The sequence below is a fragment of the Sceloporus occidentalis genome, unplaced genomic scaffold (genome assembly GCF_023333645.1).
Source record: "Sceloporus occidentalis isolate IW3139 unplaced genomic scaffold, rSceOcc1.0.p SCAF_22, whole genome shotgun sequence".
Taxonomy (NCBI): Eukaryota; Metazoa; Chordata; class Lepidosauria; order Squamata; family Phrynosomatidae; genus Sceloporus; species Sceloporus occidentalis.
This window is the reverse complement of record NW_028317002.1, coordinates 3,549,118-3,693,296: the sequence shown is the minus strand read 5'-3', so window position 1 is coordinate 3,693,296 and position 144,179 is coordinate 3,549,118. Positions and strand designations below refer to the sequence as shown.

The 144,179-nt window shown below is 38.4% G+C and overlaps 1 protein-coding gene across 1 annotated transcript; it reads left to right on the top strand.

Annotated features, from left to right (window-relative positions):
* Positions 1 to 50,186: 50,186 nt before the first annotated feature.
* On the top strand, positions 50,187 to 133,723 carry LOC149300898 (sarcoplasmic/endoplasmic reticulum calcium ATPase 3-like). Its single transcript, XM_089484437.1, has 22 exons — positions 50,187 to 50,304; positions 85,735 to 85,752; positions 86,336 to 86,418; positions 91,060 to 91,164; positions 93,410 to 93,548; positions 99,318 to 99,398; positions 101,019 to 101,104; positions 101,535 to 101,999; positions 113,786 to 113,874; positions 115,251 to 115,353; positions 116,503 to 116,634; positions 117,883 to 118,008; positions 121,162 to 121,380; positions 121,462 to 121,797; positions 121,881 to 122,101; positions 123,567 to 123,769; positions 124,123 to 124,208; positions 124,737 to 124,870; positions 128,608 to 128,725; positions 129,433 to 129,550; positions 131,035 to 131,110; positions 133,678 to 133,723. The coding sequence occupies exons 1-22, from the start codon at positions 50,187 to 50,189 to the stop codon at positions 133,721 to 133,723; spliced, it is 3,102 nt and encodes a 1,033-aa protein (XP_089340563.1).
* The last annotated feature ends 10,456 nt before the right edge of the window (positions 133,724 to 144,179 follow it).

The window sequence follows — 144,179 nt, the reverse complement described above, 5'->3', positions numbered from 1 at the left end:
TATAGATTTACTATAACAATCTACACTATTGTGTTTTTTATATTTTTTTACCCCCATTGTGCAAGCACCCTTTAGTTGATCTATATTGTGTTGGACAGTTGGAGAGTGTCTTTTCTTTGGTTGCAGCTGCCTGTTGTTGGGAAGTAATTTTTTGTTATCACTGGGTGTTTACTTATGGTTAGTAACATAGTAACATAGTTCATAAGGTTGGAAAAAGACCAAAGTCCATCAAGTTCAACCTATATACATATTGTGTCCCTACTGTGTTGATCCAGAGGAAGGCAAAAAACCCTTATGAAGCAGATGCCAATTGCCCCATACCAGGGGGAAAATTCCTTCCCGACTCCAAATATGGCAATCAGATAAAATCCTGGTTATCAATTAGGAATACATTGTTTATAAAATGGGCAAGCATAAGCATCTGAGAGACTTTGACAAGGGCCACATGGTGATGGTTAGACGACTGGGTCAGAGCATCTCCAAAACGACAGCTCTTGTGGGGTGTTCCTGGACTGCAGTGATCGGACTTATGAAAAGTGCTCCAAGGATGGAAAAGCAGTGAACGGGGGCAGGGTCATGGGCATCCAAGGCTCATTGAAATCGGGGCAAAGGCTGGCCCATGTGGTCAATTCCAACAGATGAGCTACTGTAGCTCAAACTGCTGAAAAAGTTAATGCCGGTTCTGATATAAAGGTGTCAGAACACAGAGTGCATCACCGTTTGTTGCATATGGGGCTGCGTAGCCGCAGACCAGTCAGGGTGCCCATGCTGACCCCTGCCACAAGCACATACAATGGCATGTGAGTATAAGAATTGGACAACCGACCGGTGGAAAAATATGGCCTGTTCTGATGAATCACATTTTAGAGTTAGCCACACAGAGATGGTGGTACAGCACAACTTCCATCACTATATACTGAGTCAGACATTGACAGTGGTACACCATAACTCCCATCACTATATACTGAGCCATACATTGATGGTGGTACAGCATAACTCCCATTTCCCATCATCATTGCATTTCCTTGATTTTTCATTCTCAGTCACACTCTCACTCATTCTTATTCACAGCCTCATGCTCACTGTTATTCATGCTGTCCCACAATCTCACTCGTTTGCATGCTCTCTCACACACTCTCACATTCATGCTGTCTCACACTCTAACTTATGCTCACTCATGCTCTCACACTCACTCTGTCTCACACTCCTATTCATGCTCTCTAACACTCACTCATGCTCTCTCACACTCACTCACTCATGTGCTCTCACACACTCACTCACTCACTCAGGCTCTCTCACACTCTCATCCTTGCTCTCTCACACATTCATCTAGGCTCTCTCACTTACTCTCTGAAGCTTCCTCACGCTCTTACTATTATTCATGCTCTCATAGTCTCACTCTCACATTCTCTCACACTATCACTCATGCTGTCTCACATTCTCTAACACTCACTCATCACAAACACACTCAATACTTGACAGCTCAGTTGCTTATGGTTTTACTGAAAATTGCCAAAAATGCTAGCCCTCCTTTGGCTTGCACTTCAGTTTTCCAGTATTTACAGTGTCAGAAAAAAAATTGACTTGAGAAGTTCTAGGAAATGTTACCTCAATGTTAGGGTCAATCCATTAATGACACTTTACTTTAAATTAGCCATTTTTATTGTACTTTTTGCTATAGTTTCGCAAATGAAACATTTTCTGTGCTACCTATTCCCTCATTATTAAGGGCTGACCCTAACGCTGGGTGCCTTGTTGTTCTGCTATCACTGACATAAAGCACCGCAGTTAAAACAAACATCATTCAACATTTTCAGAACCATGTTTAGGAAGTCAACAACCTAGTTCCTTTAGTTACTGGCAAGGGATGCAGTTGAAGGATATCAGTATTTTTTCCTGCTCACAGCTAGTGATTGATCTGTGCTTCTCAGCATGCACCATACCTTACCTGTGCATGTGACATCAACAAGCAAGTGGGGGGCGTATTGTGTTTTAGAAAATCACCCCTCATTACTTAACTTTTGTCATGACGTATTTGTATTCTCAAACACATTCAGATTTGGGGATTTTCTATTTAAATTTTTCTGTAATCCTACATATTCCCTTAATATGCCATCTGCTGAGCTTGTTTTACAATAAATACAATTATTACTACATATATAAACTTTTGGATAGCAAAACGTCAATACACTAGGGATATTGAGATTATTTTTTTAATGTTCAAATAAATATGTTAATATCATTTAGTTTAACATTTAAACTCCAATAACAGGAGTGGCAAAAAAAATAACCAAAATGAAAGAAATCACCATTAGTAACATTTTAACTCTTTTAAGTTTCAAATGGAAAATATTTTTTAAATAAAGTGCCGTATATACTGCTGTATATATGTATATACAGTACATATATAATGTAGTTTAGCTCTGAATAAAACTTGGTATTATTTAACTTAGTTACAATCAATTTCCTTTATCTGTACAGCTGAGGCTGCAGTTGTCAGTCATGTGATATTTTGGGTGCCATTTCCAGCTCTAACACCACATTTTGCTGATAATTTAGGGCAGTGCTGAAATAGTGTCCTCCAAAGAATTTCTTTATCTAGACTTATTTTGTTTAGGCAGTATAATAAGGAGTCAGAGTGTTTTTCTAGTAGGCTGAAGATAGCCGAGCTATAGCACATGTACGTTTGTAGATAAACCTGGACTAGCCATTGGGCATATCGGGAAAATGCCCAGTAGACCAGTGCGAGGTGTGATGGCGCCTCTCATGCTCTTTTATTACCGTGTGGCAGACCCTTTCCTTTAGAATGCAACTGCTAGCTGGAGTTATGCAGAAATGTAGCGTGTGATTACTTGTATTACTGGCCTTAAAGTACCAGAAGTGATTTTAATCCCCACAATAACCTTGCATGCAGATGTCTCAAAACATTATAGTATGAAAAAAATAAAATTGTTTTTCAACAGAAAACAGCACACAATTTTTGAAACCGTATTTATAACGTGGTACTAGTTAAAACATTTTTGGCTATAGTAAAATCTTCAAATCCGAAGTGTAGCATTTTTTTAAGCAAGGGGAAGAAGTAACTAAACAACACCAAGCGGTTTCTTCTAAAGTTTAACTTTAATAAAGGTTATTTGTAGATTTCTTTTCGTTGTAAATTTAGCTGTGATTGTGTAAGAGTTTCATTGGGCAAAATACCTCACATTTTATCTTCAAGTTCCCACACAACGCTTTTATTTCCTTGAAGAATGTTTCTTGTTCAGAAATCCTTTAATATAAACCAGACCTTGTCTTAGATAGAATCAGAGAGATAGGAAGGAAAGAGTTACGGTTTCCACCTCCAATTGTAATTTTTTTTCCACAGGATGTTTGAAACTTGCTTATTCAAATAGCTGTCTGCATGTAGTGAACATGTACTTGTGGGAGAGGGTCGGGTGAAAATGCAAGAAAAATCTAACCCCAGACGCTGCTAGGCCAGCTTTAACTACATTATAGGAGGCGTTTAATATATATTTGCTTATAGGAAAATCAGTACTGCTCTAAAGAAAAATAGCGCTTTTATAATTAGAAAACAGTTTTCCCTGGACATTTATAGTTTGTTTTGGGTCATTTCCAGCTCCTAAAGGAAGTGTTCAAAAGAAAAAAAATCTTTCAACAGGCAATTTCATCACAATTCCTTGTTTCCATATCTTTGAACAAGTGAACTTGAAAGAATCTTAAATGTTCCCAAAAAAAGAAACCCAAAATAATAAAAAAAAACGAATTCCTAGTAGTTAATACAGTCATGTGGCACAAATGTTTCATAATCTTGATCAACTTAAATGGAACCTAATGTTTGTTGTGAGGGATTTTCTTTCTGCCCAAGGGCTCCAGTTTACATTAATTAGCAGGGCTGGACCTAGGGTTTCTGCTGCCCTAGGTCAACAATGTCTCCAGCTTCCCCTCCTGTTTCTACCTTCTTGCTAATTTGTAAAGTAGTCTTGTGGTGGTCCCCCGTTCCCGCTTAACACCCAAGGCAGCTTTTAAAGCAGTTTTTAACCCCTTAAAGACAATGGGCGGTCCCTAAACCCATTGAAAACAATGCATTTTGAGCCTGTACATGTAAAGGCTTTGTCATTAAGGGGTTAAAATATTTGTAAAATATTTGCACATTCATTTCCTGCCTTCTGTGGTTTTAGCATAGAGTTTCCAAACATACATGTCTTGATATAGTTGATGAGCTAACAAGACTTCGATTAACATATAGATATAAGTGTATCTAGCATAGTAACTGAGGCTATAAAAATAGCTAATTCCATAATGTTCATATCATATACCCTCCCCCCTGAACTAGTGATCCAAGTATCAAAACACACTGTCCAATTTCAAATGGAGTAAACAAAATCCCCTTCTTCTTGGATCAGCAATATGCAAAGTTTTACATCTATAATTCTTGTTGTTGTACGGCCAGGGATTTTTCGCTCCATGTCCAAGGCTTCATTTTACCATTGATTGATACTGTCCGAAGTTATATTCTCTTCCCAACCAATAACTATTGATATATTTCTGGCACTGACATTGCATACTGTTGCAAAGCCTATTTTTGAGAACAATCCCAGAATAATTCTTACCCAATGATTCCCTATAATGCAACCTCATTTTATATACAAGTTTCATGTTTATTTTTTGCCCAAAAATGCATAACATTACATTCATCTGTTCAATTAAAAAACACCATGTCTTTTCAATGCAACGTGTTAGGCCATTAATAACTACCGGTAGATAAAAACGATGTTGATGAATAAAATATATATAACCTTGATAACCTTGCAATACTCGACGTGCATCTTCATCTAGTTTTAGAATGCTGCAGTCATAAAACTATTCCTTGATCCATTGTACTTAGAAGAACAAGATCTGCATATATAATGAAACTAAGAATACTTATTTGATTCATTCCGATATACAGTATTATCATGGACATTTGTAGCTTTTTGGGGACACTAAGTGAGATAATTTAGAGGGCTCCATGTATAATGTAGGTGTGGAAATATTTATTTATTTATAAATTATGTAAGAAATGCAAAAATATGATGTTTGTTTTGTTTTGTACTAGGTTTGTAGATTGCAAGCTCTTTTGAGCAGATGCATTTTCAGCTTTTATTTCAGACCAAAATGTGTTGTACTACTTGTTATGTGCAGCTTACCCATTTTACAGTGTTGCATGATATGATGGCACTACATAAAACAAACAAATAATTAAAATAATTATTATACACATTTATTTGTTTGAGGAGTATATGTATCTTTCCTCCAATATGCTTAATCTTATTCTATGATAGCCCCACATCTGCACATCTCTTCCCCAACTAAATTCCCATTTCTGGGAGATCACACTAATGCTATTTTGTGTGGCATGTAAAGAGTCAGAGTTCTTCTTTACATCCCTTTCTGCAGGAACAGGGTGTTTATAAAAAAAAGCTGGAGGGAGCAAAAATGTATGACCTGGAATGCAGCAGAATTGCATTTCAGATCCTTCCCAAGTACAAATCCTATACAGCTGGGGATAGATAGTTATCATACACACTTCTATATGTTCATGCCAATAATTATGACTCATAACAACAGCATCCAACTGGTGACCACCAGCCCAGTTTGATACTTCCCCAGCCTTTTGGTAAAAATGATTTGATAGGGTCTAGATCACCCAATAATTCAGAATGCTTGTCCTCCAAATTCAAGAATAGAAAGTAGTCAAGTTGAAAGAAGGGTACACGAAAGGGGGAGGTGTATAGATTCACCCTCCCAGCAGGCTAAGTCTGGACCAAGGCCAGGTATTGGAAGGTCACAGGGTGAGAGATGAAGTGGCCAGGTCCTTATCAGGTTAGGCTCATTCACGGCAGCTCCATGGTGGGAAGACTCTCAACTTGCAACACGGCATTGAGAGATCATATACCGGGGGATATCAAAGCCGCACAGGAGGGTATATATAGAATTTGACTGGGTTGACCAATAGAGGGAAATAACGGTTAAGGGAAAAACATGAAAATTGCTTTGGTCCTGTAGTGTGAAATATCCCTAGCCCATAAGTGGTTAGGTATGATTCTTTGTATGCCAGCTAAACTTGCAATCATAGCTACTGGGGTGTAACTTTAAAAAAGTATACTATGTGTGTTTATTCACCTAATGAACAGTATCCAATTGAAATTGTGTTAATGTTTTCGCACATTGTTTGCCTAATAAAATAGTAATAACCGTCAATTTATTGTATGAGATGGGAGACCTTTATAGAAATTTATTTATATAATAATTATTATTTTAAAAGATGAACTCACTTCATAACAGATACGAAAAATGAGTGTGTTTATCTGAAAACGTTTTCATAATGTATTTGCATGAGATAGACCCTTATTTGCCTTGGCCTTCACCTCCGCTGCACACAAAAGTGGGTGTGGGATGCTGCTCTGAGCATGACCTGGTTAGCACATTTGTTTATGAAAATTGTAAAGTAAAGCTTCAGTAAAAGTCTTATCCCATATAAATATGTAGAAAGCAAATGAGAGCTGCACCTGGCATTACTTAGTGGCTGTAAACACGGCTTGTGATTGTATGTCAGTAGAGCGTGTGCAGCTACTGTTCTTTAGTACAGAACTTGATCATGTTACCTAAACTCTGTGTTGATTTTCATGAGGATCACTAGGGGTTCATGTATTGGTCGCTCATTAACTGACAAAGGTTAATTAATTCAATGAATATTACAGTGATGTGTTAATGAAACTTGGGGTTTGTGGTGAGTTGAGAAGACACAGAATATTTTAGTTTTCTAATTATGCAGTATGAAGAGCCAACCACCATGAGTTTCAACTGCACTAAAGGCCAAGATGATCCTTCACAATAAATTGTAAGATGAAATAAACTTTACAGATAAAGATAAACAATAAAATTGGCTTTGGATGGGTCATAATGAAAGCGAACTTTTTTGTCCTATCTGCCTAATAACAGGAATTTTACAGCCACAAGACCTATCAGAACTATCTTAAGATGGGAGTCAAGGGATACATTATGTTAACTTTCGGGATCAAAGCGTGCTATTTTCTAATTTTCATTTGTAAATTCTGATTTGTATGTTGAACAATATAGTATATGTTTGAGATAGATTTTACTGACAGAGTTGGCCTGCATGCATACTTTTTCTGTACATGTTTCTCATTGATTTGTGGGGTGAATTTGTGTTTTATTTTATTGTGTACTTAATGGCATTTAAGACGTTTAAGGTTAGGACTGCATATTAACACCACATTAGACATTACTACTATGTCTACTCCCAGTTAAAATTAAAAGAGTAGGTCACATGGGCAAACACTTTGGGCTTTGAATAGACCACTTGACTCCCAATATTTAAAGATACTACTTAGCTCAATTACCTACTGTTATTTAATAGAAACCCCTGTGCTGAGCTCCTTGAGTGACTGCCACGTTTCAAAGAGTTAAGTCTACTCAGCACAAAAGCACATGGTTTGTTCTATATATGTTTTGTCCCTGAATATACACATCATTTTCAATGTTTAGTTTTCTGAATGTCAAGCAAGATAAACAAGAGCCTAAATCAGTAATAATTTCTAGGAAATACACAAAACTTTCAGCAATGAGCAAACAGTGGGCATATTAGCTTGTAAATAACCTGTGTCTGATTAGAGAAAGATCCCTTCTCTTTTCATCCTTGTGTTCTCGTGGTTAAGAAGCCTTTAACTAGTTGGAAAGTAGTGATGCAGTGTTGAAAATTACAATTTGGAACCTGATTTTCAATGTGCACAGTAAATATGTTCTGCTGGTACTGTATTTCTGTATATGAATTGCCCTGCGCTGCATAGCAGTACTCATCTTATTCCTGATGTTATGAATGTACTGATGATGCTATTGTTTCTGTGCTGCATCGCAGTATATAGTGTATTTTATTGATATTGGGTTTTTTTTATAATAATGGAAATATAGGTTTAAAATTCAAATAAAGGGTTAATTGACCACTGGGTTTTCCAATGTGAGAGTTGTAGACTTTCTATTTAAAGTCATGGTGGTGAGCTATTCCATAGTAAATTGCTCAGAACCTAGAGGTGACACAATAAGGAGGATATAGATATGAGTCTGAGGAACAGAAGTAGTATTAAGAAAATGGATATGAGGGAAAAGAGAAACAGACTTGTGAAAGGGAGTAAGACATATTGTGAAGTATAGCAATCAGAAAGCATTTAACATAATGTAAGACTTATCAACTGTGACCTTAAGTATTACCGGTAATTTAAATGCATCTGTGATAAGACACATAGGTCTTTGGAGAATCCATTGGGATTATTTCTGATTGCTAAACAAACTTTGCTTTGAAATATATGATATTTAGGTATATTGGTCAGTATACTCAATTTCTAGACTTAACCACTTAAGGATGGGCAGACTAGTTGGGTTGAATAATGTCTATGTTTCTAAGTTAACCTCAGCTGTTTAGTGTTTACTCTTTCTTGTTCTTCTTCTTTTTCAACCTTTTCTTGTTTTTCCCAGTGGAAAAAAAACTCATAAATACCATAGATACACCTCTTGATAAGAATGCACATACATTTAAGTAAAAGGTTTTTTTTTTTTAGGTATTTTTAGGGAGACCCCTGCAAAACATTTTTCTCCCTTTTAAAGGCGCGGGTAATACCCACAACTAGTGGCACAGACAGTGAAGTGATCAACACATCATCTATCATACAATCTGCTTGCACGTTGTGCCTGCCTGATCCAGAGTGCAGGAAGTGACATCACATCAACTTCCTGCATGCTGAATTGGTCTGCCAAAGAGAGACACACCACTCCTGCAGGTAATTGGTGTGGGCAGGGGCACAGGAAGGCTGTTTTGAGGCAAAGATGGCACAGACAAGCGGTTTGGGTACAACAATGGTACAGACCAGCTGTTTGGGGGCACAGACAGGCTGTTTGAGGGCACAGACAGGCTGTTTGAGGGCACAGACCAGCTGTTTGTGGACAAAGATGGCACAGAGAAGCTGTTTGGAGTCGCGGACAATTTGTTTGGATAGAAAGATTGCACAAACAATCCAGGGCACGGACAAGCTGTTTGGGGACAAAGATGACACTGATAAGCTGTAAGCTAAAACTGTGATTTTAGAAAGTTGATTTGTGAAGACCCTGCCTCTGAATAAAACTATTTGTTGGTATGGAAGGAAAGGTCAGTGATACATGTCCCTCTCACACTCCTTAGAGTCACATTCCAAAGTAGCATGTTGTAACCTCAAAAGTGAGTGAACTGCCCAAGCATGACACAAGCTGGGCCATAGCCATTTGCAGGAGTTGCCCACCAATCCTGGAAAGTGAAGGAAGCATTTTAACCAGCTCATCCTCAATATACATTCTTCTATTTTGACAGGCTAGGACGGTGGTCAGAACCACTCTGGTATCGCCAGTGTAGCTGTGATTTATAGACCTCCTGGTCACGTAGATGACCTAGATAATCTACTAATTGAGGAAATAGTAAAATGACAGGGAAGGTGGAAGTTATAATCATGGGTAATCTTCCTGATGTGAACTGGAAAAACAAAGTAGCTGGTTGTGCCCGGAGTGCAGATCTTCTAAACTCCCTACTCGGATTATCTTTAAAACAAGTAGTTGAGGAGCCAACTCATAAGGAGACCATATTGGATTTAGTGTTCATAAATGGAGATTTGTTAACTGATATTTCTGTAGGTGAACGTTTGGGATCTAGTGATCATCAGTTATATATATATACGAACAGTGACTGAGTCACACCACACAAAAACTAAAGTTTTAGATTTTAGAAAAGCTGACTTTTCTAAAATGAGAATATGTGTAGCGGAGTCATTATCAGACTGGTGCCATTTAAATGGAGTCCAGGAGAAATGTGATTAAAAGTTAAATTATTGAAGATAACAGACACTTGTATTAAGCTGGTCAGTAAGAGCAAAAAATTAAAGAAACCACTGTGGTACTTCACAGAAGTGGCCAAAATAGTAAAAAACAAGAAGTTAGCATTTAGTAAATACAAAAAAAACAAAGTGAGGAAGATAGACAGATCTATAAGATAAGACAGGAAGAAGCAAACCAAGTTATAAAAGCTGCTAAATTACACACAGAATAGAGAATGGGCCAGTCAGTAAAAAGGGAGATAAAACATTTTTTAGATATATAATGAGAAAAGGAAAGTCAAACTAGGAGTGGTAATATTAAAAACAAAAGAAGGAAGGTATGTAGAAGAGGATAAAGGTCTAGCTGACTGCCTCAATGAATATTTCTTTTCTGTTCAGTTTTTGCAGATGAAAATAAAGGAAAGGGACCTCAGTTAGGAAAATAATTTGATACATGTGAGTTTATCGAGGCAGAGGTTCTACTTCACCTACTTATCTAAGGTGAAGACAAATAAGTCGATGGGGCCTGATGGGATACACCCCAAGTTATTAAAAGAGCTTGGTGGTACCCTCAGGTGCTGGGTGTCCAAGGTAGAAGAGATTAGGGTCATGGAAGAAATGGTTGACTTGGCATCTGACAGATTTGAGGCGTACATAGGTGTGTGGACCTGCTGGATAGCCTTTCATTCTTCCGCGCAATCGAGGGCACTCTTGGGGTAGGTCGACCAAGCTCGTGCTCTTTACCCCTTCAATCCCTTCCCATTCCCTTGTCTCTGTTTCCCTGCATCTTTCTTTCCCTCCCCTCTATGCACTCTCTTTACCTTTCCTCTCCTTATCGTCATGTCTTCTCCCCCCCAACCCCTTTTTTTTGCCTGTTTGTGACCGGACACTGGGGAAGTAGGTGGCTATACTAATCTCATTTGTGGTTATGCTCTTGACTAGACCATGTACGACATTTTACTCGGCTTTTGTTTCTGTTCTGTCAAACAAGGCTACTGTTGTGCTTTGTATTTCTAATTGGTTGATGTTTTTCGTAAGACTTTACGTCAATAAAATCCCATTTAACTAAAAGAACTTGGTGGTATACTAGCAAAACCTTTAATGGAGTTATTTAACCCCTTTGTGACAATGGCTGATTTTATTTTTTGCCTGTTTTAACACTGCTCGTGTTTAGCTGTAATTTCATTCTTTCCCGTTTACTGAACCCACACAAGTTATATATTGTTTTTTTCAGGACAAGAAGGGCTTTCTTTAGATTTCATTGTTTTGATTGTATCATATTATTTACTATAAAAAAGTATACAATATGGTGAAAAATTTAGAAAAAAGGGACTTTTTATAACTTTTACTTGAAAAATATTTTACGCATCTATAAAAGGTAATGGAAAAACCTGCTAAACAGATTCTACTATTTGTCCTGAGTTTAGAAATACCCAATGTTTTTATGGTTTTTTTTTTTGCTTTTTTCTGCACATTATGGGGCAATAAGTACAGGTAGCATTTTGTTATTTCAAAACCATTTTTTCCAAATCTGCAATTTACCCCATCAAACCATATATTTTTGAAAACTAGACACCTCAGGGTATTTCAAATGCTAGTACTTTAACTCTTCCCATGCACTAATTCTATCACCAGTCTTTTTCAAACTTTGTGGTAGTAATTTTTTGCATTTTTTTCACACACATTTTACTTCAGGTATGAATTAAAAGGTCCTGTTATATGTCACTGTCATAAAACACCCCAATATGTGGTCAGTACAGTGATACCCCACATGAATGGGTTTGCCTGTGGACAAACATTTGGGGCATGCGCATTTTTTTATGTTAAACGTTGACATTTGGTGATCCACTGCCCATGCCCTATTTGGTACATCTCAGGGTGCCCTATAAAATCATATTTTTTTGAAAACTAGATACCCCAGGATATTTCAAATGCTGGTATTTTAACTCTTTAAAACTTTCAAAGTTTGCAGTAGTATTTTTTTGTGTGTATTTTTCCCACACACACCTACTTTAGGTATGAATTTACAGCTCCTTGTATATGTCGCTGTCACAGCAGGTGATGCGAGCAGAATGCTTGGTTGTATAGCGAGAGGTATCAGCAGTAGAAAGAGGGAAGTGGTCATGTCGTTGTACAGATCACTTGTGAGTCCTCACTTGGAGTATTGTGTACAGTATTGGAGACCGTATCTCCAGAAGGATATAGATATGTTAGAAAAAGTTCAGAGAAGAGCTACTAAAATGGTTCATGGATTACAGGAAAAAACTTACCAGGAAAGGTTAAAGGATCTTAACCTATATAGCCTGGAAGAAAGACGTGACAGGGGGGATATGAAACATTTAAATACTTAAATGGAATCAACATGATAAAGGAAGAGAGTTTATTTAAAAGTAGAAATACTACAACTAGAGGACATAGTCTTAAGCTAGAGGGGCAAAGGTTTAAAAGTAACATCAGGAAATATTTATTTACTTAATGGGTAGTGGATGTATGAAATAGCCTTCCAGCAGAAGTGGTAGATTTTAATACAGTGAAGACATTTAAGCAAGATAGGCATAAGGCTGAGCTAGATAAGGCCAGGGACTAAGCAAAGTATTCAGGTGTTGGGCAGACTGGATGGACCCAATGGTTCTTATCTGCCATTATTTTCCATGTTTCTATACAGGCAGAAGGGGGCACTGTATCAATGAGGTCAATACCAGCAGAGATACAGGTCTCAATTACCTTCCTCACACCACTAGACATAATGCCCTCTAAAGTGACAAAGTAGGCTGTTAAAAGAGAAGATAGAGGACTGTTGGAACGAGGGGTAGGTATAAGAAATGGAAAGTAGATCAGAACTATATATATATATATATATATATATATATATATATATATATATATATAAAGTCTTTTTTCCCCAATATGTGTTCTGTGACAATGGATTTGGCTGATGTTTGAGTTGAACTGATATACAAACCATATCATGTCAATATATTGCCCTGGTGAGGGAACTGTAGTGGACCATAAAATAAATATATTCTAGTATTATCTAATTCTCTGACACAGCCTACTGTGTAAACATCTTGCTTCCCGTGAGTATATGGAAGCAAGAAATCTGTGGTCGTCTCATAAGACTAATGCAATCAATAAAGCCCCAACCACACCTCTTTAAAAATACAAATAAAGGTATGTCACGAAAAGGTAAAATGTGCATCTAAATTTGACTTTGATGTATACCACTTTCTGTGCAGTCCTGTAGTATTTCCCATAACTGTCTCTTAACTAAATGTGCCCAGTCACTAATACCCAAATGGAAATTAAGATGGAATTTTTGAAGATCTGCTCCATCAAGCTAGTCAATATGCTTCGGCAACTCAACTCTCACAACACACAACTAGTGCAGAGGATGGAAGGGTGGGGATTGTGAACGGCAACAGTCAAAGTCATTACCTAGGCAAGTTGATGGTGATGGGAATTGTAGTACAAAAAGCCAAGCCACAGTTGCTCATGGTAAACCCAGTGAAATAACTACACAATTTTAGATCTAATGATAAATGCTGTAAAGACCACCAAAAATAATTTAAATGCGTAAATAAAAGCGATGCAATTTAATTTTCAATAGTTTCTACTTTCAATATAAAAAGTTAATAAGGTTCCTAAAGTGAATATGTGAAAAAGTAAAAATTGTTAAAAAATGTGTCTTCAATAATGTCTCAATAAAATGTAATGATATTAACCTAGTATCCAAATGCTGCATGAGAGGCATACCCATATCAGTGCAAAATAAAAATGCAACACTGTACAGAGCACACAGGACTGTACTGCGTATAAAGACTCAAGTAGGTATAGGCAAATTTTATAATTTTGATATGAGTCCTTTCACTCGTCACATACTTCTAGCAATTACGAGATGTGAATGCACGTCAAGAGGTGATACATCACTGCATCTGACAGTTCCAGCCAGAGATGTATTTACCTTACACGCTGTCCTAGGCCCAACACGGATGGTGCCTTTCTTGCATTAAAAGAAGCGCAGCACCATCCAGGGGCCGACTGAGACCATCCAGGGCCCCGGTCAACAAAAATTCATGGACCCGTGTCTTTGCCTCTCCCTTAGCTATTCCCTATCACAACCACACCAATGCCTGGTTAAGGTTGCACCCTCACATGTCTAATTGTTCAGTATTTGGAAATAAAAAAGAAATAAAAAGCTTTTAAGCAGTGTAAAAATATTTAATTTCTCACATCACAAAAATATAGTTCTTATTACTAGACTTGGGCGCCGGTCAACTCTTTGTGTTCATATTCGTGTTCGTCTTCGTGGGGGAAAAAAATCTTCGTATTCAGCGAATATTCGCCCGTTCCTGTGTTCGGTTCGGGCGAATATTTCTGGTGGATGGCAGATGAGCCCCCTGCTGGCGACCAATAGAGTCCCTCGTACAGACTTTTAAAATCTTGGTGCAGCAACTTGGCAGGCAGAGACCACTGGTCTCCCTGCTCCAACAGTTAAAGGTCCGTACAAGCGACTTTACTGGTCGTTCGTACGGACTTTTAACTGTTGGAGCAGGGAGACTATTGGTCACTTAAGACGGAGCTGCGTAGATAAGGTAGGCTAGATGGGGAAGGGACCTGGGAGATTAGTAGACGAAGACAAATGCGAAGATTCTTCGTGTTGTGTGTCTTCGCCTACGTTTTGCCACCGCCATGTTCGTATGTTCGGTATTCAGGCTGAACAACATGTTCGTTTTCATGTTCGCCCGAATACGAATGCACAAGTCTACTTATTACACAGATATTGAATAAAATGGGCAGAAATAGAAAAATACAACACTATTGCACATGTAATCTTAAATACATGGTTATATAGATACTGAAACTAAATCTGAAAAGTATAAAAGTAAATATCTGTACTATCACTGTAATCAAGAACTACAACTAGCCCCTTAGTGACATTGGTTAATTATGTATTTTTTAGGCTTAGAAAGGCTTTCTTTCAATACTATTATTTTGTTCATATCATCTAATTTACTATAAAAAAAATAATACAATATGGTGAAAAATTGTAAAAAACCCCCAAACTAATTCTAATATTTGTCCTGAGTTTAGAAGTACCCCATGTTTTTATCTTTTTGGCTTTTCTGCAAGTAGCCTATTGCTATATTTCAAAACCATTTTTTTTTCAAATCTGGTCATCCTGTGCCCATGTCATTTGGGACATCTTTGAAGTTGCTCTGTTCAATTTACCCTTATTAAACCATTTTTGAAAACTAGACAACCCAGGGTATTTCAAATGCCAAAGTCTGCAGTAGTATTTTTTCACACTTTGTGCTTTAGGTATGAATTTATAGTTCCTGATAATGACAAGCAACATCAGAGTATCAGAGCAACATCTCCTGAATGCAGTGATACCACAAAGGTTTATCCAGTTGGGTCTATTCATTTGAGACACAAACAATTCAGTTTTTCAAATGGTAGTAATTTTTTGTGTTTTTTTTATCATACACATTATACTTTAGATATGAATTAATAGCTTTTGGTATGTGTCACTACCAAAGAACACCCTGATATTTGTTCAGTAACAGTTTTGTGCCTAAAAGGCCACATTTGGGAAGTGCACATTTTGGGGGGGAATTGTGACATCTGGCCAGTCTGCACCCATGATCTATTTGGGACATCTTTAAACCAGGCCGATTTAATTTACCCAATCAATCCATTCATTTTGGAAAACTAGAAACACCATGGGAAGTTTAAATGCTAGTATTTTAACTCTTTTCATGCCAAAATTTTTGGGAAGATGAAGCACTAATTTTAGGACTAGCTCAAAAAAATTAACTTTTTATTTTTTATATTTTTGGACTTTTTTACACTTTGTTTGAACTAAAGGGTCCCATACATTTGTATTTATTTTTAAACTTTTTTTATTGTTTTAATTAGACATTTGTTTTTGTTGTTCAGCCCGAATACTGAACATACGAACATGGCGGCGGCAAAGCGTATACGAAGATGAAGACACACAACACAAAGAATCTTTTTGTTCTTCTTCGTTTACTTATCTCACTGGTCCATTCCCCATCTAGCCTACCTTATCTATGCAGCATTGCAGGGGTTAACAGGAGCGGAAATCCGTAGGTTCGCCGTCAGGAGTTAAAAGGGACATGCGAGTGATCACTTGGGGTCCTAGTTCTAGTGCGTATGTGACTATTATGTACAGTCATGGTCCTTTAGGTAAAGAGCCTGTCAACTGGGTCTAATCGAGCCAGCCCCTCAGCCCACAGTGGAGATGTAGTCTTGTGCAAGTCCTACCTGCGGAGGCGTCCATCCTGGGATGCCGAGTTAGGTTAACATTAATTCTGAGTACAAACATTCCTGTCTGGAACACAGACAGTTGCCTTGATCCACCCTTCAGAAATCATTTTAGTTTAGTTGTAAAATAAAGATTTGCAAAAGTATATAGTACCCTTGAAAGCCAAAAGCCTCTAATCAGGAATCTACCAAAGTATCACCTTCAGAACAGCCTTCATTCTTCTTGGAATACTTTCTACAAGGTGCTGGAAACATTCCTCAGAGAGTTTGGTCCAAAAGGACTTAGAAACATAGAATGTGACGGCAGATAAGAACCATTTGGCTCATCTAGTCTGCCCAACCTCTGAATACTTTCCTTAGTCCCAGGCCTTATCCTATATGTAGCTTAGCCTCATGCCTATCCCATGCTTACTTAAATGTCTTCACTGTATTAACATCTACCACTTCTGCTGGGAGGCTATTTCATGCATCCACTAACCTTTCAGTAAAATAATATTTCCCGATGTTACTTTTAAACCTTTGCCCCTCTAGCTTAAGACTATGTCCTCTAGTTGTAGTATTTCTCCTTTTAAATAAACTCTCTTCCTTTATCGTGTTTATTCCCTTTAACCACTTAATGACAAAGCCCGTCCATGTACGGGCTCAAAATACATTGTTTTCAATGGGTTTAGGGACCGCCCATTGTCCTTAAGGGGTTAAGTATTTAAATGTTTCTATTATATCCCCCCTGTCACGTCTTTTTTCCAGGCTATATAGGTTAAGATCCTTTAACCTGTCCTGGTAAGGTTTATCTTGTAATCCATAAACCATTTTAGTAGCCCTTCTCTGAATTTTCTCCAATATTTCTATATCCTTCTGGAGATACGGTCTCCAGTACTGTACACAATACTCAGGTCTCACCAGTGATCTGTACAACGGCATTAGCACTTCCCTCTTTCTACTGCTAATACCTCTCGCTATGCAACCAAGCATTCTGCTAGCATTACCTGCTGCTCTACTGCATTGTCTGCCTACCTTTAAATCCTCAGAAATAATTACCCCTTAATCCCTTTCCTCACACGTTGAGGTTAGGACAGTATCAAATATTCTATACTCTGCCCTTGGGTTTGTATGCCCTAGATGCATTACTTTGTATCTATCCACATTAAATGCCAGTTGCCACAGCTCTGACCATTTTTCCAGTTTACCTAAAACATTTACCATTTGGCTTATCCCTCCTGGAGCAAAACATACCTTACCATCAAGATCTTCTGCAGTATTGCTAATAAAATTATTTAAGAGAATGGGTCCAAGTACAGATCCCTGAGGTATCCCACTGGTAACAAGACCTTGGTAAATACGCCATTGACTACAACCCTCTGTTGTCTGTTAACTGAGGCCTGTAATGTAACTCTTGGGTTTTTGGGCAATTTATCTGAGCATTGCATGTTTTGATCTTTGGGTGCATTTTCTGGGATGTTTGAAATCATTAAAAAATATTAAAACAAACATTTTGTCAAAATCCTACAAATAAGGTATTCCCAAGAATAAATATTTTTAAACAAAGAAGACCTGAAAAAGTAACATCTCTTATTTGTTAGTCTGTAAGACAACATAATTTCTACTTTTTAAAAGGCGACTCACAAGGGCTGTTTCAGATGTTGGCTCAGCCTCTCTTTTTCTTTTCTCTCTACATAAAAATGAGTCACTGTTCTTAGTCAACTACTAATCATACCAGTGATTTGCAGGAGTTTTGTTTACTGTAAGCAACCTTTTCACATTGATTGTCACATCTGAGGAACCTGGCTACGCATTTCATGAATCATTGTATCTAGGTTTTGTTTAATAGAAATATGTGTAATTATACTGTAGGTGTGAAGTATATAACACTATAGCATACTAAAATAGTTTTATTGTTACTTGTTTCTGTAAAATACAAGCTTACACAATTTTTTGTCCACTTCTACCTATCAGTCACAGTCCCACACTTTACTTCATTAACGAGCGCAACGGCTTGTAATGACGCTAAAATGGTGGCTACACGTGGCGATGAATGGACGAAACATGATGAATTTTTGGCATTTTTGGAGTTTGTTTTCATCAGGTTCAGCAGAGATGGCGCTCGTTATCGTTGATTTATACAAACATATACGAAACCGTCAATTCTCATTAAAAGTAAAATTCGTACGAAAACAAATGCACAAAGCTAACATATAGGTCTTAAGTCACCCAAAGCCCTTCTCTCTAAAAATATTGCGTTTTTCAGCCCTATGACACTTGGAAAACATTATGATTTCTTTCTTTTAACACAATACAAATAAAATGAAAGTGTCAATTTAAAACCACACAAAAATCCTAAGGTTTATTAAGGCCAAAATATGCACAAGAAAAAAAAATCCCTTTTAGTCTTTAGACAATATCCAGTAGAAGTGTATGCTTCCACAGGAAGTAAGGCCCACAGAATTTGTATTCCAACAGATATACTGATCACATACAAACAAATATATATGTAAATATTTAAAACTTTGTCAGAATTGACATGCCTGATTTGAGGGGAGGAATTATACTTTGCACAAACTGTCTCGATCATTTCCTGAACAGGAGATGGACGTAAATCAAGGCGCAGCGGACCAGAAATTGCAGTGAGTGCTGGGTTTGAACCACTGGTAGGTTATTATCGACATTGACACGGTTATAAAAAGAAGAATGTAATTCTTAGCCATTTAAGTCATATCCAGCACACAATTAAATGTATATTGAAGGTCAGTATTTGGTTTCCTTCCCAATAGTTGTGGGGCTCCAGCAAAAATATTTCAGTCATAAAATAATTAGAACTTGAAAATGCTCATGAGCCTGACATACCAAGCTGTGTCATGACTAAAACGGCAAAAGACTGTTAGGAATCCGGTAGGAACTTTGCAAGCGAAAAACTAAAGTTGTAATGGGAACACGGCAGTTCCAAAAATCTTGTAATTCTGACTAAGCATGACCTGACTACTTACAGAAGCCGTCTTTCAACAAAAGAGCCATAATTTTAAAAGCACATACTTTGTAAAAGTTAAAAAAAGCACTAAATTCAAAAGAATCCTTTTATAGATATGTTACCGCTCACTATCTTGCAAAAGTCATCACTCCATGTGAAAAGAAGAAAAATATTTATTTTAGCGGGAAAGGATCTCCATTTTGTTCATAATTCTAAATTGTAGTTGCAGAACTACTGCTTTTAGAATACAAAATCCTTCTGTTAAAAGAGTGGAACAAACAAGGTAATTTAACCTATGTGTTTATTTATTAGAAGAAAATGGATGTTGCAAAAAAAAACAGACTTATTTGAAAGACAGATACTTACAGATACTTATCTTTGAAAAGTATTTGAAATGGAATTTGAATCTTGAAACAGAACTGCATAGTTTTATAAATTCTAAGGATATTTTTATTTTTAAATGCACAGTAAGTACTAATTGTCTAAAAAACACTATAATTTTGTTTGAACACTTTACGTTTTAACACGTAATTTCCAGTCGTTGATTAAAAGCGCTCTAGATATGTTACTAAGATAATTATACTTGACCTTTTTGCAGTAAAGACATGACTGATTGAACTCTGTGTGCACCAAATTGACTTGTATAACGTAAGCGTTTAGCACTTGATCCAAAATGCCGCAGTCACTTGAATATGTGGGAAGACTGCTGGTCCAGGTATTTGTCAAGTTAGGTGGGTTGCTTTACCAAAGCGTCCGCAATAAAACAGGTTTTACTTGTAAAACATTAGATTTTTTACGCTGTCTGCTCTGAACGGTAATGCGATGTTCAGTATAATTTAGTATGTGCCTAGAGCAATAGAACACCATATGTCTAATTTTTTTTTTGGTTGAATCTTGTCAACTTTAATGCTTTTACACATCATACAGTTATAACATTATGAGTAAAAGATATTCATTGCACAATATGTTTTTGTTAATATTATTGTATTCACATTCCCAGCTGCACTTTATCTTATAAACCCTGAACTGTATAATTAAAGTTATGTATCATGCTATAAAACACAAGGAAGGAATAAAAGTTTGCGTTAAAGCAATCACATTATTTTGCCATGACTAATGACTAATTATATCTGCAAATAGTTTATAGAAATATTTGACCATGTGTAAGAGTTAACATCCTTCACCACAGGAGCATAGGAAAAAGGTGAAGGGAAAATGATAAAGCCTGCAACCATAGGGCAGGGTGGCATGAGGTTGTGGGGGCAAATAAAGGTCAGGTTATTAATGTTAGGGATAGGCTGTGGGGTCAGGGAAAGGTCAGAAGTTTGTTTAAAAAAAAATAAAAAATGTGTGAAGGTTATGTAAGTTTTGCCCGTTTGCGCTGCGCAATGGGCGGGAAAACCACCTATAAATAGGGCCGTTTTTGAGGGGATTGTTCACTTACCTGGCGAACCGCTGAGCCGATACTGCACTGACCTTTGAGTCTGGTGAGCAGTGGCGAGGTTGGTAAGCTGAAGACTCCATGGAGGAATTAATGAAGATGCGCCCTCCCACCCACCCTGTATTATATTGTGTATTCTTTGTCGTGGCTTTTATCGGGGTATAGTTACCCTATATCTTTAGGGGGAACTGTAAGTTTAAGTTATGCCGGCTGGCTTTTATGGCGGTTGGCAAGATTATGTGATTTTAGTCGGATGCCCTGGGCTTGTGCCAAGGGCTGGTTATGTTTATGTTACAATGGTTGCAAAGTTATTTCGTTACATTGAAAGTATGTATGTTTGATAAACTAAATAAAAGCCACGGCCTGTTTCATCCAAGCATGGTGTTTGTATTTATTTATCAGTGTGTGGTTATTTGGTATAGGTATTTATGTATATGTATTTATGCTTATGTCCCTTACAACCTCATGTTTTCCACATCTCCCATACCTTCCTCATTTTCTACTATCCAGACTTTTTTCTTATATCTTCCCATCACTAGAATGAATGAAAAGTAATAGGCCAGGACACATATATACCTAGTATAGGAAATACCATAGTGGACCCAGGGCATGACACAAAATACCTATTGATCACTTAATCAACAATGTCATATACTTGTGATGAGCACTTCATCCTCTCATAACAGACTAGTGGCATTTAGAACTAACACCCTGGCCTGGAATGGCCATCCGGCACACCAGGGTGCAACAGTGTGCAGCTGCTAGCTGGATATGCCTGGCTGCACACTATGTGAGCACAAAAACAAAAGATGGGCCATGCATATCCAATCATCGGCTGCACTTATGTCATCAGGTGGCTGCGGCCTTAAAGTGCCAGGGCCAGCCCGTAATAGCTAGTCTAGCCCTGCCTTAACTCAATCCTGGAAAGAGTGGGAGAAGGCAACTATCGCCCTTAAAAAATCTGCATTGTATAGAAGTATGAATCTAGTAAGGGTCTAAACCTCTAAAATAACAAATAAATAATGTTAATGGCTAGAAATTAAAATGTGAATGGCTAGAAATTCTAACTGTCAGGTAAGTCACATCCAATTCAGTCACATCTGAAGTATGTGCCTCTGTGTGCCTCTCTGAAGTTTCAATCAACTGTATGCAACACAGTGAAAAAATATAACATATGAATTTATGAAAATATGAACATATGAATTTTCACAACAAAAGAGAAAAGAAGTTTCCTACATGGGGGCAGGTAATGGTACACAGACAATGAAATTGACCTCCCCCTACCAGAGAGGAGTATGAGCAATGGGAAAGCATCAAACTTTTATCTTCCTAATGAGACCATCCTAGAGTTCTTTAAAGACATAGATTAGGATAGAACTTGTATTTCTGATAAGGTTTATGAGCCCTACTTAAAAAGTCAAGTTTTCCTGCGTCTTTTATAAAACCACTGTGTATTTTAAAGTTTTTAAATCACCAGAGTTGAGTAAACAGATACATTTCCACTACTTTTTGGAGAGAACATGAACTCTTTATTGCAATGGCTTTTATAAAACTTCTAATGACCTTATGAAGACTTCACACAGACTTGGCTATGCGTCCACGCTAAGTGGTTTTGCTGTGAGGCATGGGTTGCCTAGCAGTGATTCACTTGTTGCTGTTTAATTACAGCAATAATGATCATACTGTATATGAGATGTCCGTAGTGCATTAGACCACTTACGCAGCCACTGGCCATCTGCTAATTTTTCAGGCTTAATTTGTATTAGTCATAGCCAGGTGGCAGATGATTGTGACAATGAAAGTACAGCAATCCGTGGAACGGTGCAGTTTTCCACTGCTTTAGCCAGCCATTTTGGGGGGACTGTCATCTCGAAACTATCATACAGTGATGAGAGTTACAGTATACCACCATCAGTGCCTGGCTCAATATATAGAGATAGGAGTCATGCTGTACCACTGTCTGTGTGCGAGCAGCCTCACTTTACAAGCTGGGGCATGTGACCTCAGGTTACATGACCATACTCTGTTCCTGCCTCCTTGTTATGATTTTAGTCAGGTCTTTACAGGATTAGACCTGGAGTTGTTGCACCACTGCCCTTGAGTGCTGTCTTCTCTATGTATTGCGCCTATAGAATATCTGTCCCTGCAAAGAGTTCCATAAGATCATCTTTTAAGAAAGCACATAAAACATTACAAAAGCATCATTTAACCACATAGAGCTACTATAGGAGTTATCTGTAACTCTTTGGTTTGTGTATACTCCAAGCAGCTATAGTAACGTAATCCTTTGCCACGGCAAAGTAATCCTTCTGTCAGCCATTTATTCTTTATATAGGATATTGCATCACATATGCAAAGCACCTTTAGGGAAGAATTTTTATCTATTCAAATATAAGTGGGCACTTTCACCTTGCATTATGCACAGAGCCACTTCCAGGCTACATTTTAATAAAATGTTTGTATTCCTTCTTGCATGCAGCTTGTCTTATGCTCCCTAGAATGACTTTTTTACCGAGGAGAAAAAGATCCAAACGGTTACGTCAATAAAAATACTTTGCTTTCTGAAGGCCTATAGTTTCCAGGCCACTTAGTGGGAGTTTCACAATAACACACAATAGAGAACATTTGGCAGATATGTCCCTTATTGTACAGAAACATTTTATTACAATGACTTTTATAGAACTTCCTATCTAATGACCTTATCAAGACTTCACACAGACTTGGCATCTAACAATGCCAAACTCTTGATTCACAAACAGCCTGGTCTGGAAGTAAGCCTCTTTACCACATTTAGACCAAAGAACATTTCTACAGACGTTAACATTTTATTTTTAAAATTAACAGTTTAATTCCTATATAAAACCTAGTATATCTTCAAAATATGTAATATATACAACAAAGGTGTCATAGTAACAACTTTGTGTTTTAAAGGTGCAACCATTTCAATGAGAAACACTGATACATTTCCAAACTGGCACAAGCCCAGGGAGTGCATGTTCACATTCAGTTATCACAACTCCTAACAGTCCTGTTTTTTGTGGTACTGTCCCACTGTCATGGGTAGCTGCCCCACTGTTCTGCTTTTGTGGGAAGTAGGAATCATGGCCCACCTGGGGAGACAGGAGTCTGTAATTGTTTGTTTATTTTGTGCTCTTGAGAAAGGGTTCACCCATTTTTCCATCTATGGTCACACATTGGTGAATAAACATTATTGCTCGGGGTGTGTTATTTTTCAGATAATGACATATGTAAAGACATATGCAAAGAGCAGTAATTTCCGACAACTCAAACAGGTTGGTGCTTAAGGCACTGGATAATTAACTTAATTCTATTTGATTACTGGGGTAGATATTGTTACCTGTATTATAATATTAAACTCATATAAATAGGAATTCTTCAATCCAGCCAACAAGCATGAGAGAAGAAAATGTAAGTTTTAGGTAATATAAACTGTGACGGAAGCCTCCATCACTGGGACCACTGGAGAGGCCTGACTGCCAGCCTCCTCCCTATTGACTATGGGCCCTGGGTTTGTAAAGACTTCTGTGGCTACCCCCAGAAGTATCATCTCATCACTGTCTGAGGGGATTATCTCCAGCAGACAGCCAGGATCTGCCACCAGGGAGTGACCACCATTTGCCCTTTCAATGTGTGCTATACACAGTAGGTGAATATTGCTTGCCGTAATGCTGATCCCTACAATTCTCACCCGATGTTGTAGAGATATAACATTTATGTACATACCGGTAATTTTCCTGATGTTATTTTTGAATTGTTGATCCTAAAAATTTTATCCCCCTTATGGGGTTGATTGTGTATTTTTTTTACAGTTTTTTATATTTTATGAGAAATCCCCAATTGGAGAAAAGATCCAAATTCCATTGAATAGGAAGTTTTGCTAATGGTAAGCTTTGAAGCATAATGAGGAGATAGCACTGGTTTAGAGTTGAGGTGCACATCGGTACCATCAAACTAGCATCTTTCAAATCGAATGTTCTTATCCAATCAGAAGGGAAAAGATCTTTTAGATTGTTTATTACTTCAGTATAACTTAAAATTACTTACTATAACCTGCAAGATTTAAAGTCACATGTAATTGGGGTTAACTCATAACTCGACTTATCGCTCGACTTGCTTAATTGTGATAATAGATCCCATAAAAAGATTATAAAAAAATCCCTTTCATATCAAAAATGGAATTCAGTTAAACAAACATTACCATAATACAATAAAGTTTTGCTTTGAATTCGGTTATAACAATTTATTAAAAAATAAGACTTTAGGAGCTCATAGGATTTTTTTTTGCTTTATAACAAAGTTAACTATGTTAACTAAGTATTGTTTGTTAATATCAAATCTAATGTAGTAAAACCTGTAGTGATGTACACAACATTTGGTTTAACAGAATTTTAGTGTTCTTTACAGTTTTCCAGGTATTTATAGTGACAATCTGATGTATGTCTTTTTCATTTCTAGGGCCACTTAAAGGTTTTGTTGGAAATGTTTTATTTAATTTCAGTTTCTATTGCATTAGAAACAAATTGGAAACATTGGTTGATCTTGCCACACTTTCAAAGTGCTATTGATTATTTGTGAATCTTACTGGAACATATTATTCTGTATACTAAAATCTCAGAAACAGTCAATTAATAATAAAACTATTTTCTATTTTATTACAATCAGCTGATTTTAAACTACAATGCATCGGGGAAAATATCAACATGTGGTGCTATGGATGTTTTGGGTAACTCTTAAGGCCATTTTCCTGGATTTCTACAAGTTTCCAGAGATATGGGGCAGCCCGAGTGAAATCTTGTAGACGGAAAAAAGAAGAGGTGAGAAAAGAGGAGGAGAGCCCTAGCCCATGGGAAGAATGTAAGGATCAAGTAGGAGAGTATTTTCTTATGAGGGCAGAAATCTATGGAGGAGCAGTGTTATGGAGGGCCTTAAATGTTAGTACCAGGTTTTTAAATGTAATTCTAAAGGTAATAGAGAGCCAGTGGAAGATTTCAGAGGGAGGAAGCAGAAGAGGAGCGGCATGCAACAAGATACGTTCAGCAACAGCCATTTAGGACAGACTGCAGAAGAGAGAGTCGAGACAGTGGAATGCCAACCAGAAGAGTGTTGCAGTAGTCAAGACAGGAAATTATAAGTGAATGACCCAGAGCTTTTGTGGATTCTTGGGTGAGAAATGGGTGGATGTGAGGTTTTTAGGTGCAAGTGGCAGGATCTAGCAAGGGACTGAATGTGACGGATGAAGGGGAGGTTTGAGTCAAGGATGAACCCAAGGCATCGGGCCTGGTTAGTAGGAGAGATAGTCGTGTTGTTAATGGTGATAGAGAATTCAGGTAGTGGAGTGGAGATAGAAGGAGGGAAGATCAGTTTTAGAAAGATTAAGTTTCAGGTAGCGTTGTGACATCCATGAAGAAATAGCAGACAAGCAGTCTGCAATACGGGACATGAGAGATGGAGAGAGATCAGGAGAAGACAGGTAGATTTTGGTATCATCTACATATAGATGATGCTGGAGGCCATATGAGTTGATTAGTTTGCCAAGAGATGAAGTATAAAGAGAGAAAAGCAGAGGGCCAAGGACTGAACCTTGGGGGACGCCAACCGAAAGTGGAAGGGGTGATGATGTCTTGCCAGAGAAGCTGACAGAGAAGGAACGGTTAGACAGATATGAGGAGATCCAGGAGAGAGCTGTATCTTGAATGCTTGTAGAAGTAAGTGAGTCAAGAAGAAGGTGGTGATCAACAATATCAAAAGCAGCAGAGAGATCCAGTAGAATTAGAATGGAGAAGTGACCTTTTGCTTTGGCAGAGAGCAAGTCACTGGAGACTTTTGTAAGAGCTGTTTCAGTAGAGTGAAGGGCTTTGAAACCCCACTGTTGAGAGTCAAGGAGGGAATTAGAGGAGAGGAAGTTAGTAAGGCGATTGTACACAATCCTTTCAAGCAACTTAGAGGTAAAAGGAAGCAGAGAGATAGGGTGCTAGTTAGTCAGACAGATGGGATCTAAGGAAAGATTAAATAGGTGGGTAAATGATGGACCAAGAGATGGACATAGAGACTTTGTAAGGTGTGATGGGATGGTGTCAAGGGGACAGGTTGTTGGGTGAGAGGAAGAAAGAAGAGCGGCTATCTCTTTGTCAGTTGTAGGGGAAAAGGCATTTAGTATGGGAGGAGTGGAGAGAGTGGTGGTGGGTGGTGTAGGAGGGGGTTGCAAAGAAGAGAGGTCTTTTCTAATAGTCTCGATCTTGTATTTGAAGTGGGTAGTACCAAGATCTTGGGCAGTGAGAGAGGTTTGTGGTGTGGGTATAAAAGGGACAGAGAGTTGAAGGTAGAAAAAAGGTGTCGCGGGTTGGAAGAAAGGAAGGATGTGAGAGTAGAGAAGTTGAGCTGTTTGGGAGATATAGGGCAGAGTTGTAGGCGTGAGTAAAGTCTTTGCTGGATTTGGATTTTCTGAAGTAGAGTTCAGCCGTGCAGCAGCACTTCTGAAGAAAGCGTGTGATTTTGGTATGCCATGGTTGGTGTTTCAATTGTTAGGGGTAACACAGTTACAGGAGCTATGCTGTCGAGAGATGAGGCAAGTGAGGTTCTAGTGAGGCTGACAGTTGGGTAAGGGTATTATCTGGTAATGGCCTACAAATATGAGGTGAGCACTGCAACTTTGTTTTGTTAGGGGCTAGCACTGAAGAAAAGGTCAGAAGGTGGTGGTCAGACAGAGGGAAGGGAGAAATGAAGAAATCTGAAAGGGAGCATGATCTGGAGAAAACAAGATGGTTTGTCCAAAAATATGTATGGCACTGTTATTTGGACCCCCTATTAATTCATATGAGAAGTATAATTCCATTGATATTTTACATTCTTTAGTTCACCTGGGTGACTAGGAAAAGGAAATTGTTCAACTATGACTTCCTGTTTCATAAGGGTGTAAATATTAGGTAACACAAAGGCCAAATTTCCTTAGTCATTCATCACAACAAGTAAAACCAAGGAATACAGCTGTGATGTGCGGGAAAAGGTTGTTGAGCTTCTCAAAATGGTAAGTGGTATAAGAAAATATCAAAAGCATTGAAAATACACATTTCCACTATCAGGGCAATAATAAGGGGTTCCAGTCAGCTGAAAACGTTATGAATCAACCTAGAAGAGGACATCTGTCTATATTGTCTTGACACAATGTGGAGAGGATGGTTCGAGTGGCCAAAAAATCTCCAAGGACCACAGCTAAAAAATTGAGTTAGTTGTGTCTTGGGGTCTGAAAGTCTCCAAAAGTACAATATGAGGTCATCTACACCATCACAAGTTTTTTGGAAGGTTTTTAAAAAAAAACAAAAAAAAACCTCTCCTTTCATTCCAAAATAAACTCAACCGTCTTCAGTTTGCCGCTACTGGAACTTCAAATGGGAACAGATTCTATAGTCAGATGAAACCAAAATAGAGCCTTTTGGCAATCAACAGAAGAGATTTGGAGCACACAGAAAGGTAGCCATATGGAGGAAGAGTCCACCAGCATCAACCTCGAAATTTGAATGATTTGAAGAGATTCTGTATAGAGAAATAGTCTCAGATCCTTTATCATGTATTCATCTTGGCAAAGGGAGGTAGCACAAGTATTTTTGTGTACCTTTTAAAGAAAAGATCAAACATTTAAACAATAAAGACAATTTGTCACAGCCTTTTTTGCCAATATTAGTGGAGGGCATTGTACAAACATATATGTACATTGCTCATAAAGCCCATGTAGGTGACAGTACACCGCACATTGCAGGTTACGCATAAGATGGGACTTACACCTCTAATACACCTGCTTCTGAGGGCTACAACTCAAATTACTATCATCATAATCATCATTCTGACTGAGGGTGATGTGAGTTGTAGTGAACAAACTGTTCTTTATTAAAAAACAAACCTTTGTGTTCTATTTATGGATCTATGTAACATTTCAATTCTTTCATTCTAAACAAGACATTTCATCATTTATTGGCAATGAGTATTTAAAACTAATAGTGCAAAAAATAAACACAGTTGATATTTAAAATTTTGAGTTACTCTAGAAACCCAGGATGTGGTACATGTATTTTTAAAATTATAAGGTTATTTCTCTGTTTGTTACAGTCTTATCACTTCCTCATCCTGTTACTTCCTGTTTCACCCTGTTCTTTTATTATTTGAATGCTATATTATTACACTGCAGGCCCTGCATGTCAGGAAGTACGTTTACAGGTGAACAATCTGAGTGCATTTTTGAGTCATGTTTTTACATCATATACAGTTTGTATTTTCATGTTTCATATTTTAAACTAAATATAAGGGACATATATGCCCAACTGAATTTCAAAGAAAGTGAAGGCTGTGGGTCTTTTGTTAAGGTGTGTGTAAATATGTGTGCCAGTGTATATATGAGTTACCTGGGGGGGCAAGGGACTGATGGGGCCACTTGGCCTTACCAACCCCCTGGGCCAGAACCTCCCTGACTTCCCCTTCTAACTTTAGGGGCAGCCCTGGAAGGTTCTCAGTTAAGCCTATACACAGGTAAATTAGCTTCCCCCATTGTCTGTCGTGATCTAATCACAAATTACTGTAATTTAGTGTGGGTACATTACAGAGATGCAGATTATGTAATAATGATTATGTAACCTCATAGATATCATATTCATTGTATCCACAGATGTCTCAAACTTCAGTAATGCATAGAATTGCTGTTTGACCCTGTATGGCATTTGTTCAAAGACACTACAGGGGTTAAACAACCACTCAAGTATTCTGGCACTACCCATGGTTAGATGTGGTTAGCAGCTATTTAAACACCCTCACATTTCTAAACATAACTACAATCTTGTATGACAGTTGCTATGGAAACTTTTTTTTCTGGTTTTTAAGGGAAACACTCTTAAAACCAGGCATTTTATGTCATAAGGGTAACTCATAATGCTCTCCTGCAGCAGTGTTGTAACTTCTAACTGTATTAATATGTTAAGCTTGCAAAATGCTGGAGGGGTTAGTTAACAAAATTGTATTTTAAATGCTTGTTGGCATTCCAGACAAAATAGAAGATGCAATATTTTAGAACACTTTAGATTTTTGCATGGCCTGCTTCACTCTTTGGAGATATATCCATATATGGTACACAGAAGACCACATGAGTAATCAAATTTCATCAAATATGATTTTTGTGAGCTGGTGGAATGTGGTGTGCTGTTACATTTTTAAAAAGTAAAACCTTCATATTTAAGGTTTTTTTTTTACTAAAAATATTGTATTTGGTCTAGAAATTAAGGAAGCATTTGAAGGTGACAGATATGCACACCCCATGTCCTAAATATAATAAAACAACTTATTAATACAGCATTTAGGTTTTAAAGGTTGGTCCTCGGGACACACCGAAACAACAGGTTATCAGGGTTACCTGATATGTACACGTGTCAGTTGTTTATCAGGGCCTGTGGATCTTTCCATGTAGCAAAATTTCACAATGAAATACCTGGGAACAGAGGAGTGCTGGCATCTTAAGGAATGGGGGGGCAAGTCTAGTCAAGTGGCCCATTGCGCCACCGAATGAGCCCACCATCCAAGCCTATTGATGTAATGTGATAGAATTGGGAGTAAATCAGTACACCAAAAAAAAAAACATCCTTAAGCCACGATTTAGTACCAATAATCCTTTTTAATAAAATATGCTGATTGAAATAGAGTAAATAACACAAAACCTTTACCTTTCGTCTCACTGATTTCTGGGCCTAGAAAGTTTTGTCCTCTGAAGTGACTACAAATTCAGAAGGGCGTTTTATCTCTAGATAAGCAAAAAATTAAATAGTTCAAATTATTCCTACAGAAAGTAAAGTGCCAGGAAACAGATGACCAAATACATACCAGGATAGGCTCTGCTACACCGACACCCAAACACACACCAGGAGAGACTCTGCTACACCGACACCCAAACACACACCAGGACAGGCTCTGCCACACTGACAGACACACACACACACACACACAAGGACAGGCTCTGCCATACCAACACCCAAACACACACACACCAGGACAGGCTTTGCCACACAATAGTTGAGTAGGGCTAGGCAAAAAAGAATGGTGAGATGGTCCAAGGTTCGGGACAATATGTCCATATGTAAAAGCAAATGAAGAACGGAGCCTACCGTGCCTATTGGGGCATAGATGTTTAGTGGACTTGAGGTATTTAAAGGTTCTTGTAATCGGTATATACCATGACTGGATGTGAGATGTCAGTGCCTACAGGATAGGTAGAGGGCCTATTTATTCTTTAACTGCTCTTAATTCACATTCTAATAAATTGCACACCCCAAAATCCAGCCCTCGCACCCGAATTGCACACATAGGACTTGCTCAGCACCCGGATTACATCGACAGGACTTGCTCTAGCACCCAGATTACACACAGACGCAGGATTTGCCAAGATTGCATTGCATCCACAGAAATTACCCAGCAACTAGATTGCACTCACATCATTTTCCCCAGTACCCAAATTACACATGCAGCCACACTTTCCACACTCTCTGGAGTCTAAGCACCAGGAGGTCATGCTCAATTTTCTTACTTACGCATACGTGGTGGGAGAGTGAGAGACTGCCTGCACCTGCAGAGAGAGGGCTGGTAAGAAGAGATCTTCCCAGCTAGCATCTCTGGCTGAGCTGCAGCAGAGGTGCCCTAGTCGAGAACCTCCGGTATTGTTGCTAGGGTTGCCATCCTTTCCTCCAAAAAATACTGGCCATAATTTTGGGTTGGCAAGGGTGGAGCCACAACCGAGGTAAAGACACTCAATGTTGAATGACTCTACAAGATTGAGCTTCAGGCTCTTAGATACAGATACTCCTTGACAGTGGTACACCACAACAGTGATCCAGACACTAACAGGGGTGCAGTACAACTCCTACAGATGTTGTGTCAAAACATTGCCTATGTGAAATAAACTCACCTTACCATTTGAGTGCTGAGCCTCTGCTTCTTTATTTTGGATATATCGTGATCCAGACACTGAGGGTGATACAGCATGACTCCTGTCATTATATAGCAAGCCAGACACAGATGTTGGTACAGCATAGCTCCCACCACCGGTTGCTAGCTAGCCCCTTAACTGTTTGTGCTGGCAGCTGAAGGGGAGCTCCACCTTTTTTAAGGAAGCCTGTTCCCTGCTCTCCCACATAGCAAACAAATACAGGCTTTGCATATTTTACTTATGCCAACTTTAAAGGACTGATTATCTACAGGGTGGCAACCCTAGTTGTTGCTGGCTCAACGGGCAATTACTCTGGGCCCCTAGGAATGACTGGCATCTGCCCCCTTTTGCCCCTGCGTTAAAGATGACCCTTGTTTTGTTCAATGTCGAATGAGATTCTCTCAACGTGTCTCCCCCTGAATGCCAGGATAAAAGGTTTCTGTGATAAGAGGTCCTGACTGTATTGGTCGCCCATCAACAAGCTGGATCATCAAAGACTGCTTCTTTTGTTCAAGTGGTATCCCATGCTGGCTTGCCAAGTCTATGATGGCAGTCAATAGACCCCACTATAAATAAACAGGTATGGTAAGGCACAGGGTCACAATGCCAAGAAACACAGACTCACGGAAACTAGTGTACTTACTTTTGGGGACAAGGGAACACTCTCTACAGTCTTTGATCAGATGCCCAGCTTGGCCACAGTACATGTACAGATTGCATGGTCTGTATTCTGGATGTACGATGTAGGAGCAGTCCAATATGCGGTACCAAAGGGCTACATAAAAAGAATGCTCAGGTGGTCCAAAGGAATATATTTTATACATAAGTGATTGAATTTATTATATTTTATTGTATTTTATTGTGAATTTATGAATTATAAAGTGTATTGATTTTTTATATAAATTCCGTTTCTGTTATTAGTACTTTTCTCAGCGCTGACACCACTCATATCACATTCTGTATTTCTTTAGCTTTGGGAACAGATTTAGTGGGTGTCAGTAGCATTTTATTAGATTATCTCTCTGTTCTATCCCCTACCGGTGCAGATCTATACTCGACTCCTCATCTATCACACATAACACTTAAAATAATAAAACACATTTCGAGAAAGTGAACAGAGAGGCCAGAATAATACAGACAGGTTTGTGGAGAAGAAGAGGTTCAAAAACTCTTCTCTTTCTCAGCGAATCCATCTTCATTATTCTGGCCTCCTGATGGACTTACACAAAAGTGCACATCCTCTCCTCTATTCATCCAATTAAGGGAGAGAGTGTGCCCTCCATAATTTTGCAGATTCCCTGGGAAAGAGAAGCATTTTTGCACCTAGGGGACAGCCTCTCCCTCGTTACGCCAATTGCGTCAGGAGGCCCTGCCCTTTTGGGGAAATTCACAGAGAAGCCATGTCCAAAGAATAGCGGAGCTGGGCTACAAGGAGACAGGGACATTCAGAGAGAATCTGAGAGTGAATGAGTGCGTGAGAGAATGAGAGAGTGAGTGAGCTCATTAAAATTGAAACTTGCACAAATCTGAATGTACAAGTCTACTGAACACTCTGTTTTACACAGTTTTTCTTAAACGGGGTAAACTGAATCATGGATTGAATAGCAATAACTTGATGTATTGTTTTTCACACTGTTTTTAATACTATTTCTTTCAGTCTTACTTTTGTATGGTCTTGGTCTTTAAACCATGTTTCATTACTTGAATATTCATTATTATTATATACTGTAAATGTAATAAAGTATTCAAGTTTGTAGTTTTGTTATTGTTTAAATGAGGGGAAATAGGTTTAACTTTACAAAATTGTTCACTTATTCACTTCACTAGCTGATTACTCCAATGAATAATGTATAATTTAATGGATGCGGATAAATCTCATTGGTTTACCTATGAGATATATATGACCAACCAAGCACTCCCTATAGCAGGAGGGGCTTTATAATGTATCATGAAGTCATAAAGTTGAAACCTCACCTCTACTGAAAACTCTCCTACAAACAATATATTTAGTGAATAAGCCCCAAAGCATTAGATTTTGATTTGCACAATATGATATCGTCCTAATAGCAGTATAAATTATATGTTGCAGTTTCTCATTTTGTATATTTGTTTCATGTCTAATTTGTCTAATGCATATCTTTGACTTCCTTTCTCGTAATGTAACAACAGAAGGCTGATACATAATTGATTGCATCTGCCTGTTAATTAGTAGTTGAGCTACTGAATGGGTATTTTGTGCCACATATGTTACAATTATGTTTGGCTGTGAAAACTGATACTAGGTAGACCTGATAGTAAAATGATTTTCATACCCAGTTGCATACACTGCATTGTTACTTTATCAAATCGATAAAAGCAAATTTGCAATAAAGACGGACACACCTATTTTGTGTGCCATTTTTCTTTTTTTTACGATTATGAAAGACTTCCAGTCTCCTGCATAAACTTGCATCTGAAATATAGTTATACTTATATTTCAGGGTATAACAGATTAGGAGACGTATTCACTCAGTGGCATGCTAATGCGGATGCAGCGGGTGCACCACACCCAGGCGCAACTGAGCCACCCAGTCGGGTTGTGCGTATGTGTTATGGTGTCAGCATGTGTGTGTATCATTAGTGTGCCAGTGTATAGTTCTAAAGTGTCAGGAGTATGAGTTGGATTAGTATTGCAAGGGAGAAGTAGGAGGGAAATAGTGTGTGCGTATGTGTGAGTGAGTTCCCAGTTTAGTATGTGTGTATGTTTTAGTTATGTGGCGGGGCTGCATACAAACACCACTAGCCCTAGGCTCACCCCTGTATTGCATTCACTAAACAGTGAGTTGAGTTGGATGAAGCCTTTCGCCACACGTATATTTATTATGTATTAGAAATGAACACGTTCAGGAAGTGCAGTGATATTTCTTCTAGAATTTAAATATGCGTTATACAAGTCTGTCACGGTATCAGGTAGAGTAGGTGGATCCAACTATGCAGATATGCACTGTTAGAGAAGTCCAGTAAACAGTCCGCGGTCGAGGGCAATAGCAGGCAGCGAGGTCAAATGTATCCGAGGTCAGGGCAGGCAGATCAGTAGCAAAAACGATTAAACAGGTCCGGGGTCGTAGGCAGCCAGCGAAGATTCGTGGTCAGTAAACAGGCAAAGGTCGGTACACAAGGCAAAAGATGAAGATATAGAAACAGCACACCCAAAAGCTATATAACGCTTTGAACGGGTAAAGATAGGGAATACTAATGGGGTTTATATAGGAGACGGGTACTCACGTTAAAGGCCACGGCAACGGTAAGAACAGCGGCGGCGCACGTGACAAAGTCTTGTTTCACCTCACACACAAACTCACATTTGTAAATATACACCTGGGCATGGGTCCTTATTGGGTACACATGAGGATCTAATTCAAGTAAAATATTTTTTTACTTCATATATATAAAAGGTGGCTGTAAGTTGAACTGCCATGATTCCCTACTTTCGCTCTTGTATCTTATGTATCATTTTCTAAGATTTCTCATAGATCTATAGAGCATACCTAACAAGGGCAGCTACACATTTGACATTCACTTTAGGTTGCTTTTATAGCATTTATAATTCCAGCGTTGTTTAAATGGTTTATTAGTTAAATGAATAAATCAGTAAAAAAAAGAAAAAAAAATGATGATTGACTTCCTATTCATGCATCCAGTAATGCATGAATATATGGAATAAACGAGAGAGGTGGTGGTGCGCGGTGGTTTGAAATTCAAATATGAAAGACCAGCTGTTTTCTTTCACCGAGACTCAACATTAACGAAGTTGCTTGTTACATAACATGATAATAATAATAATAACAAAAATAAAGAGACATATGGGGATGTCGTTGTTTGTCTTTACTTGATCTTTTTAGTATGTATAAACACATTGTTTATGAAGCTTTTTTGGCTCCTATTACAACAAAGCCTTTCAATCCATCTGTCACTCATCTTTACATTACATGACTACAAGCTAGAATAAGGCTTCCCTTGAAATAATATGAACAGGGTAAATTCAATATGATTAAAACGAAAGTCCCATGGAAAAAATAGTATTATTTATTCCAGGGGTCAACAAATTTGGATTGGATCTATGAGCCAGCCTAAAAATATTTTTTCCCAATCATGTTTTTATTTTAAGATTTCATTATTTTGCATTTGTCCCCTAAATACATTAATTTGGCAAATATATAAATAAATGATGCTCAGTTTAAGCCCTTAAGGGCAAAAGGTACAAACAGTTCATTTTGTACCGTTTGTGACCTAGGCTGTTTTAACATTTTTGCCCGTGTTTAGCTGTAATTTTCTTTTCTCTTATTTAGTGTACAAAACAACAAAAGTTGTTAGCTTAAAGAAAAAAAGTTTTAACATTTGAAAATAATTATGCAGTGATGTCACCATCAGGGGAACCATCCAGTTCCAGCAAAATGGAAAAAAAAGTCCAAAAATAATAAAATAAATAAAATTTATTATGATAAGCAAGTGCAAAAATCCTGACATAGAAAAAGTTAAAATACTAGCATTTCAAATATCTAAGGGGTGTCTACAATGTTTGACAAAGGGTGGTAGTAGAATTAGTGCATGTAAAGGGTTAAAATATAAATAATACAAATACAAATAACAAGGGGTGTCTAGTTTTTCAAAATATATGTTTTGATTGGCCGGCTTCAAATATACCCGAAATATCAGATGGGGCAAAATTATTAGATTTGGAAGAATAAGGTTTTGAAATAGCAAAACGCTGCTTGTGTTTATTGACCCATAACGTACAGAAAGAAAGCATAAAAACGTTGGGTATTTCTAAACTCAGGACAAATAGTAGAATGTATTTAGCAGGTTATTTAATTAGTTTTTTAGATGAGTAAAAGATTTTCCAAATAAAAGTGGGAAAAGGCGTGTTTTTTTCAATTTTTCATCATATTTCATTATAGAAAATTAGATGATAAAATAAAAAACATAGTATCTGAAGAAAGTCCTTCTTGTCTTGAAAAAAAAAATATAAACTGTGTGGGTTCACTAAATGGGAGAGGAGAATTTTACCGCAACAAGTGTTAAAAGAGCCTTGGTCACAAAGGGTATAAAAGATAAAAACAGCCACTCGTGTGGAAATAAAACTACACTAATTTATTCAGATTGTTGAGCACCTTGTGATTCTTAGGGACTGATTTATAGTCACCATGGCACCCTGGAGCCCTGCCAAGCCCTGTTTTATTCCAGCAATCTTCCTTTATTTGCAGACCTAGAAGCTGCCAGTGTTGTCAGTCATGTAATATTTTGGTTGACCTTCCCTGGTTACACACCACACTGAGCTGATTCTTTATGGCAATGCTAATGAAGTCTGATCCTCCATAGACTTTCATTAGTCAAAGGTTTGATGATCAAAATTGAACCATTCTGTTGTTTACCAAAGAGAGTATGATAAGGACTGAGGATGTTTGGTACATTGAACTAGGATGGCAGAGCCATAACACAAACAAATGGCTAATACAGAACTAAAAAAACAGCACAATGTTTTCAAAAACTTATTTTTAATCTGCTACTAGTAAGAGGCATTGTGGTTTTAAATTAAAAAAAAATAAAAAAAAACCTTATAAAAGCATTGTGATGATCACAGAGGAAGAAGCACATTTCCTAACAACTATAAAATGTTTAATTAAAAGTAGGACCATATCCCTAAAATATTATATCATACCATTTAATATACAATTAAAAAAACACTTAATAGTTAATACTTATTTATTACAGTGTAATAAAGTATAAGTTACCTTTCAACTAGTGAGAGTGAACAATCTTATTTATAGGGTTAGCATGATTGCCACCTACTGTTCTGTGAAAGCTGATATATATATACAATTAAAGAAAATACATCTTATTTACAGCATTTGAAACTTAACATGCGTAAGAGAAAGTCTCTGTGAACAGGTACAGTGGTCACAAACCTAACAAGTCTTTGGAGTAGGACGTATACGGAGTAGGACGTATACGGAGTAGGACGTATACGGTCTTTCAAAATATGGTTCACTGATTACATGACTCAATCACCACTTCAATGAATAAACCAACCAGTTAGTATTCTCGTCATCTCCTGGATTTACATGCTATAACTTTTGGCAGACATACAGTTATCCCAAATTTAGTTTCCATTACATCATCTGGTAGGAACATAGCCACTGCTGATTGCAAGGATTTTTCTGTAGCCCCAAAGTCAATACTCAAAGATAACCTAGAGACTAAAAAGACACTTAGTAACCAAAGAAAAATGTTGATTCTTATACGTACATATGAAAAGAACATATTATGGTTTTTATGGAAAAAAATAATACTAATAAATCAGGATGACATGAACAAAGAGAATATAATTTTTGAGTGACAATGTATTGAGATTATCACATTTGTTACATTTCTGTTGAGGAACTTTGGTTCATTTGTCTTGGCAACATTGTTTTAATTCAGCCACATTTGGAGGGTTTTCCAATCCAATTGTCGGTGGGCATCACTGCAGTTCCTAGGCGCCGTTCAGTTCCATAAATTTGCAGCTAGGTCCTGGTAAGGCACATCAAGCGTTTCCTGGCTTGTAGAGCCCCCATAGCCGGCTTGTTTATGGGAGTCCAGTTAGGGCAGATCAGACGATCACCCTGTGCCCCCAATGAGGACAGGATTACTTAGACTGGGGACTGGGGCAGGCAGGTATTTGTACGGGGCAGGCAGGCACATACTCCCATGTGTCCTCAGCTTCAGGGGGCTACCGTGACAGTCAGGCTCTGGATCCACTCCTGGCTTAGCAGGGAAGCTGCATGCACCACCACGAAGCAGTGAGACAGAGGCCTTGCACTTCCACCACAAGACCTCTGCAAGGTAAGTACTTAGGAGAGATAGTAAGGAAGATAGTGTGTTTGGGTGCTGGGCAGGTCCTATGTGTGCAATCTGAAAACTTGGTAAATCCTATGTGTCCAATATGGGTGCAAGGCTGGCCTTTTGGGTGTGCGACCTGTGGTCTATGCCTGCAATGTAGGCACTGTCAAGGCAGGGGGTGGGTTGTGTGTATGATGGATGGTATACAAAGGAAGGGCAGGCAAAGGGGCGTCAAAATGAGGTTTTGCCTAGGGTGATAAAAACCCTTTCGCCTCCAGTTAAGCTTGAGACTGGCGAAAACGTACCTGGCTACTTAAAAAGTTCATACTTCTATATATGTTAGATAATTAGATATATGTTAGATAATTATGACTGCTAAGATGGTTTATGTTTCAGTCTACATGTGTGATGAACAATTTAATGCAGCATAACATTGTTGTGTGTAGAGTGACAGGCAGCATCCCTCTTCCTTCGGTTGACCAAAGAGAACAGAAGGGATAGGTGAAATGTTGGCTTGTTCAAATGGGGACATTATAAAATACTTGTAAAGGGTTACTTTCTGGTGGCTTATAATTTTTACAAAATTGTGACCAGAGCCGGCCTTAGGTGTTCTGGCGCCCTGTGCGGACTACTCCTCTGGCGCCCCCCCATCCCAAAAAAAGAAAGGAATAAAAACTTGTAACAAAACCCCAATCACTATATACTACGCCAAACATTGATGTGGTCTAGGCCTACCACTTAATTGTCTGGCTTAGTAGTAGGGATGCACCGAAACGAATTCTGGACTGAAACCGAAAGTGCAGCATTTACCTGGCCAAAACCGAATATGACCCCCCCAACACCATAAAAAAATCTAACACTTTTATTTAAAGTAAGTAACACACCAAAATAGGAGAAAACAATTAAATAATATTATATATATATATATATATATATATATATATATATATATATATAAGTCCAAAAATAGTTACCGGCACTCCAGGGACTTTCCAAATAACCACACAAACAACTTCGGTTTTCAAGTCTATACATATCATATATATATATGATTATCAGCAATCACATTCCTATCATGCCCAGGCATACCCAGATTCCAGGATTTACTCGCAGACTTGGCATGATAGGAGTATGATTGCCCTATCTACCCCTTCTCACTCTCTTCTGCCGTATCTACCCCTTCTCACTCCCTTCTCCCTATCTACCCCCTTTCCCCTGTCTCCCTCCCTTCTCCCTATATACTCCCTCCTAACTATCTACCCTTTCCCTCTTTGAAGTTCACTTACCTTTCAGGAGTCCTGCGGTGGGGGTGCAAGGCCTCTGCCTCCCAGCTCTTCCACTGTATGGAACAGTATAGAGTGATGGGAGTTATGATGTACTTTTAGAGCATAATTAGATCATGAAAAAGACATTGGAAATGGTACAGCATAACACCCATCACTCTCACACGCATACCAATCCACACGTATACCAATCCACACATATATACCAATCCACACTTACCAATCCACACACATACCAATCCACACATACTAATCCACACATATATACCAATCCACACACATACCAATCCACACGTATACCAATCCAGACGTATACCAATCCACACGTATACCAATCCACACGTATATACCAATCCACACGTATATACCAATCCACACCTATATACCAATCCACACATATATACCAATCCACACATATATACACTAATCCACACACATACCAATCCACACATATACCAATCCACTCTCACTGAATGCTTTCCTACCTTTCCTCTTTTCTCCTTACAGCTCCTTTTCCTCCTCTTCGTTCTTCTTCTTCAGTTCTTCTGTCTTCTTCCGGGTCAGAGGGCACGGACAGCGGTGGGCGTGGCTTCAGTGCTGTGCGCCGGGATCTGACAACAAACACCGGCGCACAGCAGCTGTTGCCGCGCGGATCACAAGGGAGCGGTATCGGAGGTCTTTAACAGACCTCCGGCTCCCTTGAGTGATGTTAAGCCGGCTTCAAGGGAGATCCTTGAACCGGCTTAAAATCACTCAAGGGAGCCGGAGGTCTGTTAAAGACCTCCGATACCGCTCCCTTGCGAGCCTGCTCCTCCAGCGGCGGACATTACTGTCCGTCTCTGGAGGGGTTCCGGGTGCCCCCCTGATGAGCCGCTCGCCCCCCCCCCCCCGCCGCTAGGTACGCTGCTGGCGGCAGCGGTACGCTACGGTGGCGGCGGCGCCCCCTGGAGTGTGGCGCCCTGTGCGGTCGCACACCCCAAAGGCCGGCCCTGATTGTGACTGTCCCATAGAAACAGGTCATTTGGCAGGTATATTAAAAGTGAAAATTAATTCCAAAGACAGGCTCTTCAATATTTGTGCATTGTTATAAGTTTAGTGGTATACTTATATAAACACAATTGGTAAATTTATTAAAAACACACTTACAAAATGGATGACACTGAGACCAGCTCAAGTGCACACAGTGCATAAGAAATGGGGTTACCAGGCATGGCAGGCAGATAATGAAATTTCATAGTACCTCTAGATGGATTTGGAGAAAATAGGGATCCCATTACCTTTATATCTTTCCCTTAGCACAATCTCCTTCATATTGATACAAACATATTTCTGACTGTCAGAGCAGTGCCGGATATAATGCCCTTACTCCCATCTCAGTTTAGTTCACCTTTCATAGTCCCTCACTTGACAATACTTGACACTAGTTTCTTCATCCTTAACATTTTAATGTCTTGTGTAATATAGCATAACTCCCTTTAGATTGCAATCTCTGTGCAATTGCTCCATTCTGTCGCACCATCTTTTCCCAGTAGCCCTACAATATACTCCTAAGCACATGCCAAGTCTACCTTATAGTCAGTCCAGTCTTAACTGAAGACGGTAGTAGCTCTTTTTTGAAACCCAAAACATCTTCCAAAGAGCTAGCAATAGGTTGTACAGGAGTCCCTGTAAATTAATAGTTTAATTAGTTTGGTAGGCCTCATTTTACACATTTGTATTATTTGAGCCTAGGACTAGTTTAGCTCACAGACATTTTTCTTTTCTCTAATGTAGATTGAAACTACCTTTATTTAGACTTACCAAATTCAGTTATGTTGAGACCTGCGTTCAGCAATAAAGTATGTTTTTCCTATTCAAGATGAAGTACAAGAGAGTAGGAGGGTAAAGCAGTTAAGAAAAGTTTAGAGAATTAAAGCCGGCACAGAGTGAAAATTAATTTGAACTTCTACATCCCAGGAGGCACACATACGTAATTACCACTTAACTACAGTATGTTCGTAGGAAACCATTAGGCTGCAGTCTTTTTCATATCTTTATTTAACTGATGATTAGGGAGAAATATTCAATATTTTTTTTCTTTCTACTTTATACCTCTTTTCTCCCTCTCTCCCTCACCTTCTTCTCCCACTCTTTTTTCTTTCTTCTCTACCTGTATGTTTTTATCCTTGCTTCTGTACGCAACAGTATCTAGCAGTACCTCCTCCAACTTTTCCCAATGACCAACACTATCTGGAAGCCCCCTGTCGACAACATGATCTGGCAGCTCTCCTCCACTATGGACACACATGATACCATAGCCCTTCCTTTCCTGGTACACTACTAGGCTGGAATAAATGCGGTGTGCCCAAATAAAGTAAAGCATAGCTTTACTCAATGATGTTTGGTGTGGAAGTGCACCCTACCTATGACAAATGTGATATCAATTCACACTTTCCAAGTGCCCTTCTTTAGGAGAACAGTTCCAAGTCCGTCTCTCCATCTTTCTTTTGTGTGTTTTTAAATTATTTCGTAAATAAAATACATTATTTAAAAAAATCTATTAGTCATAAAAGCAGCCATCAATAGTTCATAAAAGTAAAACCATCATCCCCAAGGCCAGAATATGGTACTTGGAGCCCTATAGCAATTAGACAAACAATTAACACATTCATAACCAGTCCTTCATGCTCACTGAAACTCGCGCTAGAAAGTGACATAATTTCCAGATGCACAGCACAGTAAGGGATCACATCCTGTAAGTACTGTTACCTGTAGCTCCCTCACTGTGCCGCGTACATGGACATGATGTTACGTGGCTCCCTAACCGTGCTGTGCATCTGAAGATGATGTCATTTTGCTGCACTCACAGAGTCGGTGACGGAGCACTATTGCCAGCATTGAGTGGAATGAGAGTTATGGGGCACTCACGGAACGGGGTCCTGGAGCAATTGTTCTGTGTGTGCGCTCAACAGTTAATCCGCCACTGCTGAACTCGAGCGGAAAACTTGCTAGCCAGTCTGTTATGTAAATTATCAAATGTCCTCTACAGCAGTGCTCCTCAAGCCTCTCCTCAAGGCACACCCCAACAGGCCAGGATTTAGGTATTACTCAGGTGTGTCTAAGGTGTTGCATAATTAACAAACAAAAACAACTTAAACACCTTAGACACACCTGAGTAATACCTAAATCCTGGACTGTTAGGTGTGTCTCGAGGAGAGGGTTGAGGAGCACTGCTCTACAGCACCAGACGACTGAATGCAAAGAAAATAACACATTTTATCTTAAGAAACGTAAGCTAAGTAAAAATAAAAGGTTTTCTCCACCATCCCAAATGGAAAAAACAAACTTGTGGAATAATATTTTTATTTACAACATTTAAAGGCATACGGTATTACCAAAAACAGATTAGGTGATATATCATATACTGATTAAAAAAGCATACTTTTTCAAGCAATGCTAAACTGCCACGAAATCCAAAAGTAGGCACAAATAGCATGTTGCCATAGAAATTGAAAAGGCTTAATGATTTTATTTAGTTTTTTATGTCAATATGTTTTTTACAGATAATTCTAAGATCACTAATCTACTACACAAAGTTTTGAGGAGAGAGTGCATTTACCTACATTTTGTTGCAATAAGACATTTAATAAGTGATGGAGGAAAAGTTGAGCACGATTTCCATTTAAAAAATGCCAATAATAGAAGCTCACTGAAGGGAATTGTACTTTACATTCATACAGTAAATGCCTCTAGAGAACATTAACACAATGAGATATTGTTTCAGTGTGCAACCTGTACTTGGTTTTAATGTTTTGTTTTAATAGTGTTTCATTAAGGATATTTAACCCCATAACGTTTGATTTTCCAACTAAAGATCTGCAATAAGATTATCAAAATATATCTGTAGGTCAAAAGTTTAGTAATTCTGTTACTGATAATGAAAATATCAAAAAGGAAATGTCACACTTTATGCGTCGTACTGTTAAACAGAAAACATTTATTATTAGAATTGGTCATTGTCGTCTATCCTTGGCATTTACAGGCAATTATTAGAAGGTGCTCATAACTTTATGTAAGCTGTATTATTTTCCAAATTCAGTAATGTGGGAACAATAGGCTTATTAGTGACCCCACAATTCCAAACAGCCTCCCAAAAGTACTGTATTTACTCGATTATAAGACAAGGCATTTGCTCTGAAAAACACCCCTCGTCTTATAATCAAGGTCGTCTTCTAATCAGACCTCAAATGAGGTCCGACTATGAGACTAAGATCCAGATCCCCTGCAGCGATGCAGGGGACCTGAATCCTCCTGTCTGGTAACCTCAGCTGCTGACGGCACTTACACCGCCGTAGCTTCTATAACGCAGCACTGGCGTCACATGACCTTCCTGCGCTCATAGAAGTTCCGGCGGAACACCCGCTGCCCCCACCAGACACCAGGGAATCAGAAGCACTGGTAAGTCGGGGGGGAGTGTTGTATGAGTGGCATAAGGCTTTTCTGGAGGCAGAGTGCCCTATGATATGCCTTTTAACCCCCTGTATGCCACTCTGCCTCCAGAAATGCCCTTTAACCCCCTATATGCCACTCTGCCTCCAGAAACCCCCTTATATGCCACTCTGTCCCATGATATGCCTTTTAACCCCCTATATGCCAGAGGCAGAGTGGCATATATATTGGGTTAAAAGGCATTTCTGGAGGCAGAGTGGCATAAAGGGGGTATAAGGCATTTCTGGAGGCAGAGTGGCATAAAGGGGGTATAAGGCATTTCTGGAGGCAGAGTGGCATATATGAGGTTAAAGGCATATCAGGGAGGCAGAGTAGCAAATAGGAGGGTATAAGGCATATCAGGGGGTATAAGGCCTATCAGGGAGGCAGAGTAGCAAACCTGGGGGCAGATGTGCATAACTAGGGGGCAGGTTCGCAAATAAATGGAAATAAAAACAAAAAAATATTTTCTCAATCATAGCTTTTATTAAATATGAAAAAATAGTTTACATGAATTAATATTTACTAGTAAAACTAGTAATAATGGTCATCTTATATTCAGGCTTTTTCTTTTTTTCCTAAATTAATATTCAGATTTTGGTGGGTCGTCTTATAACAGAGAGCAAATACTGTATTTATTTCTGTATATAGTGTGTATTTTTGATTAGTGAACCAGTATACATAGTCAAAGTAGACTTGTATGATAGTTATTTGCTTTTAATTCTATCAGTAACACCATATCATTTTTTTTCTGACATATTTATATAAGTTTATATAATAAGTTTAAACAAAATGTAACAAGTGGAATGCAGTCATGTTATGATTATATTGTCAAATAGTCATGGAGTCAGGAGTGGCCTCAGCCAATGTATTCAATATCGAACATTTGTGACCACCCTTTGTCTTCAACACAACATCAATTCTTCTAAGTACCCTGGCAATCAGGGATTTTGTAGGCATATAGTTAGGTGTATAATTAAACAATTGGACCAAACAGGTGCTAATGATTATCAATTTTATGTGCAGGTTGAAAAACAGCTGAAACTGAAAATGCTGTGTGGGAGAAATAAAAACAAGGAACAGTCAAACTCACTAACACGATGAGGTTGCTGAAGACAGTTTAATATTAAAAGGCATACACCATGGCAAGACTGAGTGCAACAACAAGACACAAGGTAGTTATACTTCAACAATAAGGTCTCTCTCAGGCATGTTCCTCTCATATGGGAGAGGGGGTAGATAGTGAGAAGGGGGAAGAGATTTTGAGAAAGGGGGGTAGTAAGAATCTTGAAAGAAAGAGTGAGAATGAGTAAGATAATAAATTAATTAATGTGTGGATAAATTGTGTGAATGAGACAGAATTAATGAATGAATGTGTGGATGAATTGTGTTAATGAATTAGAGAATGAATGAATTAATGTGTGGATGAATGCTGCGAATCAATTGTGAAAATGCATGAATGAATATGTGTAAATTATCTGTGTAAATTAGTGAGAGAATTAATAATTGTGTGAAGGGATTGTGTAAATGACAGAGTGAATGAGTGACCGTGTAGGTGACCGTTGTGTGTATCATAGATGTATATGTGGTTTGGGGAAAGGCAAAGCAGGGTGTTTGATCTTTGGGGACCAAGCTGTCATGGGCAGGGTGTTTATGGGACAAAGATGGCACAGGGCGGGCTGTTTGAGGACAAAGATATCTTATGCTGGGCTGTTTGGGGACAAAAATGGCTCACTCTGGGCTGTTTGGGGACACAAATGGCTCACGCTGGGTTGTAATTTGTGTGTGTAATATGGGAGCTGGTCAAATTCTATGTGGACACCAGGGCTGGCTTTGGGGTGTGCAACCTGTGATTCTTTTATCTATAGCTTTAATGCTGAGTTTATATGTGATTTCCAGTTGATCTATACCTGCAAAGCCAGCTTTGTGTTTTATTCTGTATCCTATATCTGATATGCAATGTTTCCATACATTATTTATGTATACCTAGGTTTTGGTATCTTATTTAGTTGATCTATACCTGTGCGGTTTCCATGTGTTGTTTATTTGATCTATACCTTCAGTGCTGAGTTTACATGTGATCTCCAGTTGATCTATACCTGCAAAACTGGGTTTGTGTGTTATTCTGTTGGACTATACCTGCAATGCTATACACGCAAGTGTTGCTTACATGTGTTGTTTATTTGATCTATACCTGAACTACAGGGAGGAAAAGAAAGGTATGGCGTAGTGAATGAGAGGACAAAGGGACTCTGGGGATGATTACGGGGGAGAGGACCTTTCAAAGTCACGGTAGAGACAGAAGGAGGGAAGACTGCACTGACTCTCACAGTCTTCCCCTAATCTGCAGTCAGTGTGGCAAATATTTTTTATTGCTGTGGGAGCGGAGGGAGTGATTGCATGCTAGGGTGTGTGGAGGGAGTGCAAGAGAAATAATTGCCTAGGGTCCAATTTTTCCCCCTATATTTAGTGTATTTAAGGTATATTATTGTTACCAGTGTTTCCAGTTATATATTATTGTACTTGCTTGCACATAAATAATCTGTAATGAAAACTAGTTGTTTGTTACAAGATTTTTTCCCTTTCTTTTTTGTCCAGGGGGGCGCCAGAAAAGTAGTCCGCACAGGGCGCCTGAACACCTTCAGGCTGGCCCTGATCAGGTACACCTACTAACTATATGCCTTTACACACATAAAGGTCAGAACAACAAAAGCTCGGGCCTTCAGGGATGCCTTTTTTCCAGTTAGTGCTTTTGTGAGAGGTAGGTTTTCTTTTGATTATTTCTCTGTGATTTACAAATGCACCAATGAATGTTGAAATAAATATTCAAAGAAAAAGAATTGAATGCTCTGTCGTTTGTGACCCTAGAAGACTGTGCTAAGATCCCCAATATCACAGTACACATACATACACATACACACACACTCACTCTCAGACACTCTACCACCACTTAAATATCCATACACAAACACACTCACTTTAAAATCATACACTTACACATACATCCCCCTCTCCCACTTGCCATATGTGGAGCACGTCTTCATCTTCAGTTCTGTCCATGCTCTTCATGTGAGCTGCCATGTAGCTACCGGCCTACTACAATGGGGTCACGTAAAGCTTGTTATGTGAACTCGCTGAGTACCTCACTTTCCTAGGCATCTTGCCCAGTTGTTGGAATCTCTCTAGGAAAGAAAAAAGGCCAAGATTTGTTAAATAACTTTGTGATATTTTAAAAGCTTCACATCTAGAGCCAAAGAGGCCAGAAGCACTGTGCAGAGCATGGGAGGCAGGGGGACAGTTCATAGAATGGTGGCCTTTGGTTGTTTAATATTATTATTTATTAATAATATTGGTTGTGTTGGTGTGTGCCTGGGTGGGTTAGTGTTTGTGTCTGGGAGTTTGTGTGAGTGTAAGTGTGTTAGTGTCAGAGTGTGTTATTATGAGTGTCTTTGTGCATATGTATTACTGTGTGTCTGTATGTGTGTTAATGTGAGTAACTCTTCCCTTCCTTCTTCTCCCTCTTCAACCTCGTCTCATTTCTTTCACCTCTCTTTTCTCTTGTGCCCTTTTTTCTCTTTCATCACCTCTTTCCTTTTTATTCTAAAAACACGACCCTGGCTACACCCATGACCACACCCCCAGGAACAATCCTTCAAAGATTGTCCAGAATATGGCTTAACAACAGGTGGCAACCCTAGCTACAAGTGAACCATTTGAATGATTGTCATCAAAACACAAGGCTGCTTTAGAATCATATGACTTTCTTAAATATAAAACAAAAAAAAATGCAAGTTTCCTTTAAATCGGGTCATGTAAAATGGCTCAAAGATCAATTAAGAAGCTTAGTTGGTCTGTAAATGAGTTCATTTAAAATTGTATCTGATGTACCTGATTGCGTTATCCAGTGACAACGATGATACCATGGTCACACTGCTGACAGCTCTTATTAATAGTTCTGTATGAACAGGTGTCCCCTTCCTATTCTGTTAATGTTTACTGGATTGTGAAATATAACAGGAAGAGCAGATGGAGGATACCAGTGTGTGGACTGTCATGTCTGATTATGTCATTTACCTTATTTGAGAGGTCTGAGAGTAGTTGCACCAGATTAGTTGAACTGTCATTGCAGAACCTGCACCGAAACATCCTCCAGTCGTATGTAACACATGATGAAGCATGACAACAGTTTAGAATGACAACAAAAATTAATTTGTTTTAGTTCTTTCCGCCAGCATTTTGTACAATATTCATCATTTTTGTAAAATGCATTAAACATCTGCCTATACAAACACTGGCTGAAGATGGCATTGTTAGAACACAGCATTTGGGTCTCCTGACATGACATTCTAATCAATTACTGCACCATATGTGCATGAAAATTTATGTTTTCGCTATGATCAATCTTAGTTTTTAAGAGAAACATTTGATGCTGGATTTGCTATTTGAGAAATGCCAAAATAAAACCACACAAGATAAAGTGTTATTTATAAATTTGCAATAAATAGAACATAGTCCTTCTGGGTAGAACGCTGTTATTTCACAAAACAATTTCAAGAAATGTAATGTAAAAGTTCAAGGAATAACATTTTCAACCTATACTTTTTACCTTTTAAACAGTCTCTTACAATATAAATAAATATCACCCAGAACCCGAACACTCTGAAAGTATGTATTATCAAATCCCAAGTTCTTCTAACACACGGCATGCAGTTATTCCCTTTTGTCACAAATGTATAGAAACATAGAATGTGACGGCATATAAGAACCATTCAGTCCATCTAGCCTACACTTTTTCCCCTGCTTTATTGACTCAGATTTTAACTAGTCATTGGTCCTATATCTATCCCATGTTTCCCTTAAAATCTTAGTCTCTATCTATTCTTCTGGGATTCTGTTCCACTTATCTACCACCCCTCAGTAAAGTCAAAGCTCCTTACATTATATCCAAAGCTCTGACCCTCTAGTTTTAGATCATGACCATTTTAGTAGCCCTGCTCTGAGATCTCTCCAGAATGTCAATTTTGTTCTAGATTCTGGGTCTCCAGAACCAACTCTCTCTCTGCCTCTTTATGCCTTAATCCATACAACCCAGCACAATGCTTGCATTTTCTGACACTTTGTCGCATTGCTTACTCGCATTATCTATGATAATAGCAAACAAAATACACACTTTAAAAGCCAAGTCGTGATCGTTTGTCGCTCCCAACTACATTTTCCATAACAACCACATTGTCAGTGCTTTATCTTCTCACAACACTGCGGTTTGCATCAGTTAACACCTTCCTTGCTGCACCCCATGGTCTTGCAATGCTTTGCAAGAACCAGCATTTACTTGAAGCTGAATAAAGAGGAAGTGAAGCTCTGTGCTGCGAGGAGGCTGCTGTTCATATCTATACATGCTCTAAAAACATTTTCCACTTACATTACCGGAGGCTAAATCTTAAAAATGCTAATTTAAAGGTAACAGGGGCCAATGGGGAAGGCTGGTGTGGGCAGGCACTGTTTTGGGTGCTGGAGTCAGCCAATGGGGAATGGCCGAGCAGCAGCAGCAGCTCCCAGCCAAGGGCGAAAAAAAAGTACAGCAAGGAGTAGAAACACTCAGCGTGACTTCACCAATAAGCCTCATTGGGGCGATTAGTGGAGTGAGTGGGCAACCCACTCATCATACAGCGGCTTCAGCGTTACAGCGAGCGTTCCCAGGGAAGCTAGTACTTTTAGCATGACCCAGAGGGGAGGGCAGTGGGTGCAGAGGCGGGTCCACGGGAGCTCACCTTTCACTAGAGGAAGATAAGGTGCAGCTCCAAAAACACTCGCTGCTTACCCACGGCTCCGAAACGTGGAGAGAGCGAGTGGATCCTGCTTGAACTCTCCTGAGTTTGAGGAGATCCGTTTGTCTTCGTCGAATCGTACGCTGTGAGCCCCCTCCTTCTGGTTTGATCGCAGGGTGGGGGAGTGTGTGGGGAACCACCCTGTGTCTGAAGCGCAGCACACCGGGGGATCGAGGAGCCCAAGAGCCACCATGGACAGCGCGCACTCCAAGACGGTGTCCGAGGTGCTCCGGCACTTCGAGGTTAATGAGAGCTGCGGACTGAGCACCGAGCAGGTCCGGAGGGGCAGAGACAAGTATGGACCCAACGGTAAGTGCGCTCCGGGCGCTGATACTTTCACCGATCCATTAACGTGTTGCATCTGTGATCGAGCGTTCCGTTTGTGATCGTTCCGGCGATCTGTCAACCCCGGTCATCTCATAAGGTGCCCCCTCAGCCATCATTTTCAGGATCGGTACTTACTTCCATATTCATTTCATTAAAACATCCACACGGTCACTATTTATGGTATTCTCATTCATGGCTATATCAGGGAAACATAAGAGTAATAATAAACAGATCTCGTGTTGACCCTGTTAGTGATATTAGGATATATATTAATGGAAACTGTTTAGTGGTGTCTGTGTGCTTTAAGTTTTTGTTAATGCAATGTTATCAGGATGTCATCTGTTACAAGAATCTAGATGTTTGGAGGCAGTCCCACTTCCTTAATGTTTCAGCCTAATGAAGCGTTTATTTATTTGAGCTCTGTTGTGTGACATCATTTTCAAACTGTCATTCTATGAGTTGTACCTGGGAACTACAACTCTCATCACTAACACATGATACTCAGTACATGTAGCTGCTGATAAATCAGCTGATACATGTCTCTGGATGGATATTTGCTTTTATATTACTCTAGCGTGTATTAATTATACTTAATCTAAAGGGTCATCACACCATAATGCAAGCAAATTGTACATCTGTTATACGATTCCTTCAAGTTACCTAGGTTATGCCTATGTACATGTGTACTCCTACTGAAATAGTTAAAACAGACTGCTACCTCTAATTACCCTTTCTTAGTTGAAGTAAAGTTGGATACTAGCGTCTAGGTACTTGGTACTTGGAGGAACTCATGGCCCATGCGCTTATAAAAAAGACATTATTCAGAGTAGCAAATATTATAATGTAATCTTAAATAATGGTGCTCATTTTAAAAGTGGATAATAGGTCGCCCAAGTACTCAATTCGCACATCAGTTTTGAAATACAGGTAAAGTGTTAGGTTGTTGTGTGTCAAATGTCCCATAGGGATTTTATTCACTAAAGGAAGAGTTGGCAAGAGAGTTTGCGGGGTGCTTGCATGTCAGTATTCATCAAGAAGGGCCACTACTAGCTGGTACTTATTATTAGAAGGGCTTACTTGACCTCTAAGATGCATCATTTAAGGGGTGAAAAGTATTTTAAGAGATCTCACTCATTTACATGTACATTATACCAAGCCTGATGAGCTCTTCCCACAGAAGAAGTTCACTGGGGTTGGCTCTTCATAGCGTACAGTGAGGTGGAGGAGTTGAAACCACAACTGTCCTGTCAGCTCTCTTTAGTGAATAAACCTCATAGACCTCTACAAATGGGCCATCTGGTCAACCTATTGTAGGCAGCAAGGGAGAATCTGATTTTCTACATTAACCAATGCCCATTTTATTATCGTATAAAGTTTGACCTGAGCGGTTACATAGGGACCTGCTACTCACTCATCATTATAGTAACACATTCAATAAATAATAATAAACCCCTTTGAGTCAGTTAGCTGAGTTATCTAACAGATACATATATATATATATATATATATATATATATATATATATATATATCTATCCCAATAACAAAAGTGAGACGTTGAGTGGTTTCTCTTATTTTCCACAGATTTCTAGTCAGACTTCATTCAGGAGGCCCCATTTCCAGAAACATGTTGTTCAGATAAATGAATTCAGATAAAGGTTACTAAAACAGAGTGTGGGTTTCAGGATATACAAAAGGGATCTCAATGTGTATAGTTTGGAATCATTTAAATACATAAGGTAGTTTAATAAAGTACACAAATAAGGTTTATTTAAAAAGGGGAAGAACTGTTAGAACAAGAGGTCATCTAAAACTAGAGGGTCAGAGGTTTAGGAGTAATGTAAGGAAGTTTTACTTTGCTGAAAAGGTGATAGATAAGTGGAACAGCCTCCCATCAGAATTTATGGGGTCTAATTTAAAGATATGTGGCTATCCCAAATCTAAGATTACACCAAGCAACTGATTTAGTCTTGAGTCTTTACAGCTGGAACAACAGGCTGGCTGAATGGGCCATTATCTTATCTCATCTGCCATTACATTCTATGTTTCTGTGTAATCCGAATATTCCGTATGATATCACCCTTAAAGTATGAACATAAAGTTATAAATTGATGTATATGTTTGCAGTGATGTATCCCTAATTTGTTAGCCAGGTTAGGCCCTTTGGAGTTTGTGTGTTTAGGTCACCCTTCAAATAAGCAATATATTGAAAGTACTCATTAATCATGTTGATACCATTCTGATATAATGTTTAGCCATTCTTTTTACCATAAAATCTGATGGAATAGTAGTTGGAGTCTATATTATTATTATTATTATTATTATTATTATTTATTGTTTTATATAGCACCATCGTATTCTGTAGCGCTGTACTATACTATCTAATTTATCCCATGCAAGCCAATCAAGAAACCAGTGTCCAAGGGAGTAACTGGTAAGAGTTCTAAATGTCATGCTTATATAGGGATTGTAAAGCAGGCCATAACAGATACCTAGTAGCAGTTTACATTTATTTCTGTTTACTTTCATAATACGGATCACATACAACTTTCCCCTTTTATTAGTAAGTATTATTACTTGCCTTATGTTCGGTCCAAATGTTTACTTCCTCTGATATTTTGTATCTTGCTACCAAACCACTATTATTCCCAGCCAGCCTCCTTGCCAAAAGAATAATGATATTTATTGTGCAGGCGTTTAGCCTGCTCTCTGACTAATGCACAAATGCTGTCAATCTCACTACGTGTGTTCCAGATATAATGAAATATGAACATTGTGCTAAAAATGTGCTTTTTTGCCAATTAGTGCATTTAGCCCTTTAATGCACTAATAAGGGATGGCTGTTTTATAGAAGAACAACGCTACAGAATAAATAATATACAGAATAAACCTCCAAGTGTATAGGGCGTATAATTATCACAGTATTGTAAATTTTGTTAATTAAGTGCAGCATGTCGGAAATGTAGCACGTCATGTCCCTGAGGCGTTGCTACAGGGAACTTTGGATGCGATGTGGATTTGTTCTGTAAGTAACCATGGGCTAACAGACATGACCATTTATGGCCTTTTCATATTCTGAGGTTCTTATTAAAGTATAGTAGCTCTTTCAATAAAATGCAGAACAATGCCTGGATGGTCCCTTAAGCTCTAAATCGAAACTCTCATCAAGAGTGCGTAATTTCCTGACAGGTACACTCAGGTGGCTCAGTGTTTCAGGCTAAAAGGCCATCCCACCTATTCTTAAAGAAAGAGTTGCCAGACATGCTGCTAGGTGGGCTTGGCACTGAGAGACACCTAGGCAATATTAGGGGGAAATTCAGAATATGGTCCACTTTGACCTACCTTTTATTATCACGGTCTACTATTTTAGAATGACTCTCTGACAGAGACACTTTGTGTCAGAACATGTGTTGAGAATTTAGGTAGAAAGTAGAATTTTACCAATTTGCACTTTCCGAATAATCCCCTATTGAGAGTTATGTACAACATTAAGGTGTCGGAAGGACACAATAGGCACAGTGCTTGCAACACTGCTATATAACTGCCTGCCTGAATACATATAGATGCAACACTGCGGCTTAGGGTGCTATGGAAGCAATACCATTTGTGTGCAAAATTTTATATATATATTCATACATAATATGCGCCGTATTATATTATGGTGGGTTTGTACTATTTTTGCGTGACAGCACTTATATACTTTTTGCAATACTTTTTCAATTGAGACACCTTTATACATAGCCCCCATTGTCAGGTGCAGTGCCTAAAAGCAGATGGCCTGTTTGTTTCTTGCAAAAAGAGCCGTCAATCATATTTTTTTGCATTTATACAGATTGTAAATTCCATGTTAAAGAAAAAAAGGCCCTGGAGTTGATTGGAGAAACTGCACTAGATCAAGCTTAGGGCAAAATGCAGAATGTAACAGAAAGAATTCTGTTCTTTAACCTGAAAGAAACCATAGGTCCAGGGGCTAGGCTCAATAGGAAATGATTACTCTGCGAGTATGGGAATGTCCTCAAGGCCCATACTGGCCATCTGGCATTCCGGCAGATGCCTGGTAGGGCCTCATACTTACCTATACTGGTGCTCCAGTGGCAGATCGGTCCTTCGTATCCAGATGGCAGATGCATTTATGTCATTTGGTGGCTGCTGGCCTTAAAGTGATAAGGTCGCCTAGTCATCCCCAGTCTGCCCCTGTCTTCGTTCCAACATTAGTTAAACAGGAACCAATAAATAATCTAACAACCCTATTTAACCATGTACTCTACTTGATTTTATTCTAAATGCCAAGTTCCATGACACCCAGGACAAGTCAATTGCTCCCCTTTAACTGAAACCCTGTAAAACCTGTAAAATTTATTTTTATCCATTGTCTTATCAAATATGTTTCAATGTTTTTTTTTCTTTTTAAAAGGTTTTGACATCAACTAATTTGTTTTATTATTTAATATTTCCTTACGTGATCTGATTTTCTCAGAATGTTATACACATATTACCAAGACATACCGCATTTTAATATAATTACATCATATTACTTATCATTCACAAATGGGTTAAACAGCAGTAGACCGTGAAATGTTTTGGAACATTAAGAGAAGTTCATGCTGTGCATTTACTTGTCTGATTTTTCATACAGGCATGTGGGATCAGATAACAGATGACTGAATGGCAAAATCAAACTGTAAATATTAGCCAGGCCGGAGTAAGCCTTTGCAAAGATGGTTGAAATTAACGGGTCGTTACCTAGGGACCATCACAGCATGGATCCATACTGGCCATACTCGGTTCAGCTTATATACCACTGGTTACTCCTGGTGTCAGACTTCTGCAATGGCCTGTTAATAATGTAGCCGAAATAAATTAGGCAGATAACAAACCCAGTGTGCCCTGTTGAGTTCTGCCCAACACATTTATAGACAGGGAATGCAATAACTATAAAAGGAATAATGGGGTTGGCGGTATTCAGAGGTCAATGTATTTGATGGCTTTCCATATAGAAAAATGTAAAGTATTTGGACCCCCCCCCCATATCAAGCCAATGTATACAGGAGGTCGTTGGTGCAAAGATTAAGCGCATAGAGAATCCCTATTGTGTACGAGTGATAGGTCTATATTTTCATATGCAGTATAAACATCTTACTCATGAAGATTATATCTTAATTCAAATGAACAGATACAAATTCCAGGGCAGAAGGGTGACGTTCTTTATTTAGAATCGGGGCCTAGGACCAAGGCACTGTGTATTATTAGAGATAAACACTCAGAACATTACCATAGATCAAATTAAAAGAAAGTATTCAATGATAACAGTACAGTAACCTGTACTTCATTTCAGTGCCACTAGTAATCCAAAAAGAATAAACATCTTGAGTTTGATTACAGTAGATTAACTGAAGATCCATTACAAACTGTAGTATATGTATATATACTTCGAATCACATGTTGTGAATCCAAATTTCCACGTCTTTTCCTCTACCAACCCACAACTGGGTGTTTTGCAGTTACTTTAATTTGCTTGTTAAACAATTGCCACATGTCCTTCTTTAGGAAGGCTAGTGCCTTTTTCCTCCCCTGATGTCCCTATTTTCCAGTTGCTCATGTTGTTTGGTTAGTATGAATGTATCAAAATATTGTATAGCTGTACGTGACGCAGTAATGTGTAGGCATACACAATGGTTATTAATAAAATTGTGCAATAGCAATCATTGATAACTTGGTGATCCATTGCAGCCTTACAAGCCATTCAAATGATATGTGGCTGTGTTTCATAACAATAAATCCTATAGAAGCAATATGGGGTTACCAGCAGTTTTAGTGAAACGTTTTTTGTAAGGGCTTTTATAATCATAGCAACAAATTGCAAGGTCCAAATAGCAGTAGCATTCCCTTGGTTGATATGGTAATAAAGCCACATTGAAAAACACATTTGATTAAAAACCGAACTTAAGGACAGAAGTGGCAGTTTATTGCCAAGAAGCTATTCTAAATAATGATGCATATTAAAGTACTTCAATATGCATTATTTGAAAGTTTTAAAACATATATAAATGACTTGCATTAGGAAGAAGCTGCAGCTCCCTCATACGTGGTCTGACTATTCTTGAAGCAGCCAATCAATGACAGGGAAATGTTGCTATTGAAAATACTTTACAAGAAGTACATCATAAAAATACACAGTAAAGTGCATATGATGGCTGGAGTGTCACTTTTATCCACAAATTGCACTTTACAGCCAAAAAAGCCTTATTGCAGGAAATATAAGTTCCATTGAAACATATGGATGATTGATTAACTTGTGAAACACATTGATCACCAATATTTCTCGTATGGCTCCTCATTGAGTGTTCATGTTTGGGGCAAAATGGAGCAGAATTGTTAACTGCTTCGGCAACATAGTGGCAGAAATAGAAGTGATAGGACTGGGTATTTGCTTCCTAATTTAATGGTACTGGTATCTTATTAAACCTTGGCCCTTTTCCAACAGCTCTTGTTGCTATAGTTTAACAGACAAAACTCTAATACAATTCTAATTCCTGCTTGAAGCTCTGAATGGTATATCGTCCTTTATGGGATGAGCTTGTGTCTGATACAAATATCATAGACAAGCATCAGAATGTTGCATCTATGCTCCTCTGGGGTGTCTCTGTGGTGTCCCCTGTCATGGACTGAAGACAAGACTGTAATGGAGTCCAGAAACCATTTTCACAGTTAATTGCAGCTAGAGTTGTTGAAAAAGGTTAGCACACAAATTAACATAATTATTTATTACAAAAAATAAACTACATTAGTCATTTTTTTGAGTTAATTCCAGTTTACTAAAATGGTTTTCATAATTGTTCGACATAATCATGATCTAATACAGTTTACATGATTCACGTAAACTCTGTTTGATTCTAGACGCTTTATTAATTTCATTTGGGGAGCTTTCCAAGTATATAAAAAAATCTGGATAAAACAGTGGATTTTTACTTCCCGAGTACATTTATTAAACAGTTATTTTTATCCTTGTTTTTGCTTTTTGCGTCATGCTGAGCTATTTTTGTGAGATTTTTTTTTTCTTCACTGTGGGGAAATTTTTGCTTTTGAAGAAGCTCTTCTAAAGGGAATTTCTTACCCAGAATGTGTGGTCCTCACCACCTCTCCTTGGGACCACAAAAATAAACTTTTTCATAATTATCTTCAGAATTCTTCTGGTTGCTCTAAGGACACTAATGGCCACATTTTTTTTATACAGGCCAGTGAAGAAAATGGTGTTCAAATATGTGGTGCTTAGCCAGATATACTCAGATGCTTAGTTAGATCACTGCAAAGCTGCTCCCCCCTTTATGGCAGGCAGGTCCACTGCGCATGCACTTGTAATACCTCTTTTAATGCTTCCCTAGTAGAATGAGAGAAGGATGGGTGATTGTGACAAATTTAAACTGGAGGAGAACATGAAGGAAAATGTGCCTGATGGAGTATAGGGGGTATTATTATACTTCCAAAATCCTAAAAACAAGAGACTACCAGCGAAACACTTAGTAGCAAAGGAGATATATATTTAATGGGTTTATAAAATGGAACATATTTAATTTTGACAGTTCATGTCTCAGTATAGTCATCATGAAAATATTATTGCTGAATATTATATATATCGCTGAAATAATAATAAGCTGTATTTTATTTCCTTATCCAGCCTCCCTGATTATTTCCATAAAGTTTGCCTCTCTAAACGTTCGTTCCATGTCTATCTGGCACATTTCCTTATTCATAGGCTATAGAAACAATGGGAGTGAGTAGCCACTTTTTTTGCATTTGCCAATTTACTTATAAGCAAAAGCTCAGATGACATTTGGCTCTAGAACTAGTGTCTTATTTTCATTGCAAATTAGCAAGGGATATATTCAATAAATATAATGTATTATTGGGATCAAGATTTTGTATTGATTCCTTCAAAAATGAATGGTACCTTTTTGATATGAGAAAACACAACCATTGCACATAAATAGTGGACTAATGTTCTCTTGAATCTTGACAAAAATATGAAAAATTACAAGATGGGTAGACAAATGATCATTCTGCGCTTAACAAAAAGTCTACCTTCTAACCCTTAGTCTGGGGATGTAAGGGCAAATCTATTCCCCCATTTGATGAAGAATAGGCTAAACACTATTCTCAACAACATTTTAGTATAATATTACCCAAATAAATTAAATATCTATGTAAAAAAAACCAGCAGTAAAATATATTTTTGAAAGTATGCACCAAAAGTGGTACATTAGAAAAAATCTTCACATTTTTTCTAAAGTATTGTATTAGAAATAGTAGACACTTGGCAACTGCTGTCGTATGTGGAAAAGTGTTGGTATACACTTGTGTAATAGGCAAACCAAAAAAAATGGAAAACAAAATACTCCCAAAGTCTTCCAGTCTTGTTGTTCTTGTATGAGTTATGCCCTTATCAAAAGTTCAGCATTCAGATGATGATCCTAGGATGACCCTTCAATTTGAAATAAACCACAAGCCCCCTAGGAACCACATTAATTAACGCATTCGGTACATTAATTTCTTTTGACCACAACCAAAGAAAAAGAAAAAAAAAACAATGATTTACCTCTTGATAGTAATGTTGAAAATAAAAATAATATAAAATGTAATGATAATGTTTGCCCTTTAAACACAGATGTCCGTAGAATGTACTCAATCAAAAAACTCTATAAATAGAGTTTTTATGATTTTATAAATCCAACCCTTTTTGGGTAGTTTCAGTAGCCGAACAAGCCAGTGGTCAAGGTGTACAGTAAAAGGCCATGGTGTTGCCCTGTAAGGGGGTAACCAAAACATAGATTGCTGGAAGCAAGTCTGCATTATTCTTCTATATGTCAAAGGACCCAGGTACTTCACATCTGCTCATAGATGGACACGTGTCCAAGGCTAGCTGTACGGACAAAATGTGCCTGGAGCTGTGACGTTAGGTCATCAGGAGATTTGTGATTGCTCAAAACTCTTTATAAATAACGTGCATTAATACAGAAATATGTAAAAAAATAAAGATTTCCTGACTCATACTTCAGTTGCCCACAGCACCCACCTCCAGAGCCCTCACTCAGATGTAAAAATATCTGAATCACAAACACTTCATTTTATTTATTTTTTTTTGCCAGGTATTGGCTGCTGCAAGAGATGTGCGGATAATTGATGAGTACAATAGGCTTGATGGCTTCAGGGTTTAAATATGTAATCATCAGCCACATCATTTATCTAAATCACCATTAGGTTGTGTAACAGTCCTTATTTAAATGAGTAATATGGCATTGAACAAAAAAACTGCTGATCGCATTTGAAAAGCTATTTAGGTGTCTTAAGTGGTTTTGAACAGTTTTTTTTAAAGTTGTTAATAGTTTCTTAAATTGTCAGTGTGGGTAGAATGTATAAAAACGTTTAATCCCACACCCAGATCAAAATGACATAATTTGCTTTAATGAAATAGATCACTTTTTAACATTTCTGCTTAATGTACCATTAACAAGTTAATGTTACTTTATAAATCATACACTGGCTTAGATTGTGTGTATTGTATTGAACAATAGTAGAAACTTTTTTTTATTACAATATGAGTTACTTAGTCAAAATCAAAATTAAATAGATTACATATTACTGTTTATTAACTTGTTCCTAGCTGAAATCAGCCAGCAGAAGTAAGGAATGGAGGTAAATTGGTGACTTGTCAACCTGTTTAAATATGTAATCTAGAGTTAAGAGAGAGAATAGCACACAGAGCGGAATTTCATAGTCACTTGTGCCAACACATTGATTTAGATGAACATAAACTGTGCTGCCATCGCACTGACATTTTGGGTTTTTCCTTTTTACCAACATGCCAGCTCTTTTGGTGGCACATGAAACATTTACCTATTTTGCCTTTTTCTGAATCAGTTTGGTGCCCCATAGCTGTTTGCTGACACAGCACACTGTTCTGACATATAGATTGTACCTTGTGAATACTGACATTTATACGTTATCTATAAAAAAATCCCGTAATGATGGGTTACCGTATAGCTTTAGCTCTAACTCTTTGGTTGGCATCAATGAAGAAAGCACCATTATAACCCAAAAGTACAATAGTGGGGCACCCAGTAGTTCTAGAGATGGATTTGTAATTGGATCCTGAAAAACTACAACTACTCGCATTCTTAGGAAAAAGGTGTGATGGAAATCAGTGCTAACTGTTAAATGTTTCAAGTAGCACATTAGAGTAACAATATAATGATAATTAAAGTAGTCCCAACACACACACTATCTTTGTCTTCTAAGGGTCTTTTTCTCTGTTTTCTGTACCATAAACTAATGTGATGTGGTCCAGGGTTTGTGTCTAAAAATATTCTATTCGCAACATATACATTCATGAATTTTTATGTGTATCTTTTACCTTTTACGTATCTTGCAGCTAGAGTAGAGTGCAGAATTTAAACATGGCATATCTTAGCACAGCTTTTATAGATTAATTATATTGTAATTTAGGATTTGTTTCTAATATCGTGCTTATAAGAAACATTTTGACGCAGATGCTTTAGAGTGCTCCAGCTTGGACCAGTGCAAATTAACTGATTTATTTAGTGTTCCACTGATGTATAATGAGCTGGAAACTTTCTAAAACAAATATTCGGCCCATGTCACTTGTAATAAGGAAAAATACCATAAGCTGGGTCAGTGTGCAGTCACCCCATACCTGTGTTAAACCAACAGAGGCTATTGGATGACTTTGCCATGTGCTGATACATTAATTATTTATTATCTAATTAGGATTCTTCTCATGTGCAGGAGTTTACAAAGGGTTTTGTGGAAGAGTTTGTAGGACATTCACAGTACATGGTAAAGGGGCCATAACTTAGAGGGTCAACTTTCCTAGGTGCTGCAGGTTGGGGAGGGGGTGGCCTGGAGCTTATGCCCCTGTTTCTCCTTGTGCTTCTCTCCACTTATGGAAGTGAATATTACATCAGCTCAAGAAGCCTCAGTCATTGCCCAAGGTACCAAAATTCTTTGTTGTGGTTCTGCGTGATATGGAATGTAATTTGGTCCGTCTTTGTAGCATTTCAGAACTGGTGCAATGCTGAAAGCCGTCACAGCATTTGTCTGTGCCATATTAATGTCTAACAACCCTTCCGCAAATCTGTAATCATACCTCTCAACCAATGTTCCCTCTAATTTTTCTTAGGTGGTGTGCGCAGAAAATTTCTCTTGTGCAACTATTTTCCCAGAGCCAAAATTTTGTGCGCACAATATGCTTCTGCAAATGTTACATTTAAATTGTTATTCTATATTTTTGGTACAGCTCGCTCATGGTTAATAACACTACATTATAGTGTGATAATGTAGTATTAGTTTACAAAACAGTATTACTTACTGTAATGTTTTTTTAAAGGTGAAATTCTCACTGCATAAGTAAATTATGAGCGAATCACGAGTGGAGGCTCCAGGCCGCATAAAGGATAAAAAAAAATTGGGAAAAACTATTGTGCGCAGGGGCGTACCTAGAGTATTTGGCACCTGGGGCGAATCCTGTATGTGGGACCCACACACACACACACACACACACACTCTTTAAAACTGCACAACTTCTATCGTTAGGCAAACATTGACAGGGGTACAGCATAACTTATCATTATTTACTAATGCAGACATTGACGGTGGTACAACATAACACCTATCACTATATACTGAAGCAGACATTGATTGTGTTACAGCATAACTGCTATCATTATATACTGAGGTAAACATTGACCGTGGTACAGCATAACTGCTATCATTATATAGTGAGGCAAACATTGACAGTGGTACAGCATAACTGCTAACATTATATACAGAGGCACACATTGACCGTGGTACAACACAGCACCTATCACTATACATTGAGCCAGACATTGACAATAATGCAGATTAACCCCAATCACTATATACTAAGCCAAACATTGATGTGGTGTAGGCCTACCACTTTAGTGTCTGGCCTAGTATGTATGTATATATATATATATATATATATATGTGTGTGTGTATATATAAATTTAGCATTCACTTGACTGAAACCGAAAATGACGACCCCACACATACCTTTAAAAACAAAAAAAACACTTTTATTAAAAGTAACACACAGGTTCTAGCATATGTACTGGTTGGGGATGATAGGAGTGGGATTGCTGTTAGCAATCATATATATATATATATATATTAATATTGTTATCGAATTTTTCTGTCCAATTTTGGTGTGTTACTTACTTTTAATAAAGGTGTGGTTAACATACCAAAATTGAACAAAAAAATATAATTGCTAACAGCAATCTCACTCCTATCATGCTCAGGCAGCCAGTACATGCTGGAACCTGAGCATGATAGGATTATGATTACAGCCTCCCTATGCCATGCTATCCCCCCCACACACTTACACATCCATGCTATCACACACACACACACACACACACTCATTCACAAACATTCAGTTTAAACTACACCATAACACCCATCACTCTCACACACTTACTAATTCACTCTCACAGAATGTTTTCCTACCTGTCACTTTTCCTCCTCTTCATTCTTCCTCTTCTGTGTCCTGTCCTTCCAGTGCAGTGGAGGCGGAGGGTGTGGCTTCAGTGCTGTGCGCCGGGATATGACATCAAATCCCGACGCACAGCATCAGTTGCCGCACGCATCGCAAGGGAGCAGGATCGGAGGTCTGCATTAACAGACTTCCAGCTCCCTTGATTTTATTTTTTTTTAAGACGGTTAGAGGGAGATCCTTGACATTACTGTCCGTCTCTGGAGGGGTGCCGTGCACACAACCAGTAGCAGACCGCCCCCCCCCCCCCGTTCGGTAAGCTACTGGTTGTGCACACAATTTGCGCGCGCACACAAGCGCACAGCTTAGAGGGAACACTGCTCTCAACTGTCCTGTTTTACCTGGGACAGTCACAATTTTCAGGCATAGACCTGCTGAGCTGTCCCTCTGATATTGCCTTACTGGCTCAGGGAGCTGTAAATTGATGAAGGTCCCCACCCAAAGCCTCGACTACATACAGTATGGCATTTTTTTAGATGTAGAAATATAATTTAGTAAAAATATTTTTAGTTGAGTCAGCATTTAGCTGACATTGATGCCAGTCACTAAGAATTATCCCCAAGATCTATTTTTGTATGTAAGTCCCCAAAATAGCAATAGTCTTAATTGGCAACCTTGAAATAAACCTCAGCGTTTTCCTGGAATCTTGTGGTCTGGTAAGGAATATAGTTTTAATGTGTTAATACACAGTTTTCATTTTAATTGGTTAAGTGGAAGGGAAATGAAAACCATATAACTTAAAGGAGCGCCTGTATCTATAAATGAACCCTAAAGATCTGTGGAATATATGGTCAAACCACAGATCTTTGGAGAAACTGTAGAGCAAAACTTTTGACGAGGTCCTGAAAAATGGCAGAACAGATTAGACTATAGTACAATGACATTATTTTCCTTGACCTAAAGGTTTATTCTACTTTAAAATAAAAACTCTGTACTGGTCTTCCAGTAGGCAGGAGGCATATTCACCAGCTTTGTCCCTTTTTATATAGAAACTCTAACGGATACATAGTAGTCAGGGCGAAATGACTCCTACAGTATTTCAACAAGATGCACAAGGGCAATACGTAATTTGCGTAAGTGAATGGCCTTGTTTTAATTACAACACCTATGACTGGCAATTGTAAACATTAAGGATCAAGTTGACCCAAGAACACCTTTTAGACAATACATTTCATTTCTAGTTATTAAGAGTTTAGCAATCTATTCTCGGTAGAGTCACTCTCTTTCGCTTTAATGCATTTTCCATAATCAAGGCAGAAATCTACCACTATGCAATGTACACCTTTTAATTTATGTTTTAAATAGATGTGTTTCTTGAATGAGAATAATAAAAACACCTCTTTCAGTAAGATTCTTCTTACCTTGAGTGTTTCCATGGTAACGGCAAATCTGTGTATGTTGTCGTGAACAGCTAATCCCTTATTTTTAAATACAATCCAGTTTTCTGCAAACAGTATGCAGGGGTATAGGATGACAATTAGCCACAAAAAAATGTTGAGTCTAGTTACACTAAATACTCAGTGCCACAAAATACACAAAACTGTCATGCAAATTTCCAAAATGCTGAACCTAATCTGATGCCATCTGTCTTTTTAGGTTGTTGGCATATCATCTGTTCTTTAAATGATGTATTAAAACACACACACATCTGGCCGGGTCCCTACCTGTTCCTTATAAAAAAAAAACAAAAAAACCCACATATTTATTATAGGTATAACTAGCACGATAACCTATTGATTTCAGGAAAGGCATAGCCCATGTTCAAGGTTAACCTGGTTCCCTAAAGTATGGTATATGTTGTTTCAAACAATTTAAGCACACTCTATGCAATGTTTGGCAATTAATTATGTTTTACAAATACTCATTTGGTTTATATGTTTGCTCGCCTTCTTTGAAATGTATGCTTATTATACCTGATGATGTAATAAGAGTCTAATATCCAGGGCTTGTCCTAGGTCAAACAGCACCTCAGGCAAAAATTAGCATTATGTTCATACACAATGATTGTGTGTTATTCCGGTTTAATTATTGTAAACACAATTATCTGCGTTACCTTGCTGTTCTGAAACAATGTTATGACATTTAAGGCTCTGGAACACTGAGATGCACTCATATCCAGAAAACGTTAGTAGGTCTTAAAAAGATGGGGCATCAGGGGAGAAAGAGGTGTTCAGGAGTCCCAATAGGGGGGTCTACCATAGTGAATGCTGACGCCACTTTGGACCTGTCTTCAAAGGTAGGGCCTGGCACTCCCCTGATTCAGGAAACCCTGTGCTACCACTTAAAAATTATAATAATACAAATTTAGAATAATAATAATACAAATATTAGAAAAGTTAAGTAGTTCTGCTGGGGGCTTTGCAAGTAGCAGATATGAACAGGCTATTGATTAAAATTGAGAACAGCATTTAGTGTGTACAGAATGCAAGGTTTTCCACAGTTATTCTGGTAGCTTTTATTAAGCAGTAAAACAGGTAGAACAGGGTGTGGTGAGAACAGGGTGAGCTGAGAACGTGAATGTGTTTGATTTTCCTGCGTGCCCCAAATACAAGTAATGTTTACATCCTGCATTCGCTTCATACCCTTTGATGACATACATGTCAGCACCAAATTATTATTATTATTATCCTTTATTTATATAGCGCCAACAGTTTACGCAGCGTTGTTTTCCACCTGTTTTAACTTATTTTTTATTTTTAAAATATACATTTTTAAATACATCAGTACATTCCCAGTTTTCAAGCAAATATTTTGATATACATATATTATTTGCCGCTACGGGCGCTGTTCTTCAGATGAAGGTAGAAACCGTTAGTAACCATTACTGCAGAGTCCCCCAATGTAACGGTTTCAATGAATGAGATTTACATAGACCTCAAAGTTTTTTTGGGGCGGGGGGCATGGGAGAGATCTCTCTTTCATACCTTCATGTTCCTTTTTTCTAATGTTCTTAATTTTTGGCATCTATGAAAGTATCATGGGGCTCCTCAATGAGTTAATTTATAGTAGTGTGGGTTTTAAACTGATGGATATTTATTCATAAATTACTGTGCTGTTGTTTCCATAAATATCTATCATAGGGGTCATGATTAGGGATGAAAATTGGAGTCAAAACTGTAGGAATCTTGCCATCATGACTCTAATCCTGCTCGCAGAATGCAGATGAGGGAACTATGTGTACAATGCCAGGTCCGCCTGCTTTTGTAGCTTAATTTAATTGAGGCAGAGTGATCCACGGTCCTCTTAGGACAACGCTCATTGGGATCACGCAAGGGATCACACGATCCTGCGTTAGATGCACAGATGCTGCCTCTAAATGGTAAATGACTGGTTGTCAGCTTTATGAAATGGCTCCCTCATTTATTTTATTGCTTTCATGGAAAGCTGAATCTGTTAGCTTAGAAAATGTTTCACATGCTATTTACTTTTTTTTTTTGCAGAAAAGTTTTAATAAAACAAGTATACCAAAAAATAGCTTTGTTTCTAAGACGTCTCTTCATGTTGCCTTTATGTTTCCATTTATGTCTTCCGCTATCATATGGGGACATGAACTACAAAATCCTGATTCTCTTAAACCCCCCAAATGATTTGTAGCGGCCTTGGTAGTAACATATTGCTATCTATGTGACATCTGTAGGGTTAGCAGAGCTAAATAAAATGTTAAACATGAATCTACCCCAGTAAGTGTGATCCATAGAAGGGAACTGTGTAGATGTTGTAATACACAGCACTATACATACTATATGTATTGTTCCAATGTTTATTGGAGAAGAACAAAAACGGGTTGCTCAGAGTAACTAAAAAATATGCAAGTGTCCATAAATAACCAAGTGGTCCTGTAATATTCTGGTTTGTGATCTCTGACGCATACATAGTCCACTAAACTGCCAGGGTTACCAGTACATGGAACAAGGAGAGACTAACATGCAAAGGACTTGATTTTCTTACAAATGTAAGAAAATAAAGTCTTACAAAAAACAACATAAGACTGTTCATTTCACAGACTGCTGCTTGCACAGGTCTGTCTAACCAACTGTATATTTAAGTGCTATAAATATTGTGGATTATGGCCCATAAAGAATAATGCCAGTTAGGTTGCAGATGATTAATGCCAAATAATAAACCCCAGTGATATCTGGTTAACTAAGTAACTATATGTTTCTTTTGCAAATAATTGACACAATTTACCTTCCCTCGATGTATTTTTTTTTGCAAATGCTCTGAAAAATACCCCTCGTCTTGTAATCGGGGTCGTCTTCTAATCAGACCTCAAATGAGTTCTGACTATTAGACTAAGATCCAGATCCCCCGCACCGCTGTAGGGGACCTGGATCCTCCTGTATGGTAACCTCAGCTGCTGCCGGCGTCTATCACCGAGCGCCGGCGAAAGTGCCGGCAGCAGCCGAGGTTGCATACGCGCGTACCTTCCTGCTCCTGGGATAGCCCGCCCACTGCGGGGAAGCAGAGCCGGTTGGGGAGATCGCTGCAGGACCGGGACCCGGCGGCACTGTGCCGTCCCAAAGCAGATCCGGTAGACCTCTTCAATTCGAGGCGGGGCCTAGCGGGGTCACACAGCGTCATGCTGAAATCCCGTGAGAGCTGCAGCAAGCGCCTGCTGAGGCATCGCGGTGAGTGAAGTGCCTGAGTATATTAGTGTCTGGGTAGGTAGGTAAGTGTAAGTGTCTGGGTGGGTATATTAGTGTCTGGGTATGTAAGTGTCCCCCTATATGCCACTCTGTCCCATGATATGCCTTTTAACCCCCTATATGCCAGAGTGGCATATAGGGGGTTAAAAGGCATAACATGGGGCAGAGTGGCATATAGGAGGGTATAAGGCATGCCTGGGGCAGATGTGCATAACAGGCGGCGGATGAGCATAACTGGGGGCAGGTTGGTAAATAAAAGGAAATTAAAAACAAAAAAAAAATAGACATGAATTATTATTTACTAGTAAAACTTTTTTCCTATAGGGTCATCTTATAATCAGACTTTTTCTTTTTTTCCTAAATTAATATTCAGATTTTGGGGGGTCGTCTTATAATCGAGCAAATACGGTACTTTAAAATGTATGTGTGCAGCTACTAGCTATGGCTTATTTAAGTTTATATATGTATATCTCCTCTGTGAAAATGATAAACAGTACCGTTGAAACATTTGGGTTTACTTCGAAAGGTCCTTGTTTTAGAAAGAAAAGCAAAATTTTGTCCATTAAAGTAATATGAAATGGATCAGAAACAGTGTAGACATTGTTAATGTAAGTTCTTATAGTAGCTGGAAATGGCTGATTTTTAATGGAATATCTTTATAGGCGCACAGAAGCCCTGTTATCAGCAACCATCACTCCTGTGTTCCAATGGCACGTTCGCTAACCCAAGTTTAAGGTTAAAAGGCTAATTGATCATTAGAAAACCCTTCTGCAAGTGTGTTATACAGCTAGAAATTCCCTTGTTTTCCACGAAAACAGCTATGTGACCCCAAAGTTTTGAACGGTAGTGTACGTCCTAAAAACTGTCTAATGTGGTTATCTTGCTTACATCATTGTTTTAATATAGAAATTACAACATGCCTGAAATGAAGTGATGATGTCAGACATTTGAAACTCCGTATCACTGAGCGATGTGCTAATTAGAACCAAGGGACCCTTGCACATTACTTACTATCAATTAATGAGTCACATTTGCATGGTATTTAAAGGAAAATATGTTATTCTAGTTAATTTAAGTGCTTGTCGTACCATAAGTTAAGTGGTTGCTGAGAAACATGACGTGGTGGGTACCTCTGTGCGGAGTTTAGTTATCCAGCTGCAGCTGAACATCACATACTTTTTTAAATATGACCTTAAAAGCAGTGACATACTTCCACCGCACTAACCCTGGCCTGGGGCAGTGCACCTGTTCTTCTTGCTGACAGCGTGATATGATGTCATATTCCAGTGCTCCATCTGTTAAGGCACCAGGTACACGGATGATGTTCTGGCTAGACAGATTCCCCTAAAGTGTATATGGGTTAGTTGGGGAGATCAGATATCTCTCTTGTAACCAGCCGTTTAGCAGTAGTATATTTGTCTCCTGGTGGCAAAACAAAGAAGTGAATAATCTATTACTTTTAGGATTGCTGGTTTGAATCTTGTGGTTCCCAACAGATACTCTCTTCAAGTCAAGGTCATCTCTATTAATAAGCTTGAAATGAGAATCATCTTTATAGGTGTTATGTATTAAATTGTCATGAAAGCTCAATATGTATAGATTGGGGGAAAGAAGAGAAAGAGGTGATGGAAACGTTTACATGCTTAAAGTAATTTAACAAAGTAAAGCTTATTTTAATGGAGGGAAATGCTACAACAATCGGTCATTATCTAAAACTAAGGGGTAGAGGTTTAGATGTAATGTAAGAAAGTTTTACTTGTGCTGAGAGGGTGGTAGATAGATGGAACAGCCTTCCATCGGACATGGTAGAGGCTAATACACTGTAGGCCTAAATCTATCCTGAATCTAACACAAGATCAACGACTGATTCAGATCTGAGAAGATCTAGATGATCTAGAGAGGGAGACTAGAGGGGCTGAATGGTTCTTTATCTCCAGTCACATTGCGTTTTTTTCTATGTTGGTCAATCTAGGCGAGATTACACAACTGCTTAGAAGACATATAGCCCTCCTGTTACCAATCTACTAAAAAATAAGAGAGGCAGTGAGTCAATGCCCACCAGGTACCTCTAATCTCTTGCTGTGTTTTATCACTTTGTGATAATCTATTTCTAGATACCGAGGAGGGCACATCAGGCTAATCTTCTGTTTGTTTAAAGCCTTTTCCATGTTAGACTGCCTGGGCAGGTTAACCTTATGCAAAGTCCTGACTCCTAGATGGAAAGATTTCAAGTGCTTTTTTTTACTTTTTATTTTACATTGGAACTTAGGGGTTTGGAACAACATAGTGACCAAAATGCTCCTTTTCCAACTGTGTGGGTTTTCACATCCCAAACTACCACTTTTACCTATTTTAGACATTTCCCCGGGGGATTTAGTGGAAATCTTCTTTTTTTTTCCGTTTCCATATTTCAAGGGAAAACAAAGCACTCCTTCAGGTTTTTTTTTTTTTTTTTAACAATTTGAATGAAGGATAGTTCATGCAATGCTGCTATAAGCTTGATAAGGCTTTTGAAACTTTTTCCACTGGCTTCAGCCAAACCAATTGTTGAAAGGAGGGATAAACAATCACGCTGACAGAAATCTGACTTTCCAAGGGAAAAAGAAAAGCCAAGCCAGACAAGAGTGTTTCCTGCAGTCGCTGCCAGCTGGTATGGTAGCCTGTGTGTGAGTCCGTGAGGACTGCAGACTGTGCCGTGGCAGCGTAATCTGTGACTCTCTCGGAATGCGGCTAGGCAAGCAATGCTGATGTGGGATCTGGACTGAAGCCTGGGGAATCCCTTTGTCTGCCATGAGGGGAACCCCAGGCTACAGCAATTCTCGCCCACACCCCCTTTCTCTTTTCTAAACTTATACATGAGGAAGACAAAGGAGGGAATCCTGAGGAAATGGCTCATTATAAGTAACCAAGTTATTAAGGTTTTGCTGCTGTGGAAAATGTTCTGCTACCCAAGAGGTTAAGTCCCAGGTCTCCTTTTTGCTGGAGAGTTCAGACTCCAGACTGCGTGACAGGCCTTAGCTTTTTCTGCCCTTATAAAACCGGTTTTGGGGGATAAGGAGGACTTTAAGGAGAACTTTTCTCTCTAGGGCTTACCATACATTTTTCCTCTATGGTCTGTAGGTTGACCCCCTCTGACAGAAAGAGCACTTATTATGTAAGGCTTGTCTATTTAGGTCCACATTATGTATACAAAAACCAATATTTCAGGCCACAAAAAAACAACAAAACAGGAACTTCATGGTTCCTTTTAACTGTCTCCTGCAGAAGAGCCGTGCATTTCAGCTACCTGGTGTCCTGTAAACCCTTGGTTTAGTGAAAACACCCTATAGAGGTGGCACTCATAATAATTTCATGCAGTTTTTAAGATGGCTAATTGTCACATTACACCAAGTTCTTTGCCTTTCCATTGGTAACTATCCAAGAGAAGCTCGGGACAAACTTGAGATGCATGAAGCTAGTTCAGCTTGGTGCCGCAACAAAAATAGAGAAAGGAGGCTCACATTTCCTTAAAAAATGACATGTAAACACATTATAAGGAAGCTGTGCATGTATAATTTTCATTGCCTGTCCAATAATAACGTTACTCATAAGAGCATAAGCCTATCCACAATCAGTTATTTCAATTACCGTAATTTAAAGCAGTCCCTGACAGCCCCACTAAATAAGAAAGCACATTAAAGTACTCTGAATGCTTTCATATGCATTCTTTGGAAACGGAAAACAAAGTACTTACCTGAGGAAGAAGCTGTATCTGCCCACCTCCTAGAGCTGGCCAGGGGTAAGTATATTATATGCATGGAGATGTGTCCGTCAGAACAATCTGTGCATTTGTAAAGGGGGACACCATGAAAATGTAAAGGGACCTTGCAGCTATCATTTGCATCTATAGTAAGCATTACGCATGGCTTCAGTTTTTCTTTTCATATGCTTCACAGAGATAAGCCTTTTTCTTTAAATGGCGGATTTTTTGCTGATAGAGACTTTAAGTAATTGGCATACAGGGGGTGATTAAGGTGCTGTTTTGACTTGGCCCATGTCTCAAGGGCTCTGGCAGCTTTGCAGCCCCTATTACCCCTTATCCAGGTAGTCTGGCAGATATAGATAGATATATATATATATGTGTGTGTATATGTATGTTTGGATAAATATATAATATATATATATATATATATGTGTGTGTGTGTGTGTGTAGGTGTATATATATATAATATAATGTTATATTACATTCCCGGTTCCCGGCTCTCTCAAGCTAGCTAGCAGAAACAGGAGGTCCTGCAGTACTGAGGTTTTAACTTGCTACTGCCAGCAGCAGTTTACATAGGAAGTTATTTTAGTTTAATTGAGTTTTAATAGTTTTCAGTGGTTGTCAGCTGTCTGGTCTATGTATCATGGATGATTTTCTAATACTGCCCAGAGAACACCGGGCACAGAACTTATTCCAGGCAGAGTGTGTGCCGCCTTGTCTGTTTTGTCAACATCAAAAGGAAAAAAAAATGTTTGATGACAATAAATGGACAAAGAGCCTTGGTGAAAGCGAGTTAACACATTACAGGTCCCATACCAAGATGATAAAACAATGCTTTTAGAACAGCACATACACTCAAAAATCAGCTTACCAATTTTTGTTCCAAAGGTTTTTGCAGTTAAGCATTAAAGGGGCATGGATCATGCAGCCCATTTTTTATATGTGAGGGTGACCTGTACTCTCACTGAGTATCTCTGCGGTAGAGATCTTCCTTGCCACTGACAGCTCAACTGCTCAAGGGATTAACCCTGTGTGTTCACCCAAGCACTAGTCAAGACTTAGTGTAGGGTGCAAACAGAACTAGGTTTATTGGGAACAGCACAAATATTTATACACACAAACATGATTATATTAGGAGTATAATCCCATTAACTACCAGATAGCCCGGCGCCTCCATCCAGTTCTATGGCCAGCAATGCCCACCCAACAAAGAGGCACTATTTTGGGGTGATTCCGAGAGAGCGGCGTCAATCCGGGGGTACCAATGGAGAGCTCAGGGTCCAAGGATATTATGTTCCAAAAAGGGACTTGATCTGTGTCGGGACCCTGAGCGACAGTGCTGGGAGTGTCCACAGGAATAGTCCATATGTTAGCCAGGCCAGCGTTTCAAAGCTGCCGCTGGGTAAACCCTCGTTCTAAGGATGGGTGATAAAACCGGGTTTCCTAAATGAGCACCCTTTCTGTAACCACCTCTGATTGTGGCCCAGTATAACCCCAAAAGAGCAACTATGTAGGGCAACAGACGCCCTTAGCGACTCACTTCCAAATGTTGGCGGGCATCGCACAATTCCATGGATTTGCAGCTAGGTCCCGGGCAGGTGCACTTCTGCCAAGTTTAGCATTGTCCGCTTTTGCAAATGCATGGGAGACTCCATGCTGAATTTCTCCACCCCTCTAGCTAAGTGCCCTCCAGGAGATGTCCCACAAACACGTCAAGCACGATTCACAACAAAAGTTGTCATATGTTTTATAATATAACATTTTTCTACACTTCCTCTTGAAAGTGTGTTTTGCTATAATAGAATACATGACCAGTTCCTTTAACATCTAACTAAACAAAAGGCTAAATAAATATCAAAATGTAATAACTGAAACATTTTGGCTATCACTGAATTTTATTTACATACTTTACTACTCCCACTTTACAAATTGAAACTGGCACATTATCAGTTTGTTGCAGAGACCAGGGACTTCCTTTATATTTTTTCTATATTTCTGTTTTCTGTCATTTCAGGAAGTCCTGTATAGAGGGTAGGGGTTAGTGCCTACATATTACTTATCAGAAAGTGAGGAGTGCCTGCATATTCTTTTATATCTACAGCCTTGTCAATGTGGCAGCCCCTATAGAATTTAATAATCTGTAAAAATATTTCCGGCAAATTAATGAGGGTTCTGGGTCAATTTTTCATTTAACTTAAATATTTGTTCATGTAAAGCAGTGATGATAACCATACGGCCCTAGAGCCTCCTATAGAACTAACGTCACCGGATCAGTAGTTCAGATTGTTTAAATGCCTTAAAGCACGATCTAGTGCAGGGGTGGGCAATTAATTTTCCCATGGGGCCACATGAGAAATTGGAATGGTTTTAGAGGGCCAGACCAACATACGAAGGCTCCATGCACATTGCCGTAATGGGGCCGTATTCCAGCCGCCCGATTTGCGGCCAGAATACGGCCGCCATTGAAAATGAATGGCGCTGTAATACGGCGCGGTGAGCAACCGGTGTTTCACCCCGTTTTACGGCGCGGCCCCCGTGTCTGCCAATGGAGAGGGGAGCGGTAAGGAGCACTCCCATCTCCTCTCCGCAGCAGCACGCCGTAGTTTCGCCTGGGTTACGGCCCGGGCGAAACTACAGCAGTGTGCATGAGCCCTTAACTTCATTCTACCAATACCTGTATACTGCATACATATACTATCCCTTCTTAAAAAAATGGTAAATGACGAGCGTGGAACGATTGTCCTGGCACTCCCCAAGGTCCGCAACGAGCATCCTGGCACTCAGAAGTTACAGTGGCATCACTTACTCAGCATCGGGAAGCAGTGAAACTACAAACTCCGAAGCCTTGTCCATTTTGTTAACTTATGTGCTGTTTAATAAAGTTATTCAAGCCTACGTCATTGGTAGAGGTGCTTGAATAAGTAAGGCCTGAATAACTATTAGCACAGCACAGAAGTGAACAAAATGAACAAGGCTTCGGAGTGCATAGTTTCGCTGCTTCCCGTTGCTGACACCGGACTCATTGGTGAGTCACCAGGACACTCTTTGCGGGCCGGTCCGAGCTATTCAGCGGGCCGGATGTGGCCCGCGGGCCGTGCTTTGCCCAGGTCTGATCTAGTGCATTTTTCTGTATCATATAGACATATCATACCCATCTGTGGGTATATTTATCTGGAGGGTAGACTTTATGGCAGATGTCACATCGCAGCTTTTATCAAAATCATTTTGTGATCAAAATTATTCAGTAGGAAGACAAAATGGGAAAAATATTTCAGTGAGTAGAAATAATCATGAAATACCGTATTTGCTCGATTATAAGACGACCCCCCAAAATCTGAATATTAATTTATGAAAAAAAAGAAAAAGCCTGAATATAAGACGACCCTATAGGAAAAAAGTTTTACCAGTAAATGTTAATTCATGTAAACTATGTGAACCATTGTTTGTTAATAAAAGCTACGATTGAGAAAAATATTTTGTTTTTAGTTCCTTTTTTTTCAACCTGCCCCTCCAGTTATGCACATCTGCCCCCAGGCTTGTCACTCTGCCCCGGAAATGCCTTATACCCATATATGCCACTGGGTCCCATGATATGCCTTTTAACCCTCTAAATGCCTCTGTGCCCCATAATATGCCTTTTGACCCCCTATGTGCCACTCTGCCTCCAGAAATGCCTTATACCCCTATATGCCACTCTGGCATTTAGGGGGTTAAAAGGCATATTATGGGGCAGAGTGGCATATAGGGAGGTATACGGCATTTCAGGAGGCAGAGTGGCGTATAGAGGGTTAAAAGGCATTTCTGGCAGCAGAGTGGCATTAAGGGGGTTAAAAGGCATTTCACGGAGCACTCTGCCTCCAGAAATGCCTTATGCCCCCATTTAACACTCCCTCCCCCTCGCTCCTCCTCCAAACTTACCGGTGCTTCTGAGTCCCCCGGTGCTTAGTCCGGGCAGCGTGAAGATCTCTACGCGTTTCGTGTAGACAACTTCCGCTCTACGTGAATCAGGTAGAGCTCTACACGCTGCCCGGACTAAGCACCGGGGACTCAGAAGAACTGGTAAGTTGGGGGGGGCATAACACAGGATGATCCAGGTCCCCTGCATCTGAGTCCCCGGTGCTTAGTCCGGGCAGCGTGTAGAGCTCTACGCGAATCGCGTAGAGCTCTACACGCTGCCCGGACTAGGCACCGGGGACTCAGAAGCACCGGTAAGTTGGGGGGCAGGCATAACACAGGAGGATCCAGGTCCCCTGCATCGCTGCGGGGGATCTGGATCTTAGTCTCATAGTCAGACGTATTTGAGGTCTGATTATAAGACGACCCCGATTATAAGACGAGGGGTATTTTTCAGACCATTTGCTCTGGAAAAAACCTTGTCTTCCACATAATCGAGAAAATACGGTACTCTAGCAGCTCCTGCCAACAGGAAGTTTAGATAGCTGCTCCCATGGTATACATGTAAGGTAGGTCTCCAATAAATATTGATCGCCTTTTAAATCTATAAACACTATGATATATGTTTAGTAAGGGTAGGTAAGTATAGCATGTAGAATTTCGGAAAGTGGCAAATTTGCAGTAAACTCTTATTTGCCCACTTACACTGCCCCCCCCCTCTGGAATTCCAGTTAGAAGTAACAGGGGATTGATAATACTGTTGAACATGATTAAACTCTCAATATGTTCAGGTGCTTGGAGATGAGCTGGTGGCTCTTGTGTAATCATCTACCCCAAAAGAAATGTGTTTCTGGGCTCTGTTGGGACTAATAAAGGGCAGCAGAATTTGATTGAGCTTTTTAAAGAAGTGATCTAGCCCTATTGTCCTGTTAAATGCATATTGGAGTCCTTATTGCTGGCCGGTCAATATTGGAGTTCTTCTGTCTCATTTAACTCCTCCCCCAGATGCTTTTACTGAAAGCATGGAGCATTCTAATGTATGCTTCTTGTACATGTTCAGTAGAACACCCATTATAGTTATAATAGTGCAACACGGAAGATTCTCTAATGAGGCAGATGTGTCAAAAACTAAAGGATCTACGCAGTAAATGGACTCCAACATATACATTGAAGCTCTTGTACAACTCATTTGACTATGTTCTTATGGGTTTGTCTATCATTGCCTTATGAGCACTATTTCCTAACCTTGTTTAAGACATATCATGACATGCTGGAGCAGTGACGCCTCTGTGTGAAGGAATCTTTGACGCTTAGTAGAGCATGATGTTTGACTGTAAGGTATTTTTCCTGGGTTCTGACTTTTCTCATTACATTTTGAGAATTAAACATGAAATGAAAGTATAAACCTTCCCTTTTGTGATTTCATAGTGGCAAAGGAGTTTTTCCAGGATTAGACAGTCTCTACTTTAAGTCTCTGGAATCCAGCCCAGTAAAATACCTGTCTGGTGAATTGAAGGAAGATAAACAATAGTGCTTTTAGACATCAACACCCTCTATGTCCCCATTTTCAAGGAGTTCTGTCTGTATGTGTGCATCTGTATTTATATCAACCTACACAGACACTAAAGCTGGTAGCTTGATCTTTTATCTTGTCTGTTTTTAAGGAAGGGAGGAGCGGGTGGATGTATATTTTGTAAATGGACATAAAAGTAGAAAATAAATATTGCAACCTATTTTAATTCAATTCAATAATTTTTGTAGTCCACAGGTGTGTGTAGTGTTCATTTTTTAAATCACTGAGAGCTAGGTGGAAAAGCCTTCCACTTTAATGCATATGACAGCTAAAAGGTCCTATTATTGAATGTATGTGTTGCCCCCCTTAAAAATGCAGTGAGGATTCTGCCGAACTCTCCTATATGAATTTGCCCCTTGTGCAGGATATTTTATTTGAATATAAGATAAGACCAAGGACACACATCTGTAGATTAAAATCTGTTTGGCTGGTGTTATTTGTGGTATTAAATCAGGATATCTTTTAAAGTCAAACTGGATTGTAAAACATTTTATGCAATATGAATAACCAAGTATATCATGACTCACATTCATATATCGGTTTATTCCTTTTATTAAATATGGATCCTGTTCTTTGTCATATTCTCTCTGGTTAACATGTCATACTTTTTTTCACTACTAAGCAGGTGTCTCTTATCTCTAGTGAAGCTAATGTTTGACAAGTTGGCTGCCAGAATCTGGATTTATTAAAGCTCAGGATTTTGCTCTAGTATACAACAGTAGCCCCTTATTAAACCAGCGCTGGTGTTTGCTAAGCTAAATTGAAAATACTTTGTGCCTTCAAGAGATTCATGCACTCCAGTGCTCAAAAGCTTAGTGACCCAACTTTCCTGTCAGTTATACCAATAAAAGTGTCAATGAGGTTTTTTCTTCTCTTAAGAAATCAATTAAACAAACATTTTTTACTGGTATATTAAATGAAAAAAGAGACTTATCCTACACTCAAATACAAATAAGGAAGAAATTATCTCATTATTGCCTTCCAGATATGTTTTATTACTAGGTGACTTGGCTGGGTTTCTTCTCCCCTGTAAGCACACAAATAGGGTTTTAATTGTCTGTGATATTACTGAGTCACACAAAACACGTTTGTTCTATATGATGCAATATATAACATAGGATTGTATAACCAGGATTCCTTGATAAAACTGGGTGAGGTTTGAGCGCTGATGACGTTGGTTTATCTCCAAACATTATTTGAGTTTAGACATTGTGGGCATGTACGTAGAAGGGACTTTTTAGCAATGATTGGTCTGGAAGCTAAACACCCCCCCTCCCATTTGAAGTAGTATTAATTCGCATAATGGATCATTTGTAATGCAGATTGTTATTTTTGCTTGTAAGAAAATAACAACTTAGGTATAACCACTTGAGTGCAAAGCCTGTATCTGTTTCATGTTGTGCTCCTCAGATATGAGACATTAGAGATAGTTAGCGGATTGAAAGATTTATATGTTGAAGGACGGGGCCTTGGACAGGACAAGAATTCTCTAGTTTAAATATAGGGATTTGCAATGTATGTTTACGTTTAATGCCCACACGACATTGACGAGTTGACAGTCTTGAGTAAACAGTCCTTAGAATCTTTATTCTGAATATAAGAGTTGTGCACCTTATTGCTTTCGGGGTTAACAAAAGCTACTAGTCTACAAGAGTTTTATTATCTTTGAAAGGATAATGACTTCCATGTTATCTGGGTTTGTTGATACTGTACTTTGTATATGTAGTCCCCAAAAAACAATCCACAAGCCTTTATGACAATGTTGCTATGTGACATTTTTCGCTGTACACTGGCTAGTATACAATGTGTTACACAAGTTACTGCGCTGTACGCTTCTTAAGAGTGATTGTATGGACTAGAAAACACCGACAGTTTGAGAACAGGTGGGAATTAGGGTCAACTCTGTCGTAAGGATGGGGTGGTCACATGTCCATACTGTTTCAGGGTATGGCTCCCAAGATTGAGCTGTCATTTTACAGATGCTACATTATAACAGAAATAATGAAAAAAATTAGTGATGCGTTTAATTTTACTCACCTCCTTTCCGTGTCACTGTGCATAGGACTTGGACATAGTGTCATATGCTAGTGCGCTGTTTTAGAACATTGTGCTGTGAAGTCAGGTGGGACCCTGGGGCAACACTGTTACAACGGGCTCCCTCCACATTGGAAAAGCAGTAATCCTATTAAGCATTTTACAAATGTGGTGCTTTTTTCGTTAACCCATAGACAGACAAAGCACAATTCACCCTGGGAGTATATCATGCACACAAATTATCTTTAAAGGGCAAAAAGGGAACTACAAACAAAGCTGTGGGGCATCATGCAAAATAAGGTTTTGTTCCCATAAAACTGCATGAAAGTTAGTTGGCTAACAATGTCCACACATAACCAATCACCCGTTAGATAAGGCGGTATCAAAAGAAATCTTTACATGTGTCATGGAAGCTGCTTCTGTCCGTGTGCTGCACTGATAAACTGTACACAAATACACAGATATGCGTAATAAGCATGATCACGTGCATTTCTACAGAGATATCATCACAAGAATACACGCTGACTGCCTAAAACACAGATCCTACCTCCTACCTGCAGAGTATTTCTTCCTGTAGCTCCAGGTTAATGGCTGAGGTACCCACGACACATTAACCCTTACCTCTTTCTTACAAGCAGAGAGCCATACAGCTTCCCCTTCTACTGACTGTAACACGTGACTTCAGAAAGATTCTTCCTAACCGACCCTGTACACATGGAAGGAAGAAGGAAGCTGACTCTGCCATTACTGATGCCCATAATGGATTCTGCCTGTGTCTCTGCAAATACCCCTGCTGCACGAGAGGGTCCCTTGCACCAAGTAGGCCCCCACCTGGCTTCTCACATCACCCAGCACAACAGGCTGCAGTACAGGCTACTACAGAAATTGCTCTGCAGGAGGCAAGCAGCAAGTGGGGGCCCCTTAACATAGGGGGCATTGTTAAGTCCCCTCTGAAGGCTAAATGTATATGGGCCATGGGCCACTTACATAGAAGATGCGTATGTAATCCCTCTAACCATACCTGGGAACGCTCCAGGTTTCACCCAGACACTGGATGAAAAATCTCTTACCTGGGTCACTAAGGGGAAACTCCGGGTCACGGGTGTGGTGTTGCGGCACGGCCTACTCCTCAGCCATTTCCCCATTAAAAACAGCTGGGGCCCTGGGTAACTGGAACCAGAAAGTTCCCAGAAAGGTATGCCCCTAACCGGCCAATTGAGCTGTGGCCTACATGCGAACTCAGTAATGAAATCCAGCCCTACACAAACTATGAAATACAAAAGCAAACCTTTTTCAGAATATTGTATTTCCAATCTGCTTTCCATGACTAGGCACCACTACTGGATTATGATATTTAATATTTTTTTCTACTTCATCAGTGGTCCTTGCACATAGGAATTTAATATTATTTATATTTTAATTAGTTGCTCACTTATGATATGTACATGTATGTGTGTGTATATATACTGTATATATTATCAGATAAGAAATTTCAGTTTTAATTGTGTTTCATTTAACCAGTTCAGTCCCCTTAGGATGTACCATTATGTCCTTAAAATGTTAGTCAGGAAGCCCATGAGTACATAGCAGTATGCCTTTGACATTGTTGTGGCGGCAGGGACATCTCATTGCCACCACATGGGAGATCAGGCAGCCTTTACTCTAGCCTGTTGGCTAACCGATCATGTGCAATGGTGCCCGCTGCGAGAACCGGTACAGCATCATAAAAGTAATTCCTGATCATGCATTCCCTTTTAGGTAGGGCAGATATGGACTTATCAGGAGTGGAGAACAGCAAGACAAGCCTCAAACTGGCTAAAATAACCAGAAGGTCAAGCTTAGTGAATTATGCTGTGGTTTGGTGCAACCCTGGCTCAGGTGGTACCACCTCTAGTGGTGGTGCACAAAAAAGTGGAGCCTCCAGGCAAAAAAAGCATGCAAACAAGTAATTCAAACTTTGCTATAGCAAAGGCTTCAGTGGTTTGATTAAAAGATAATAACAAATAGTTGACTAATGACTGTTCTTTTCAGTATTTATTTAAGGTTTAGAGTAATTAGGTAGCCATCATACTGTTTCAGCAAAACTGGTATTTCTTCATCCTCTATCAGCATCTGGTTTACCTTTCGGGCATTTTGTACTGTATATTGTTCCTACTCTGTTTCCCTGCTGTAATTTTCATGTCACAGATGTCAAAATGATCATTACGATGCAGACTGTGTTCCTAACCTAAAATACCGGTAAATACCCTGGCTCTTTTAAGGGGAAGATGATGCAAATTCTCCTAATATATATTTGTCAGGCTCTCCTTAGAATTAAGAAACAATGCAGTAATTCCTGTCATAGTCATACAGTATTCATTGGGTTAAAGGTGCTGTTCCACCTATACTGTTTAATTTATATTTCCTTTAAAATTAATTGCAGCATTAAAAACACCATCCATAGTACAGTTAAATGCAAAAAAAACCCTCCATGCAAAAAAACTCTTTAATCACATAAAATGTACTGATTTGTCCAGGGAGTACCCTTTTGTCTTGTGACACAAAAGTAGAAACTGATATGTTGTTAAGAGCTAGGGAAAAGAGCCTTTTGTTTAATGCGATTAAATCTTCAAGAAAGAATAAAACAACAGATCTGCAAAGGTTTATTACTTTATATGCAAAGAACTTCATGTTTTGTGGAGCAGCACCTTTAAGCCAACAAGAAAAATATTTTACATTGGATACCTTTTGTGTGGAATGTATGCGGGAAATATACAAAGGACAACTGTAAAATGAATTGTAAGAGTAATATGTGAATTGTGAACACCACAAATGCCCATTTAGGGACCGTTCTGTTTTATTTCTAATGGCAGGCAGATATAGGAATTACGCAAGCAATGGATGCATGATGAGTTCTTATAATTCACATACAGAATGAAAGAAAGACAAGAAGGAAAACATTTTTTAATGATTTGTAAACTAAATTAGATATTGGTCAGAATATAAAAAGTAAGGTTTACATTGTGGAAACCATATGTTTAAAGATATTTGGGATAGATGATTTGCACCTACATTTCCTGGCATGCAGCTGGCCACCTATTCCTTATTGATTTCCCATTTTACAGGATTGAATATCATAACTAGCAGAGAAAAAATTGATATAAGTGGACGTTTGAGTGCCCACTTTGCCCCAAACCACAAAAAAACTGACAGATCTACTCACAACCAGATTAAGATCCTTTTGGGTTTCTAGGCCTGCACCACTAAAACAAATCCTTTATCTTTCAAGCACACGTCCCCTCTCCTGCTTCCATTTAGTGAGATATTCTGCCCTTATCCTGCAGGGGCACGTAATGCAGCCGTCTACCTATAGTAGCCCACACAGTGCAGCTCCTGTCATGCCTAATGTGCCTCATTGCTAATCTGCCAAAGATCTTAGTGACTGCTTAGCTGGCCCATAAATTATTGCTGAGTATCGTAATATGTTTTTTAGAGTTCTTCCAATTAAATGATTCTCTTATGTTGATTATAAATTGCATAGTAATACATTTCATTTTAATGTTTATCTGACTTTCCCTGCATTATGTATGGATGTATAAATCTTATTAAGTAATTGATTTCCTTCTGTGAGTTTAAGTTTATACTTCCCACAAGATAGTACACTAGTACTGTACATGGTGCTCAGAAGGATATCAAAATTAGAAAAAAGGACCAATAAAGGTAATCATGTTACCTCGTTGTTTTGTGTAGTGCTTTTACTAATGCGGGAAAGACTAGTACCCTCACGGGTATTTCTGTTATAAGAATTAGAATAAGTCTACAGTTGTCATTGCTTTGTACATTAGTTAATTAATTGATGTTATGCTTGAGTATTAAAATTAGTATACACCATGTAATGGCAACACAAAATGAGTTTATTGACATTTTTAAAGAAATAATGGCCTCAGTAATATTGTTTGTAAAAAGCACCTGTTTCATGGCTGTCTCTACCTCTCACACACAGAATGCTCCAATTTTTGACCTGAACACCTCACTAAATTAGTAGCTTGGATGTTTGTGTAAATGGTTTCTTATCTCCAAAATACTTGCTGTCACTGCTGTAAGTAATGGACAGTGAATTTTCTTGTTTTTAACAAGTTCTGTTTTTCAAGTTAGTACAGTTCTGAGTAGGGTGGCCAGATGTCCACATTTTTACAGAAGAGTTTCCTCCTCGAGACCTTGAGACACTGTTCCTACTTTCTTTTGGTTCCAAGTATTGTCCCTTGAAACCCTTAAGGCAAATTATATTTCTCTCAACCTTGCTAAAGAAACCTACTTTACCTCCGTCATCTTCTCCGTGTCTCACAACCCTAAACGACTCTTTAATACTTTCAATTCCCTGCTTTGACCGATCCCTACTACCCCTTCCGCTACTGCCCCTTCCGCTACTGCATCTGACTTTGCCACATGCTTCAATAATAACATTCAAACTATCAGAGATGACATATCTGCACAGTCACCACCCTGCCCTCACCCTTCCTCTGACTATGCACTGACCTCTTCTCCCTCCACTACATTAACTTATTTCTCTACCATCACTGAAGAGGATGTGTATGCTCTTCTTCTTTCCTCTTGTCCAACCACATGCCCCCTTGACCCCATCCCTTCCCATCTCACCCAGTCTCTTTCATCTACCCTTGCTCATATCTTCAACCTCTCCCTCACTTCTGGATCTGTCCCATCCTCCTTCAAGCATGCTACCATTACTCCTATCTTGAAAAATCCTGACCCGACTGATCCCTCCAATTACCCTCCCATCTCTCTACTTCCTTTCACCTCCAAGCTTCTTGAAATAATTGTTTATACCCAATTATTTAAGTTTCTGGATTCCAACTCCCTGCTTGACCCTCTTCAATCTGGTTTTCACCCTTGACACTCTACTGACCCCACCCTTACTAAAGTTACTAATGACTTACTCACTGCTAAATCAAAGGGGCCACTACTCCATGCTAATACTACTGGACCTTTCTGCTGCTTTTGACACTGTGGACCACCCTCTTCTCCTTCAAATGCTTCATGATCTCGGCCTCTGTGACACTGCTCTCTCATGGCTCACTTCCTACCTCTCTGATTGTACCTTCAGCATCTACGTCTACAGTAACACTTCCCCTCCCTCTCCCAGTTGGGGTACCCCAAGGCTCTGTTCTAGGACCCCTTCTGTTCTCTCTTTACACTTCATCACTTGGCAAACTGATCTCAGCCTTTGGCTTTCAATACCACCTGTATGCTGATCACACCCAGATCTATCTATCCTCCCCTGATCTCTCTTCCTCTGTCTTAGATCGTGTATCTAACTGCCTTGCATCTGTCTCTACCTGGATATCTGCATGTTTCTTGAAACTTAACCTCTCCAAAACAGCACTTCTCATCTTCCCTCCCTCCAATGCCCATTGTTAATGGTGCCATCATCTCCCCGTCTACTCATGCACACTGTCTTGGTGTCACCCTTGATGCCAACCTTTCGTTCACCCCCCCACATTCAGCCTGTCTCTAAAAACTGTTGTCTCCATCTTAAAAACATTGCCCGCATCTGTCCCTTCCTAACACAGCATGCCACTAAAGCTCTTGTCCATGCCCTGATTATCTCCCGTCTTGATTACTGTAACTCTGTCTTAGCCGGTCTCCCTCTTAACCGTCTCGCCCATCTACAATCTACCATGAATTCTGCTGCCAGACTCATCTTCCTCTCCCATCACTTTACTAACGTCTCTCCCCTCTGTCAGTCTCTTCACTGGCTGCCTGTGTGCTTCAGGATTCATTTCAAATTCCTCACTCTTACTTTCAAAGCCATTCACAGCGGTTCCCCTCCCTACATCTCCTCACTCATCTCTGAATATACTCTCCGCTCATCCAACGATCTCCTTCTATCCTCTCTTCTGATTTCTAGCTCTCATGCAGGCTTACAAGATTTCTCCAGGGCTGCCTCTATCCTCAGGAATGCCCTCCCCGGCCTATCCGTCTCTCCCCCTGCCTTCGGTCCTTTAAAAAATCCCTCAAGACCCACTTTCAAGGATGCTCATGATATTGCACATTAACACCCCCATATTCCCTTAGCTTACCTCCCCTAGTCCCTCTAATGCAATACTTACACTAGTGTGGCTGGTCCATCCTTAACAACGGCACTTTTACCTATTGTGTAATACACCCTAAATCCCTCTAGACTGTAAGCTTATTTGAGCAGGGCCTTCCTCACCTGTTGTCCCTGTAAGTCAATTAATTATGTTACATACTACTTATGTCCTGTCTACCAATTGTACAGCGATACGGAATTTGATGGCGCTATGTAAAATATATAATAATAATAATAATAATAAAAAGCAACTTGTGCTTTTGCTCTAAAGTCATTTACGATGACCATGCATTCTACATATCCCCACAAACCGATTTATTTTTTGAATACTACCTTGATAAAGAACATTATTGTTACTGAATGCGAAAGCAGATCATGTTGAATCGTATTGAATTTGAGTAGATCATGTTCTAAAAACTGATCTTGTAAGATAAGCACAATTCCTGTGTACCATTATAGGTTATTCATGGAAATTACTGTTGCAGTCAGAACCGTTGATGGGGTCTGAGGGTCCATTACAATAAGAATATTTCTGTCTGACCAGAGTTCGGTCACTTAGCAAATCGTTTACGTTAATTGAGGTTTTATACTTCATTAAAAACAATTGCCCCTTTGCATCATGTCGGACAGACCCTGGTCCTAGGGCTATGGCACTAACTATTTAATGTTATTGCATATGTTCGTACAGTATCTCTGTGTGTATAACAAGGTTTCTTGTAGCGTTTAAGAAGTCAGGAACACGTCAAAGTAGCATTTTGTTTTATAGTATTGAATAAACTAATAAATGTGCCCCCCCCTTCTTATTTTTCATGGCTGTATTGTTCTGAAATGGATCCATCAACAGAGTTACCTGCAGAAGAAGGTATGTTTGACTCAACTAATTAACTTGAATGTTCCACATATGTATAGCCGGGAAATCCAAGATGGTGACACCCTTATTACCTTAGCATTCAATGGAATGGTTCGATTGGTAGAAACATAATGTTGGTTCCTATGTAGATAAGGCCACGAGTCACACATTACATCAAAGAGATGCTGTAGATCTGAATTATCACACGAAAAAACAGTCTACCATTGTTAACGTTCAGGACAATGTTTATACATTCGAACGTGAGAGGTATATAAATTAAGATTTTATTTATATTATTCCGGAATAAGTCCCTGTTCAACATGCAGTACAATTAAAGTGACTGTATGTAGCTATGTAAAAGGGACACAAATGTCACTTTGGAAGCACTGGCTTGCACTGCTACCCAAGTAAAGATGATTTTCTGGACATTGTCAGATTGCTACAAGACCTGGTGTTTGAGTTTACAACTAACAGATACCAGATAGGACCAGGGATGTGCTTGGATCCCTCATATTAATGCATTTTGTATATTTACAGTATTTCAGTGAAATGCCTTTAATCTGTGTGTATTTTAACATTACCTCTTGTACTACAGGGAAATCTCTGTGGGAACTTGTAGTGGAACAGTTTGAAGACCTTTTAGTGCGGATACTTCTCCTGGCTGCATTTGTTTCATTTGTAAGTGACAGAAAAATGCACAAACATAACAATTACTTTTTTTCACACAACATACATAGGCTACCAAGTTGCTAAATATTTTTAATGTTGAATCTGTATGTGGCTGACTAGACCTTACCCCCAGACATTTCAGGTACTTAGATACGGACACCTGTGTTGTTGTAGTGGTGAGGAGAGCATGACCTGAGGCAGGATGGGCCATTAAACCTAAAATCAGAACACTGGGGCAGCTAAGGGGGATAAGGGGAAAGTGTCCGGAAATCAGGTAATGTCCCACAAAAACAGCTCGTTAGGGAGGATGTGAGACTGTACTCATGAGATCAAAACAACTGCATATAAGTCCACATCTCTGGCTCATGCAGTTCCATCCCTGTGTTGCTACATGTATAAAGTAGCAGCATATGCAAGACATGTAAGAAAACAAAAAGTAGACTAACCTCTCAGAATAAACTGAAAATGTGCAAAGTGATGGTATACACGTAATTCCTTATAGATATTGTCTCGTTGCAGCAACTAAAACCAAATCAATGCTTAGAAAGTGTTAGAATGTGTGGGTGTTTTGGTAGCATGCTTTGAAAAAGAGTTCGTAGAAGAAATATTTTAGTGAGATATACAGAATGGATGAAGAATTGAGAAGTGCTGTGTAAATTCCTGGCGCATTATAGATATATATTTTATTATAATTATTTTTACTATTGCTTCTCATTATAAAATGAGTAAATAATTATGTTGCTTATCAACCACCCTTCCAGTAAAGACATGATTCATATGTTAAGGTATCTGTAAGAATTAAGATTTGGGGTAACCTGGAATATACAGTAACTGTTCCTTCTTAATTTAGCTTCTTGGTATTGGTATGTACTATGTATACACATGATTTGCCTTCATTAAACAACCAATAATATAGAATGCTGATACCCTGCTGTCAGTCTACAATGAGCAATATATACCACAAACCTTTAATTTAACCAGATCTCCTACCTGCAGATGAACGTTCATGGCAAATTTTCGTTTAGAGTAATATTTTCTAAAAATTGTATTAGTAATCAGGAAATGTCAAGCAAAAGTTACTAATTATATCTGACAAGGAATAAAATGTAAAAAAAAAAATCCCAAAACATGCTAGTCTGAGTGCATCCTTGTAACAAGTACGTGATTACATCATAATTGCTACACATTGCATCATGTATCCGATAAGAGTTTAATTCAGGCCCTTTCTCCACCTACACTATGGTAAGTGACTTTTGATTACAGAAGGGTCACTATTCATCCTCTAAAATGTGGATTGTTAGAAGTCCTACAATTTTACGAAAGTTCTCGGAACACAACAAAAGTTGAGGAAATGAATTTCAAATGAAATCGTAAAAGATGACTAACACAAAGCACCCTGTACTGAACAGAGCCAACAGGCCATATTAATTCTGGTAATTAAAATTATGAAGAGACAAAACTGCATGCCAGAACTCATGCCTGTTTTATGTATCTAATTAACCAATAAACATTATGTATTTTATATTTATCTATTCATGAGCTCATTTTTTTACAGGCTTATTTTTATTGCAATAAACCCAGAGAAGGCTTTCAGAAAAAAAGGTCAGAGTGGCCTCTTACGTTCCTCCTAATAAAAATGCCATGCAAATGTGCACAGAGCTCCTAGAGACTTCAATTAAATACTAATATAAAAAACACTACATTTGGGATTATCGTCACCAACCTACTGAGTGGTGGTTTGATGTCTCTCAGTTGTGCCCCTGCAAATGCAAATGGGAATCAGGCCAGGAACTGTTCATCATCTGATTGACATGTTACCCTCATCATATGGCAGCACAGACTTTAATATTGCGCATACAAAATGGTGTTTGTGCCTCGTTTCGAAGTTCTTTTTGACAAATGTGAACATTTTTTAAAGTATTTTGTTTACATTAGAGAAGTACTTTTTGTGTACTTCATGTGGATCAAGACAATCTGACATATTGGAATTATGGATTTAGGAGATACTTCACCTTTGTTGACTTTTTAACTGGCATGCTCACCCAACTAGACAAGATTACTATGTTCTGAGAGATAATTCATAGGGGAATATGTGACCATGCTGGAACGCTGGTAACCCATGTGCCATCATTATACTGCAGTGCCAAATCTAATTATTATCATATTTTTTACATTTTGTTCATAGATTACCAGCAGATGTAAAAAATGATTTGTATGAGGGATGTCTGTGAAACCATGTTATTTAGTTTTCTCTAGAAGTCATTTGATCTATTGGCTAAAATAGAAAACCCATGTTTAGGAAGGCTGTACAAAATATTCCCTTTGGATGTACAATCACAGCTTATGGTCTTACATTAGTGCAGTGTTAAATTAAGTTACCGTAGACAATCCATTTTACAATTCTGGTAATGACATATTATCTCATCTAAAAATCTGTATTTACTAAGCTATAGGTAACCATATAAAAATATTCTTCATCATCAGCATTTGGTCATATTTCTTTGAAGTCATAATTGTGCCATCAATGGGCAGTTAAAACTCTGTGGTGGTCTTATGCACTTCCCACCCATTTTACTTCACCATTCTGGGTTCACTAAATAAGCACATAAAGCATATGTAAATCAGTGTGATTTCTTGAAAGATGCCTCATTGACTGATCTATGCATTATGCAGGACAAGATCAGCCCTTCTTGCAGATTAATTTGCCAGAGTTAGCCCTTTATAATGCATAGTGGCTTGCCATTGCCCCTTATAAAGCCACTCCCTTACAAATAGGTAGCCCCAGAGAGCCAATCCTGGATACCAGGTATGATTCTGGGTCCCTTTTTTAATTTTAGTTTTTAGGGAGATAATTTCCTGTAAGCTTGCAATGCAAGATAAATCTTGCAGCTCTTTGTAAAGTTACAGAACGATAAATTGCTATCTCTTGCCAATGCCATTAGTGTGATATGGCACTCAAAAAAACATCTAGTAGGAGGAATAGTAAGTAATTAATTAAAATAAAATTCTTCTATTTCACTTGCAAATATAGTTGCTGAAGATTAGCTCTCTAACATTTTGCGTGGGTGCCTGATTTAGGTTCCTGCTGTTAAAAGCATGTGAGTCAGATCTGTACATATTCATGTGAAAATCACCAGGATTGGTTAGCTTAGGACATCTCTGAAAACTTAAATTGATATGTTTTGGGGTGCTTATGGTACTGAAAATGACCAAATATATATATATATATATATATATATATATATATATATATATTTTTTTTTAAATTATGTGTGGCCTGAAACATTACGACAAGAAGATTACAGAATTCTGTTAAAATATTTTTTTAAAGATTATGGTTTATCTTAACACATGATTGTTTCTGACCTGTGGATGAGTCATATTATGTCAGACCCTTAAAACATAAAAAAACAGACTCTATTTGCAGAATGTGAAGAGTGTTATGTTTTTATTGTGTAGTTTTCAGTTGTGAGTTGCTAGAACCGGTTTTAAAGTAGGTCTACCATCTATAGATACATAACAGGTGTTTCATACACATTGTTTTTGGGGAAATTACTAGTAAACCTATATATAAAAAATATACCTATCTTATGATTGGAGTTACCCAGTGAGGAAACCAGAAATATGACAGTTAAGCATAGGCACCCATAGCTTATACAGGGTGGATTGTGGGCATACATGTGTGGGATATACGGCTGCTACACGTCAGTGTGAAAAAGTTTAAAAGTAGCACATGTGGATAGTTTGGGCTTGTTCAAAAAAGTTTTGTACTCGAGTGAAGATGAATAAGCCTTGCAATTTTAAAATCATTGTAAACCTTTGGATCTGGGGTTTAAGAGCTTTGTGCTTCCTCCAGTTTTGACATCATGGAGATTTGTTAGAGGGCTATACATGTGGTGACTACTTTTGATGTGTCTGTTTACTAACAGATGAAGCAATAATTTGTTTTAAAGCCAGATTAATTGATTTTGTGCATTGTCTGTTTGATTAGAAAACCCATGTTACTCCTAATGTTTTTCATTTTATAATATCTGCCTGACATGTCATTTCCAAAAGCCACTATTGAAATGTTCCATTTACAGGTATTGTAAAGACAGATTAAATGAGACCTTGCACATCAAAACATGTACAACCCGCTAATAAGGTCAGAGAGGAGCTGTAAAGTTGTGGCCCTGAGTTCCACCTGCCCTTGCCATTTACCATATGTTAGGTGAGACTCCTTGTGTGCACATCTAGGTGTAGGCATGGTAACCTCCCTAAAGATCAACATGGGAGTAAGAAATATGAGCTCTTCTTTGGCAGATAAAACAGATTTAAAGTGTAGGAGTTTTGCAGTAGATACCATGGTTCAGTTCATAAACGATGCTTTATTTACAGATGCGTACAGGCATACTGACTTGAGACCCAGTGTTGGTGCAGGTTACATGCTGGGTCAATACCTCCTTTGTTGACACATGATATAAGGGTTTTGACCAGAACATTCATCTTAAATACAAACTATATGTGATACGCAACATTAATGGTCCTTATTGTCATAAATATGCAAGTGTGCTTGATACAGAGACAAAATGCTGCGTATCACAAGCCTGTTTAGAATTGAGTAATTTAATTAGTATGTGTAACTGAGTTATACTGTGCTCTGTGTTTAAGATCCTGGCCTGGCTTGAAGAGGGCGAAGAGACTACTACTGCCTTTGTGGAGCCAATAGTTATTATTTTGATCCTTTTTATCAATGCATTTGTGGGAGTATGGCAGGTGAGTGGCTTCCATACTACATTATGATGGTATATTACATGTCATACCAACAAGCACATTATTACCAACAAGCATATACAAAGTCCATGCAGTCCGCAGTGCTTATTGGGTAGCATGGCAAAGTCCAAAACATAGCTTCAGGGTGAAATTGAATAACTAAATAACTAAAAAGTGCTTATTCTGCTACTAATACCTCATCACTATACCTGGGAACTCTCAGGTAAACGCCCACAGCAGTCGCTTTCTACAGAGAATATTGGATTCGTAGTTTACTTGTCAGTAGTTTTGCTCTTAAACCCATTCCCATCAATGCTACACCTGTCACAGCCAGTTTGGGCTCCAAACTAAGCTGACCAAGTATCGTGATTACATGTCTGTTTATGAAAATAATGATCACTACCAGTTAGCATAGAATTATATGCAGCAGCATTTTTGTATACACCTTCCATAACCACAGAACCCCTGTAGTACTGCAGTAGCCCGTGTCTTCCAACAGGAACGCATTGGAATGATAAAATATTTGTGTTAATGAAGCTCAGGAGTTAATGTAAGATATGGTACTGTTCATATCAAAAGGGCGACATAGGCTTGATTGACTAGGGTAACCGATGTAACGTTTCTTTTCAGTTGATGAAGTTTAAGCTAAAGGGACAAATTCTGTTACCAGAGTACTTTCTGCACCAAGAAACCTAGGGCTGGCTCTGCATGAACTTATGTAATTTGTATCTTCCTTGTTAACATGGGTATACATGTAACCAACATCATTCAAATGCATCAATAGTGATAACAAACCTTATAAAATCATTTTGCACTGTTTCTAACTAGAGATGTGTTGAGATATTAATATAGAGTGTGTTTGTGTGTATATGTATATTAAAACATTACATACATCACCTTTAAAATATATAGATCATTGAGTAAACAGAGCTCTGAATACTGTACTAAAGTGTTTGTTATTTAAACTGCCATCCCCTCCAGGTTTTAAACTTTGTGGGTGGCTCAGGGAATATTGCCATAAGGATATTCCTAACTGAATTTATTGGGCATTTCCTCTTGGCACATTGCAATTACATAGGATGCTGGGAACTGGAAAGCAAGCCAGTTCCGTTACAGAATACCATAACTGGAAAAAGTATTACATGACACGCCAAGTAACTTACAAAGCTGCAAAAGGGAAAGTGTCGATTGCTTAGCTGGCAGTAATTAGGTTAATATTGAATTGGACGTCAAGGTAAAAATAGCTGTTAAAGAACAAACCCTGCTTATAAATAAAGTCTTTGTGTGAATTTCCTGTATCCTGTAAAAAGTCTTTGGGGTACATCCAGTATGGGCCGTTAATCCCAAGCCAGTTTTAACTATGGTCTATGTCTAGGGCATCTGAATGTAGAAGGGACTGCATAAAAAGGCTAATTAAGTTTTATCATCTTTAAAGCCACAAGGTACTGGTGGGTTCAACAACCTTTCAAAAGTTAAAGCAAAACGTGATTGAGTTAAGCCTTGTATTGATCCTTAGCCTGGTTGTTACAATCCAGGGCTTACTGAACAGGATGCTCAGATCTTCAGTCTTCGAGTGCAGGATACACACCAGGATTTCACGATAGACCCTTCCTAATAAAAGCCGATCATGAACAAAAGGGAATTGACTTCCTACTTTCTGCTTCATTTCTTTCTATGCATAGCATCTCCTGAGTGCACATTCATATACGTGTGGAGAGGCACTGGGAGACACTCATATTAATGCTGTCTATATTGTGTATAATTTACTAGGTATAGACAACTTTCACAGCATACACATTCCATAGTGTATCGTTGCTTTTTCAAGTAAATCCCATTCCATAAAGAAAACCTGTTAAACGTGTTAAGCTGTATAGTTGCTATGGCTGAAAATCCACTTTTTTGGTTAAAATAAGAAAAACTGGTGGAGCAAAAAAAATAAAGAAAAGACCTACATGCCATTCTTTGGATTCTCTTTTTGACTTTGAAGTATTTCAAGTCCTCTTGATATTACCTGTGTTTCCAGTCTTGACATGTTATCAGCTACATGTATGCCCCTTATGTCCATTGTACAAGGCTGCAGAATATTATTTACTGTTGAAGTCATCAGCAAGTACATAAAGCAAAATACAGTTTTTTCATTGTCTCACATTCTATAATCGTGCAGCCAGTAACATATTTATTGCTGGATGCGTTTATAGTGCAAATTATATTTTCATTGTATTGCATAATTCTATGTTTCTCATTGCAGGAGAGAAATGCCGAGAGTGCCATTGAAGCCTTGAAGGAGTATGAGCCGGAGATGGGGAAGGTGATTCGTGGAGACAGAAGTGGAGTGCAGCGTATCAGAGCCAAAGATATAGTTCCAGGAGACATTGTAGAGGTGGCAGGTACTGAACCTTGAGGTTTTTTTTATTGGTTTGGCATTCCTTTGCAGATGGGCAGTACTTAATTGGACTTGTAGCCCACCGCACCCACCTTTCAAATGCTCAGTGTGGTCAGTAAATGCAACATTACATGGATTTATGGCAGACCATGTAGTTTACACATTGATATGGCATTTAGATATTCACAACAGGAAAAGCCTTGTTCAATTATTTAAGCACAGAAGGATACAATTGTGCAACATATTTAATACACATATTTTGTAGCCAGATTCTGTTACCAAATTTAATTTGCTAGTTGCTTGATTGTACAGCATTATAGGCAATTTCCTCATAGACATTTATTAGAGCAACAGTCGTATCAAATTGTTCCTTTTGAAATGTATGTTCCTGGTATTAAAATACCAAATTCAGCACCTTGCAAAATGTTTCTATTTAAACACTCTGTAGATCTACCTGGTCCCTCCTCATCCACGATCTGGTACACTAACGTATTTCAGTCACGACAGGGTTCAAGCCAGAACCCAAAGCTCTAGGGAACAATACGTTGGGGTAAAAAATAAAATGAAATAAACAATGTTGTCATGACTGGTTTAATCTTCCTGGAAAATTAATACTCGGGGTGTGTCTTAAAAGTTTGATCTACTATGTTCCATGTATATTTTTTCCAGTAGTACCCTTTAAGATTATTTGGTCACAAAAACTGAATGCAAGAGTTTTCTGCAAAACAATCCAAAAATGCTTAGGAAAAAGCTCAGTGGAAAAATGTGCTTAAATTTATAAAGATGAATTTATATTTAATAGCAGAAGTAAATATATAGCATCTTGTGCATACACATCAAGAAAAAAGCAAAGGTCATATAATTAGGGTTTTTTTATTTACTTCTAATAGGGTCGATCAAAGTTTCCAACACTATTTAATTTTAAAAAAACATAAATGCAATGCAATGTATGAAGGTTTAGGCAGTTCTCTCCCACTGGGATAATTATGCAGTCATTGCAGGACCTGAGTTCCTTGTTGCCTAGGAGATCACAAAAAAATCTGTCTAGTCAATGGAGATACTGCTTAAATCTCCAGTGAAATCTGAAAACCCACAAAATATGACTCATATTGGCCAATGACGGCAACCTTTCAGGAGTATTTCATAGTTGCAGAAGGATGGAAAGGGGACCCCGCCAAAGTTAAATTGCCCCAGGTCATACACTCCCTTTAGGGGTTGTGCTATCACTGGGTATCCATAGTAATGAGCAGCTTATTACATAGTAACAACATTGTACAACATACGCTATAAGGACAAAAGTATTGGGACAAACCTCTTAATTATCAAATTCAGGTGTTTCAATCAGACCATTGCCACAGGTGTATAAAGTCAAGCACCTAAGCCATTGAGTCTGCATTTGTGCAAAAAATGGGTCATTCTGAAGAGCTCAGGAAATTCAAACATGGAACTGTGATAGGATTCCACCTTTGCGATAAGTCTGGGTTTGTTGGATGCTAGGGGAACTTTACCTGCCTGACTGCATTGTGGCAACTGTTAAGTTTGGCGAGGAGGGATAATGATATGGGACTGTTTTTCAGGGATTGGGTTAGGTCCCTTGCTTCCAGTGTAGAGAAATCATAAAGCTTCAGTATACCAAGACATTTTAGGCGATGCAATGCTTCCAACTTTATCGGAACAGTTTGATGACGGCCTCTTTATATTCCATCAATGCACCAAGCAAGGTCCATAAAAACATGGTTGGATGAGTTTGGTGTGGAAGAACTTGACCGCAATCTTACCTTTGGGATGGACTGGAACAGAGATTGCATGCCAGGCCTTCCTGTCCAACACGGGTGCCTGACCTTAAAAATGCTGTACTAGCAAAAATCCCCACAGAAAAATCCCCCCTCAAAAATCTTGTGGAAAGCCTTTCCAGAAGAGTGGCAGCTGTTACAGCTGCAAAAAGGGGTGAGGCAACTTCATATTAATTCCTATGTATTTAGAATGCAATGTCATAAAAGTCCCTGTTGGCGTATGTCCCAATTCTTGTGTCCACATTAGAGTACTAAAAAAACCTGTTAAATGAGGCTTCTTTCTAGGTACAGTGATATAATCCTAGTCAAAAACCTGTTACACATGATTGAGAATTACTGTCTTAGTGGGTAAAAACCTGAAACTGCTCCTGAAAATCCTGAAATTTGACACATATAGCTACTGTGAAGACATCATTCTCCAACTTTGTTTTATGCTTTCCTAGACAAAATGATTTATAATCTCTGACTCTAAAATGGCACAAACTTTCAGATCAGTAACTAAAAGTGTACCCACGCATTATTTAAAAAAAATAATGCTTTAGGTTTCTCTTATGTCCTCAAGCTATATATGAAAATTAAAAGATTTTCGAGAAACTGTCCTTTAGAGCATGTCAATTTTAGTTGCTTCATTTTTCTTAAAGGTACTTGGCTATGAGCATTTTCTTGAAAACCTCTCGAATTCTACAACCTACTTTCTATTTGTAAACCTGCCCTTGATCTCAACAGACGTTATATCATTAATCTATAATTAAATAGCCAAAGCCCCATATTAAATGTTGCACAACTAAAAATATATCTACCTCTTACACTCACTTCCCATGTGCACTAGGTGTGTACTGTGCTGTTTCCATAGGCGACTAGGAAATTAAGGAATAAATTGTACTATTACATATGAATTAACATACATGAAAAGGGAACATTTCTCTGTTTTCCCCTAAAACAAAAGCACATTTAATTAAAAAAGGGGCATCATTTACGATCTGGAATGTGACCTCTCTCTTCTGGGGTGAGCACAGGTGGGCTGTGACTGTACAGGCACCAGCAGTGTCAACACTGTTGAATCTTCACTGTCGAAAGTGGGGATCGTCGTTGCAGCACCTGTACCATAATCAACTGTTTCTGGCCACCACTTGGCTAGACCACAAAGAGAAGACATGCTGTAAAAAGAGTTTTGGTGTGTTCTGATTGCCTTGTTGTAGCTGGTGCGCTTACATGTTTTGCCACATACCTTGAAAGATCCATGTACTTATTTATAGTGTTGATATGTTTTGTTTTTGTGAATTGATCACGAAATACATATGCAGAGTAAAGAAAGATAACTTGTTATATACTGTAAATTTATAAATTGTACATTGCTGTGTAATTTGTTGATGCTTAATAAATAAAACTTAATAAAAAAAAAAAAATGAGAATAGAGGTATTAAAACTTAAGTTTGGGATCTTATAAATCTTGAAAATCTAACAATCTCATCTTTTCAGTTTAAGTTTATCAAGTGCCTGTGAAGCACATTTTATATTGCTCGCTCTAAACACGTTGTTAGGTGGGGCTGAATTATTTGCTCAATTGCGTTTACACTAAATGGGTTAAATAGGATTCTATTTCTTGAAGTCATATGTAACTTGTTACCTCAGCCCTTCTTTATACTTGCTCAGATGTGCTGTGAAGTGGTTTCTTGTTTTTATCCTGCTTTGCTTAGCTCTGCAGATTACTACAGAATTATCCTCCTAGGAAACCACATTTTTTCAATATTGTAGCAGTTGATACACCTGCTGAAGGCCTGGCCGCCGCTTTCATTATTTAATCACATAAATGCTGGAGAGATTTGTAACATGAAACTACGTTATTTACATCTATACTAACATAAGGCTTTTTTTCTTAAAAAAAACCCAAAACATCTAAGAATACAATCATCTATTGTAAGCGTTCTTCAACCCCTATATCATTACCACCATTTCACATTTTTGTCCTCCTCCTTTATCCATAGCCTTTTCTGTTGGTTCTACAGGGTGTACTGTGTATGTCTGCAGCAATTGAGGCTAGGCTAAGTAACCTGGCACTCTACGTATAAATGTATTGAGATTTAAAAAGCTCGGAACTATGTAGAGTCCTGAGACCATATAACTACACAGAAGCTCTACCACACAATGGGGGGCATATCTTAAACAATTAAGACTCCCTGGCACAGCTTTACTATGGAGGTCTATTCCTAGCCAGCTCAACCTCAGTTGTGCAATTGTAACCTTATCCAATGCCACCCATCCCCTTCAGGAGCAAAGGATGTCAGTCGGGGACGTAAGTGCTGGGGGGCTGGAAAAATGCCCTGGGTCTGGTGTAGTGCTATCCAGCAAAACACACCTTGGACCGCACAAGAGACTATAAAAGAATTCTGTGAGAAACCTTGACTAGACAGCTACTAGAAGTTCAGTCTAAACAGTAACATTGTGTCATGGACGTATACAGTCCGGGAAGCTGTCTGAGCTATGCAAAGACTTGGCAAGAACCCACACATGCTATAATACTCCATATATTTCATGTAACTACAGGCTTTTTTCTTTGGCGGTTGTTTCTATAAAAACAAAATTATGATTTAATAATGACAGCTGTTGGGGCCACAGCGTCCTTCTGTTTATAAATGATCATATTTAAAACCTGTACTTGGACAAGGTTTTGTAAAAGCGTAGTCTTAATGGAGCAAATCCTAGTGAGTAAGCCAACTAAAATAATGTTTAGATTTTTCCCTTCTGCTTAAAACTGACTTTTCAAAGACAGGAGACACATGTGCAAATGTCTACATCTCTTAAACAGTTCATAAAATTGCTTTTGCCAGAATTACAGTGCCATGCTATGAAAACTGTTTTTTTTTGGAATGGTATTCCTTCTGATATGTAGATGTAATGTTCACAGTACCTTGTACTCACAGTTTAGTGACACTGAGATATATTAAGAGGGATTATTAGATCGTCTTATTTGTGATTGTGGCACCATTTTGGGATTTTACTTTTAAAATAAAGTTCCTTGGAAGTGTTGTAAAAGACTCCCTTAAATTGTTTTGCTTAGGGAGTAATCCATAAATTTGAGGATCAGTTCCCAAATCCCTGTGATGACTAAAGGCGTTGTTTTCCCAAGGATTGCATTTTCAAAGTACAATCAAACTTAGAAATTTGGGAGGACTTTGCATTTGAACTTATTTGAACTTATTTTCATTTGAACTCCCTTATACCCAAATCCAATGAAGAAAGTACTGTGAGACCATGAGTATCTATTTCTAACGTTCAATGAATTCTTCCTCCATTCACCTGTAAATCTAAGACAGCCGTGAGATTAGCAAAATAAAATAGCAACACTTTTTTTGTTTGTTTTACATGCATTTTAATACTTAAATCATCTTGCCTCCTTTGTTTAACTGGAAATATTTAGAACTTATACTAATACTTTTGCAATCCATTTTAAAAGCTATTTAATATATATGTTGTATATACATTATTGTTGGTTTCGTAAAAATATCTCATTACATAGCATTCTTGTACTATGAGTCTATAGACAGAAATAGAGAGCAATATCTTTTTTCCTTTAAACAGATCTGTTACTTTTCACAAATCTTACATATTACATATACTAAATAAACCTATGCAATGATGTTTACTTAAAATAATGTAGTGTACACCATAGAGAAAGACATTCCTTTCTCAGAATCTCCATGATTATTACTCCCCATTAGCTTATTTCTATCATTTTGTTAATTTGCTGATCACCATTTATTAGTTCAGGAAGCCTTTCTAAGCTTAAATATGAAAAATGTATAAGGAAGATACAGGACATTAATTAGGTAAAGCTGGCTCTGCCACAGGCAGCCACCAATCTCTGCTGCCATGAGGTGAACTTTTAAGCCCCCAAAAATGCCGATTGACAAACTAAAAACACAAGCTTACACCCAACTAAAGCAATGTTTGTGTAATATGTATCTTCATTTTTTTGATAGTTGGTGACAAGGTACCCGCTGATATAAGAATAATTGAAATCCGATCTACAACACTACGGGTGGATCAGTCCATTCTGACAGGTAAGCACCATTCCAAGGTCAAAGGACTATTTTAACCCCTTCATGGCCTCCACATAGTGACCAGAGCTTTTTTGCTATTTTTATCACATCTTTGTCCGACCAAGATTCCCTTTTCCATGTTTAGTGTACCCACACAAATTATATAGTTTTTATATGGACAGATATGGCTTTTTATACCACTGTTTTGTAGTCTGTTATTTAGTATGAATAATATGTCAAAAACAGCATCTTATGTTCAGCAACATCTTTAGAATAGAATAATACCCCATATGCATTTGCTGTCTAATAAAAAAAAAATTCCTTATATGCAAGGAAGGGTTTCTATTTTAATGTATATTTCTAGAAAGGGGTGTATGCGGTGTTTGGTAACCTAGTTTTCATTTTCCCATCTTAATTTTTTAAAGAAATGTTTACATTTAAAAAAAAATAAAAAATTCTAACCTTTAGACTTTTTTGGGTCTTTGATGGAACAGGATGGTACACCTTATGATGTCATTGTGATATCACTGGATTCTTTAGATTATTTTCTTTATTTCTTTTAAATAGATGCACTATTTCTCTCTCTATTCACTTTGATCCCCAGTGCTGCAGATCACAGTAAGCAAGGCTTCAATCAGGGAATATATTTTATAGGACTAATAGCACATGCTTGGTTGCAAAGGGGTTAAATAATATTTACTAAAAGTCTGTTTGGAAGTTTTTGGATCACTTCTTTGGAACAGATATTAATGAAAAAACTTTCCTTGGACACCTCCAAGCAGTAGACATGGACTCGCTTGTTTGACTAAGGGCTGTGAGGGAGGCTAAGGGAGGACATAGTGATTACTAACATGTAAGCTTGTGCTAAGTAAACTTTTGGACTCCCTCCTTTGGATTTTTCTCTGAACTTTTGGCAAATTGGTTATTTGTCACCTGCATTGCTCATGTTGAACCCTGGAAGCTACGGTTATTGGCTTGTGCAATTGAAGCAGTGCATGCATACATTAAGGCATAGGACAGAAAAGAGATTTGACAATGTTTTAAAGTATAAACAAAAGTGCTTGTAAATAAAGTAGGCATATCTGATTTAGGTACTGGATGTGCCCCTTGCATTAGTGAGCTGTTTTCTTTTAGATCCATCAATCATTTTGACAGTGACATTTATGCTTCCCCATCTGAATGTTCAGCCAAAAATGCCATTTTTGGAAACACTAATAATCATCAGCATGTGATTGAAGGTTACAACATGAAAACATAAAAGGGCAGCAGAAGTGTAGCATTGGCGGGACTGGCACAATCAAACACCAGGACCTGATGCGAACACTTGCAAAAACATGCAGGATGTCCCCGGGAGAACATGGAAAACGCATGCACCAGAGTGGTCTAATCTTATTGTTTGGACTATTTAGTTACAATGTGCAGCATTGTGATTAGAACTGTATCTGTTTTAGTCGTTTTTTCCCCCAGAATATTTTCTTTCCAAAGTCGAAGATTGGTAAATGCAACGGTATGAGGTCAGCTGTTGTGGACATGGAGCTAGCCGTGTGGGGATAGAATCTGTTTCCTATACTTCTTAACATGCTTTTTGAACATGAGAAATTAGAGAATGATTAATGAAATATTGGTGTATACATTCCACAGGGGAGTCTGTCTCTGTGATCAAACATACTGATCCTATTCCTGACCCAAGGGCTGTTAATCAAGACAAGAAGAATATGATTTTTTCTGTAAGTAAAACTCTCAGGTGAAATGCAGGTTTCACACTATTAAAACAAATACTATATGTGAAAAAGTCAAGTGGAATTACAGATGACCAATTACCCTTCAGTTACATTCTTAAAATGCATAGAAAAGTGAATTTGGAAGCGTCCATATGTAAAGGCAGAACACTGAATATACATATTTTTGCATCAAGATAAAATTGTATATTTGTAAACTTTTTTATGTAATGAAGAAATAAGAAGAATACCATAATATTAAACACAATGATAAATGTGTATGCATTGAAATGATTAAACAGTAAGATGCAATTAAAACATTACTTCTATTCATATAGATCGTATAACCTACTATAAAATATCAGTACAGGTTTGATAATTAGGAAACTAGAACCTAATATTGAAACTATAGAGATAATAATGACCAAATTATTTCCAGGGAACAAACATTGCTGCTGGTAAGGCCGTTGGAATCGTAATTGCAACTGGCGTTTATACAGAGATTGGAAAGATCAGGAATCAAATGGTTGCCACTGAGCCAGAAAAGACCCCATTGCAGCAGAAGCTTGATGAATTTAGCCAGCAACTCTCCAAAGTCATCTCCCTCATCTGCGTGGCTGTTTGGGTCATCAACATTGGTCACTTCAACGACCCAGTGCATGGAGGATCTTGGTTTCGCGGAGCTATTTATTATTTTAAAATAGCAGTGGCTTTGGCTGTAGCAGCTATTCCTGAGGGCCTCCCTGCAGTGATTACCACTTGCCTTGCTCTAGGCACACGACGCATGGCAAAAAAGAACGCAATTGTGAGGAGTCTCCCATCTGTGGAGACACTGGGCTGCACTTCAGTCATCTGTTCAGACAAGACTGGTACCCTGACTACCAATCAAATGTCTGTGTCCAGGGTAAGTCCGCTGTTTGTCTTACATTACATCATGCAGCAAATCGGTACAATAGTAGATGTGGCTACATCATCTTGCAGAGGTTGTTTCTTTGTGAATAACAATTAATGTATATCACCCTAAGTTCACAGATAAGTGACCTTCTATATTGTACACTTCAGTGATTGAGTCCTAGACTTATCCATACGTTTTTCCCATTCTTCGGCCTTTAAAGAGAGAGAAAGGAGGAATTATTTGTAGGTGTTGATTATAAAAAGGGTTAGACTTTTTTGATCATTGGTTTTCAAATGTTTGAGTTAAGAAGGATGTGGCCATTAGTGCCTTTCTGTGTCTCCGTCTGTTGTACCTGGGCTGTTAGCTTATTCCCTAACATATCATATTCTGAATGTATGTATGGGTGTTATTTTTACATCTGAACTCTCTCACAGGTCAAATCTGCAATCAGCCATTTTAAAGACATAGGCTTCAGTTCTTATCCACATGGGAATGGTAGCCTTTTAAGCAGCAGTATTTAATCCTGTCCGTTAAAACCAAAGTAATCCTCATTATAACTCATGTAAATGACGTGAAAGCCAGTTCTGTAATTATCAAATAGTTTCCATGTTCAACTCTTAATTCCATTGAAGACTGCAGAATAGTACATTAAAAGAACATTGTGTGAAATATATGTTTGGGGGTTAAAGTATAGATTTAAATATGGTCTTCACTTAGGTTGTCCCATCATGAATCTCAGTGAAGTCATCGAGAAGGAACTGCAACCTCTCTGCAAACTTGTGATCATTATACAATGTGCCTGCGGCTCCTGTGCCACTACTGGACAATCATATGAAAACATATATAGCTATTTGATGACACCCCAGTAAACGGAATAGTATGGAGCATCCCAGGATATCTGTTCTCCTAACATTTCTTAAATGTGCTACTATAGTACTGTATTCTGGAATTCAACCCCTTTTTATATACTAAACTGTTGAATCCATGCGTAATGTGACATTTGCCTTATTGTAGTTCCCTGTGTGCCTTTTCAACATTAGAAATTTCCTATGGTACAGTAGGCTTTATCGGACGTAATTGCTACGCAGGTACAATTAGGTCATTAAAACGCACTGAGACTTAAATAGCGAAGCTTATTTGTTCATGTAGGGGTCTGTGTGGGAGAGCATATGAACAATTACGCTTGTTGATTTGCTGTTATAATGTGTGCCTCTTTCACATAATGAAAAGGTAATTGTTTTGCTCAACCTCAGGGAAAGCCTGTGTATTTGCAATTCTTGGCTGGCAATTGAAGTTAGCAGATTAGCAAACTGCACAATGAAGAGGAGAGCTTGGTTACTGTTTAACAGTTGGGAGTTCCCTGGGTAAATAAGGGTGAAAGCTAATGGCAGGGATATGGATATTATTCATGGACTTCCAGACATGTAGAATTGTTAAATATTTACTTAATAACAGTAGCATGGGTTCATTGAACAATTGCATATCCTGTGTTAGTCCACAGCATAAACAGGCTAGCTCCATCAGTGTTAAATGCATAAAGGTTGTATGTATGATCTGCTTGATGATGAATGTGCTTGGGATATAATGAAATGTCGAGAAGGATCATGATTTATTTTAGTTAGCACTGTGTTGGGCAATGGTGAATAATGTTTTGCACTGCAGTTTGGCCTTATCAGCCTCATGAGAATTGTAGTTTAGAACAGCTAGAGTGTCAAAAGTTGGGCCCATGTATTTTAAAAACATTGTTTAGTGGTTTAGATCCTGAGGTTCTTTTGTTTCTGTGAGAAATCTCTCCCTTGGAAGTATCTCAAATAAGTTATTTGTCTTTCAAACCCTTTTTCATACATCCCAACTTCCCAGAAACACATTCAGGGAACAACTACCGCATTTGCTCGATTATAAGACGACCCTGATTATAAGACGACCCTCTAAGCTGTGCGCTTGTGCACGCGCACATAGCTTTTTTTAGAGAGCGCACATGTCCAAAAATTGTGCGTGTCACGGTCAGGACTACTTGCCAAGCCGTGACTGTGTGGAGGGCGTGGGCATGAAGGGGTTAATAGCACCAGGCCTCTGGATTTACTAACTTGACCCCTTAACAAGGCATAAGTTACACCAAATTAACCCCCAAATCCTGCCTGTATCCCCCCAGGTAGTCTGCCACCACTCACGATTTTTATACCGGATTCGTGAGAAATCCGAATTAGAACCTTTATCTCTATATATATATCAACCCACCCCGGGCAACTAACATATATATATATATATATCCTGTAAAACTTAATAACAATATGGTAACGTGTTATCCTCTCTTAGGGTTTGTGGATATCGATACTAGAGCCCAAAGACAGACTTTGATTATGAATATTTTAATAACAAAAAGACAAAGATTACACAGTGCCAGAATTACAAAAAACAAGACATACAAAATAAAAATAAAACAGCAAACAGTTCTTAAAAACAATAGGACTTAAACACAGGACCCTCACTCACGAGTTTCTCCAATAAGTAGGCCTGTGGGAACTCCTTAAGTCCAGATGGTTTCTTACAATGTTGTTCCGATCAGAGTATATCATGGAGTTCTGCTTTGAGGTCGCTGCTTTGTCCCTAAATCAGACTTTTGCAAGCAAACGCACCTCTGACCACATGACTGATTATATGACACCATCCCCAAGAATCGGGTCCCATCTTTGATGTGAGAATTAGTTATGGTGGGGTAAAGGTGATGGAAACCCCTCCACTTAAGATAGGAATGGAATTCCTATAACTCAGGGTCCTTATCTGTTAGGCCATGAATCACCACAGGGGTCCTTTGGGAAGATGACACCTCTAGCCAGAACAGATACAGAGGGCATGCACAAAAACACATTTACATCAACCTCAGATTAACTCATTGAATGCCTAAACAAAGAAACGAACCACCTCTGCTGGGTTACCCTTCCATGCATCCGCTACGTTATATGAGTTAATCATGACAGTGCGCACAACAGTTTTTCCCAAAAAAAGAAAAACATTTTTGAAACTTTATGCGGCGCGGATATTGTGTGCACAAAATTTTTGCTCTTTGAAACTTTTTGCACAACAGAAATTTTCTGCGCACTCCAACTAAGAAAAATTAGATGGAACATTGAAGACGACCCCCCAAAATCTAAATATTAATTTAGGAAAAAAACAAAAAGCCTTAATATAAGACTACCCTATAGGAAAAAAAAGTTTTACTAGTAAATATTAATTCATGTAAACAATTTTTTCATATTTAATAAAAGCTATGATTGAGAGAAAAAAAAATAATATTATTTGCCAACCTGCCCCCCCCCCCAGTTATGCACATCTGCCCCCAGGGTTGCCACTCTGCCCCCAGAAATGCCTTATACCCCCTATTTGCCACTCTGCCCCATGATGTGCCTTTTAACCCTCTATATGCCACTCTGCCTCCAGAAATGTCTTATACCCTCCTATATGCCACTCTGCCCCAGAGTGGCATATAGAGGTTAAAAGGCATATCATGGGGCAGAGTGGCATATAGGGGGTTAAAAGGCATTTCTGGAGGTATATATATAACTGCTAACAGCAATCACACTCCTATCAAGCCAAGGCAGCCAGTACATGCTGGAACCTGGGGATGATAGGAGTGTGAGTACAGCCTCCCTATGCCATGCTACCACCACCCCCCCCTTACACATCCATGCTATCACACACACACTCATTCACAAACATTTAAATACTCATTAATTCCATTAATCACACATACTTGCTCAGAGCATTTGCTCTGAAAAAAACCTCATCTTATAATCGAGCAAATACAGTAATTGTGGGTTTAGGGGGATCTTATCTCTTAGACCCTTCACAAAATAGGGGCCAAACACAGTTATCTTCTGCACGAAGATGGCCCTTTACAAAGCATATTTTAAGATTTCTTGACGGACATATGATGCATTATGTGTATTCAGGGCCTGTTCAATCTTCTTCAGAGAAGTTTGCAAAGTGAATTGAGGGAGTTGAAAACAGATATATGCTGCAAACCTGCAATCATTAGTAAATAAATCAGAGCTGACATGAAGATTGCTGGCCAGCAACACCTGTAAAGGAGCAGAGTGTGAGTAGAGTTGCTCATGCAAATGGGGAGCCAGTGGTTGAGGCTCATTCACATATGGGGATCTTTTCAGGGCCGCCATCAGAACTTTTGGGACCCCTTACAGAGAAAATGGTCTGGGACCCTCTGCCCAGTTGACCCTCCCTCCACACCACCAGGATTTACTCTTCTACTCATGTTTTTTTGGTGGCAAAGATGGAGAAGACAAGTCTTTCGGGGGCACTAACAAGCCGTTTGGGCGCAAAGATGGTCCATGGTCCATGGTCCAGACAAGGCACATACATATAACATACAGACCCACACTGATTTCAGATTTAATAGTATATTTATATTATAATATACATACAGTAATTACCAGAGATGAGCAGTCTCAGACAATTTAACCCCTCCATTACAAGAAATCAGCAGTCTAAGACAATTAACCTCCTCCATTACCAGACCTGACCTATTATGAGACATCACACACACAGTAAAACAAACAGACAAACACAGTCATATACACACAAATATCACACACACAGTTGGTTTCTTACCGGTACTGACTGCAGCTTCACTGAGTTCCATGTGGAGGGACTCAGCCAATCAAGAGAGGCTTCTCAACTCTCAGCCTATCGGGAGACCATAGTGAGGATTCCTCCAGCCCCTCTAATTAGTGGTCCAGTGCAGAGCTTTTTTTTTTTCTTTTTTTTCTGTAAACTAATGGAGGCTTTGTATCCCTAAGGGCCCCCCAGGACCGCCAGGCCCCTTACAGCTGTTATGGTTGTACCCCCCTGATGGCGGCCCTAATTATTTCTTTCCTTATGCAACACAGTACAAATAGTTTGCTGTGGTGTCATTTAAATGACAGATTCCCTTTTGTTTGCTCCTTCTCGTTGCAGCTGTTATTATTTTTTTTTTTAAACGCCTCTGTAGTGTGTTGGGGAATCCCGTTTTATTTTGGTAACAAAATAAAACAGAGCAGCGGTTCTTCCGAGGGTGCTTTCTACATACTTGTTTTCCATAATCAACTGGAATTGTGAAAGCCTCGAGATATTGCACACAAACTGTGTCGCTCACAAAGAGACAGTTTATCGTTTTGGTGCCAGCAAATGCATGCCATGTATTTTCTGCTATTCATAATCTAAACATTTACATCCGGAGCAGAAGAGGAAGTCACCAGAGTTTAACAGATAAGAGAAAATACCAGGGGAATACCACAAGGTTTACACATTTAGTACATTATGTTGCTGTATTTTGATCCATTGGTAATACATACATACGGTATTAAAAATAATAAATAAGAAGAGGTGTGAAAAATGGATTCCTTGCAGTTACTATATGCTGGTTACAAGCACACAACCATATGTATAGAGCCCTGGCAATATCAGTTTATATCTGCAATACTACACTATACAGTAGTGCTGCAACTAACGATTATTTTCATAATCAATTAGTTGGCCGATTTATTTTTTCGATTCGGATAAAAAAATAAATGTAAATGTTTTATTTACTAAAAAAAAATGAATAAACAAACAGGATGTTAAAAACAAACAGCAGAATCAAAAAAAACTTTGAGAAAAATGCATTTGTTGTTTTTATTTCCCAACCTGCCCCTCCAGTTATGCACATTTGAGCCCAGGCTTGCCACACTGCCTCCCAGATATTCCACATACCCCCAGATATTCCACATACCCCCAGATATTCCACATACCCCAGATATGCCACATACCCCCATTTATGCCACTCCATTATCCCCACATATGCCTTATATAACCTAAATGCCTTATACCCACTGATATGCCACTGTGCCCCCTGAAATGCCTTATACCCCCAGATATGCCACTCCGTTCTCCCCAGATATGCCTTATATACCCTATATGCGTTATACCCACTGATATGCCTTATACCCCCCCATATGCCATAGTGCCCTCTGAAATGTCTTATACCCCAGATATGATACTCTGCCCCCCAAATATGCCACTCTGCCCCCTGAATATTCCTTATACCCCTTGTATGCCATTGTGCCCCCCTGATATGCCTTATAACCCCCTATGTGTCACTCTGCCCCCCCAAATATACCTTATAACCCCAGATATGCCACTCTGCCCCTGATATGCATTTTACCCCCTATATACCACTGTGCCCTTGATATGCCCCCCCTCCCCCAGACTTACCCCCAGTGCTCCAGACTCCTTGGTGTCTAGTAGGGGCAGCCGGTGAGCGTCTGTGCGATGTGCGTAAACAACCTCTGCTTCTGGCCAACACTTTCGCTGGAGCTTCTATGACTGAGCACCAAAAGGTCATGTGACACCGGTTCTCCATCATAGAAGCCCCAGTGGAAGTGCTGGCAGTAGCGGAGGATGTCTGCACCCATCGTACAGATGCCCACCGGCTCCGAGAGTGAATGATCCGGGTTCCCTTGCAGCGCTGCGGCGGATCCTCCTCTCTGGCAGCCGGTGAATGTTGCGCAATGCGCGCAGACCAATACTCCGCAGGGGCTTATATGGTGAAGTACCGGAAAGGTCACGTTGCGCTGCTGCTCCATCATAGAAGCCCCAGCGGAAGTGGAGGACAGTAGCATCGCACAGAAGCATCACACAGACACCCTCCACCGGCTGTCAGAGAGGAGGATCTGGGTCCCCTGCAGCGCTGCGGGGGATCTGGATCTTAGTGTTATTATCCAACCTCTATTAGGTCGGATTATAAAACGAGGGGTATTTCTCAGAGCATCTGATAAAATCGATTCTACTAATCGATAATGTAATTCGTTGGCAACTATTATGCTGCCTGGTTATCATTAATCATTATCTATTAACACATAAGCTTATGGGTCTAAAGAAACTTGCTGCTATCCACATGACACATTACTAAGTATTCTCATAAAATTAGATTGTAAGGCTTTAATTCACAAACAGCCAAACATCAATAAGAGTACAGTGTGTTCCTTGCTGGATCTTCAAACACACTAATGCAAATTTCCCATTCAGGGCACAGACCTCAGGGTTAAAGTGATACATCCTAGGACAGTGCAACCCCAAAAATACTGCCTTCATCGTTTGAGCACAGAAACAAAAATTGTGAAAACCTTGTCTGCCTGTTACCTGGTTGTTGCCAGCCTTTGTCTAATCCATCACTTTCCTACAACCCCCTTTTGAAAATCTTGGAATTCATATTCAGTTCCCCATTGGCTCGAAACCATGGCATGCTTCCGCATAGTAAGCTGTACCTCTATCACTATCTATATATTTATGCACATTATCTTGACTCAAAGCCAGGCGTAATAATATAACATAAGCATGTCCGAATTGGAAACTCCTTTAGCAACCCGCATGAGAAGCTGGTTTCACTGCCAAGACAGTTCCCTTCTTGGTTTTGAACTTGAGGTTAGTTTATTCGCCCTTATAAGGTAAACATTGAAGGAAGTTTATGCAGAGACCTTTCTATGGGGAAAGAGGCCAACGTCCCACAGAAAAGAGACATTTTGACCACAAGAGTAAAGATTTTTTAAAAATTTAAAATAAGCTTTTTTTTTTCTATTTATTCTTAGCTGTATTTTTAGCTGGTCACTTTTGCTGACGTCGAATGTGTTAGTTATATGGTGAAATACATACCAGAATAAGATATTGATTACTGGGCAAAGTCTGGATTTCTCCTTCATTTATAACACTTCAGAAGCTTGGAAAAGAAACCTGGTTTAGGTTTCCATGGTTAAATTAAAGCATTTGATGTAGACTGTATGACTCATTGTTATGTGTAACATGCACAATCTATATACCAATTACAATATTCCCACCCGACAATTACTTTTACAAAAATACACGATTGTCTTTTTTTTTTTTTTTTTTATGTGACTCACGCACTCAGGTTACCAAGAACAGTCTTTGTACCCATTTTTATGTCCCTGGACAAACGGATAAAGTGTGATGAAATATATGTTTAACAATAAAACCACATTCTGTGTTTACCCTCTGCAGACGACCAGTAGAAATCATGAATTCTGGCCCAAGTACTGTGTTTCCAATCAATTTGAGACGATGTATGTGCACACACAGGTTAGACTTCAACGTGGAGAAGGGAAACCAATGTTTTTGGGTTTTTTTACAGGCAGACCTAGTTAAAAATGCCAGTGTGTTTCATTCTATATAAGTGAGGATTTAAATAATGTTCTCAACACTTTCGATGTGTTTTACGCATTGGTATCTCATTTGATTTGAAAGGGAAACTGCTCTACTAATACAGACATGTACGGGAAAAATAGGAAACGCTAATAATGATCCCCGATGACAGCTAAAAACATTATAGATCATATGTTACTATGTAAAAAAAAAATTAAGTAACCACCAGAGAAGAACCAAGTAGTTGTGTGTCCTTAAATATTAGAATATTAGGACTTCTACCATGTAATTATGCCTCTTATTGCAATAGAAATGAGGTCCACAGCTTGATCAAGACACACCATACCTCCCAAGCTCCCTTTTTTAAGGAGGGGCAATTCTTATGACCCTCTGCCCCCTAATGTCCCTCCTTGCTATTAGCTCATTTAGTATGAATATCTGAGAGATACGGCCATAAAAGTCTCGATTTGCACAGAAACAATAGAAATGTGGTTTATCAATTCAGAAGATATGACACTCTGACGAGCCATAACTTGTTTCCCAGTTTCTAGACATGACGTTTCCATTTTTTATCTGTTTTGGTCTGTTAGTGTACATGTAAGAATAAGCTTTTCCCATTTTCCTCTCTTTGTTGTGGGCATATGATGATAAATTAATAAGTTCTAGACTGAATAAACGGTGATTTGGTATTTTCACGGAGTGCAGATCTTCGTGCAAATTAACATATATATTTTTGGGGTAGTTTGACCCTTTGTAAGTACAGGTGATGCTCCTAGGTTTCTCTTGGGATGCAGACTGAGATGGTCTAAAATATTGTGTGATCTACTTATTGCTTTCCACTGGTGGAATAGTGGGTAGCAAACAGCACAGCGCGGCTACAGCGTGAATCTACGTGTCAGTGTTCTGAATTAGAACATTGTGCAGCCAATGGGAATACATCCAAAATACTAATTTTTTACTCATAATTATATATATATTATATAATATATATATATAATATATATATATATATATATATATATATGTGTGTTTAACTATGGACAGTTTTAATGATGTACTATACTGATCTCATTTATTTTGTACCATTAAATTCATCTTTTCTTGCTGAATATGCTTTTGGTGTTAGCCCAAAACAGCATGGCCCCCTAGCGCCTTTCCCACACTGTTATTTTGCTGTTGTGCAAATTGTCATCGCTAATTTCATGGGCTATGTTTATAAATCGTCTCTAACATAAGCCAGGTTTTACCAACACCGACATGTAGTCTATACAGAAGGCAATTGAAAAGGATATGTTCTGGATCATGATCAAATGAGAAGCTTGGAAAAAAAGAAACCTGGAGATAGTGACAGTGTTAGATGGGTTCCTTCTGCCTGCAGATGTTTATATGCAATCTTCTGCAACTGTCAGTAGTAACATTTCCTTAATACATCTTCTGCTGCACATCCTACTTTACCGAAGCTTCTCACTGCTTCCTCCCCTAAAAAAGTCTACTTGGAAAAATAGAATTTTTTGAATAATAGTTGCCAGATTCTCTTTTTTTGTCTGTTTTCAGAAAACTTTAGCAGTTGGAGTAAAGTATGGATCTGCTTGCCAGAAATATATTTTAATAGCTGTTATTGAGTGTTTATACATTTTTATTATCCCTGTTCATAAACCTTTAGTAGCTATGTGACATTGCCAGCAGACTCAAGATCAGAGTAACTACCCATGCTGCAGGACTATTTATCTTTGTTAGAACCATAGTTTTGATCTCGTTTCTCTCTGCTGTTGTCCACATGGAGATGTACTTGTACTATAAGTGGGCATGCACACCCAAAAAAAGTTTTAAAACCTGGGGTCGTAGCTAAGTATGTGGTTTAAGGTCTCTCTCTCGCATCTGTTCCCTTTTCTTTATAAGCCAGTTATTTATGGGTACTCACTTTTCATTTAGTATGTAAAGGCATGGGAAAAACACAAACACTCCCTTAGTCCACGATTTTCACTTTGTTACATATTTGGCCCATATCTACAGTCATCCCTTCTGTGTATTAGCAATTGAAGTCTCCGTTCAAACACCCACCTTTGGCTTCCTTATTTCATTGCTAACCTGTGATTACAGTATTATATTTAATTGTTCTTATTTCAGGATTACTGTTAATCCAGAATAATTAATCCAGCTATTAATTTACTTGCCACATATTGCCTTCAGTTTCTCAAATGCCACAATGTACTTACTCTTTAAGAGCTATGTTATTTTGTTGTCGAGTTAAGTCATACAGATGACTTCACAATCACATATAAATGTCTTTTATACATTTATTTCTAATTATTTTTGTAAATCAAGTCAATATATATATCGGCAGCTATTTCTGTAGCTGTAATGGTTGCGTTATTTACATGGTATAATATACTATGCCAGTGAGTTTACTCCAGCTGAAGTCGCAGTGTGGTTTGTAGTTAGGGAAACTACAAATCACTCCTATATTAATAACTCTAAAGCCGATAGTAGCTGTACGTTACACAGCGCCTGTAAAAGCAACGGCTATTTATTTAATGTTCCACACTTAAGGTTAGCTTGTGTTGCGATAGTGATCACTACCTGTCCTTGTGTTTCCTTTTCTTTGTATGAACTTAGGATATTATGCAAGGCTTGTTTTCTGTTTGAGTCAGGATATTTCAAACACTTATGTTTACTTTTGTATTGTCATTTTGGAATAGCTTCGGTTGAGAAACGTACCCTTTTATTGTCTGAGTTGGGTGCCTTGCTCACAGGGGTCACGGTGTCCCATAACTGGTCATTTTTCTGATCCAGGTGGGTAATTTTTGAGGTGGAAAACGCATGAAAAGAGCTCCAAGCAGAATTTGGATGGGCAATGAACAGTTCCCCATAGGCATCAAAACATTAATTTCACTCTCTTGAATGTGAAGGTACTAAGGTACTTCATGAGTTGCCTTATTACATTTTTTCATATGAATGCTTAATCACCTTTTTAGATCTGTGCCTACCACTATGGCAATTCTATTCCTAGCAAAAAATAAAAAATAATGCAATGAATGAATGAATAATACAATGTTTTACATGACTACGTGTTTTCAGGAATGTTTTGAAGGTCAATTATGTGTGCAATAATATACACCTTTAGACATATGTCGGTATAAAAGCCTGAGGTTTCTCAGTCACAATTAAACTTTTGTGAAGTGCTGCGTATATACAGTGTAATACGTTTGGTTGCTTATCAAATATCTTTATTATTTTCAACTTTAAAACTGCAACCCTATTCCTTTTAGGGGTATCCCACATTCGTTTTAAGTTATTCACTTTTATGGAGAGGCAAATTACAGGCTAGAAATCACATCAGCTGCAGGGTATGAAACATATTCTGTGTAAGGACTCACAAGGTCTGTGGTGCCAAAGTTAAACAACCCTTGAATTGTGATGTTATTGAGATTAATTAAAAAAAAAAAATCCATTTGAGTGATCCAAAGGTAATCAAGTAGAACAAAAGGCAGAATGTTTCAGCCATCCAGTGCCAGCCTTTTATGAGTTGTATTACCTTGTTTGGACATTTTCACATTGTAGCAACTAAAAGCACTTCTAGTTCTTAACCATGTCCTTTTTGTTAATAGATGTTTGTAGTTGAAAAGATTGAAGGAACAAATTGCAGTCTTCACGAGTTCAGCATTACTGGATCCACCTACGCCCCAGAAGGTCAAGTGTAAGTATCCAGAGTCCCAGGCAAGCACTTTCTGCTGTCATTTGCCTACACATTTTCTGTTATCACGAAGAACATCAGAAATTAGTTCATTTAATCTGGAGTGGTACTTTATTTAATGGATGCGCTCTTTTGCAGCCTTTAAAATTGTATCGATTTTAGCCAGTCTTGGTTGGTTACTCTATAATAGTAGGAGTACACCTGTTTTCTCTAAAGCCGTCCATATTCCAAGGAATATAATGGAGTCAAGATAGAATGGATGGATGGATGCAAGGAGTTCAACATTAATACTATTTGTAGATACATCATTTGAAAAAATATACATTTTTGTTAAAAAAATGAATAGTCAATGCAAATATTTGTTCTTTAAATGTGCCTATGCGGGGATTGGAAAAAAGTACAAAATTCTGTACTTTGCAGAATGGTCAGCATTGTCAAACTCATAAGGGTAGATTTTGTGTCATGTGACAAGTATTCCTGCAAAATTTATGAATGAGGCAAATGTTTACATGAAATAAATATTTGTGAAGAAGGTTTGAGTACTTGTCAGTACTGGTAATTGTGGTTGTAATGCTGTGTGTATATGTATATGTATATATATATATATATATATGTATATGTGTGTGTATATATATGTATATGTGTGTGTATATATATGTATATGTGTGTGTATATATATGTATATGTGTGTATATATATATATGTATATGTGTGTGTATATATATATGTATATGTGTGTGTATATATATGTATATGTGTGTGTATATGTATATGTGTGTGTGTGTGTGTGTGTGTGTGTATATATATATATATATATGTGTGTGTGTGTGTGTATATATATATGTTATGTTATATTCGTGAACCAGCATATCTAATTATGTAGCACCATGTAATACAACTTCCCATCATGCTTTGCAGTATAAATTGGCTCTTCTAAAGTAGCTTGTTTTTGTTGCCTAAAACATTTTGATTAAAACTTTTGTTATTACGGATCTATAACTCTATGATTTTTGTATTTTTCAGTGTATAAGCATAACATGCTTAATTTGAACATGTTAAATATTGAGTACACAAATTACCGTACTTTTCAGAATATATATATATATCTATATTCATATTCTTTCTAGAAACCTATTACACCATTTTACAAGCTATATTGTGATATATTTACAGTGCAAATTCTTGTTATATACTTTGAGTTATCTTTGTTAAAATAGGACACATAATAACATTAAACTTTAGTACTTGGCCCTGATAGTACTTCTTTGGGCATATTTCTGAATACTTGCTAATGTTGATGATAATGATACAGTTAACCATTCTTCGACGCTTGGTTAGAACGGTATAAAGTAAATATTCACATTTTTATGTCGTTGTAGCTTGAAAAATGACCAGACTGTTGTGCCTGGACAGTATGACGGATTGGTGGAGCTGGCCACTATCTGTGCTTTGTGTAATGACTCCTCCTTGGATTTTAATGAGGTAAGCATTTTCTGTATTCTGTAGAACTTTCTGCCAATGATGTTAAGATACGTTACTAGTGCTACATGTAAACAAATACCTGAAGTATCATGTCTTCTTCTAAAGTTAGTATTAATTATCTAGTAATAAGTTCAGAGGTCTTTGAATGCTGTTTAGCCTTATTCTTTCATTTAAACGATTCACTACTTTTAAAAGGAATAATGGACAAGTGTTTTATATTTTTAAATGTATGGTAGTGTCGTACAAACTTTTTAAAAACTTTTTCTGTTTTAAAAGGAATTGGTTATTGTCTACTTGTGTCCATTAGCAGATGAAATCTTAAGCGTATATGTTCATACTAGCCATGTGATGGTAATTGAAAATCAAAGTGTTAGCTGCTGGTATAGATGGCTATAAGTTACATCAGTCGGCCCAGCCACACTAAGGCAACACTTTGGGTCCCATGGCTGTCATTGATTAAGCAACACAAAGCATGTTAGGAGCTACTTTTTATATCTTCTGTCTACCAAGATGGCGGAATTAAGATTTTCATGAAACCAGTATGCTGTAAATTTTAATTTATGGGATCGGATTGAGTGCTGCATTATTACTGATGTTAATTATAATAAAACGTAGGGCTTGTGAAGATTCCCCTTAGAAGCAGAACGTTTTTTGAGGTTCTCTGGAAACACCCAGCTCTGTTGGGGAACCTCTTGGCAAACATAATCTACACTGCTGTGTAAAATCTGCAAATATCTGTCTTTACTAGTCGGTGCATGTATTTTATGTAAAGTATTAGATTTCACTGGTTCTTTTTAAATACTTCACTGTACAGTACTTGTGTTGCTATATTCCTATTGGAATCAAATAATAGGGCTGTCGTTTAGTTAAAGCAGTTGATTGTCAACAATCCCATCGGATAGTTTCAGAAGAAAAAAATTCATCTTGAAGTTTGGGTTCCAACATAGCATCAAGTCTCTTGTAGGAACAATAACATAATTTTCCCTTAAATATAGAACATAACTATACATTAATTGTGTGCCTCTGCTCTAGAAATACACATATTTTTGGTAATTTGATAATGACTACTTTATTACTTTTTCACTTTCTGAACATATCGATTGTCCTTTTTAAAATTTGTAATTATAAAATGATTTGCCTAATTATCAGTCCAAAGGAGTTTATGAAAAAGTTGGAGAGGCTACAGAGACGGCTTTGACCTGTCTGGTTGAAAAAATGAATGTTTTTAATACAGACCTGAAAAACCTTTCAAAAGTTGAACGAGCAAACGCCTGCAACACTGTGAGTAATGTAAATGAAGTCATCAGTTGGTGTATATGGATTTATAAAGTCATATGAGTGAGAGTTGCGCAAGGCCAGATTAAAGAGCTTTGGACCCTGGATCATTTACACAAGAAGGGCGCCTTCTCTGAATTTCCTGCCTTTGGCTACCTGTTTTTCCCCTCTGCTTTCCTGCTTGTCTCATTCTGTTCTCTTCTTTCCACTTTTTTTTCCTTCTGTTTTATTCTTTTTATGTTCTATCACTTTTTTGCAACTCACTTGCTTCCATATTTTTCTGGGTTTTTTCCCCCCTTTTTTTTCTGCTTTTTGCCTCTCCTGGTCTTTTTTTCCTTCAGGTCTATTTCTTCCTCCTTTTTTCCTTCTTCTATTCTTTCTATTTCAATCTCTTTTTTTTGCACTTACTTGCTGGTATCTTTTCATCACTTTTGTCTATCTTCTTTCCCTTTTTTAAGTTGCTTGTCCATATATATAGTGTGTAATGAGTATATGCCCTGTGTTTTTTTAGTTCACTTATACTTAAGATTTTGTTTCAATAGAAATAAAACGTAAGTAATTGCTCACTTAAAGTAAAATCAGAATGTTTGTTTATGTTTCTTTTTGGCTTGACTCTCGTTTCTGCATAAAAACAGAGATTCTGGCCCTACCCCAGTTGGTTGTAACACTGTGATTCTGACACAATTCTCCAACAGCTACAGTGTTTGGGATATGAAAATGATAGGTGACAAATGACAGCCACAGTTCCATTACAAAGAATGTTTACGTTAGATGTAAACATATATTTTACAATCTAAGATAACATGTATTTTAATTGTGGATATATTTTCAGTATTCGGTTGCAATTAAACTCCAGAAATAACATATTTCCTGTAAAGTGTGTGAAAGTAAAGTAGTTAAATGTGATTTTCTGTTCCATAATATTACTACAAAACAAAGATCACATATTAACAAGTCTCTTTTACATGAACATTTAATATAGTGTCTCTTGTTGTACTGTATTCCTAGATATTGATTCAATCTGAAGGAGAGATCTCTGAGGTCCTGAAAGCTTATGTGACTGTATATGTTTTTTTGTGTTGACCAAATAGAAGATATCACTACTGACTTTGCCTGCTCTTATAGTTAAATAGACCAATATAGCTAAATCCAGTTTTTGCTTATTTGTAACCTCAGTCTTACAGTGTTACAGGCCCCTTACTGCTGTCTCATAACAAAATGAATCACAACTAATACCCTATTACATTCCTATAGATGATAAAGAAGCTCATGAAGAAAGAATGTACACTGGAATTCTCTCGAGATCGAAAATCCATGTCTGTATACTGCACTCCTGTCAATCCCAACACGATGACATCTGGCAGCAAAATGTTTGTCAAGGTAATCACAATCTGGTTGTTATGTTGTGAACCTTTCTGAGCAGTGAATTCATCAATAGATCATAAGCCGTAAAAAAAGGAAATATTTTTTATTTCACTTCCTGACACATTCTTATAGCATTAGTATGCACCATGGCCAGGCTGACCATCTGGCATACTGGGCAAATGCCCAGTGGGCCACTGTCCGTCATTGATCAGTGTAATCTTCCACTCCAGCAGTAGATCAGGTGCTGCAGATATCCCTGGCTGGATTCTACGTGTGCATACAAACATAATTTGTGGCCTGTCATATTCAACTGCTTGCCGTGCTTACGTCATGAGGTGGCCGGTGGCCTTAAAGTGCCAGGGCGGCCCTAATTATCCCAAATCCAGTCCTGGTATGCACCTTCAGCTGGCATGAAGCAGGCAAAGAGCACATAGTGCAGAAAATACATTGGGGTCACTTATATTATATTATATGAATCAACCACTTCAAATGTGGTCTTATCACCATAGCAACCACTGAAAGCGTCTTATTGACCGGATCATTCTGGTTTCTGTGGTGTTAAAAAAACACTTTTCACACCAGAATCACCTTTTATGCATACCCTTATTGGCTTTTTCCAAATCTCATTTGGTTTTCTCTTCTAAAGAAGAAGAAGAAGAAGAAGAAGAAGCCAAAGTCATTTTCAAAAAGCCCTTTTGGAATATAATTGAATTACCTATTTTTTTGGTCACATTCCAGTTTATCATAAAGATGACATAACTTACCGGTAAATAGTTAATCTTTAAAAACGATGCAATGAAAATTTTAGCTGTGTTTTTAAAGTAAAAAAACTATTTCAAATCAAACAAATGTTGCGAATGAATGTAGTTCTCCATAATAGACAGACCCTTTTTTGTCTACAAGTATGAATATTAGCAAACTTGAAAACCAATGCCTGTGTTATACAAATCATATCTGTACAATACTGGAAGTTGATTATTGCACATTAAAATAAAGCGCATTGGAGTTTGTCATAATTTCCCATTTATCCAGGCATTAACTTTTTCATCTTTAGTTTTTTATTGGAAACATCAGATCATCGTGTTTTTATTAGTCACATAAATATGAGCTAGTGGAAATTTCTGGCCTATTAAAAATAATTCTGGTGCAAAGTTTAAAAACTGGTCTTCTAACTATACAAACCAATCCAATCTTCCAGCTGATGCAGTGGCGGAACTACCGGGGTCGCAGGGGTTGCGACTGCGACCGGGCCCTGGAGTTCTGCCAGTCAGGGGGTGCCGAGCGGTTGCTGAAAATGACCGCTCGGCACCTCTTGGGCCCCCCTGACTGACAGAAATCCAGGACTCCTCTGCTCCCCGCCGCCGCCTGCCTCAGCGCTGCCCAGAGTGCAGTGTTGGGAGCATGAGGCGTTTGTCTCGGGTGCCGGCGCTTCACGCTGAGCGCCGGCATATGACGTCATATGCCGGCGCTCAGCAGTGAAGCGCCGGCACCCGAGACAAACGCCTCACGTTCTCAACACAGGAGTTGACGGTAAGTGACCTACAAAGGGGGGTAGGGAGAGAGTGGGTAGATCGTGAGAAGGGGGGTAGGGAGGGAGTGGGTAGATCGTGAGAAGGGGGGGTAGGGAGGGAGTGGTTAGATCGTGAGAAGGGGGGGTAGGGAGGGAGTGGTTAGATCGTGAGAAGGGGGTAGGGAGGGAGTGGGTAGATCGTGAGAAGGGGGTAGGGAGGGAGTGGGTAGATCATGAGAAGGGGGGGTAGGGAGGGAGTGGGTAGACCATGAGAAGGGGGGGTAGGGAGGGAGAGGGTAGACCGTGAGAAGGGGGGGTAGGGAGGGAGAGGGTAGATCGTGAGAAGGGGGGGTAGGGAGGGAGAGGGTAGATCGTGAGAAGGGGGGGTAGGGAGGGAGAGGGTAGATCGTGAGAAGGGGGGGTAGTGAGGGAGAGGGTAGATCGTGAGAAGGGGGGGTAGGGAGGGAGAGGGTAGACCGTGAGAAGGGGGGGTAGGGAGGGAGAGGGTAGACCGTGAGAAGGGGGGGTAGGGAGGGAGAGGGTAGATAGTGAGAAAGGGATAGATAGGTTGGGGGGGCCCTTAACAGATTCTCGCACCGGGGCCCAGAGCTTTCTAGTTACGCCCCTGAGCTGTGATGGGATCATTTTTCAAACTTTGTATCAAACTGTATCAAAAGTGATTCTGAAACAAAGTTTAAAAGGTGGTCTTATCACTATAGCAACCATTAGACTGATCCAGTCAGCAGGGACATTCCATTTGCTGCAAAGCCGATAAGAACACATTAAGAACCTGTATGTGCAGTTAACGAGGCCCCATGTCTTTGTATAAATAGGCTCATCTTTACTTGTAATGGTCCTCTAATTGAGAGGTACAGTGAGGCCTCTGTTGCTTTAGTGGACTTGTGCATGGCTTTGTAGGGGGAACTATATTAGACACTGGGGTATGACTTCATATCTTGTCAAACTCATTGCTACTGAAATAAACAAGGAAGAGGAAAAGACCATCTGTACCAATCACTCAAACAACCTCCATCAATCAGTCTACCTTGTATAACTACTACTACTACTTTGAACCTGGTTTCATCGGTGCCTCTTTGAGACCACATTTGCTCCACCACTTTTGGCTGGTGTCTCCAACATAATTTTAATTGTTAAAGGCACAAGGAGAATATCAAAATGAACCTGTTTCGGCAGAGGAAGGCCAGCAGCTGTGCATGTTGGGTTTATCTGTGTCTTTTCTATTAAACGCTGTTTTTTGTTTTTTTTAAATTGTCCAGGACAATATACTATTTTCATATTGTTAAGTAGTGCCACCTAGAGGAAGAAGTATCCCGAGTTGCATTTCTGTCTGATTTGAATTATTCAATGTTATTTATTTTGTTTTGTTTTGGTCTGTTCTGGTGAGTGTGTCATATAAGAATACACAAGAAAAATAACATTTTTTTTTATAAAACAATATTAATCATATGGCTATAGTAATACAAAAGTGGCCTGCGACCAATGCAAATATGACTTAATTTCTTAGCATTTATAACCCAAAATTGTATAATTTTCAATAGTTTTCACATGACATTTTTTAGTATTTGGCTATTTTTTTTTCCACACTTCTCATACTTTTCTAACCCTTATTAATGGGAATTCTTTCTTCTTAACCACAGGGTGCTCCAGAGAGTGTAATTGAGCGTTGCAATTATGTGCGTGTGGGCACCAACAAGCTACCTTTGACTCCATCAGCCAGAGAAAAAATTATGTCAAAAATTCGTGACTGGGGCACAGGCATGGACACTCTTCGGTGTCTGGCACTGGCGACACGTGATGTGCCATCAAAATTGGAAGACATGCAGTTGGAGGATTCTTCCAAGTTCATCAATTACGAGGTAAGACAGCCACTGTAGAAGGAGGCACGACATCATGCTACTGCCGTAGATCAAAACAAACTATTGTGTTCTTTTCCGTAGACAAACCTGACATTTGTTGGATGTGTTGGGATGCTGGACCCTCCCCGTAAAGAAGTCACTACTTCTATTGAGTTGTGTAAGAAAGCTGGCATCAAAGTGATTATGATAACTGGAGACAATAAAGGTACAGCAATAGCCATTTGCCGAAAGATTGGGATCTTTTCAGACTCTGAAGATATAACAGACAAAGCATACACAGGGAGGGAGTTTGATGACCTTCCATTAGAAAAACAGCGTGAGGCTTGCCAGAATGCCCGTTGTTTTGCTCGTGTGGAACCAGCCCACAAGTCCAAGATAGTGGAGTATCTGCAATCTTTGCATGAAATTACTGCCATGGTAAGATTCCTGCTGTTTAACATGCCACCTTGATATATTCATTGGCATGTATTGGAATAAGACATTTGTTTCTTCTTCTCTAGACAGGTGATGGAGTAAATGATGCTCCTGCATTGAAGAAAGCTGAAATAGGAATTGCTATGGGTTCAGGGACTGCAGTGGCAAAGTCTGCTGCAGAAATGGTCCTGTCTGATGACAACTTCTCTACTATTGTGTCAGCAGTTGAAGAGGGAAGAGCAATTTACAACAATATGAAGCAGTTTATTCGTTACCTTATTTCTTCCAATGTGGGCGAAGTTGTTTGGTGAGATTTTACAAAAGTGTAACGATTCATTATTTTTCTCATCCTATCACTCGTGTGTTCTCTATAGCAGCAAAGACAATGATTAGGAAAGCAATGTAATCTAGTTTGTCATAGGTGTAAATACCAGGTATTTAGGGGATGCCTCTAAGTCTATGTGCAAAAGCTATAGTGTCTACAAGCAGTAATGTATTTACCTTAAGGGTCGCCCTAGTGTCCCCAGTTGCCTCTTCCTCTATGTTTGGTGCCTGTGTACGTTTAAGAAAAGGGGCACCGGAATATGGTGCCTAATAATGAAGTCTATGAAGGTTGTGCTGTGCTGGCACAGCTTCCACAGTATAAATAGGCCAGTTGGGGAGATCAAAGATCACCACTGTAACTGGCCCTTGAGCAACAGGCCTCCGGAGGGCTTGATCACTCAAGAGGATGGTCTACCCCCTGGTTTTGTACCAGGGTACCTGCTGCCCTAGGCCCAGTCAACCTAGGCGAGGACACATAACTGCCTACAAGTTCCCATGTTCTTAGTCAGCAGCATACCTCTCAGGGTGAAGGGGCAGATTCTCAGGGTTACATAGTCTGTAGCTGACTCTATCTTATTCAACACTAATATCTAAGACTCTCAATTGGTGCTTTTGCTACTAGTGTGCTGTGATTATATTCCCTGCTTGAATGCAGGTGACTCAACTCAATTTAAGTGTCTCTGTAAATAATGACAAGTCAAGGTTTCCATGAGTGCAGGTATTACAGCCTTTTGAGTAATACATTTAGTAGATCACTACATAGAATCTTCACAATGGTCTATTAAAAGGGTTCATATTTCAAAAGTCTTAGGGTCAGGTCATTAAGAAAGTTCCCAAGTATGGTCAGCGGTCAAACAACTTCTCAGGTGCTGCCTTACCAAACTAGCATGCTGCATTTTCTGATTTAAAAATAGTATTGGTCGTAAATATCCAAAAATACTTACAAAGATTTTTGTTTGTAAAGGAATGAAGTGGGACCAGGTAAACATTTTGACCCATGTTTATTTATTACTTATGCAGATACGTTGTGAAAAGGAACCTGTAGTATTTTTGGAGTTTGAGTAAACACATGATGATATTGTTTACCACAGTTCTGTCTATTTCGATATTTTATTGAATAAGCATCAATGGTTTTTGGTATAGTTTGTAATACTCTGATTGCCTGTGGCGACAGTTATTTTTTGGATGAAGTTGGAAAGATCACCAACTTGTGTTCGGTTAAAAAAAAAAATAAGCCATGCACTTAATAAACATCTCGTTACTGGAGAACTTGAGTGCAGAATTTACATTTTTGCTGGTATCTTGCTAATGAAAGATCAAACATGACTTTTTGAAAAAGGCAATGCTCTGACGGGTACCTCTTTGCATTTATTTGGGTTTACTTGGTTGTTAAACATGTTCTTTTAAGGTCAAAATTGTGTTAAATAGGGAAATGTTTTTAATTACAGCATCTTCTTAACTGCTATTCTTGGCCTACCCGAAGCCCTTATCCCTGTTCAGTTACTTTGGGTGAACCTTGTGACTGATGGGTTGCCTGCCACTGCTTTGGGATTCAATCCTCCAGACCTGGACATCATGGAGAAACTTCCACGGAATCCAAGGGAGCCTCTTATTAGTGGCTGGCTCTTTTTCAGATATCTTGCGATTGGAGGTATTGCTTTAAACTTTGACAAATCATTGAAATTCAAAATGCATTTATTCATTCATTTACTCCTTCTCCGTTCTCTCTCAAAAAAGGAGGGCAGGAGGTGAGAATCACCTTTAGCATATCTCAGGGAGTGCAAACACTCTTTGTATCTCTCTACTTCGCCACATCTTCAGTTTCGACCCTCCAAAAATACTGTTGACTAAAGTTTAAGTTATGAAATGCATTCAGTCAGGTTATGTTAACATAGATGAGGTGCAGAATCCTCATGTTCATATTGGAACTGAATAATATACATTTAATGTGTGTCTGCTGTGAAAATCTACTCATCATTTTTTATCTCTATTCTTTATTTGCAGTGTACGTAGGGTTGGCCACCGTGGGAGCAGCAACATGGTGGTTCCTATACGATGAAGATGGACCACATGTCACGTTTCATCAGCTGGTATGTTACGAGGGCATAGTGTTTCCACAATGTATAATTTTGGTCTCAGTACTTGGGGCAGTGAAAAATTCTTTACTTACTTACTAACTTACTAATAACTGGGATTATCTGTTAACCCATACTTCCATACAGAAACTAGGAGACACATCCAGCATTGTGTCTTAAATCACCAAATATTCCTACTACCCAGGTGAACCTGGCAGCGCCTGTTTCATTTGTATTGGGGGGTATTGCAGTTTACCTCCTCTACAAGAAATGGCTGGGTACTCTGATTTCACATGGATCCACCATAACACACTGGGATGTACTTGAGCACTCTTAAGATGGTGTATCTACATCACTACAGCACATATCATTTTTAGAAATCTATGAGCATAGAGTTGTTATCTCTGATTATCTGCCACTTGTTTAATGATTTCAAAACAAAAGGCTGTATAAAACAGCAAGAGACCCAATGTCTCCTGAGTATGAAAGATGGAGCAATGAAGCAGTGATACAATAAATGTTTTTTCTTTTTCTTTTTTCCAGCGACACTTTATGAAGTGTACCAGTGATAATCCAGTCTTTGAAGGTATTGACTGTGAAGTGTTCGAATCCCGTTACCCTACCACTATGGCCCTCTCAGTGCTTGTGACCATTGAGATGTGCAATGCCCTAAACAGGTAGGCAGCACATAGGATTGTTTAAAGGATGTAGTTTTGACTCTAGGTTTAAAACTTGTTGTCTTGTTGTTCATTGTTTAGATTTAAGATTTCTGTAAAGCCACATAAAGCAAAAATATAGATTATTATAAGACAAGGTTTTGTTCAGTGCAAATGCTCTGAAAAATACCCCTTGTCTTTTATATTCGAGGTTGTGGTTGGGGTATAAGGCATATCTGGGGGCAGAGTGGCATATAGGGGGTATAAGGCATATCAGGGGCAGCGTGACATATGGGGGGCAAAGTGGCATATCAGGGAGGCAGAGTGGTATATAGGTAGTATACGGCATATCTGGTGCAGAGTGGCATATAGGGGGTGTAAAGCATATCTGGGGCAGAGTGGCATATAGGGGGGTATAAGGCATTTCTGGAGGCAGAGTGACATATAGGGGGGTATAAGGCATATCGGGGGGCAGAGTGGCATATAGAGGGGTATAAGGCATATCAGCGGGGCAGAGTGGCATATAGGAGGGTATAAGCCATATCTGGGGGGGCAGAGTGGCAAATAAAAGGAAATTTTAAAAAATGCATTTTTCTCTAATAGTTTTTATTAAATGTGAAAAATGTAAGTTAATATTTACTAATAACTTTTTCTTATAGGGTAGTCTTATATTCAGGCTTTATCATTGGCTAAATTATATATCACTTTAATCTTTCAATACTGTATTTTCTGAACTATAAGTTATGTGTTTCTTAGGAATTAAAGTATCTTAAATTCTTTTTACTTTGTGATACACAGCCTTAGCAGTTTTCAGAAATTATCATGGTTGTCCTTGCAGTACTTCCAGGCCCGGACTTGGACAAAAAATAGGCCCGGGCATTTAAGACTGAGCAGCCAATTTTTTTTTGTTTGTTTGTTTTTTTTGTTAAACCAAATTCTGATAAATTTAATGTAAAATTTCTTGTTGTCTATTAGTTATATTTCAGCATGCTTTTGTCACTGTAATCAATTAGCATTACATAAATATATAATAAATGAATCATAATGTCATGCAATTTATAAAGTGCTATATCTTTAATGAAAGATTGAAAACAGTAACTAATCTTTGACCATTTAGTTGGTACTTAGAAAGAGGTAGACACTTTGAAAAACAAACCAAACTTTCACTTAGAAACTAAGCCTTGTTTACTGACACCCGAACACACACATTAGGACAGGCTCTGCCACACGGACACCCAGACACAGGTTCTTCAGCACCGACATCCAAACACACACCAGTACATGCTCTGCCACACTGATACCCAGACACACACACACCAGGACAGGCTCTGCCACACCAACACCCATACACACACACACACACACACACACCAGGACAGGCTCTGTCACACCAACACCCATACACACACACCAGGACAGGCTCTGCTACATTGACACCCACACACACACACCAGGTCAGACTCTGCCACACCGACACCCAAACACACACACACACCAGGACAGGCTCTGCCACACCGACACCCACACACACACAACAGGACAGGCTCTGCCACACCGACACCCAAACACACACACAACAGGACAGGCTCTGCCACACCGACACCCAAACACACACACAACAGGACAGGCTCTGCCACACTGACACCCAAACACAAACACCAGAACAGGTTCTTCAACACCAACATCCAAACACACACACCAGGACAGGCTCTGCCACACCGACACCCAAACACACACACCAGGACAGGCTCTGCCACACTGACACCCAGACACACACACCAGGACAGGCTCTGCCCCACCGACACCCAAACACACACACCAGGACAGGCTCTGCCACACCGACACCCAAACACACACACCAGGACAGGCTCTGCTACACTGACACCCACACACACACACCAGGACAGGCTCTGCCACACCGACACCCAAACACACACACACCAGGACAGGCTCTGCCACACCGACACCCAAACACACACACACAACAGGACAGGCTCTGCCACACTGACACCCAAACACGAACACCAGGACAGGATCTGCCACACTGACGCCCGCATCCGGAGGGTTTCCATGGACGGTTTCACTTTGGTATTGATTTATGTGATGGTCGCTGCCCCCCAAACAGCCTGCCTGTGGCATCTTTGCCCCCCCTACACACCCATGCTTTCACACACACACATTCATTCACTCGTTCACAAATATTTATTCACTAATTTACATATAATCATTCACTCATTCAGATATTCATTCATACATTGATACTCATTACTTCTCTCATTCAGATACTCATTTACATATACTCATTCACAAACATTAATTCACTCACTGCTTCACAGATTCACTCAATCTCACATACTCCTTCATACAGCCTCCCTCACCCCCTTACCTGCGAACAACCTGTTCTACTGCACAGGGGAAGCAGACGTGCAGCAGGGTCAAGTGACATACGTAACGTGACTCCGTTGGATTCCTGTGTCCCCCTGGCGGTAGAAGAGACGCTGCTCGCGCGCGTCTGCCAGGTAAGTAGCGGCAGCCCGCTACTAGAGTGGAGGCCTGATCGCAGTTGCTGCGGGCTTAAGGGGCAGGCCCTGTGTTAAGGACAGCCGTAGAGGCCGCATAGGCCCAGTCAGTCTAGTTCTGACTGGGCCTATTTTAAGGTAGGGGCCTGGAGCTGCAGCTCCATCAGCCCCTAGGTCCATCCGGCCTGAGTACTTCTGTAGGTTTTAAAAGAGAGCTATTGACAGTTTACACTGACACACAGTTTGGCACTAAAAATATGTGACAAGACTATATCTGGTTTTATCTCTGGCCAAACTTAGCAGACACGAATAGATATGAACTGACCTTTTTGCCAGCTTGTAATCAGGACCATTATGTATTCAATAACAAATGTCAATAAATAAAATTAATTCATGTTCAACTAGACATTTCAGGAAATACATAATAACCTCTTTGTAATTTAATGTAAATCTTAATAATTTCCCCCTAATTGTAGTATCTTGATCACATAAAAAGTATATTTTTTAGAGACTGGTCTTTCACTCCAAAGATAATTTGGAATTTTCTAGGATCATCTAAAAACATTTTATTTTGCCATTTATGGATATTTTTGGAGCTCATGATACTGACGTCCAAATTTTTAATAGCATTAAAAAGAAGTCAAGAGAGGAACATACTTGTAGCTCCATAAGTTTGAATATATGTTTCTTCCATGGGAAAGTATAGTGACAGACCTTCAATAAATCCGAATTTAATTTGTTCGATAGTACATTAGTCTATTAAAGGTTACAGTCCACATAGCACATAAAGCACCTTCATAATGTTTCAGGTTCTCTATAAAGATGTATTTGTTATGACCTTACATGAAAATTAGTGTTTTTCATACACTAATTGTGAAGTACTAAATATACTATTACTAAATATAAATATACTATTACATTAAAAATATTAGGAGACCATGTTTTAGGTATAATTTAAATAGTAATTTGTCTTGAAACCTTTAATAATATGTCTGCAAAAAAAAGTATCCCAGGGCTACTGCATGTGAGTGAACATTATCACCGCAAGGAGTGCTTTGTGTGGGGTAGAAGATTAGACCCATTCAATGTAGTAGAGGCAAGGTGTAAATTCATAAAATGTACAGTGATATGGGTAGGTGCTCAGTAAAGACTTTGCAACTAAAGCCTGCGTTCCTGTGCTTTATTTATAATTTCAGTCATAGCTAAATGTTTATCAATCATTCTGTTTAATCTCTACAGCTTGTCTGAAAATCAGTCATTATTAAGAATGCCTCCATGGCTTAATATTTGGCTTCTTGGAGCCATTATTATGTCTATGGCGCTGCACTTCCTGATCCTCCATGTAAAACCCATGCCAGTAAGTATTATAAAGCTAAAAATGTTGCGTAATTTGAGAAATTTATGCTGTTAGAGATGATTTAACTATGTGAACACTTGTTTGGATATTCATATAGTTGGCCTATGTGCTTCCAAAAAATATTTCTTGACCAGGGATGATTATAATCAGGGCAAATCCAGGTCAGCAGACATGTTTTGTAGCGACAGGCTAGGCAGAGTAGCAGTTGAACATTAATGTCTGCCCCATAGACTGTGCTTGAATATGACCAGGCTAGATGTCTTCATATACTGTAGTTGCTAACATGCCTCAGACTTTAGTAAGTTAGAAAGAGGCAAGAGGAGGACATGCAACAAGGTAGGCAGCCCTAATAAATGTGACGGTGACCTGGTAAAATCTTGATTTTGACAATCAATTCTGGTCAGGCCCAGTTCTGTAACTGAACTAAGTTGTTCTGTATTTCCACTGATGCTACTTATCTATGCTATGAAAAACTTACTTATCTTAGCTATGAAAAACTTAAGCAACACATTTTAAGATCATAAATATGTTGCCGAGGACTTCAGTGGTCATAACTTACTGCATAGTTAATGTAGGAGTTTGCCATGAGTTTTACACCATATATTAACATAGGATATAGAGTTAGAAATGTGTTCTCCATGTGAGGATGTAGTGTTGTCTTAAAAATGTGGAGTTAACTTTTTTTAACATTTTTTTGCATTCTGCAGCTAATCTTCCAAGTGACTCCCCTGAGCTTCTCACAGTGGGTGGTAGTACTGAAAATGTCCCTGCCTGTTATCTTGCTTGATGAAGGTCTTAAATATATTTCTCGGCATCATCTACATGGTAAAAAAATACCTGCTTTACTTCTGGATATTTAAGCTTGCCACTGTGACATGAACATTCTTTTTTGATTCACATTTATTGAAACCACATTGAATTGAAACAACAAACACGCATTGCAGTATCCATTGTAAATAGGCTTATTTATTTGTGATACAGCTTTGGGCTGTACATAACTACATGCTCTTATTCCGACTCTCTTCTTATTGCTATTAAAGTGCATTTTACATTTCAGTATATAATATACCTAGATGTCCTCAAACAGGTTCACGGTGCTAACCATGTCCATGCTCACACACTTATAGACACACATTTATGCTCACGCGCAAACACTTCTACACTCTAACGTAAACACAGTCATACATGCATACTGCATTTAATGCGAGGTTAAGGGACGCAACCCCTGGGTTCCAATGTGAACCCCCCCCTGATAATAGGCACCTACGGTGGACTGCCCTACCCAAGTAGGGTGCACGTCTGCAAAAAGGCAGAGCTTCCGGGCACACCCTGATTATCCTTAATTAACTACATAGAGTAGAGAAAAAGGAAGGACACCCACTGGCATTACTATATGCTTATTTTTAATGTTTAAGGTCACTGTGTAAGCTAAAATTTACTGTATAAAAGATGGAGCAGCTCCTGACTGCAGCTGTTAGGGCGATCTGCCCAGAGCAGTTTAACAGTATCAAAGTATTCGACATGAATATCCCTGGTTCTTCTTATCTAAATTATTATGTTAAAAAGATCACAGAACTGATAATTACCTTTCTCTTTGCCATTTTGGGGACATTTGACTAGATTGGTTACAGGTGTGACTAAATATTGTATAGAAAAATCTGTATACCCATAAATGTCCCGTAATTTTTTTTCATAATTGCAGGTCTTGAAGTCACATATTTTTGAATCTGATGTCATACCACCTTTTCCTTTCAGCAAATATTTTATTTAAAAAAACATGTAAACTGTTGTTTTACTAATAAATAGTTGATGATTTAGACAATATATTTTCATATACCTCCCAATGGTTAGGAAGCCGACATCTGTGCAGATGACAAGTTAATCCATTTACTAAGAGTGGTGTAGTCAGAGTAGCAACATTTATTATCAAAACAGTTTCGTTAAACCCCCTCTGTATTTACAAAACCATTTACTTAACAGTCTGCTCTTTTATCAATTTGCCACTAGATGCTGCTAAAACCTTGCACACTGAATAAGTTAATTCATCTGGTACTAGATAAATTAACCTCTTAGTTTTGTTATTCATCTAATTGAACTTGGGTAATTAGGCCCCATGGGTACAGTCTGGACAAATCAGTATGACTGCCATGCTGCTATCCATGATGTTGCTTTAATGGAGAAGCATTTTACAAAACATTTCAAAAGATGTTGTGATCAGCTGTACAAACTCAATTTTTCTCTTTCTTTTTTTTGCTTATCTACATGGATATCTTATACCATTTTACCAATTCAATGTTCGGAATATGAAGGCCTATTGAAGACAGTTGAACAGTCCTGGAATGGGACAGCTCCAGTGAACTCCTACAAGAGTCAAGAACAAGCTGGGTTGGTGTTCTGCTTTACATCTTTTTTTATTAATATTTGTGTGTGCAAGAGAGTAGGTTATGCTATCTCATTAATAACATAGGTATATATATATACATTACTGTTCAAATGTTTGGGGTTGCTTAGCTGTTTGGGACATTTCTAGCTGTATTAACATAATTGCAAATTGGTTTTTTAATGATCAATTTGCCGTTTAAACTTGCATAAGCGAACACAACGTGCCATTGGAACACAGGAGTGATGGTCACTGATAAAGGGCCTCTATATGCCTATGAAGATATTCATCCAATGTCGACTGCTTCCATGTCCCTGTCTCTTTCCAAGCAGCGCCACTTCTTCTCTTGTGTCTTCTTGTTCTTCTTTCGCCTTTCTTCTCCACGAACCAGGCTTCCTGGGGCACTTCTGGAGGAACAGACAGTCCCCGCGACTCTGCTCTTTTCTGAAAGTACTCAGATAGGCCAGAATAATGCGTCTTCATTATTCTGGCCAAAAGAGCGGAACCACGGGGACAGCCGCACCATGTTCCTCAGGGGAGAGGGTGTGCCCTGAAGCCCTGACCTTTTGCAGAAGCACTCTGAGAGGCCTGGTTTACAGAGAAGCAGACAAAAACAAGAAAAAAAACAGGGAGAAGCGGATGGAGAAAGAAGACAAAGGCAAGAGAAAAAACTGAGCTGCGGGAAAGGAGACAGGGACACTGTTATCAGAGAAGGTAGGGAGACATTTAGAGAAAGTCTGAGAGAGTGAGATTGTGAGAGGGTGTGAGTAAGAATTTGTGAAATTGTGTCTTTACATTTTAAAGTGTACAGGTTGCCAAATATAGGATCCACCCGGAGTGCCAAATACTCTAGATACACCCCTGATTTTGTACAGTCATATTTGTGAAATCTCCAATTTAACTTGCCCAAAACCGTTGCTTACATGCTTATAAAGACAAAAAAATGTCACAAGGTGTGACTGTCAACAGGAATGTTTCTCTGGTTACTACACTGACCCAGAAAATATAGAATTTTCCAAAATGAAGCACTGTGGCTGTTATGTGAGGCTTTTGCTCATATCTGTGGACTCTACTAATGAAGAGCCCCTCCCCTATCCACAGTTAGTCCCACCCCTGTTTGTGTCTTGCCCCACCCACTGCAATCGGCTCAACAAGATAAGGGAGTGCTCCGGGGGTTCCCATATATGCTCATCATCTTCCAGTTTTTGAGTAGGCATTGGTGGTGGCCTTTTTGTCTGAGGGTCTGAAATACTGTATTATAGTAAGTTTTCATTTAGAGCCATTATTGTTTGCCTGGATAATAACCACTCCAGGTATGGCACTAACATCTTCAATTTTTTTAGAATTGAGCAAAACCCTTTTAAATATAGCACAACTCATTTAGTGAGGCAAATGCATGCTACTAAAATAAAATCCAAACTGTTGCTTATTGCACTTTGTAGTGCTAAGTGTCAGCATTTCACCTAATGAATTGCTCCCTGGCCAAGCCACATTCCTGCCAACGAAGGGCAGTTAATTAATCTAAATTTTCCATAGCTCTCATAGCGATCACTAGGTAGCAAGGACTGTGTTTTCCATTGTCGTGAGTAATGCATAATAGGTCTTGTAAGGCAGAGTAGCTCAGTAAAAGTAAACCTGGATGTCTGTTTTCAGCCTCCTAAAATGGCAAGAAGTTCCAGCACAGTGATTAATAAACTGACAGGATGAAGGCTGTAAAGAGTAGGAGGCATTACAAACTGGCATGCTCTTGCCAGATTTCCAGGAACAGATGAATAGTAAACATTTATTGGTGACCCTGCATTACACAGCACGTAGACCACCTAAAAGCAGCTTAACAATGAGACCATATCTTTAAAGTATTTATCAGACATTTTTATTTAGTGTACATGAGTACCCTATACCACTGGAGTATTGGCTGTGCCAATAATTTTAGGATGCAAACAAGTTTAAAAAAAAAAAAGAGAAATATCCAAAATGTAATTTGTGTCATCGTCTTTGTTTCATACTATTTATATAGCTTCAACACTTTACTTTGCTTTACATAATTAATCACGAAGGGTCAATGCCAAAGAATGTCCTGCTTGCAAGTTCTCAAGCATGTATGTCATTATATACTTGCACAGAAAATGACAAACTAACGAAAAAAAGTCATAACTAGCTTCTCCACAAGGTCACTTTTTACTTGAAGGCTAATGTCCCTTAGGTTGCTAGTAGAGTTACACATAAGTTGATCCTGATAGTAAAAGGGTGATCTTTGATTTCGGATGTCCTGTTGCTACACTTGACCACTGTGAAAAAGGGTTAATGGTGTGCCTCCTACATCCTGACTGGGAGATCTGGATAAAGCTACGGTGACCCATGCAATTATGCCATTGACAAGTACTGAAATTCTTTCCATCTACAATTATAATCATTTTCATTTACAGACTCTCCCCACCGTACTTTTCTCGCATGGATTCATTTGGATTGGCATAATTTTTACAGCCCATGTTTTAAGTTTAAATTAATGTAATTTTTTCCTCTTGTCTTGATTTCCTGTATCTTACATTTTGTCCTTTATTTTCCTTTTTAGGAGGAAACGAATTATACAGAACCCAGACAACAACATTTCAAAATAACAAAACTCTTAGATCTTTTTCCAACTAAATCTCCTGCACGTTTGAAAACCTGAAGTTGACAGCAGGACCTCTCCCACTATCAGATATATGTGGGTGAAAAGCATAAAAAAACAAACAAAAAAAATGTTACTGAAATATTTGTTTGTAGCTTTTTTCTGTACATACAGGTGCAATAACCGGACGGCTGAAATGTGGTTAGGGGATTACAACTAATTTTAAATGGTTTGTTTAGGTTTTAAATGTGCAAGCTCATGATAATTCAAGGACCTATAACTTGATGTGTCTATGCGTGAAGACCTATACAGAAAACCAGGCAACATCCAGTGTGCTTTCTTTATTGCTGTGTGGTTCCATTGTTACTGAGTAACAAACAGACTTCCTGTTATTTTAGGTCAACACACTTGGAAACTAAGATCTTGCAGCTGTCACATTTACTTCTTTTCCAAAATATTTTAGATGCCAATACCAAAATGTGTGCTCTGGGACATGAGCTGTCAGATCTACTTCTTCTACAGTGTAGAGTTGACAATGACATATGCCATGTGTTGGTCCAAGTCCCTTCTTGGTTTAAAATGTCAAAACCTTCTAGAGGTATAAGGGTGTCTGTAGAGGTGCTGATCTTATACATTTCATCTTGACAACACACACACGTATTGTTGGGCACGTCTTGGTTAACTCATTGCCATGTTAAAAATTAATCAGTTGTACGTTTCTATTCGCAAGCTTAGAATACAGGCTCATGTTTACCAAAGAGTCAATGTGCATTAATTTGGGTGGGGAATCAGGGCAAATATAGTTAAACATATAAAACCATAAAACATATGGGTGCCGATACATCTACTGTATAAACGTGTGCTATTATTTGCCCATGTTTTGTAGCCTGGGTAAATTGCTACATTGGGATGTCTCCTCTGTAACCTTCTATCTATTAATCTTCTATAACTAGAACAAATTCTCCCACAGAGTATGACAGAATACCTAAAAATTCAGGGCCAGACTTTACACCATTAAATGGGATTCTTCCACTAAGGATTGATGTAGTAAGAGTGACTCTTCGATGGAAACTTATAGAATGTTTCTATTTACTGCTTCACTTGTAGTACTTTAGACCTAAATTACCCTTAGTGTCATTCAGTATTTTTGCTTGGCTTTTTTGATTGAGTGTATAAATACTTGAGATTGAATTTACAAAACTCGGTCAAGCCTCAGTTCAATTTGAGACCAGATCAAGTGTAAATTCAAACTCCTGTATCTGGGTCTTCTGCCAGCAAATGTACATTTCAAATCATGGTATAATATGATTTCTCAAATGACTAGCCATAATACAGGCAGACTCTCCCCAAAATACTTGAATATCAAATAGGTAAAACTTAATTGGCAGGCCAGCATGTTCATATTGTTGCCAAGTTCCTGAGAGTAATTTTCGGCTCACCAAATTTTTAGGTGGCGTTATTTTTGTTTTAAACTCAAAACTATGTTATACTCCTTTATGACTGGTTAAGAAATCTGTCAACCCTATTAAATCTCTCATACGTGGCTACTTGTTCCTGCAGCAACACCCATTATCTGTTCTAGAAGGGGAGTAGTGAAATGTGGCTGGTTACTCAAACAAATCTTATTTATCTCTTGGAAGATAAATCCTCACTTCAAGTTATTGTGTTTTAATTTATGTTGATATCAACTACTGTAAACATTTAAAGTCTACTTTGCTGTATGCATTTTGCATTAATGTATTGGTGATAAGAGATGTGGAGGAAATTTACATTAATTAATGGTAGAATAAAGATTGCCTGTAACGGAATTAGTAATAAGTAAATAACCCTTTTTATGGTTGAATAGGTCTAAAGACCTATAGTCTCCATTAAACCAGAGAGCTCTGATTTAAGTAAATCATTCAAAAGATTTTGAGCTGCATTAATGTACCAGTAAATAAAAAAAAAAAAAAAATTCTGTCTGCATATGTAGACCTTCATGCAGCCACCTGACTTAATTCCTTTTATTGGGCCAACCCCAGAGGTCTCTTCTTCAAAAGAAAATCATCATCATCATCATCATCCTTATTCTGTGTTGGCCCATTCGAAGGTATAAACTTCATTAAATGGCTTCACCTTCTGTTGGACCAATACTTTATCTCTCTTTCTTACTATTCTGTGCTTAAAAGACGTCCCCTCCACAATTTGTGTACTGGAAAGCCACTATCTAACATAAAGTAGTATGCATGCACTATATGAGATGCCTCAGAGAGGTCCTACAATACTTTATATGTTAGTACCACTTGTTCATACTGCTCAGCGCACAGACTGTGCTGTATGTGCTCTGCGGGGGAAGTCCATCTCTTTATACTGTGCGCACAGCAGATGGGAGCTAATAGCTTGGCCAAACAACTTTGGAACCATGAGAAATAGTGCTTGCTTACTAGTTTAAAAAACATGGAAATATCTCTTATGTTTTATATTTGACATTACTTCATCTAAATACCATTACATTGTTAAAGGTAAAACATTTAAAAGGAAAAATGTCAGATACCACACTAAACAAAAAATTATGTTACACAATTGGACTATTGAATAGCTCATGTGAGTGTCCAGCAGAATACTTGTCAACCCTATGCAGCTTCAAAAGGAAAAATAATTATAATTATTTCCCCTGCCACCTGAAATATTTTAATATATTACATTAGAGTTTGTTGGGTACATAATATTTTAAGTATATATATATTTTTTTTTCCTTAACTTTATTTAAAGTTTGGTTTTCATTTCATAACAATTAAGTGAACCGAGCTGGCATGGTTTGGCAAAGCTTTTGTGGCAATAATACAGTTCTGCAAAATATATACTTGTTAGAGACATATTGTGATATGGCAGTTACCCCAATGTTCTAAAAATACTGAAAAAGTAACGTTATATATACTTGTGACATCTCAAAATTTTAGAATTCAAAAAACACATAGCTAAGAAAAGGGAAGCTAGAAGAATGTCTAGACATTGTTTACGTAAAGAAAAAATATCGACTTTCTATCTGCTTTGCCACCCTATTCAACGTATATTTAATTAGTCAGTGACCCAAAGGAATGCATTCATTAGTTATACTACTGAACAGATTCACCGTACAGAAAAAAATGCAAAATATGTTACTGTAATTAATAATATATACTGTATTTAAAATGCTGAGATAATTTACATGACACCTTGTAAAAATAGCAACAGAAAAAATACTATGTTTCTATGCTACAGAAATGTATTTCTATTTTAGAGTGGAATTATGATTTTTTGTTTTTAATATATTTGTATAAGACTGAGTTGGCATATTAAAGTGTGACAAAATTTATTCTGGGAAGGGTTAAATAATTGTTTTTATTACATATACACTGATCACGTGCATTGATATCACATTTCCGAGATAGAGATTTTGGGCTTGGAAGGGCAGTTTGATAAGGAAACCAATGAAATTGAATTACTGGCACAATGCAGTATCACTGCTGGTTGATGTCTTTTTTTAATCCACGTTGCTCTCATTCTGTAATGTACACCACATAAAATCTAGTCTTTGGATTTCTTTGTTTTCTTCTTTTGTAAATACTTTTATGTTTTGTAAGAATTATTAGTGGAAAACTGATCTTCTTTTCAGGGACAACCAGTAACACCGAGTCATTCAATCCCTTGATCATTAACAATGATTTTTTAGCAGTCTTGAGCAACTTTCTTGCCAGATAGGTTGTAAAGAATGTTGGCATTTCGATAACACAATCTAAATTGTTTGTAACTTGGATTTGTTGTGCTTTGAGGAATCTTAACAAACCATTAATAGTCTGCCGCTTCTTATTAAATAAGGGTAAGCAGCAATACAATAACCTTTCAATGAACATTAAGTGTGTTAGAGATGCAAAGTTTCAACTATATATGCATTATAAATCCCAGTGAACTTCTGAAGAGGTTAGGAGGTCATCTATAATGGTTGTGTGTGTGTGTGTGTGTGTGTGTATGTATGTGTGTGTATATATATATATATATATATATATATATATATATATAATCACATATTAAATTAGATTTCTTGAAAGTTATCTCAACTGAGCAATGTATTCATCACACCCTTCGGTAGACATTTACGATATAACTTATAAGTCATTATATATATATATATATATATATATATATATATATATATATATATATAGTTCGAAATGTATTTTCAATATATGTTTGTTGAAGCAAGCAATGGTTTACAAAGGAGATATTTACCATGGAGTGTGATACATGTTGTTTTCATTTTTAAATGGCCTAACCAGGGCCTAATAGTAATGTTGCTTTCTACTGAGTTTTACTGATTTTGCACAATACTGGTGTGTTATGGACAGACTGCTAACATTGATTTGGCAGATTTTGACATCTTTTTTTATTTAGCTAGTATGATAGCAGAACAGGCAGTCTGTGTTTTACACCCAGTAGCATTTGTGAGATGACATTAAAGAAACTCTGAAAATGTCAGCAGGCATTAATGACGTTGGAATAATTCAGGTTATGATTCATGAATTTAGAGAAAATTAAGTAGCTGACTTGGCTATCCTTTCAGAGGGTGTCTCTTGTGGTTTTAAGTAACAGTAACAATCCTAGTTGTAGAAATAATAAAGTAGTGTTCACCTAAACTGACACTTCTCAGCATGACTAAGGCTTTCACATAGGTTCATCATTGAGCCGTAAAAGCACCGCTGTTTGATATTCAGGTTTATGCAACACATGTCATACGTGTGGATACTGATATCACTTTGTATAACATCTGCTGGAAAAAGAAAGCCCACATGCCAATGATTGTAGATACAAAGACCACTTGCACACCTAAACGCTTAAAAAGTGATTTCCTAGAAGAGGTAAATGCAGAACTGGGTAGGATGTAGGCAGACAATATTAGGGAAAAAAGGATTTGTTAAAAATGTTTGGGATAAGTTTAACCCTTGCGGCTTTTCAGCACTCCAAGTCTGCCTAGTGAGAAATCTGTTATCGTTTTGTATGAAAGGAGCATCCAATAAAATTGTGCGTACCAAAAAAGTAGATCCACACTGGTCACTTGAACTCACTGAAAGTTTATGATCATTTTGAATGCTGTTTCTCTGTTGTCCACATGTAGTATAGTAACCACAGTTTTATTTTAGCAAACTACTTTTAAAGGCCATACAAGGTCATTATAAAGCCAATAATACAGCTGTCTTAGTTGATAACATAAAGGACATCACTATCATCACTAACGATACAATTGGCCCATTATGATGCACCTATTCATTTTACATTATTGCTTCGTGCGTTGTATTTTGCTTTGTAACCAGTGAACCTTCAACTTGTAACATATGTTAAACATTGATACATTTAGATTAATGTCAGAATTTGTAATTTGCAGAGTCACTGTAAATTAGTACCCTGATAGCCATCGAAAGAAAATAAACCGGTTTGGTGAAGATGACACCTTTTATTAGCTAACTGATTTGCATTAGATTGCAAGTTTTTGAGATACTTAGGTCTCTTCAGGCATATTAAATATTATCATCATCAGGTATAATGTTAAGCTATGATAGAAGAAGAAGAAGAGACACAAGTGGTCTTGAAAGCTTGTATCTTTACCATGTTTTCTGGCTGTAATTGTTGTACTCTGTGTTTGTTTCTGGTTTTGTAAAGTGCAGCATTTTGTTTTCCACTGGGGTGATATTGGTTCTGCATTGATTGGAACACAGGTTTGGACATTTGTTTAAAAAAAAAAAAGTAATTTATACAAAATATTGTACAAGGTGTTACAAACAGTGTGTGTCATGTGAGGTGCTTCATAATGAGCTGGATATATTAATCAAATGTATTTTTAGAATAAAAGAAAACAAGGAATCCTATTTTAATATGAGAGATATTTTTCCACAAGATTCATTATGTTTCCTAAATGGTGTACCTCATCTACTTTAGTTAAATGACCACGTGGATTGCAATGCATTTCAGAGATTTCTATGTATGCACATGCCTTATGTGTGATCCACTTTGTTCACACAATGTTGAGTTGATTTGTATAATAATTAGTAAAAAAAAATGCAGGAATAAAAACAGTTGTGATGGATCATTGCAGAAATGGTGTTTGAGAGTTTTTGTTTAACTTTACTACATGTTTCTGTATATTTGGTAAAATAGAAATGGCATCAAAAAGGATTGACCATTGTGAACACGCAAACCATACATCACAAGGGTGGCATGAATGCTGCTGTTCCACCTACTTGGCTGAATTTACTACCTTTTCTACTTAATGCAGCATTCTTTGTTCTGACAAAATGTTCATATGCTTCTCAGATATAATTATATGTGCAGAACCCCATATATATAAAATATACATAAAATATAATGTAAAAACGTTTTTTGTTTCCTAAAAGGTACAATATAAAAACAGATTTTGGGACTAAAGAATAATTGCCAAACAGGTGGTTTATATGGTTCCCACAGATTTTGAATACCTAAAAGTATCTATCAGGCAAGACAATAGTAAGGGATATATTTAAGTATGCAGCTGCCATGGTAGCTGACATACTGCTTCTGTGCTTGTGCTGCTACACTGACTGCACACACTATCTTACTCACACTAACACTTACCTCAAGTGGGGCTTGAGCCTATTTTTTAGAGCAGCACACGGACACTGTGACCTCACTGAGTATGGCCTCTGTGAATTGGCCCTTGGGCCAGCCCTTCTTTGTGGGTTAAAGCTGCACTGACAACAATCGTGGGAGTAGGAGTCTAACTGTGGTCAAGCCCGCCAGTCTTGGCGGCCTAGCAACCCCTGGGACCACTTCCGTACAGACCTTACTAGCTTACTTCTGTGTTGCTCGACATTGTGCAAACAAAGTCTCTTGTACTGGCCAGTGGAAGCAGGAACCCAGCGGAGTCACATTATGTTATGCAACACTGCTGCGTTCCAGCTTCCCCTGGGCAGCAAAAGAGATGTTACTGGCATAGTGTGCAAGCAACACAAAGAAATCTGCAGGAGAATTAAGAGGGTGCAGGAGAGAATATGAATGAGTGAATCAATGAGTATGTGTGAATAAGTGAGTGTGGACATCTCATGTGGAGTAAAGCTATGGTAAGAATGAGGGAAGACTGCGCTGATTCTGACAGTCTCTTTGTAATCTGCAGATTCAGTGAGGTAAGTACTTTTCTTTTTTGGGACGATGTGATTGCATGCTAGGGAGTGCAGGGGTAGGGGCAAGCAAATGCTTTTCCAGGGTACAATCAATATTAAAGACCACCTTGGTGACTTCCATTTCCCTTTAAAATGTCCCAGACCTTTACGTATTAACACGTATTATTATTATTATTTTCTATGTGTGTCTAAAGCCAAAAGTATAATACCAGCTGCAACGTTATAGAAAGCTAAACATCTACAGCAGTATATAAATGTAATAGACATTACAGGGTAACATTATTACATACCTTCCTAGAACTGTTGTAGTGGTTTGTTAATGTAACTGATTTATAACGTAAAGTTATCTCATCCAGTAAAAAGAAGTGCTAACAATATAATTTGCAATAAATTATAGATGGTGTTCTGTACAGAGTAGTCTGTATAGTCATTCAGATTAGTTAGCACTAAGTCTGTTTTGACGTCTACATAATAAAGAGTGGATATTTCCATAAAAGGTCTCGCTTAATTAATTTTTCCACCGAAGTTCCATGGCCTATAACTAAGCGAGGCACATTGTCATTTCCTGCTTGTTTTATCCACAGTATTTGCATTTATCTCATTGTCTTCAGGAAACTTTTGATTAGCGAGATAAGATGGTATGAAAGCATATGTACATTTGTGCATTCGGGAGAACATGAAAATGAACATGAATGTTGTGTTTTCATTGATGAAACCGAAAAACAAATAAACCAATATGTCGTACACGAAGACAACACAAAGAATCTTTGTTCCTTCGTGTTAGTTAGTATATACTAGGCTAGCCTATAAATTAGGACAAAATCCCTAAATTTCTCCTAGCTAGTCTCCCTGGTCCCTTACCCCCATATAAGTCACTGTCTCTAGCATATCTTAAGTCTTCTGTAGTATAGTAGGGGTTAATACAGGAATATGTAAGAGCGACTCTATTGGTCACAGGCAGGGGGCTCATGTGGCATCAACCAATGAATAACAGCTGCCCTTTTCCCGTCACTCTAAATAATGAATGGAAAATGGCAGCTGCTCTTCATTGGTTAATGCCAGACGAGCCCCCTGCTAGTGACCAATAGAGTCTTAAGGACCCTTTAATCCAGCTGCCAAAGTCAGGACGTATACAAACGAAGATGGGAATGGCCGAATATTTGTAGAATACGAACCCGAAGACTTTGCCGGCGCCCAAGTCTATTGTACATGAGCTGATCCCGATACTCTGCAATTTTTGATGATTTTATTGTAGTGACTTGCTAATGGTAATGCTAATAACAAGCTAATAATAGTGCAATTTTGAATGCTCAGATATCATTAAAGGGGCACTGCAACCATCACATGCAAGTGATGCAAGTAGTTTCATTTTAGAGTGTTGTCTGTGTGGATAAATGTGTTCTGTGTGTCTGAGTTTGGTGTGTGGCAGAGTATTGTCTTTGAGAATGAGAATTATCTGTGTGGCTAACAGCATGTGTGTAAATTCACTTTATTTATTTCACCAATGAACAATGCTACCCTGCAGAGACCTGTTTCCCATACTCGGCTTCCTGCGCAGTCTGTGCAGGTTAAAGAACAGCACTCCCCAGCTCATAGATCTGCACAAAGCACTCAGTTTGGTGTCAGTTTTGGTTTGAGACCGTAGGTTTTATATTCTCGCAGCTACATACCGCTGGAGCAGAAAATAGCTATGTGGCCCTGTCAGCAAACAGCCTGTCCAATTAGAACAATGACGAATGGAAATCTGTAAATTAGGGACTTTTCCATGAAAATTAGCTTGACTGGCAATCTGAGTCTGCCTGTCTATCAAAAGCAGTATGCTATTCCCACTGTAGACTTTATTATTAATTTAATTTAGCAAAATGTATTTCTGTTTTAAAACAATTATAGTTTGCATATAATACAAAGTTTCTGATTACTGCTATATATATTTACAAAGGCTGTTTATGCCGCTTTTTGGTAAACAACAGAGCTTTCTGGCTCTGATTACCCTGAGGAACCTCCAGACACCTGATGGTCCATTGGGGAAGGAACCATTAGCATGACAACATTATTGACTACAATGACAACTAAACTACAAGGATGAACCCAAATATAAAACATTATCATATTTTGATTAATATAGCTCTATCATATTCCACAGCCCTGTACAATGAAACATTTTATATTTTTAAACTTCTGAATATTCATATATCCTTATCTGTACAGGGCTCTGTACTGGTAAAGGTTAAAATGCTAACTGTCGTACATCATTCTTGCTATCAAACATTTGACTTCACTTTATGACTTCTAGTCATGTATACAAAATACTGAGAATGTAAAGAATCTGGCACAGAGCACTGGATTTTAATTTTGTTTCTCTGTTAAGTCTCCATTTCCTTGTATGGTGACCAAACAAGGAAGCACTGTGCTGTTTTCTACTTAAAAGATGAATGCTTCATTCAAGGGCACTTACAAAGTTAGTGACAATCTGGGTATGGCAGGAAATTAGAAGAAAACAAATTCTTAAATTTTATGGATAGTGGCTACATTATCTATGATTCTAGTTACATTTGTCTTATACCAGAATTGTATTAATCAAATTGCAATAAAAAAGGTATTACAAGATTCTGCAACATTCTGTTCATTCAAATTGCAAATATCAATATATATATATATATATTTATATATATATAATACGAAGCATTATAGATAACATGACACTCTCTGTACTGTCATCACAGTACATGTTTTGGAAGAGACAATCCAGGCAACTACAAGGTACGTAGACTGAGCACATTTATATAAAAATATATAAAATATCTGATATTTGAATACAGTTTTTTTTCTTATTTCTTATATATATATTTATATATATATATACATACAGTAGATATATAGATATAGATTTGTATATCAGTTTTGTTTTGTGGGATTTCACATTAATTAACACAAAAGCATGAGGATACTCAACCTATATTTCGGAATATAGAAAACTACATAGGCAGCTTTAACACACATAACATTTTTTTAAATTCACCCTCAGACTAATCAGCTATACAAATTTACTAGAAGTTTAAGGAAATCTGCCATGCTTAATCTGTCTGTTAAAGGTGGTTTGTCAAGGAAGTGAATAATCAGCATATCCTGCTGAATTTCTCAGATAAACAATTAAAAACACAAGCATGTTTAGTATATTCTTACCCAAGAACATAAAAAAAGGAATGGAGGGGGGCCTATTTTGAAATTAAAATTAAATATATAAAAAAACACCTTTAAATATGAGTTTAATTGTCTTTCTGATTCCATTGATTCTGT

Bases quoted from the DNA above. Each gene is read 5' to 3' on its own strand.
- LOC149300898 (XM_089484437.1), top strand. From the start codon at position 50,187: ATGGACAGCGCGCACTCCAAGACGGTGTCCGAGGTGCTCCGGCACTTC. The intron at 115,354-116,502 runs GTAAGCATTTTC...CCTAATTATCAG, and splicing joins CCTCCTTGGATTTTAATGAG to TCCAAAGGAGTTTATGAAAA. The intron at 122,102-123,566 runs GTGAGATTTTAC...TTTTAATTACAG, and splicing joins AATGTGGGCGAAGTTGTTTG to CATCTTCTTAACTGCTATTC.